General features: G+C 44.9%; 2 protein-coding genes across 4 annotated transcripts in view; both read right to left on the reverse strand.

The window, feature by feature from the left end:
* LOC137369079 (arrestin domain-containing protein 3-like) overlaps positions 1–10,569 on the reverse strand; it is an 87,265-nt gene extending 76,696 nt beyond the window's left edge. For all 3 annotated transcript variants that reach the window (XR_010974865.1, XM_068029673.1, XM_068029674.1), the window contains exon 1: positions 10,044–10,569. Coding sequence is in view for 2 of the 3 variants with exons in the window: in XM_068029673.1 (XP_067885774.1) it covers positions 10,044–10,308 (265 nt within the window). In the remaining variant the exon portion in view is untranslated. The remainder of the gene's footprint in view (positions 1–10,043) is intronic.
* A 41,183-nt stretch (positions 10,570–51,752) lies between these two features.
* Positions 51,753–118,958, reverse strand: LOC137369080 (arrestin domain-containing protein 3-like). The gene is made up of 7 exons (XM_068029675.1): positions 118,532–118,958; positions 99,026–99,098; positions 86,961–87,108; positions 73,290–73,392; positions 72,510–72,766; positions 59,363–59,526; positions 51,753–57,817 (listed from the first exon to the last, which is right to left on the reverse strand). The coding sequence occupies exons 1-6, from the start codon at positions 118,788–118,790 to the stop codon at positions 59,392–59,394; spliced, it is 975 nt and encodes a 324-aa protein (XP_067885776.1). The 5' UTR covers positions 118,791–118,958; the 3' UTR covers positions 51,753–57,817; positions 59,363–59,391.
* Positions 118,959–138,840: the final 19,882 nt, after the last annotated feature.

Genomic DNA, 138,840 nt, shown 5'->3' on the forward strand with positions numbered 1-138,840 from the left:
GAGAGACAGACACAGAGAGACAGACACAGAGAGACAGACACAGAGAGACAGACACAGAGAGACAGACACAGAGAGACAGACACAGAGAGACAGACACAGAGAGACAGACACAGAGAGACAGACACAGAGAGACAGACACAGAGAGACAGACACAGAGAGACAGACACAGAGAGACAGACACAGAGAGACAGACACAGAGAGACAGACACAGAGAGACAGACACAGAGAGACAGACACAGAGAGACAGACACAGAGAGACAGACACAGAGAGACAGACACAGAGAGACAGACACAGAGAGACAGACACAGAGAGACAGACACAGAGAGACAGACACAGAGAGACAGACACAGAGAGACAGACACAGAGAGACAGACACAGAGAGACAGACACAGAGAGACAGACACAGAGAGACAGACACAGAGAGACAGACACAGAGAGACAGACACAGAGAGACAGACACAGAGAGACAGACACAGAGAGACAGACACAGAGAGACAGACACAGAGAGACAGACACAGAGAGACAGACACAGAGAGACAGACACAGAGAGACAGACACAGAGAGACAGACACAGAGAGACAGACACAGAGAGACAGACACAGAGAGACAGACACAGAGAGACAGACACAGAGAGACAGACACAGAGAGACAGACACAGAGAGACAGACACAGAGAGACAGACACAGAGAGACAGACACAGAGAGACAGACACAGAGAGACAGACACAGAGAGACAGACACAGAGAGACAGACACAGAGAGACAGACACAGAGAGACAGACACAGAGAGACAGACACAGAGAGACAGACACAGAGAGACAGACACAGAGAGACAGACACAGAGAGACAGACACAGAGAGACAGACACAGAGAGACAGACACAGAGAGACAGACACAGAGAGACAGACACAGAGAGACAGACACAGAGAGACAGACACAGAGAGACAGACACAGAGAGACAGACACAGAGAGACAGACACAGAGAGACAGACACAGAGAGACAGACACAGAGAGACAGACACAGAGAGACAGACACAGAGAGACAGACACAGAGAGACAGACACAGAGAGACAGACACAGAGAGACAGACACAGAGAGACAGACACAGAGAGACAGACACAGAGAGACAGACACAGAGAGACAGACACAGAGAGACAGACACAGAGAGACAGACACAGAGAGACAGACACAGAGAGACAGACACAGAGAGACAGACACAGAGAGACAGACACAGAGAGACAGACACAGAGAGACAGACACAGAGAGACAGACACAGAGAGACAGACACAGAGAGACAGACACAGAGAGACAGACACAGAGAGACAGACACAGAGAGACAGACACAGAGAGACAGACACAGAGAGACAGACACAGAGAGACAGACACAGAGAGACAGACACAGAGAGACAGACACAGAGAGACAGACACAGAGAGACAGACACAGAGAGACAGACACAGAGAGACAGACACAGAGAGACAGACACAGAGAGACAGACACAGAGAGACAGACACAGAGAGACAGACACAGAGAGACAGACACAGAGAGACAGACACAGAGAGACAGACACAGAGAGACAGACACAGAGAGACAGACACAGAGAGACAGACACAGAGAGACAGACACAGAGAGACAGACACAGAGAGACAGACACAGAGAGACAGACACAGAGAGACAGACACAGAGAGACAGACACAGAGAGACAGACACAGAGAGACAGACACAGAGAGACAGACACAGAGAGACAGACACAGAGAGACAGACACAGAGAGACAGACACAGAGAGACAGACACAGAGAGACAGACACAGAGAGACAGACACAGAGAGACAGACACAGAGAGACAGACACAGAGAGACAGACACAGAGAGACAGACACAGAGAGACAGACACAGAGAGACAGACACAGAGAGACAGACACAGAGAGACAGACACAGAGAGACAGACACAGAGAGACAGACACAGAGAGACAGACACAGAGAGACAGACACAGAGAGACAGACACAGAGAGACAGACACAGAGAGACAGACACAGAGAGACAGACACAGAGAGACAGACACAGAGAGACAGACACAGAGAGACAGACACAGAGAGACAGACACAGAGAGACAGACACAGAGAGACAGACACAGAGAGACAGACACAGAGAGACAGACACAGAGAGACAGACACAGAGAGACAGACACAGAGAGACAGACACAGAGAGACAGACACAGAGAGACAGACACAGAGAGACAGACACAGAGAGACAGACACAGAGAGACAGACACAGAGAGACAGACACAGAGAGACAGACACAGAGAGACAGACACAGAGAGACAGACACAGAGAGACAGACACAGAGAGACAGACACAGAGAGACAGACACAGAGAGACAGACACAGAGAGACAGACACAGAGAGACAGACACAGAGAGACAGACACAGAGAGACAGACACAGAGAGACAGACACAGAGAGACAGACACAGAGAGACAGAGACAGAGAGACAGAGACAGAGACAGAGACAGAGACAGAGACAGACACAGAGACAGAGACAGAGACAGACACAGAGACAGAGACAGAGACAGAGACAGACACAGAGACAGAGACAGACACAGAGACAGAGACAGACACAGAGACAGAGACAGACACAGAGACAGAGACAGACACAGAGACAGAGACAGAGACAGAGACAGAGACAGACACAGAGACAGAGACAGACACAGAGACAGAGACAGAGACAGAGACAGAGACAGAGACAGACACAGAGACAGAGACAGACACAGAGACAGAGACAGACACAGAGACAGAGACAGACACAGAGACAGAGACAGACACAGAGAGACAGACAGCAATGTAGGGTCATATGGGTACAATTTATAAAGCTTTCCATCTCTGGGAATTCTTTTACTCAGAAACTAAAGTGCCATTGGAAAGATCTTGGAATCTGGGTCAATGCATCTTGCCACAGGTGTACTGCCAGAATGGGCTGACTCTCTTCTGGTGTTTCCCACTTAACCTTGCTTCCCTTCCATTCTCTTTCTGTTCGCCTTCCTCCAATGTGTGTATCATCTTAGATGGAATTCCAATTGGAAAGCCAGTTTTGCAGCCTTCAGGCTTACATATCTCCACTCCAGTTTCTGCCTCTCCACAGGTAATAGAGAATGTAAGTGAACACATCTGACTAAAATAGTACAAGAATTTTGCAGATGCCCGCACTCAATCCTAGGAAATCACCACAAAATCACCAAAAGCAATCTCAGTTTCAGAAGCTCCCTTTTAAACAACCACTTCCTCTTTTGTGTTTGTAACTTGCCTCAGTTATAACTGCAGGAAGGCACAAGGAGAAGACAACTGATGTCATCCTGTTGTAACTCCATGTTGGGAATTTTAGCCCCCCGGCCGTGAAAGCATCTAGGAAGTGACTAGCCCATCTAGGAACAGCAATACGAGCATCAGCTGATTTTATTGGCCAGGCCGCATTAACAATTTATGATGGGGCACTGGTGCATCAAATGCCAGCAGATCTAGGGCTCGCCCCAAATTCCTACCTCCACTCAACATACAAATCCTAATTTCTGCCCTCTCCAATCTCATGAACCTCAGGGCAACTGCCAAGCAGCCAAGTGACACAAATGCAAGGGTGCACTCATGTGGGTTGATATTAAGGTTGCCAACCCTCCTGACTGCCTGAGAGTCTCACTGAATGGAAGAGACACCTCCTGGGCACAGCACAGGGACCCGACATAATTGGCATCTCAACAGTAACCTGCTCTGTAACATTGCCAGCAGAGAAAGCACCTCCCATTTGGTGACATCACCAACCTCACCCCATCCCCAAATGGGTCTGCATCATATAGGTTTGAACAATATTTGGGGGGGCGGGGGGTTGATGGAGGTTAGTCATTTCTGGCAGGTTGGGTGAGACCTCCTGAAATGAGACTGGTTGCTGGAAAATCAGCGTAGGTGTGTGGGTGGATGGGGAGGAAAGAGAGACAGACTGGGCAGAGGGGTGGGGGCTGGAAGAGGGTTATAAAAAGGAACAGGAGAGGGAACTGGACTCAGGGAATGAAGTGAGTGCAACTGAGGATTCGGGGATTGGGGTTCCGGGGTAGAGAGTCAGACTGGAGATTTGGACAGGGAGACTGGAGACTAGGTAATGACATTGGGAATTGAGACTTAGGCAGAGAGGAAAGTACAACACTTTGGACTGGAATTTGGGGGGAGGGGGGAGGAAAATGAGAGCTCAAGTGAGTGGGAGAGGGGAAACTAGGGGTTGGGGCTAAGGCAGAGGCGGAATGAGACTGGGGATTTGGGCACTCCTGCAGCTGAACATTTCCTGCAAAGCTGGGAGGAGCTGTAACTGGGTGAGTGGAAGCAGTGTCAAGAGGAGCAGCCAGTAAAGGAGCAAGTGAAACCTGGGGGCTTTACTCTGGGTAAACAGTGAAAGATTCTTTCTACTAATAAGCAAATGAGTTTGCAGTCGTAAACACACCAGCTGCCAGCAGAAAATTATGAGCAAAAATACTCAACTCCATAAACTTTATACGCAAGTGTGTTGGCCTGGATATTGTGTTCAGTGGCGAAGTAATGGCACTCAGCGCTGTCCCCGAAGAAAACTACACACTAAGGTCTAGTGATGTCAACAGTGTGGATTTCACATTCCCTAGCCTTAATTTCATTCTGTTGCCAGCTATAGAGGATCTCCAGCATCCAGAAATAGCGATGTCAGCAGACAGACTCAGCAGCTGATCACATTGAAGAATTTTCACATGACAGCAAACCAAGAAGTACATAGATCATAAGAAATAGGAGCAGGAGTAGGCCCCTCAAGCCTGCCCCACCATTCAATAAGATCATGGCTGATCTGCCCCAGCCAACCCCCTAGCCATAAAGGCCAGAATCCCATTTGCCTTCTTAATTACTTGCTGCACCTGCATGCTAACCTTTTGTGTTTCATGCACAAGAACACCCAGATCCCGCTGTGCTGCACTTTTTTGAAGTCTCTCTCCATTTAAATAATAGTCTGCCCTTTGATTCTTCCTACCAAAGTGCATGACCTCACACTTCTCTACATCAAACTCCATCTGCCAAGTTTTTTCCCCACTCACTCAACCTATCTATATCCCCTTGCAGATTCCTCATGTCCTCATCACATGTCCTCCCACCTATTTTTGTATTGTCAGCAAATATGGATGTATTACACTCTGCCCCCTCCTCCAAGTCATTAATATAGATAGTAAATAATTGAGGCCCTAGGACTGATCCTTGTGGCACTCCACTGGTTACATCTTTCCAACCTGAAAAATCCTGACTCTCTTCTGTGAGTTAACCAATCCTCAGTCCATGCTAATACATTACCCCCAATACCATGAGCTCCTATCTTGTGCAACAATCTTTTATGTGGCACCTTATCGAATGCCTTCTGGAAATCCAAATACACTACATCTACCAGTTCCCCTTTATCAATTCTGCTTGTTATATCCTCAAAGAACTCTCGCAAATTTGTCAAGATGATTTTCACGAAACCATGTTGACTCTGTTTGATTGCGTTAAGCTTTTCTAAATGTTCTGCTATTTCTTCCTTAATAATGGGCTCTCGCATTTTCCCAACGACCGACGTTAGGCTGAGTGGCCGAGAGTTTCCTGCTTTTTGTCTCCCTCCCTTCTTGAACAGGGGCGTCACACTAGCGGTTTTCCAATCCACTGGGACCCTCCCGGAATCCAGTGAGGTCTGGAATATTTCGACCAATGCCTCCACTATCTCTGCAGCCACTTCCTTTAAAACCCTTGGATGCAGGCCATCAGGTCCTGGCAACTTGTCTGCCTTTAGTCCCATTAGTTTGTCAAATACTTTGTCCCTCGTGATAGAGACTGTTACAAGATCTTTACTCGCATTAGCTCCTTGCTTATCTGATATCTGTGGGATGTTTATAGTGTCCTCCACCGTGAAAACCGATGCAAAATATTGGTTTAAATTATCTGCCATCTCCCTGTTCTTCATTATCAATTCTCCAGTCACATCCTCCAAGGGTCCCATACTCACTTTAGCTACTCTCTTTTTATATACCTGTAGAAGCACTTGCTATTTGTTTTTATATTTCTTGCCAATTTACTTTCATAATCAATTTTCTCCTTTATAAGCTTTTTAAGTGATCCGCTGCTGGTTCCTAAAAAAGTCCCAATCCTCTGGCCTACCACTACTTTTCGCTGCTTTGTATGCCTTAGTTTTTGATTGGACACTTTCTTTCACCACCTTTGTTAACCATTCATCCTGCTCATCGAGTCCTTCTTTTTGACTGGGATAAATTTTTGCTGAGCATTATGAAATATCTGCTTAAATGTCTGCCACTGCTCATCCACTGACCTTCCCCTTTATTTTCCCAGCCGGCTTTAGACAACTCTTTCTTCATACCCCCGTAATTGCCCTCATTTAAGTTGAGGACACTAGTTTGAGATCAGAGTTGCTCACCCTCAAACTGAATTTGAAATTCTACCATGTTGTGATCGCTACCCCCTAGAGGATCCTTAACCACGATATCTCTTATTAATCCTACCTCATTACTAGATCTAAAATAGCCTGTTCCCAAGTAGGTTCTGCAAACATATTGTTCTAAGTAAGAATCCCTGATGCACTCGACAAATTCGTCTTCCATGTTACCTCTGCCAATCTGATTTGTCCAGTCAATATACAGATTAAAATTACACACGACAATTGTAGCACCCTTCTTACACGCCTCCATTATTTCCCGACTTATACTTTGTCCGACAGTGGGGTAACTCTTCGGGGAGCGATAGATGATTCCCACCCATGACTTCTTCCCCTTGCTATTCCTTATTTCCACTCAAACTGATTCCACATCACGATCTGTTGCACCTATATCACTACTCACCACCGCACTGATACCTTCCTTTGCTACCCAACTTTCTTATCCTTTTTGCTTTTTTTTTTCCCCCCAGAACCTCAAATACCCTTCAATATTGAGTTCCCAGTCTTGGTCACCCTGCAACCATGTCGCCATAATAGTTATCAAGTCATATTCATTTAATTCTATTTGTGCCGTCAACTCATCTATCTTGTTTCAAATGCTGTGTGCAGATAAAGAGCCTTAAGCTTTGACTTTTTTTTTTATACAATTATTACTCATTCTGTCTCCAATTTCTGCTGCACTCCTCTGCTTATATTTTCTGCCCCTTCCTGCCACACTTTGATTACCATTCACCTCTTCACTACCCTGCACCTCTGCTCTCTCATTTCTTTGATTTTTTTTTAAAGCTTCCCTTCAATTGAATCCTGCCCCCTACTAATTAGTTTAAAGCCCCATCAACAACCTTAATTATATGATTTGCCAGGATACTGGTCACAGCATGATTCAAATGAAGCCCATCCCAATGGAACAGGCCTCTCCTTCCCCAGTATTGGTGCCAGTACCCCATGAATCAGAACCCATTTCTCCAACATGCTTACCTCGCTAATCTTATTTACCCTATGCCAATTTGCACATAGCTCAGGTAGTAATCCAGAGATTATTACCTTTGAGGTTCTGCTTTTTAAATTTTGCCCTGAGCTGCTCATAGTCTCTCAGCAAAACCTCTTTCCTAGTCCTACCTATGTCGTTGGTACCTTCATAGACCACGACAACTGGATCCTTCCCCTCCCTCTCCAAGTTCCTCTCCAGCCCAGAAGAGATGTCCTTAACCTTGGCACCAGGTAGACAACACAGCCTTCAGGACTCCCTGTCTTTGCTGCAGAGAACAGTATCGATTCCCCTTACTATGCTATCCCCTATTACTACCACATTTCTCTTTTCTCCCCCCACTTGAATAGCACTCTGAACCACGGTGCTGTGGTAAGTTCGCTCATCCTCCCTGCAGTCTGTGCCCTCGTCCACACTGGGAGCAAGAATTTGTACCTATTGGATAAGGCTCCTCGAAAGCTAAATTCTGGATCCCCGTACCTATCTTACTCACAGTCACACCCTCCTGTCCCTAACCGTGATCCAAATTTGATGTAATTTATTTAAGGGATATGACTGTCTCCTGAAACACAGGGTCCAGGTAACTCTTCCCCTCCCTGAAGTGTCAGTGTCCACAGCTCAGACTCCAGCTCATCAACTCTTAGCCGAAAGTCCTTGAGCAGCCAACTTGCTGCAGATGTGGTCACCATGGATCGCACCGGCGTCCGCCAGCTCCTATACTAATGAATCAATCAAGTTGTATTTCATATTTGTTTAAATTAGATTAAATTAAAAGCTTACCGGTATACTCACCCCGGCTGCTTTCTGTTTCCCCGCGCTCTCTGTTGATTGTGACGTCACTTTTCGATTTGCCTCCAAACCTCCCCCTCCTTCTCTCCAAATCTCCAAGGTTCTGGCGCGCTTTTTGAATGCTCACCTCTCCTGCTGCTTCTCTCTGAATCTCCGAGGTTCTGGCGCAGCGCTGATTATCGTTCACTTTTTATACTTATACAAAAAGTGAAATCAAGATTTGGACAACCACATGAGATTAAGGTAGAAGCTGAAATATCAAACATTTATTATTTTAAAAAAAACAAACAGTGGAATTTATCATAATGGAAAATTTTGACATTCCACAAATATAAAATTTGTTTTTCAAGGTCAGAGAGGTTCCTCAATGCTAATTATGATTTAGTACACAGTTAAAAACTCAGTTACACCTTTTTCAACAAAGCACAACTTTTTCAAGGGGTTTAACAGAGATTAGAGCAGTGTTGTCCAACCTTTGCACATGGGGGTGACATTACAATTTTGTCTTACATGGGGGGCTGGTGAGACATTTTCAGAAAGATAAAGGCATTAAAAGGTTATATTACTATCAAAACAAACGTACATTTTTCTGAAGACACTTTAATTGAGAAGAATAAATTTATTGACTTACTTTCTCAGCACTATGTTGGACACTGATTTAGTGCGATACCTGGCACATTTTTTGCTTGCACAAGTAGTCAAGGTCTGACTGCATGCTTGTTATAGCGATGCAAAATATTCTGGATAGATATTCATCTGTCAGGAGTGATCTTGCCCCGCTCTCTTTCTCTCTGTCCCTCCACCCTCCCCACCCCCCTCACCGCCCCGACAGTTGCGGGGAGCAGGAGTGCTCAGCACAGCAGCTTTGCAGTTGGTCAGTCTTTTTTTTTTAAAATAAAGTCGCACTGTCAGTTTCACAGCTGACAGGTGCTTGGATCAGGAACAGCAGTTTCTGAACTTCAGACAGATTCGGGATTTTACGTGGGCTTTAAAAAGATGTTGGAAAAACCCCGACTCTGTCCGAAGTTGTGAAGCACGTCCCTGCTTCAGCAGCTGTCAGCTGTGAAACTGACAGTGCCATGTTTTTAAAAAGGCTGCTCTGCAAGATGGCAAAGGGAAATTTCCCATCTCCATTCACGGAGCCCTGCCGAGGATGTGGAACCGCCCTGGATACAGTTTACAGTTGTGGGCTGGATGGAAACCTTTGGCAGGCCGGATTCTGGATCACGGGCCCTATGTTGGCCAGCCCTGGATAAAAGTATTAGATTCGAAGTTCAGATCAAGTGATTTCTCAATTTCTATCTGGGAGGACTTCAACAGTGCAGACTGTGGAGAATCACTTAACTTCCGTGTTCCACTGCAGAGGCGTGGATGATAAAAGCTGCTGTCAGTTTCACGCAATTTTACCATCTTTACAGCCGCAAAATTCGAGCCATCGATGTAAATACAATTAATACTTGCATACAGTGGGGCAAGTGTCACATGATCAAACCTCATGGGATTCTTCCAAGAACTGGCAACAGTCGTTGGTACTGGAAAAATAAAGTGCTCCTGAACCTTTACTTGTGTAAAGTTAGAACAAGGTGAATTTTTCCAACAACATCAATTAAGTCTGTTTCACATTTGCAAAATACTAAAAATGCAGTGTTGGAGAAAACTTCCTGTGTTTCTGTTCCCCAGGTTTATCACAGTAGCATCTGGCAGGCGGGACTACATGGAACCGCCTAAATAAATTGGCTTTGGAAACACTTGCGAGCGCTAATGTTTAAGATCTCTTTGCAATGCAAGGACACACCTACCTATTCCGATGAGCAGGTACTTGTGCTTGAAGTATCTGATCTGTTGAGTGTAGTGTCGAGTGGTAGATTTGGAACCAGAGGAGTGTCTCTCGGTCCAGTGGACGTACGCCTGTCCTTTGGCGTGGATTTTAAGAGCTTTCACCTCGATCTGAGCCTCAACCTCCAGAACGATCCGACCAGAGAGACATTCCCCGCTGGTGTACATCGGGACATTGTTATCAACAGCGCGGTCGTAAAGTATGGTAAAACTCTTCACTTTCCCCATCACTGTGGCCAACGTACAGATTATAATGCAAGATTAGGGTAAAAGTGGGACCATTTCCCCTACCAACCAGTGGAAAACGGTTTGGGATGACCAGAGAACTATTTCTTGGACCGACCGGAATAAACACTCAGCAGTCTGTTTTGTTTTCGGAAAAACCCAGCAGTGCCTGGCTGTGAGCTAACTGCTTCCGTTTTGAGAAACTGGCATTACAGAACTATTGGTCATTTCACAAAACGCACGCAATTTGAGTCATAGCATTCCAAACTCACCGAGAGAAGAAAAATAGCTGTATTTTCATGTTATTTAATGTTTTGACGTCCCCTTCCTCCTTTTTCAAAGGGAAAACATGAAACCATCCAGCACCCTCCCAAAACGTGATTAACCTGCACCTATTAACAGCGTTGCAGTCAGCAAGTTAAATTAATGCCAGCTGCTGTTTTAAATAAGTGCTGTGTGCAGTCAGTGCAGCTGTCAACGCTATTCATTGGTTGCACTCAACAGCAGGGTCCAATATTGAGTGGCTGATACTGCTTAAAGGGAGTCTACGCCGCTTAGAGGGAGATGCATTGTGGCTACTGGAAGTGGTGGGAGTTCTTTGCAAAGTGAACCTGTACTGTGATACTTTGAGGAATAGCTGAATATGCTATTCACATTTGAGAATCACATCACCTAAACAAATTGCTGGACATTCATTGACACTTGCGTGCTCTCTCTCTCTCTTGCAGGAGAAGGTGATGCCTGGCAGGAGGCAGGAAGAAAGGAATTGGAGGAGGACAAGCCTGCCTTCATATTTTAACTCTGGGAGCAAACAGTGCTGGTTATATGTGAAGGGGTATTGCTGAAGCTGTGTTTACTGGTGGTGCTGGAAGGATCAAGGATGAGGAAATCTGCATAGCTAATCCTCCTACTCACTCCAATTTCTCCCTCATCCCATAATCTCTTCTGACTCACAAACTGCAAATGATGTTAAGTACACAATTCTTAGTTTCTCCTCATTCCTCCTCTCACCACAACCTTGTCCTGTTTGTACCCAAGAACCAGAATCTTTCCAGTCAGAGCAGGAAGAAGACAGTGAAGATGAAGACAGCATCACTCAATCTTACACTCACAGTACCAGCTCAGAGACTGTCACTGCATGTACCTTAAGGGCTAAAATAGAGGAGAGGTCTGTATGTGGTGTGACACCAGGCACAGGTGCCCTTTGGGGGTTAGGGGGCAGCATTGGGGGTGGTGGTGGCAAAGATAATGCATGTACCAGCTCGGTGGAGGGTGAGATTGTACACTAATTCTGCTGCAGAGTCAGATGAGGACTTCGTTGGGTCAGCCAATAGAAGAAAGATCATTGACCTCAAACGTTGGCTGGAATTTAATGTTGAGGCAGTGGCCCCACCCACTGGCTGAAAAATCTGGGGCAGGCTTGGCTTGGAAGCCATGCTGCTATTTTAGTTTAGTTTAGAGATACAGTACTGAAACTTCGGCCCACCGAGTCTGTGCCGACCATCAACCACCCATTTATACTAATCCTACACTAATTCCATATTTCTACCACATCCCCACCTGTCCCTATATTTCCCTACCACCTACCTATACTAGGGGCAATTTATAATGACCAATTAACCTATCAACCAGCAAGTCTTTGGCCTGTGGGAGGAAACCAGAGCACCCGGAGGAAACCCACGCAGACACAGGGAGAACTTGCAAACTCCACACAGGCAGTACCCAGAATTGAACCCGGGTCTCTGGAGCTGTGAGGCTGCGGTGCTAAACACTGCGCCACTGTACCGCCCCCAACTGTGTGGCCCAGGCCCTTAATTGGCTTTGGCCGGAACATCTGTCCCTCTGAGGCTGGGAGTTCCACCTCTAAGAGCAGTCAGCCAATCAGAGAGCCAGCAGCTCTTCAGTCCCAGCAGTGTCACTGGGAGTGGTGGCCATTGCTGCTACTGAACCCAGCAAGAAGGGGAATGATGGATGTTGCCCTGCTAAGAAGTAAGTGGGGGTTGGGCTAGGGACAACTGGCTAGGCCCCAGTGAGGGGGAGGTGGGTTGGGGAGCAGGGCAGTGGGGTAGTTTTAGCAGGGGTGATCTGTGCTGCTAGGCAGGGCGGGCCCTCCATGGGGCAGAGTGTGCCTGATCAGGAGGGCCCCACCCTGCTGGAAGGAGGCTGTCAGGTATTACTGGGTGGCCTCCTCAGGTGAAGTTCCTGGCCGCTGCAGGTAAAATACCAGTGGTGGTGGAAAGAGGCAATTAATTGGCCACTTAAGGGCCTCAATTGCTCTGGGGCAGGTGGGCCATTTGCCAGTTCCCCTTCCACTGTGGCGGTGGGTAGGCAATGGACACGGCTCCTCCCACCTTCCACATGATTTTACGTTTTCCCGCCCACCTCCTAGCCCACTCCTGGTGGGTGGGGGAGGGTGGTTGTTAAATTCTATTTGTTCATTCTGTTTATCTCCCAACTGGTGCTGCCAGACCTGATGAGTATTTCCACTATTTTCTGTTTTTATTTCAGGTTTCCAGCATCAGCAGTATTTTGCTTTTGTATAGAAGAATGCTGATTGAAGTACACAACCAAATGCTTGGTGCGCCAGAAGCCTGTCAGAAAGCCTGCACACAATGTCAAGGAGCATGGAGGAGTCCATCACCAACTTTGGCAGCACAGTCGCGCAGTGGTTAGCACTGCAGCCTCACAGCTCCCGCTACCCGGGTTCAATTCTGGGTGCTGCCTGTGTGGAGTTTGCAAGTTCTCCCTGTGTCTGCGTGGGTTTCCTCCGGGTGCTCCGGTTTCCTCCCACATGCCAAAGACTTGCAGGTTGATAGGTAAATTGGCCATTATAAATTGCCCCTAGTATAAGTAGGTGGTAGGGAAATATAGGGACAGGTGAGGATGTGGTAGGAATATGGGATTAGTGTAGGATTAGTATAAATGGGTGGTTGATGGTCGGCACAGACTCGGTGGGCCGAAGGGCCTGTTTCAGTGCTGTATCTCTAAAAAAAAACTTGGCACAGTGCTTGGAGCCCATCCTTTCCAACACTGAACGGGTGGGCACCTCCACTGGGACACCTCTGCGACTGTTGGTGAAAGGGAGATGTGGTTGAGGCTACTGATAGCCTCATGAATAATATGATTATGTAGAGTCTGCTGTTGTGTAGTGTTGTGCTGTGTTCTTAAGTTTTTAAAAGATAATTTCAGGCTTTATATTCAGATTCTACACAAACACTATGTCTTACTTATTTACACAGGATGATTTCAGGTGCAGGTCTTTTCCTTGCTGTCATCTGTCAGGTGTCTGGTGTCTCCATTATATATGCTTGATGTCATCAGTTGCATCAGTGTCCTGATCTCATAAAGGTACAGTTTCTTAAGGTGAAGTGACCACTGTGCTACATTACATTACCCCCTTTTAAATTTAAAGTTTTTGTGTTCGTCGATCTGCTTTGTGTACGATATTGGTTTGTTGTCTTGGCAGAGCATGGCTCCAAGACAAACTGGACTGGCATTTACTATCCACTCTGTGTGTCTTCTGGGATCAAAAAAAAGCATTACTTGTGTGTTTGTTAAAGCTTTCTGTAAGTTATGAATGCCTGTGCTTTTGCTTAATCCCATTTCCAATTGACATCTTGTCAAACGAGTTATCAAAGTGGGGCTGTGATGGAGGCAAACTCTGGAATAATCTCGATGTATGATACTAATCCTCGGAGAGATTTGACTTAAATTACATTCATGGGAAGAACTGTGTTCAAGATTGCCTTCACCTTCTTGGAATCTGGAAATACACCTTTCTTTTTAAATATGTGCCCGTAGAACTTCACTTCTATAACTGAAAAAAATGCACTTATCTTTAATCACAAATTGTGCACTTGGAGTCGATCCAAGCCTGCTTGTAAGAGCTTGTTATGTTCTGCTTGTATTCCTTCATATACACAAATGTTTTCTGAGACATTTTGATTCCATTCATGCCTGTTTATAGTTTTGCCACTGTTGATTGAAAAATTTTGGAAGTTGCATTTTACTCCTCTTGTACTTTAATATTTAATTTTATTTAGTGAATGCAAATCCACAGCGCCAATCAATCACCTCATTTGCTGAGTTTAAGGTGATTAGTCTGTAGAGCGAACACTCCTCGGTAATGTGCAGCATTGTTTGTGTCTGTCCACAAATGCATAAGGGGTTTGTATTGAGGCCCCAGCAGTGGAGTTTGGCTGCGCAGGGGCCCTGGCTTGTTCTGAACCTGTTTAGCAAGGGCCACTCTTACTGTGGTAGTTCAAAGCCTGCCATTCAATAGATGAGGTTTGTCACAAGGAACTGGTTAGTGACTTCCCGTGGTTCCCATTCCTTGATGCAAAGGATGTCTGCTGGTAGATCCTGCACAGGAACGTTGCTCCATATGGAGCACTGAGATGGAAGGCAGGCAGTAGGTGGATTGAACATATCATTATGGAACGGTAAGTGAGGTGCATCACGGATGGTTTCAACAAGCTTGTGAGTTTTAGTCAGTCAGTGGATGTGTGGGGGAGCGATATTTGCCAGGACAAGAAGGCAGGGGAGGGGTGTTGAGCAGAGGGTCCCAGTAATGATGTGCAATGTGGCATTCAATTGAGTATCAACAAAATGTGTGTGACATGACCTATGTCCGACAGGTGCACAGTACTCTGCTGTTGAGTATGATAGGGCAAGTGCTGAAGTCTGGAGTGTTGTGGCAGCAGCGCCCCACATAAATCCAGCAAGTTTGGTTAATAGGTTGTTTCTGGTTTCTTTGCTGCTATTTTCTTCAGATGCTTCCGGAAGGACAAAGTCCTATCCAGGGTCACTCCCAAGTCTGGCCTGATTTTACCAGCCCCTCGATGTCGTGGATTGTGGCGGGTAGAAACATAAAATACTTGCAAGAGTGGCCCACCACGTCCCACAATGCGAGAAGGCCCTGCTGCATATTACCTACGATGGCGAGGCCTTGGCGGGGCTTTCATTTAAATATTGAAATTAGAGTAATAAATATGTAAATGAGCCTACCTGGTCACAGCCGCTGTCCCACACCTATTTTACGGCAGCTGGCTACAACTCGCCAACCTTCAGAACTCTGTACAGAGTTCTGAGGCGAGACACTGTTGTGTAGGGGGGAGGACTGCAATTATCAGGTTGAGGGGAGTGGTGGGTGGTGGGGGGGAAGCGGAGAAAATCTTTTTCATTGGCTGTGGGAAGTGGTTGGAGAGTTCAGGGGGAAAAGATCGGGTTGTGAATGAAGTTTTATTTTCTGGTGGAAAAGGCACATGTGGGGGTGGTGGGTGGTAAAGGGTCTTCCAGCTTTTATTTATTTCATTACAATCAACATTACATTAATGTCACTTTAAAACTGTACATTCCATTGAAGTGGTTGAAGCCCTTTAAAAATGGCGCCTGCACAGTGCCGACAGACGCCATTGCCGGGTACCCGGCGGCCGCCCCCCTCTACATCAGGGGTAGCTGTTCCAACCCTCCATTTAAATGAGCCCCGTCCGTAATATGTCAGAAGGCCGCAGAGTTCAAAGCGGCCACCGTGAAATGCGGCACAATAGTAAATTTCAACCCTGTTGGGTTGGAATCATGCTTTAGTCTGACCATCCAATTCTTTTTTTTGTCACTGGCATTGTGGAGGTGAAGTACACTGGTTATGCTTTTAGAGGGACTCAATGAGGCGCCGTGTGCTGCAGTTGTCCATTAACTTGGTCATGTCTTCGTTAAGGATCTGGTCCAGGGTGCAGAAAATGGAGCTTGGGTAGTACAATAGATGTCATCAGCATCGATTAACTTGAGACGTAATTGTTGGCAGGCCATTTGTATATATGTTGAACAGCATTGGGACTAGCACTGAGCCCTGTGGTAGTTTGGTGGCCTGACTTCTCCATGCACTTCTTTCTGGTCCAAGGTGGACTCCAAATCATCTGTTGCGAAGGAGTGTTTCAACAAGCGTCCCGACCCAGGTTGGAAGCGCTCTGGGCAGCTTTTGGAGCAGGTCAATGTGTCACACTATATCAAAGGCAGCTGTGAGGTCCAGTAGCACTATGTCTGTCTTCAGGTTCTTTTGGAAACCATTTTCGATGTAGGTGGTGAGTGCCAGAACTTGATCTCGTGCTGCGCCCCTTATGGAAATCAGCTTGGTCGACATTGATAGTAGCTACTTCTGGAGATGTGTGTTCTTAAGGCAACATTGAACAAAGAACAAAGAAAATTACAGCACAGGAACAGGCCCTTCGGCCCTCCAAGCCTGTGCCGATCCAGATCCTCTATCTAAACATGTCGCCTATTTTCTAAGGGTCTGTATCTCTTTGCTTCCTGCCCATTCATGTATCTGTCTAGATACATCTTAACAGACGCTATCGTGCCCACGTCTACCACCTCCGCTGGCAACGCGTTCCAGGCACCCACCGCCCTCTGCGTAAAGAACTTTCCACGCATATCCCCCCTAAACTTTTCCCCTCTCACTTTGAACTCGTGACCCCGAGTAATTGAATCCCCCACTCTGGGAAAAAGCTTCTTGCTATCCACCCTGTCTATACCTCTCATGATTTTGTACACCTCAATCAGGTCCCCCCTCAACCTCCATCTTTCTAATGAAAATAATCCTAATCTACTCAACCTCTCTTCATAGCTAGCGCCCTCCATACCAAGCAACATCCTGGTGAACCTCCTCTGCACCCTCTCCAAAGCATCTACATCCTTTTGGTAATGTGGCGACCAGAACTGCACGCAGTATTCCAAATGTGGCCGAACCAAAGTCTTATACAACTGTAACATGACCTGCCAACTCTTGTACTCAATACCCCGTCCGATGAAGGAAAGCATGCTGTATGCCTTCTTGACCACTCTATTGACCTGCGTTGCCACCTTCAGGGAACTATGGACCTGAACACCCAAATCTCTGTACATCAATTTTCCCCAGGACTTTTCCATTTATTGTATAGTTCACTCTTGAATTGGATCTTCCAAAATGCATCACCTCGCATTTGCCCGGATTGAACTCCATCTGCCATTTCTCTGCCCAACTCTCCAATCTATCTATATTCTGCTGTATTCTCTGACAGTCCCCTTCACAATCTGCTACTCACCAATCTTAGTGTCATCTGCAAACCTGCTAATCAGACCACCTATACTTTCCTCCAAATCATTTATGTATATACTGAAGGTAATTATTAAGTATGGACTGGATTGGTCTAACTCAAATTGGTGATATCTAGTGGTCAAGTCTAGGGTAACGAAGATTGCTGACCCATTCATGTCTTCAGTTATCTCATCTGGCATTGGCATTGGGTGCCTTTCTCGTTTTATCACTTTGTTGATCTCTCTCATGTCCATGAAAATTCATAGTTGTCCTGTTGGTTTGTGGGCTACAACAGTTAGTACTTAGAGAGGATATCCTGGGGGGAACTTCCAGAGAGGCCATATGGGTAGACCTTAGAAATAAGAAAGGGGTGATCACTTTGATGGGATTATACTATCGGCCCCCCAATAGTCAGAGGGAATTGGAGGAGCATATTTGTAGGGAAATCACAGATAGGTGTAGGAATTATAGGGTTCTAATAGTAGGTGATTTTAACTTCCCTAATATTGACTGTGACTGCCTTAGTGCGAAGGGATCAGATGGGGAAGAATTTGTCAAGTGTGTCCAGGATAGTTTTCTGAAGCAGTATGTGGATGGCCCTACGAGAGAAGGGGTGACACTCGACCACCTCTTAGGAAATGAGGCTGGGCAGGAGGTTGATGTGTCAGTGGGGGAGCACTTTGGGACCAGTGACCATAACTCTATTAGCTTCAAGATAGTTATGGAAAAGGATAGGACTGGTCCTCAGGTTGAAGTCCTAAATTGGGGGAAGGCTAATTTCGATGACATCAGACAGGAACTCTCAAAAGCTGAATGGGAGAGGCTGTTTACAGGTAAAGGGAGGTCTGGCAAGTGGGAGGCTTTTAAAAGTAAGACAGAAGAGTTCAGGGCCAGCATGTTCCTGTTAGATTGAAGGGCAAGGCTGGCAAGTTTAGGGAACCTTGGTTGACGAGGGATATTGAGGGTCTGGTCAGGACAAAGAAGGAGGCAAATGTCAGGTATAGGCAGCTGGGATCAAGCAAGTCCCTCGGAGAGTATAGGGGATGTAGGAGTACACTTAAGAAGGAAATTAGGAGGGCGAAAAGGGGCCATGAGATTTCCCTGGCTGATAAGATAAAGGAGAATCCTAAAAGATTCTATAAGTATATTAAGAGTAAAAGGGTAGCTAGGGAGAGAGTAGGTCCCCTTAAGGATCAGTGTGGTAATCTGTGTGGAGCCACGGGAAACGGGCGAGGTCTTAAATGAATACTTCTCGTCTGCATTTACCGTGGAGAAGGTCATGGAAGCTAGTGAGTTCAAAGGAGGGAACAACGATATCCTGGAGCATATCAACATTACAAAGGAGGAGGTGTTGGAGGTTTTGAAGCGCATTAAGGTGGGTAAATCCCCAGGGCCTGACCAGGTGTACCCTAGGATGCTATGGGAAGCAAGGGAGGAGATTGCTGGGGCCCTGGCAGAGATTTTTGTATCATCGTTAGCAACGGGTGAGGTACTGGAGGATAGCTAATATTGTGCCTTTGTTTAAGAAGGGCAGCAGGGATAAGCCAGGGAACTACAGGCCGGTGAGCCTTACATCAGTGGTGGGAAAGTTATTGGAAGGGATTCTGAGACAGGATTTATATGCAGTTGGAAAGGCATGGTCTGATTAGGGATAGTCAGCATACCTTTGTGCGTGGGAAATCATGTCTCATGAATTTTGATTGAGTTTTTCGAGGAGGTGACCAAGACGATTGACGAGAGTAGGGCGGTGGACATTGTCTACCTGGACTTTAGCAAGGCCTTTGACAAGGTCCCGCATGGTAAGCTGGTCCGGAAGGTTCGAACACATGAGATCCAGGGTGAGCTTGCCAATTAGATACAAAATTGGCTTGGTGAAAGGAGGCAGAGCGTGGTAGTGGAGGGTTATTTTTCAGATTGGAGGCCGGTGACCAATGGTGTGACACAGGATTCGGTGCTGGGCCCTCTGTTGTTTGTCATACATATTAATGACTTTGATGTGAATGTAGGGGTCATAGAACATAGAACATAGAAAAATACAGCACAGAACAGGCCCTTCGGCCCACGATGTTGTGCCGATCCTTTGTCCTCTGTCAAGGACAATTTAATCTATACCCCATCATTCTCCTTTATCCATATACCTATCTAAAAGCCGTTTGAAAGTCCCTAAAGTTTCTGACTCAACAACTTCCCCAGGCAAGGCATTCCATGCCCCGACCACTCTCTGGGTAAAGAACCTTCCCCTGACATCCCCCTTATATCTCCCACCCTTCACCTTAAATTTATGACCCCTTGTAACGCTTTGCTCCACCCGGGGAAAAAGTTTCTGACTGTCTACCCTATCTATTCCCCTGATCATCTTATAAACCTCTATCATGTCACCCCTCATCCTTCTCCGTTCTAATGAGAAGAGGCCTAGAATGTTCAGCCTTTCCTCGTAAGACTTATTCTCCATTCCAGGCAACATCCTGGTAAATCTCCTCTGCACCCTCTCCAAGGCTTCCACATCCTTCCTAAAATGAGGCGACCAGAACTGCACACAGTACTCCAAATGAGGCCTTACCAAGGTCCTGTACAGCTGCATCATCACCTCACGGCTCTTAAATTCAATCCCTCTGCTAATGAACGCTAACACCCCATATGCCTTCTTCACAGCCCTATCCACTTGAGTTGCAACTTTCAACGATCTATGCACATAGACCCCAAGGTCTCTCTGCTCCTCCACATGCCCAAGAACCCTACCGTTAACCCAGTATTTTGCATTCGTGTTTGTCCTTCCAAAATGGACGACCTCACACTTTTCAGGGTTAAACTCCATCTGCCACTTTTCAGCCCAGCACTGCAACCTATCCAAGTCCCTTTGCAGACGACAATAGCCCTCCTCGGTATCCACAACTCCACCAACCTTTGTATCATCTGCAAATTTACTGACCCACCCTTCGACTTCCTCATCCAAGTCGTTAATAAAAATCACAAACAGGAGAGGACCCAGAACTGATCCCTGTGGCACGCCACTGGTAACTGGGCTCCAGGCTGAGTATTTACCATCTAAGACCACTCTCTGCCTTCTATCAGTTAGCCAATTCTTAATCCAACTGGCCACATTCCCCACTATCCCATGCCTCCTGACTTTCTCCATAAGTCTACCATGGGGGACCTTATCAAATGCCTTACTAAAATCCATGTACACCACATCCACTGGTTTACCCTCATCCACTTGCTTGGTCACCTGCTCAAAGAATTCAATCAGGCTTGTGAGGCAAGACCTACCCCTCACAAAACCGTGCTGACTGTCCCGAATCAAGCATTGTCTTTCCAGATGCTCAGAAATCCTATCCCTCAGCACCTTTTCCATCAACTTGCCTACCACCGAAGTAAGACTAACTGGCCTGTAATTCCCAGGGTTGTTCCTATTTCCTTTCTTGAACAGGGGCACAACATTTGCCACCCTCCAATCACCTGGTACCACCCCCGTCAACAGAGAAGATGAAAAGATCATTGCCAGCGGCTCTGCAATTTCATCCCTTGCTTCCCATAACATCCTTGGATATACCCCGTCAGGCCCGGGAGACTTGTCTATCTTCAAGTTATTCAAAAACCCCAACACATCTTCCCTCCTAACGAGCACTTCCTCGAGCTTACCAGTCTGTTTCACACCGTCCTCTTCAGTAATACACCCCTTCTCATTCGTAAATACCGAAGAGAAGTACTCATTCAAAACCTCACTTATCTCTTCTGGCTCAACACACAGTCTCCCGCTATTGTCCTTGACCGGACCTACGGTCCCCCTAGTCATCCTCATATTTCTGACATACGCGTAAAAGGCCTTGGGGTTTTCTTTTATCCTACCCGCCAAGCATTTTTCATGCCCTCTCTTAGCTCTCCTAATCCCTTTCTTCAGATCCTTCCTGGCCATCTTGTATCCCTCCAGAGCTATGCCTGTGCCCTTTTTCCTCAACCTTATATACGCATCCTTCTTCTTCCTAACAAGACTCTCAACCTCTCTTGTCAACCACGGTTCCCTCACATGACCATCCCTTCCCTGTCTGACAGGGACATGCTTATCAATGGCCCCTACTATCTGCTCCTTGAAAAAGTTCCACATTTCGACCGTGCCCTTCCCTGCCAGCATATGCTCCCAACTTATGCTCCTCAGTTCCTGCCTGACAGCATCATATCTACCCTTCCCCCAATTGTAAACCTTGCCCTGTTGCACATACCTATCCCTCTCCATTACCACAGTGAATGCTACAGAATTGTGATCACTATCTCCAAAGTGCTCGCCCACCAACAGCTCTATCACTTGCCCTGGTTCATTACCTAGTACCAAATCCAATATTGCCTCCCCTCTGGTCGGGCAGTCTACATACTGAGTCAGAAAAGCTTCCTGGACATACTGCACAAACACTACCCCATCCAAACTATTCGATCTAAAGAGTTGCCAATCAATATTTGGGAAGTTGAAATCCCCCATAATTACTACCCTGTGACTTCTGCTCCTTTCCAAAATCTGTTTCCCAATCTGCTCTTCCACCTCCCTGCTGCTATTGGGGGGCCGATAGAAAACTCCCATCAAGGTGACTGCTCCTTTCCTGTTCCTGACCTCAACCCACAGTGCCTCAGTCGGCAGATCCTCCTCGAAAATTCTTTCAGCAGTTGTTACACTATTTCTAACTAACAATGCCACCCCCCCACCTCTTTTACCACCATTCCTAATCTTATGAAAACATCTATAACCAGGTACCTCCAAGAACCATTCCTCCCCCTCACCTATCCACGTTTCAGTGATGGCCACAACATCGTAGTCCCAAGTGCCCATCCACGCCTTCAATTCACTCACCTTATTCCTGATGCTTCTTGCGTTGAAGTATACGCACTTTAACCCTTCTCCGTGCCCATCTGTCCTCTGCGACAGTGCTACCTTCCCCAATACCTCACTACACTCTTTGTCTTTCTGAGTGGACCCACTGGTCCCTGGACTACAAGTCCGGTTCCCATCCCCCTCCCAAACTAGTTAGTAAGTTTGTAGATGACCCCAAAATTGGTGGTATAGTGGACAGTGAAGAAGGTTGTCTAAGGTTACAACAGGATATCGATCAACTGGGAAAGTGGGCAAGGGATTGACAAATGGAATTTAATGCAGACAAGTGCGTAGTGATGCATTTTGGGAAGTTAAACCAGGGCAGGACATATACATTGAATGGCAGGGCCCTGGGGAGTGTTGTTGAGCAGAGAGACCTTGGGGTGCTATTACATAGTTCCCTGCAAGTGGCAACACAGGTATACAGGGTGGTGAAGAAGGCGTATGGCATGCTTGCCTTCATCGGCCGAGGCATTGAGTACAACAGTTGGGACGTCTTGTTACAGTTGTACATAATGTTGGTTAGGCTGCACTTGGAGTACTGAGTGCAGTTCTGGTCGCTGCACTACAGGAAAGATGTGATTAAGCTAGAGAAGGTGCAGAAAAGATTCACAAGGATGTTGCCTGGTTTGAAGGACTTGAGTTATAAAGAAAGATTGGATCGGCTGGGTCTGTTTTCCCTGGAGCGAAGGAGGCTGAGAGGGGACATGATAGAAGTATATAAAATTATGAGAGGCATAGATAGGGTAGATAGCCAGAGTCTGTTTCCCATGGTAGCGGTGACTAAAACTAGAGGGCATAGATTTAAGGTGAGAGGGAGGAGGTTTAAAGGGGATCAAAGGGGTAAATTTTTCACCAAAGAATAGTGGGTATCTGGAATGAGCTGCCTGAGGAGGTGGTGGAGGCAGGAACAGTTGCAACATTTTAGAGGCATCTGGACAGGTACTTGAATGAGCAAGGCATAGTGGGATAATGGAATTAATGCAGGCAGGTGGGATTAGTAAAGATAGGCATTCTGGTCGGCATGGATGGGGTGGGCCGAAGGGCCTGTTTCTATGCTGTATGACTCTAGTTGGGCTGATCCAGTGTTGGTCCTTCTGTCTTTTCAATGATGTTCATCTTCTCCAGTTTGGTCAATTCTTTCTCTGTCTTTTCTGGTATGGAATGGAATCCGTTTGTTTCTGTTGCTTAGGTTGCACTGATTCATCCATGTGGAGCTTGTTTTTATTGTTTCTCACTTTGCCGATGCCTTTGAATAATTGTGGATATTTCTTCAGGATGTCTTCTTTCATCAGGGTGTTCTGTCCTCTGACCATGTTGATGTTGATCAGCTACAATTTTCTGGCGGTTTCAAAACTTAGCTGATTTCCATTGCTTGAATCGACAACATGGAACTCAGTCTGACATGTGGACCTATGGGAGGATTTGAGAGTAACCTGGATCGTTCCCTAGGACTGGTAGAGGGGCATTTGATCTGTAGGAGAAGATATTGGGCATCAGCTTGTTCAGTTGCAGTTTCTGTTTTCTCTAACTCGTGGAATGTCGGGGTATCCATTTTGTTGACCGTTGCTCCTGAATTACTGCAGAGATTGTCGAATTGCCTGTGAACAAATCACACATGGGCATGAGTCGGTACTTGTGGTTGTGAGCAACAAAAATCTTCTCGCACTGCAAAGATGTAATCTTCCTTCTGGCATTCAGCTTTATTAAAGGCTTGTGTAGGCTTTGATCGGCATGCTCTTGTGAAATGTCCCATTTTTCTGCAGGCTTTACACTTCTTTCCTCTCACAGGACAAGTTTTGTAGTGAGGATATGCACCACCACCATGATTAGTGTGTCCAAACAGGAGATGATTGCAACCTCTGTCTTGGTCTTCCTTGACATGCCGCAGACCTTTCGCTAGGTTTCCTCTGTCCCTTGTGTTTGGTGTGTTTCATTGGTGAAGCCTTCCTCTCGTGGCGTTTAGTGATTCTATCGATGATCCCGGGATTCTTGTCTTTTTCTGTTATTTGCCTCTTTCCCTCCTAAGACTTCAGTTTGTTTTTCACTGGCTTCCAACATTTTGCCAATATGGAGTAACCTTTGCAACCTTTAATGATTCACCCTCTCTAAGAGCTTGCCTTCTTAGTCTTAGTGATTGGCAGGTCATACAGGGAGGTGATTTCTTTGCCTATGTCTGAAGTTGTAATTCTGGCTCAGACTTGAGTGTCGTCACATAGTGGTCAAGGATCTCGTACTTGTTTTGCTTGCCTGATGACATAAATTTCATAGTGAGGATTTGCTCTCTGTTGGAAATATCTTATTGGAGCATTCTTCGCTGCATCATAATCATCGTCAGTTCTGGTGTTTGAGTGTATTGAAGATCTTGTCGACTTTTGGTTGAGCATTGCATAGGAGTGACGCTCCCTTTCTTTGGGGTGAATGAATATCAAGTGTCACCATTAGGCACCAGAATCTTGCTCGTGTTTTGAAAGTGATTCTGTTTTATTTTGTGAAAAATATTTTAAAAGAAATTTATAGGTTAAACTGAATAAATCTTGGACCAGGTTTTTTTTAAAAAGAGCCATCAAGGGGGCACTGAAGGAACCAGATTGACAACAATGTTACTGGTTGTCACATGACTCCAGTTATAGAACAGAAAACCTGGTAACCGGCAGAGAAGTGACAAGCACCCCTTTGATTGGACAAGCCCAGTAGCAGCAGAGCACACCTAGCACAGGCAGAAAAACTCAAGCTTTTTGATTGTGGGTCAGTGTGTGTGTTTTACTTTTCTGGAGTGAGGACACATGAACCGCAGAAGAGAAAGGTTTCCTACATCAACCAAAGTTTAAGAAGAATACTGGGCCCATCTCTGACACTTCCCTTCCCTTCCTCGACTTCTCTGTCTCCATCTCTGGGGATAGGTTCTCTACCAATATCCATTATAAGCCCACCGACTCCCACAGCTACCTCGACTACACTTCTTCACACCCTACCTCCTGTAAGGACTCCATTCCATTCTCCCAGTTTCTCCGTCTCCGACGCATCTGCTCTGATGATGCTACCTTCCATGACGGTGTTTCTGATATGACCTCCTTTTTCCTCAACCGAGGATTTCCCCCCACTGTGGTTGACAGGGCCCTCAACCATGTCCGACCCATTCCCCGCACCTCTACCCTCACCCCTTCCCCTCCCTCCCAGAACCGTGACAGGATTCCCCTTATCCTCACTTTTCATCCCACCAGCCTCCATATCCAAAGGATCATCCTCCGCCATTTTCGCCACCTCCAGCGTGATGCCACTACCAGTCGCATCATCCCCTCCCTTCCCCTGTCAGCATTCCGAAGGGATCGTTCCCTCCGCGACACCCTGGTCCACTCCTCCATTACCACCACCACCTCGTCCCCGTCCCAGGGCACCTTCCCCTGCAATCGCAGGAGGTGTAATACCTGCCCATTTACCTCCTCTCTCCTCACTATCCCAGGCCCCAAACACTACTTCTTTCAATGTAGTATACTGTATTCGCTGCTCACAGTGTGGTCTCCTCTACATTGGGGAGACCAAGCGCAGACTGGGTGACCGCTTTGCGGAACATCTCCGCTCAGTCCGCAAGCAGGACCCAGAGCTTCCGGTTGCTTGCCATTTCAACACTGCCCCCTGCTCTCATGCTCACATCTCTGTCCTGGGATTGCTGCAGTGTTCCAGTGAACATCAACGCAAGCTCGAGGAACAGCATCTCATCTACCGATTAGGCACACTACAGCCTGCCGGACTGAACATTGAGTTCAATAATTTCAGAGCATGACAGTCCCCCATTTTACTTTCATTTTTAGTTAATTTTTCTTCCTTTTTTTTACATTCTTTTTTACATTTTTTACTATCTTTTTTTGCATTTATTTCATTTCATCTTAGTTTGTTCAGTTTGCTTACCCACTGTTTTTTTTCAGGTTTTTTTTCAGGTTTGCACTTGCTGCTGTTCAATATTCAGTGTATTTACACCTAATCTGTACTAATGCCTTGTCTTTCAACACACCATTAACATATTGTTTGCCTTTGCTCCGTGACCTTTTGGTCAGCTATGTGGCCTGGTCCAACCTGCACCTTCTCCTTTGTTATCACTTGCCCCACCCCCACCTCACTTGTTTATAATCTGTGACTTTTCTAATATTTGTCAGTTCCGAAGAAGGGTCACTGACCCGAAACGTTAACTCTGCTTCTCTTTCCACAGATGCTGCCAGACCTGCTGAGTGATTCCAGCATTTCTTGTTTTTGTTTCAGATTTCCAGCATCCGCAGTATTTTGCTTTTAAGAAGATTTACTAGGCTGATTCCTGGGATGGCAGGATTGACGTATGAGGAGGGATTGGGTCGACTAGGCCTATATTCACTGGACTTTAGAAGGATCTCACAGAAACCTATAAAATTCTAACAGGACAAGACAGGCTAGATGTAGGGAGGATGTTCCTGATGGCTGGGGAGTCCAGAACCAGGGGTCACAGTCTCAGGATACGGGGTATGCCATTTAGAACCGAGATGAGGAGAAATTTCTTCACTCAGAGGGTGATGAAACTGTGGAATTCTCTGACACAGAGGGCAGTGGAGGCCAAGTCATTAAATATATTTAAAATAAAGATAGATATATTCTTAATGCCAAAGGGATCAAGGGATATGGGGAGAAAGCAGGAACAGCGTACTGAATTAGACGATCAGCCATGATCTTTTTTTGAATGGCACAGCAGGCCCGAAGGGCTGAATGGCCTACTCCTGCTCCCATTTTTCTATGTTAGAATGAAAATGTTTTTCAGCTGTGTGTCTGGCAGCCCTTGTAACAGGCCTTCTCTTCCCAGCAAGTTTAAAATCAATGTTCATGTGACAAAATTAATATGCCTCATTCTTGGCAGGCGGGGGCCTACATGACATCCCCCATAGGAGGTTGGTTAGCAAAATTAAAGCACATGGTATAGGAGTTAATATACGGGCATGGATTACAGATTGGTTAACAGGTGTAAAGCAGGGAGTAGAGAGTAGGAATAACCATGTCATTCTCATATTGGCAGGCTATGACTAGTGGGGTACCATAAGGAACTAAACTTGGGCCCCAGCTAATCACAATCTAGATAATCTAGGTTGGGCCTAGGACACTACCCTGAGGAACTCCTGCATTGATGTCCTGGAGCTCAAATGATTGACTTCCAACAACCACAACCATCTTCCTTTGCGCGAAGTATGACTCTAACCAGCGGAGGGTTTCTCCCCCAACTCCCATTGACCTCAGTTTTGCTGGGGCTCCTTGATGCCATGTTCGGTCAAATGCTGCCTTGATGTCAAGGGCAGTCACTCTCACCTCACTATTGAAGTAAAGCACAAAAAGTACAGATCGAGATTTCACAGTTCCAACATTAAATTTTAAGGTTCCCTTTTTACCTTAGTCCCTCACACGCAGGCACACACGTTAACCAAAAAAAGGGCATTTTCATAAATTCAGAGCTCTGTTACAGTCAAAAAGAACTTGGACAGATTACTTGCTCATTTTTGAAGAGCACAGCAGATGAGATATGTTGTTCCAAAACTGATATATAGTCTAACTTCTGAGTATACGTAGACAAGTCACTAGGATCTTCCAGAACAGTTCTTTTCGGGCAGTGTTGAAAAGTAATTTAGCAGGCTTTTTTCAAAGACAGGAAATGAGATGAATTGGTGGGGATTTCTCAGGGTCCTTCAGAGATGTTGGAAAATGAAGATGGGTTGTGGTCCTCCCTTCTTTCTTGACTTCTTCTTCAGACTTGATTTTATCTCCACCACCTCGTCCCTGTCCCAGGGCACCTTCCCTTGCAATCACGTTATTAGCTGGCTAGTCCATGGTTTTTTGAATGAGCCACACAGTTTTTGAACTCTGGAAAGACTGTCTGTTCCCATCTCTTTCTCACAAGCCTCTGGACCCACTGAGGACACATGAACCGCAGAAGAGAAAGGTTTCCTACATCAACCAAAGTTTAAGAAGAATACTGGGCCCCAACAAAAAAGCAAGACCTACCTACAATCAAGGACTCTACAGCAAGCTGGAAGAACAGTAACCAAAACCATCTTCAGATATTGCCTCAAACTTTTCCACTTTAATTCTTCTGCTCTTTTTTGTCTCTATCTGCAAGTGTGTATCACGTATGCATGCTAGTGTGGGCATGTCTCATATCTGCAGGCGTTAACCGAATTAGAATTTAATAAAGTTCAACCTTTTTTCTTTAAACCTAAGAAAACCTGTTTGGCTGGTTTCTTTGTCTTACAGTTGGAAAGCAGTGAATAAGGATTCACTAAGGCAGAGCTAAAAAAAACCTGTTTAAAATTAAACCCTGTTATGGTAAGACCAGGTGAAGGCTGAGCGAGAACCCTAGACCCCTTTCTCACCTGGTCATAACAGAAAATTGGGGGCTACTGTCCTGAGTTTTATCCACAGACAAATGAGAGAAATTGGAAGTGGGAAGCCAAATTATTCCCAATCAAAAACAGCAAGATTTCAATACAGGTTTTCTTGTGGTTGTGTGTATGCATGCACTAACATGTCTGCAACTGAAGTTAGTAGTTCCCCAAGCCAGGGTGCTGTAATTGGGATAAGTTAAAAGTACTGTCTATGGAGGAGTTGAGGAAAATAGCTGAGCAGTGTGGGATCACTGTCCGTGGCAAGGCTAGGAAGTCTGAACTCCTAAGGCTGGTGGCCAACCATTTTCCCTTTGAATCTGAAGAAGCAGAAACAGGGTTAGAAGTAGAGTTTGCTTTAATTTATAAGTCGGTTTCCCAGGGGACAATATTTCCTAGTCACCCTCACAAATCTGAAAAGGACAAACAGAGGGAAGGTGATAGCAGCCCAAGCAGTCCTGGGAGAGAAAGAAAAGCAGGAGACACGGGGCCCTCCTCTAGCCAAAAAGCTTAAGGTGCTTTGAGCAGGAGTGAAACCCGGAGACCTGTGTGCTTTCATTGTAAGGCAGGTTATCTAAAAGCTGACTGCTGGAAACTAAAGGGAAAACCTGCAGGGTTAATGAGGGAACATCTACTCAATAAAGAAAGAATCCTGGAGGAGCACAACAGAGCAAGCTGTAGTTTGAACTGCAGTAAGAGTGCAAGCCTGGAAGTTTACTACTGCAAGTGCAGGAAAAGCTAATAGGGTTCCTGAAGACTATCAGGGTTTTGTGTTTGAAGGAAAAGTAATCCCAGACCCCTTGAATGGGGCAAGAAAGCCCATAGTAATTCTCAGGGACACATGGGGCCACAAGATCCCTTTTACTGGGAAAAGACCTGACCTTACCTCCAGAGAATGCAGTGAACACCAGAATGGCGGTGAATGGTATTGGAGGGCACTGTATGCCTGTACCTGTACACTGAGTGCACCTGGAGTGCGACCTAGTTTTGGAACTGTGATGGTAGAGATTGACCCTAGTTTGCCTGTGGACAGAGTTGACCTGCTCCTAGGTAATGATCTGGCGGGGGTGAAGGTGGTAACCCTCCCAGTAGTGAAAGAAAAACTGCAGGAGGTCAGAGAGACAGGGCAGTGGCAGGAGATGGACCCCTCCATCCCCAACTGTTATCTGGATCAGGCCATGATCAAACCAGCTCCCCCAGAGGAGACTGCATTGGAACTGCAGGCAAATGACCAGGTCTGTCCGTCCGAGATTCTCTTTGGAAAGTTAGAAGACCCAGGGACTGAGTTAAATAAGTCTTCCCTAGCTTGAGGCTCAGCGAGCTGACCCAGTACAGAGAGAGTTAGCACAGGTTGCCCAGTCTGAAATTGAAGCAGAGGGAGTCCCTGATTGCTACGACTTAACGAATGAGGTACTGATGAGGAAATGGAGTCCTCCTCACAGATCTGAGAGCAAGGAGTGGGCAGTAGTTCACCAGTTAGTGGTGCCACAGAGATATGGGAGAAAAATAGTAAGAATGGCCCATGAGATTGCAGTGGCTGTACATGCTGGTATACGAAAGACCAAAGCCTGCATAAGATAGCAGGTTAACTGGCCAAAACTCCACAAAGTTGTGGTGGAGTACTGCAACTGTTGCCACATGTGCGAGCTTGAGGGGAAACTGAAACCTACAGTTAAACCTGCACCCCTAAATATTGTACCGGTGTTAGGAGGACTTGCCAGCAGAGGGCTGGTGAACTGTAAGGGATCCCCACTGAGAATAAATGGGGACAGGCAGGCACAAGGCTGGCAAAAGGTTGGAAAGGGAAAAGGTGACCAAGAGCGCAGGTTAAAGGAGGTTCGGGAGGAATCCCGGATGAAAACCCCTACTGTCCGGTCAGCCAACCCTGAATAATTTGAAACGTTAGACCCCACATCCTCCTATGTAAATGCAGACACTAGAAGCACCCCCTACCAGAGTTGCTAACAGCATTTGCATGAACCTGCAGAGACAAAGACAGACCCTTAGGGGACAGAGAAACCATGAGGGTGATGCATCACCTAGTCGAAGTGCCATAGGGGAGTGCAGTAGGGTCTGCACAAATACCTGCAGGCAGGTGTGTCCCAGAGGACAAAGGGGAGATGAACAAAGAATCCTCCCCCACAGTCTGAAATAAAGAGAACCACCCATCCCCTGAAGTCAAAAACCTTTGCATGAGTCAGCAAAACACTGAAAGAGAGCTCAGGATAAATCCGCCCACTACTGCCTCTCCTAGGAAAAACAATTCAAAGTCAGGACTAATTCAACCTAACTATCTGAAAGACATCTTGGGCCGTAATGGAAATGGGCATACTGAGGAAAAACCTCTCCAAAGAACCACATGTTTATTGGGATGCCAAAAAAAGGGCACAATATATATTAATGATCTAGATGAGGGAATTAAATTTTATATATACAAGTTTGCAGACAACACAAAGCTGGGTGGGAGTGTGAGCTGTGAGGAGGATGCGAAGAAACTCCAGTGTGATTTGGACAGGTTGAATGAGTGGGCAAAATCATGGCAGATGCAGTATAATGTGGATAAATGTGAGGTTATTCACTTTGGTGGCAAAAACAGAAAGGCAGATTATTATCTGAACGGCAATAGATTGGGAAAGGGGGGTGTGGGGGGTGTGCAGCAAGACCTGGGTATCCTTGTGCATCAGTCACTGAAAGTAAGCATGCAGGTGCAGCAGGCAGTTAAGAAGGCAAATGGTATGTTGGCCTTCACAGCAAGAGGATTTGAGTACAAGGGCAAGGATGTCTTGCTGAAATTATACAAGGCCTTGGTGAGACCACATCTGGAGTATTGTGTGCAGTTTTGGTCTCCTTAACTGAGGAAAGATGTTCTTGTTATGGAGGGTGTGCAGCAAAGGTTCACTAGACTGATTCCTGGGATGGCAGGACTGACGTATGAAGAGAGATTTGGTCGATTCGGCTTGTATTCACGAGAGTTTAGAAGAATGAGAGGGGATCTCATAGAAACCTACAAAATTCTAATAGGACTGGACAGACTAGATGTAGGAAAGAGGTTCCCGATGGTGGGGGAGTCCAGGACCAGGGGTCACAGTCTAAGGATAAGGAGTAAGCCAATTAGGACTGAGATGAGGAGAGATTTTTTCACTCAAAGTGGTGAACCTGTGGAATTCTCGACCATGGAAAGCAGTTGAGGCCAAATCATTAAATATATTCAAGAAAGAGTTAGATATAGTTCTTAGGGCTCATGGGATCAAGGGATATGGGGAGAAAGTGGGAACAGGTTACTGAGTTTGGATGATCAACCATGATCGTATTGAATGGCGGAGCAGGCTCAAAGGGCCGAATGGCCTACTCCTGCTACTATTTTTCTATGTTTCTAAAGCAACACTGCTACCAAGAAAAGACAGGCTGCAATACGTCTGAGGATTTATGAATGAATATGAATGCCAGAGAGAGAGACACATGCTTTTTCCTGTATCTTATATTTTCGCTCTCGACCCTTTTCAATAAAATGTGCTTTTCTCAAATCGCATTTCATTCCGCTGGGTGTGGAGGTGTCATGCAAGCCCTCACCTTCCAAGATTGGGGCATATTAATTTTGTCACATGAACATTGATTTTAATTTGCTAGGGGGAAGGCCTGTTACAAGGGCTGTCCGACAGGTAGCTGAAAAACATTTGCATACTGACACACAGTGCTTGTGGAGACCAAAGGGCCATTCTGTGACACATTCAACACACAATGGATTTTCATCACCAGACATTGAAGGTGTAACGAAGAACATTCCAGAGACTGCTAAGGTGATACAATCCACAAAAGCAAGGACTGGTTAAACCAGCTGGTCACATGACTAACCAGTTGGTCCAGGGTTTTTTGAACTAGCCACAGAGCTTTTAAACTCAGGAAAGACTGTTTGCTCCTATAGTAAGAAGACCTCTCCTGTCTGCTCCCCTCTCTTTCTCACAAGCCTCTAGACCCACTGAGGACACACATGCAGATAAATACAGAAAAGGGCAGAAGAAATAAAGTGAGGACACATGAACCACAAGAGAGAAAAGTCTCCTACATCAAACAAGATTTAAGAAGAATACTGGGCCCCAACAAAAAAGCAAAATCTACCTACAACCAAAGACTCCACAGTGAACGTGAAGAACAGTACCCAAAACCATCTTCAGATATTGCCTCAAAATTTTCCACTTTATTTCTTCTGCCCTTTTCTGTATTTATCTGCATGTGTGTATCGCATATGCATGCTAGCGTGGGCACGTCACATATCCGTAGGTGTTAACCGAATTAGAGTTTGAGTTTAATCAAGTTCGACCTTTCTTCTTTAAACCTTAGAAAACCTGTTTGGCTGGTTTCTTTGCTTTACAATTGGAAAGCAGTAAACAAGGATTCACTAAGGGGGAGCCAAAAAAAAAATGGTGTGTTTCAAATTAAACCCTGTTATGGTAAGACCAGGTGAAGGCTGAGAGGGAACCCTAGACCTCTTTCTCACCTGATCGTAACAGTGACCTTATCAAAAGCCTTCTGAAAATCCAAGCATACTACGTTCACCGACTCCCCTTTATCAATTCTGTTAGTAACATCCTCAAAAAACTCCAACAGGTTCGTCAAACATGATTTCCCATTCATAAATCCATGTTGACTATGCCCAATCAGATCATTATTATCCAAGTGTCCATTTATCCCATCGTTTAGAATAGGTTCCCTACTACTAATGTAAGGCTAACAGGTCTGTAGTTCCCTGTTTTCTCTCTCTCTCCCTTCTTAAATTCTTCACCACTTTATCTACCTATCCTGCCACCTTCAGGGATCTGTGGACAATACTCCAATGTCTCTCACTTCCTCTACACCCCTCAATACCCTCCTGTTTATTGTGTATTCCTTTGCTTTGTTTGTCCTCCCCAAATGCATTACCTCACACTTCTCCGGATTGAATTCCATTTGCCACTTTTCCGCCCACGCAAACAAACTTTTGATATCATTCTGGAGTCTACAGCTATCCTCTTCATTATCAACTGCATGCTCAATTTTTGTGTCATCAGTAAATTTCCAAATCATGCCTCCACATTTAAATCCACAAAAAAAGGGACCCAACACTGAGCCCTGTGAAACTCCACTGGACACCGCTTTCCATTTGCAAAAAATCCATCGACTATCACCCTTTGTTTCCCGTCACTGAGCCAGTTTTGGATCCAACTCATCACATTCCCCTGTATCCCATTTTCTGACCAGTTTGCTATGTGGTATCTTGTCAAATGTCTCAGTAAAATCCATGTAGACAACATCCACAGCACTCTCCTCATCAATCCTTCTTGTTACTTCCTCAAAAAATTCAATTAAGTTGGTAAGACACAACCATCTCTTAACAAATCCATGCTGACTATCCCTGATTAATCCATGCCTTTCTAAGTGACAGTTTATCCTATCTCTCAGAATTGATTGTAATAATTTTCCCACCACCGAGGTCAGACTGACTGGCCTATAATTATAATTAAAAAGGCAAAAAATAGAATATAAGAGTAAACTAGCCTGCAATAAAAAAACAGATTGTAAGAGCTTTTATAAGTACATAAAAAGGAAGCGAGTAGCTAAAGTAGACGTTGATCCCCGAGAGGCAGAGACAGGAGAAATCATCATGGGGAATGCAGAAATGGCAGAGGCATTTTGTGTCTGTCTTCACAGTAGAAGACACAAGTTCTGTACCAGAAATAACCTAGGGGCTAAAAAGTGAGGAAATTAAGGATATTGATATCAGTCGAGAAAAAGTATTGGAGAAACTTGAGGAATTAAAGTCTGACAAACCCCCGGGACCAGATGGCCTACATCCTAGGGTTCTAAAAGAGATAGCTGCAGAGATAGTGGATGTGCTGGCTATGATTTTCCAGAATTCCTTAGATTCAGGAATGGTCCCATGAGATTGGAAGTTGGCGAATATTACGCCGCTTTTCAAGAAAGGAGAAGAGAAAACAGGGAACTACAAGCCAGTTAGCCTAACATCAGTCATTGGGAACATGTTGGAAACTATTATTAAGGAAGTCTTAACATTGCATTTGGAAAAGAAGGGTATGATTAGAACAAGTCAGCATGGTTTTACTAAAGGGAAACCCTATTTGGCAAATTTATTAGAGTTTTTTGAGGATGTAACTAATAGGGTAGATAAAGAGGAACCAGTAGATGTAGTATACCTGGATTTTCAAAAGGCATTAGATAAGGTGCCACATGAAAGATTAATAGGAAAGATAAGGTCTCATAGTGTTGGGGGTAATATATTAGCATTGATAGAGGATTGGTTAACAGACAGGAAGCAGAGAGCAGGCATAAATGGGGCATTTTCAAGTTGGCAGGCAGTGAATAGTGGGGTGCCGCAAGGATCAGTGCCGGGGCCTCAGCTATTTACACTTTACATTAATGACTTGGATGAAGAGACGGAGAGTAATGAATCTAGCTTTGGTGACGATACAAAGCTCGGTGAAAAGGTAAACTGTTTGGAGGATGTAGAGAGGCTGCAAAGAGATATAGACAGGTTAAGTGAGTGGGCAACAAGATGGCAAATGGAGTATAATGTAGGGAAGTGTGAAGTTGGTCGTAAAAATAGAAAAGCAGAATATTTTTTAAAAGCTGTGAAACTGGTAAGTGTTGATGCTCAGAGAGACTTGGGGGTACTGGTACAAGGAACGCGCAAAGTTAACGTGCAGGTGCAGCAGGCTATTAGGAAGGCAAATGGCATGTTAGCCTTTATTGCAAGGGGATTGAAGTACAGGAATTAAGAAGTCTTACTAAAATTGTACAGGGCTTTGGTGAGACTGCACCTGGAATACTGTGTGCAGTTTTGGTCTCCATATTTAAGAAAAGATATACTTGCACTGGAGGCAGTGCAGCGAAGATTTACTCAACTGGTCCCTGGGATGAGGGGGTTGTCCTATGATGAGAGGCTGAGTAAATTGGGCCTATATTCTGTGGAGTTTAGACAAATGAGAGACTATCTCATTGAGACATACAAGATTCTGAAAGGGCTTAATAGGGTAGAAGCTGAGAGATTGTTCCCACTGGTCAGGGAATCTAGAACACGAGGACACAGTCTCAGGATAAGGGGCCAATCATTCAGGACTGAGATGAGGAGAAATTACTTCACTCAAAGGGTTGTGAATCTTTGGAATTCTCTACCGCAGAGGGTTGTGGATGCTCCATCATTAAATACATTTAAGGCTGGGATAGATAGATTTTTGTTCTCGCAGGGAATCAAGGGATATGGGGAGTGAGCAGGAAAGTGGAATTGAAGCCAAAGATCAGCGTTGATCATATTGAATGGCGGAGCAGGCTCAATGGGCCATATGGTCTACTTCTGCTCCCATTTCTTGTTTTCTTGTATTTGGCCATCCCTCGCACCCTTTTTAAACAATAGTACAATGTTCGCAGACTTCCAATCTTCTGGTACCTCACCTGTATCTAGTGAGGATTTAAAATGATCCTTCGGCATCTGTTATTTCCTCCCTGACTTCCTTAAGCAGCTTGGGAGACAATCCATCTGGCCCTGGTGATTTATCCACTTTCAAGGATGTCAGACTCTCTAGTTCTTCCTCTCTAGTTCTTCCTCTCTCATTATGCTTATCGTATCTATTATTTCATATGCCTCCTCTTTAAGTACAATGTCTGCATCATCCCTCCTCTTTGTGAAGAGAAACAAAGAACCTTGCTCACATCTTTTGCATCCATGTATAAGTGATCTTATACATCTCTGATAGGCCCTATCCTTTCATTAGTTATCCTCTTGCCCTTAAACTACTGATAAAACCTGTTTGGGTTTTCCTTGATTTTACCTGCCAATATTTTTCCATATTCTCTCTTTACTTTCCTAATTTCCATTTTAACTTCACCCCTGTACTTTCTACGCTCCTCCAGGCTTTCTAAAGTTTTAAGTTTTTTGTGACTGTCATAAGCTTTCTTTTTCTGCTTTATTTTACCCTGTATGCATCGAGATAACCGGGGCCTCTAGATTTGGCAGTATCACCCTTTTTCTTTGTCGGAACATGTCGACACTGTGCCTGTAGAATCTTGCTTTTGAATGCCTTCCACTGGTTTGCCACTGATTTTCCTTCAAGTCGTTGTATCCAGTCCACTTTTGCCAGATCACCTCTCAGCTTCGCAAAATTTGCCTTCCCCCAATTTATAATTTTTACTCCTGTTCTTACTTTTTTTTATTCATTCATGGGATGTGGGCATCATTGGCTATGCCAGCATTTATTGCCCAGCCCTAATTGCCCTTGGGAAGGTGGTGGTGCGCTGCCTTCTTGAACCGCTGAAGTCCATGTGAGGTAGGTACACCACAGTGCTGTTAGGAAGGGAGTTCCAGGATTTTGACCCAGCGACAGTGAAGGAACAGCGATATAGTTCCAAGTTAGGATGGTGCGTGACTTGGAGGGGAACTTGCAGGTGGTGATGTGCCCATGCATCTGCTGTTCTTGTCCTTTGAGGTGGTAGATGTCGCGCGTTTGGAAAGTGCTGTCTAAGGAGCCTTGGTGTGTTGCTGCAGTGCATCTTGTAGATGGTACACACAGCTGCCACTGTGCATCTGTGGTGGAGGGAGTGAATGTTTGTGGATGGTGTGCCAATCAAGTGGGCTGTTTTGTCCTGGATGGTGTTGAGCTTCTTGAGTGTTGTTGGAGCTGCACCCATCCAGGCAAGTGGAGAATATTCCATCACACACCTGACTTGTGCCTTGTAGATGGTGGACAGGCTTTGGGGAGTCAGGAGGAGAGTTACTCGCCGCAGGATTCCTAGCCTCTGACCTGCTCTTGTAGCCACGGTATTTATATGGCTACTCCAGTTCAGTTTCTGGTCAATGATAGCCCCGAGGATGTTGATAGTGGGGGATTCAGCAATGGTAATGCCATTGAATGTCAAGGGGAGATGGTTAGATTCTCTCTTCTTGGTGATGGTCATTGCCTGGCAGTTGTGTGGCGTAAATGTTACTTGCCACTTATCAGCCCAAGCCTGGATATTGTCCAGGTCTTGCTGCATTTCTACACGGACTGCTTCAGTACTTGAGGAGTCGTGAATGGTGCTGAACATTGTGCAATCATCAGCGAACATCCCAACTTCTGACCTTATAATTGAAGGAAGGTCATTGATGAAGCAGCTGAAGATGGTTGGGCCTAGGACACTACCCTGAGGAACTCCTGCAGTGATGACCTGGAGCTCGGATGATTGACCTCCAACATCCACAGCCATCTTCCTTTGCGCTAGGTATGACTCTAACCAGCAGAGAGTTTTCCCCCTGATTCCCATTGACTCCAGTTTTGCTCGGGCTCCTTGATGCTATACTCGGTCAAATGCTGCCTTGATGTCAAGGGCAGTCACTCTCACCTCACCTCTTGAGTTCAGCTCTTTTGTCCATGTTTGAACCAAGGCTGTAATGAGGCCAGGTGCTGAGTGGCTGTGTCGGAACACAAACTGGGTATCACTGAGCAGGTTATTGCTCAGCAAGTGCTGCTTGATGGCACTGTTGATGACACCTTCCATCACTTTGCTGATGATTGAGAGTAGACTGATGGGGCGGTAATTGGCCGGGTTGGATTTGTCCTGCTTTTTGTGTACAGGACAGACCTTGGCAATTTTCCACATTGCCGGGTAGATGCCAGTGTTGCAGCTATACTGGAACAGCTTGGCTAGGGGTGCGGCAAGTTCTGGAGCACAGGTCTTCAGTACTATTGCCGGAATATTGTCAGGACCCATAGCCTTTGCAGTATCCAGTGCCTTCAGTCGTTTCTTGATATCGCGCGGAGTGAATCGAATTGGCTGAAGACTGGCATTTGTGATGCTGGGGACTTCAGGAGGGGGCCGAGATGGATCATCAGCTCGGCACTTCTGGCTGAAGATTGTTGCAAATGCCTTATCTTTCGCACTGATGTGCTGGGCTCTCCCATCATTGAGGATGGGGATATTTGTGGAGCCACCTCCTCCAGTTAGTTGTTTAATTGTTCACCACCATTCACGGCTGGATGTGGCAGGACTGCAGAGCTTAGATCTGATCCGTTGGTTATGGGATCGCTTAGCTCTGTCTATTGCATGCTGCTTATGCAGTTTGGCATGCAAGTAGACCTGGGTTGCAGCTTCACCAGGTTGACACCTCATTTTGAGGTATGCCTGGTGCTGCTTCTGGCATGCCCTCCTGCCCTCTTCATTGAGCCAGGGTTGGTCTCCTGGCTTGATGGTAATGGTAGAGTGGGGGATATGCCGGGCCATGAGGTTACAGATTGTGGTTGAGTACAATTCTGCTGCTGCTGATGGCCCACAGTGCCTCATGGATGCCCAGTTTTGCATTGCTAGATCTGTTTGAAACCTATCCCATTTGGTGATAGTGCAACACAACACGATGGACGGTATCCTCAATGTGAAGGCGGGACTTCATCTCCACAAGAACTGTGCGGTGGTCACTCCTACCAATACAGTCATGGACAGAAGCATCTGCGGCAGGCAGATTGGTGAGGACGTGGTCAAGTATGTGTTGGTTCCCCCACCACCTGCCGCAGACCCAGTCTAGCAGCTATGTCCTTTTGGACTTGGCCAGCTCAATCAGTGGTGGCGCTACTGAGCCTCTCTTGGTGATGGACATTGAAGTCCCCCATCCAGAGCACATTTTGTGCCCTTGCCACCCTCAGTGCTTCCTCCAAGTGGTGTTCAACATGGAGGAGTACTGACTCATCAGCTGAGGGAGGGCAGTAGGTGGTAATCAGTAGGAGGTTACCTTGCCCATGTTTGACCTGATGCCATGAGACTTCATGGGGTCTGGAGTCGATGTTGAGGACTCCCAGGGCAACTCCCTCCCTACTGTAGAGCACTGTCCCGCCACCTCTGCTGGGTCTGTCCTGCCGGTGGGACAGGAGATATCCAGGGATAGTGATTGCAGTGTCTGGGACATTGTCTGTAAGGTATGATTCCGTGAGTATGACTATGTCAGGCTATTGCTTGACTAGTCTGTGGGACAGCTTTCCCAACTTTGGCACAAGCCCCCAGATGTTAGTAAGGAGGACTTTGCATGGCCGACAGGGCTGGGTTTCCCGTTGTCGTTTCCGGTGCCTAGGTCGATGCCGTGTGGTCCGTCCGGTTTCATTCCTTTTTATTGACTTCGTAGCGATTAGTTACAACTGAGTGGCTTGCTAGGCCATTTCAGAGGGCATGTAAGAGTTAACCACATTGCTGTGGGTCTGGAGTCACATGTAGGCCAGACCAGGTAAAGACAGCAGATTTTCTTCCCTGAAGGACATTAGTGAACCAGATGGGTTTTTACAACAATCGACAATGGTTTCATGGCCATCATTAGACAAGCTTTTAATTCCAGATTTATTAATTAAATTCAAATTCCACCTTCTTGCTGTGGTGGGATTCAAACCCATGTCCCCAGATCAATACCCTGGGTCTCTGGGTTACTAGTGCTCTGATAATACCACTACGTCACCACCTCCGCATAATAATGCTAAATCTATATTATGGTCGCTATCTCCAAAATGGTCACCCACTGCTACTTTCCCAGCTTCATTTTCTGAGACTAAATCTTGAATTGCACGCCCACTCGTTGGGCTTGTTACATGCTGGATACAAACGTTCTCTTGAATGCAGTTCAAGAATTTTGTGCCCTCTGTGCCCTTCACACTGTTTGTATCCCAGTTGATATTAGGGTCGTTGAAATCCACAACTATTCTCCTATGAGGGTAGTGCAGTTGATGTGGTCCACATGGATTTTAGATAGGCTTTTGACAAGGTCCCACATGGCAGACTAGTTTAAAATAAAATCCCACGGGATCCAGGGAAATGTAGCAAAGTGGATACAAAATTGGCTCAGTGGCAGGAAACAAACGGTAATTGTTGGCGGATGTTTTTGCAACTGGAGGGCTGTTTCCAGTGGCGTTCCGCAGGACTCAGTACTGGGTCCCCTGCTTTTTGTGGTATATATGCACGATTTGGATATAAATGTAGGAGGCATGATTAAGAAGTTTGCAAACATAAAGATTGGCCGTATGGTAGATAGCAAGGAGGATAACTGTAGGCTGCAGGAAGATATTGATGGTCTGATCAGATGGGCAGAAAAGTGGCAAATGGAATTCAACCCAGAGAAGTGTGAGGTGATGCATTTCGGGAGGTCATACAAGGCAAAGGAGTATGATTAACTGGGAAAAAACTGAGAAGTGTAGAGGTAGTGAGGGACCTTAGAGTGAATGTCCACAGATCTCTGAAGGTAGCAAGACAGGTCGATAAGGTGGTTAAGAAGGCATATGGAATCTTTTCCTTATTAGCCGAGGTATAGAATATAAGAGCAGGGAGATTATGCTGGAAATGTATAACTCATTGGTTAGGCCACAACTTGAACACAACATAAGAACCAGGAGCGGGAGTAGGCAATTCAGCCCCTTGAGCCTGCTCCGCCATTCAATACAATCATGGCTGATCTCATCTTGGCCTCAACTCCACTTTCCTGCCCATTCTCCATAACCCGTCAACCCATTTCTAATTAAAAATCTGTCTATCTCCACCTTAAATTTACGCAATGTCCCGGCATTCACCGCACTCTGGGGTAGTGAATTCCACAGATTCAAGACGCTTTGAGAGAGGTAATTTCTCCTCATCTCTGTTTTAAATCTGCTATGCCTTATCCTAAAACTATGACCTCTCGTTCTAGATAGCCCCACAAGAGGAAACATCCTCTCTCTGTCTACTTTGTCAAGTACTGTGTGCAGTTCTGGTCACCTCATTACAGAAAGGATGTAATTGCACTAGAGAGTGTACAGAGGAGATTTATGAGAATGTTGCTGGGACAGAAAAAAAGCAGCTATGAGGAAAGATTGGATAGGCTGGGGTTGTTCTCCTATTAACAGAGAAGGCTGAGTGGAGATCTGATTGAAGTTTACAAAATTGTGAGGGGCTTGGATAGAATGGATGTGAAGGGGCTATTTACCTTAGCAGAGAGGTCAGTGATGAGGGAGTATAGATTTAAGGTGATAGGTAGAAAGATTAGAGGGGAGCTGAGGAAAAATGTTTTCACCCAAAGGGTGGTGGGGGTCTGGAATTCACTGCTGAAAGGATAGTTGAGACAGTAACCCTCAACTCATTCAAAAGGAGTCTGGATATGCACCTCAAGTGCCGTAATCAGCAGAGCTACGGACCAAATGCTGGAAGGTGGGATGAGAATGGGTGGACCGTTTTTCGGCTGGCACAGACACGATGGGCCAAGTGGCCTCTTTCCGTGTCGTAAACTTTCTATGATTCTATTGCTTTTGCACTCAGAAATTTGCCTACATATTTGTTCTTCTATCTCCCTCTCACTATTTGGGGCTCTATGGTACACTCCTAGTAGTGTGGCTGCCTCTTTTTTATTTCTGGGCTCAACCCACATGGCCTCATTTGATGATTCATTTAGCATATCATCCCGCCTCACAGTTGTAATTGATTTTTTCACCAATAAAGCTACACCCCCTCCTTTTTTAGCATCCTCTCTATCCTGCCTGCCTGAAAACTCGATATCCAGGGATGTTGAGCTGCCATTTTTGCCCCTCGTTATGTCAAGTTTCCCTTATAGCAGTGATATCATGCTACCATGTGTCTATCTGTGCCCTCAGCTCATCAACTTTATTTGCTATACTCCTTGTATTTAAATAAATATTTTTAACACTGCCAAATTCTTGTGCTGCACACTTTTTAACCTTTGCTTCTTCTGTCTTTCGGAGTCGCTCGCTAATTTTCTGCCTCCCGTTCTCTGCTCTGAATTTGTCCTATCTGAAACTGCCCTCAGGTTCCCATCCCCCTGCCAATCTAGTTTAAACCATCCCCAATAGCATGAGCAAACCTTCCTGCAAGGATATTTGTCCGAGTCCTGTTCAGGTGTAGACCGTCCGACTTGTACAGGTCTCACTTTCCCCAGAACTGGTCCCAATGCCCCCGAAATCTGAAGCACTCCCTCCTGCACCATCTCTCCAGCCATGCATTCATCTGGTGTACTCTCCGATTTCTGTACGCACTAGCCTTGGGAGTAATGCAGAGATTACTACCTTTGAGGTCCTGCTTGCTAATCTCTTTCCTAACTCCCTAAACGCGCCCTCCAGAATGCTCTGTAGCCGCTCTATGATATCCATGACCCTTGCACCAGGGAGGCAACATACCATCCTGGAATTACGTCTGCGACCGCAGAAACACCTATCTGTTCCCCTAACTATGGAATTCCCTACCACGATTGCTCTTCTGGCTTTTCTCCTCCCTCCCTGCACAGCTGAGCCACCCACAATGCTGTGGTCATGATTCCCGCCGCACTCTCCAGAGGAACCCTCTCTCCCATCTGTACTCAGAACTTTATTGGCCGAGCTAATAGAATAAAAAAGCAGAGATGTAATGCTGGAACTGTATAAAATGCTGCTTAGGCCACAGCTGGAGTATTGCGTACAGTTCTGATCACATTACAGAAAGGACATAATTGCTCTGGAGAGTACAGAGGAGATTTACTAGAATGTTGCCAGGGCTTGAAAGTTGCAACTATGAGGAAAGATTGGATCGGCTAGGGTTGTTTTCCTTAGAATAGAGGAGGCTGAGGGGTGACTTAATTGAGGTGTACAAAATTATGAGGGGCCTAGAGTAGACAGGAAGGACCTGTTTCCCCTAGCAGAGAGGTCAATTACCAAGAGGCACAGATTTAAACTGATTGGTAGAAGGATTAGAGGGGACATGAGGAAAAGCTTTTCACCCAGAGGGTGGTAGGTGTCTGGAATTCACTGCCCAGATCGATGGTAGAGGCAGAAACCCTCAACTCACTTAAAAGGTACCTGGACATCTACCTGAAGTGCTGTATTCTGCAAGGCTATGGACCAGGTGCTGGAAAATGGGATGAGATTGGGCGGCTAGTTTTCTTGACCGGCGCAGACATGATGGGCTGAATGGCCTCCTTCTGTTCCGTAACTTTTCTATGGTTCTATGGAATGACTTCTTATTCATGCTGAACCACATAAAACACTATTGGGTGCTGCTTTCATCTGCTAAAACTGCTTATTATTCCAGGATCATGCTGGAATGCAAGATAACCCGCAGCTTTTCTCGATTGCAAACTGTCCTCTTAAACCCCTCTCCCCTGTCCCTTTCACTCTCATCAACAATAAGTGCGAGGAGCTCATGGACTTCTTTGTCACCAAAATTGAGACCATCCAATCAGCAGCTTCTTCCATGCCCCTCCCTTCCACTGGCCCACATCACCAAACTTCCAATAAAGCTCTTCCCTACCTCAGCCCTGAACTCACATCTTTCACTAGTGTCATGCTAGGCCCCCACCTGCCAAGAATGAGGCACATTACTTTTGTCATTAGCATTGATTTTAAACTGTTACTGGAGTGAAGAAAGGACTTGTTAAACAGATCAACCGTGGCTGGAAAAGACATTTGCATATTATCAGACAGTGACTGGAAGGACAAAGGACCATTCCCTGACACATTCAACCCACAATGGACCTTGATTACCAGGTATTGTGTGTAAGAGGAGCATTCCAGAGACTGCCAAGGTGATACAATCCAAGACGTCATCAGACCAGTTAGTAACATGACTAACCTGCTTGGCAACCTGAGTTTTTCTGAATTGTACTAACAGTTTGAACTGAGAGTGTCTGTTTGCTCCGAGACTGAGATTTTCTCTCCTGTCTGCTCCCATCTCTTTCTCACAAACCTCTGTATCCACTGAAGACACATGAACCCCAGGAGAGAAACCTACAGCGAACAAGGTTGAAGAAGAATACTGGGCCCCAATGAAAAGCAAGATTTACCTACAATCAAGAACTCGAAAGTGAGCTTGAAGAACCGTAACAAAAACTTTTCAGATATTGCCTCAAACTTTTCCATTTTATTTTTCATCTGCTCTTTTCTGTCTCTATTTGCATGTGTGTATTGCATGTGCATGCTAGAGTGGACGTGTTGTGTATCCTTAAACGTTAACCGAATTAGAGTTTAAGTTTAGTAAATTTCAACTTTTCTTCTTTAAACCTAAGAAAGCCTGTTGGTGCTGGTTTCTTTGCCTTATAATTGGAAAGCGGTGAACAAGGATTCACCAAGTGGGAGTTAAAAAGTGTGTTTACAACTAAAACCCTGTTACAGTAAGACCAGGTGAAGCTGAAAGGGAATCCTAGACCTCTTTCTCATCTGGTTGTAACACTAGTTTCTCTCCTATCTCCCCTCATGGCCTCTCTAAGCCCATCTTGTCCATCAGACACACTTCCTGCTCCCGCGACCCTATTCCCACTAAACTGCTGACCACCCAACTTCCTCTGGTCCCCATGTTAGCCGACATTGTTAATGGTTCTCTCTCCAGATGTTGTCCCTCTCTCCTTTAAATCTGCCATCATCACCCCCTCCTCAAAAAAATCCTTGACATCACTGACCTTGCAAACTACCATCCAATCTCCAACCTCCCTTTCCTCTGCAAAGTCTTTGAACGTGTTGTCGCCTCCCAAATCCATGCCCATCTTTCCCAGAACTCCATGCTGATCCCTCCAATCAGGTTTCTGTTCCTGCCATTGTACTGGCACAGCTCTGATCAAAGTCACAAATGATATCCTATGTGACTGTGACAAAAGTAAACTTTCCCTCCTTGTCCTTCTTGACCAGTCTGCAGCCACTGACATGGTTGACCACACCATCCTCTTGCAATGCCTTCTCACTGTCGTCCAGCTTGGTTGGACTGCTCTCACCTGGTTCCACTCTTATCTAATAGTAGCCAGACAATCATTTTCAACGGCTTCTCTTACTGCTCCCGCACCATTACCTTTGCTGTCCCCCAATGGCCCCTCCTTTTTCTGATTTACATGCTGCCCCTCAGTGACATCGCCCAAAACCACAGCATTAGTTTTCACATGTACCTCACCACCACATCTCTTGACTCCCCCACTGTTGCTAAATAATCAGACTGCTTATCTGACATCCAGTACTGGATCAGCAGAAATGTTCACCAATTAAATATTGGGAAAACTGAAGCCATTGTTTTCGATCCTCGCTCCAAAATCCATTCCCTAGCTACTGACTCCCTCTCCCTGGCAACAGTCTAAGATTAGACCAGACTGTTCGCAACCTTGGTATCATATGTGACCTGGAGATGAGCTTCCAACCACATATTTGTGCCATCACTAAGATCCCCATTTCCACCTCTGTAATATTGCCCCACTTCGCCCTTGTTTCAGCTGATCTGCTGTTGAACGAGCCATTCATGCCTTTGTTATCTCTTAACTATTCCAACTCTAGGCTGGTTTCCCACATTCTACCCTCCGTAAACTTGAAATCACCCAAACTCTGCTGCCTGTGTCCTAACTAGCACAAGTTCCATTCACCTATCACCCCTGTGCTCACTGACTTACACTGACTTCTCAGACAAGCAGCTTCTTGATTTTAAACCAAATCCCTCAGCCCTTCCTTTCTCTGTAATCTCCTCCAGCCCCACAGCTCTCTGAGACGGTGGGGAGGCGGTGGCATAACCACTGAACTAGTAACCCAGAGACCCAGGGTATTGCCCTGGGGACATGGGTTTGTATCCCACCATGGCAGAAGGTGAAATTTGAATTCGGGCAGTTGAGGGCAATGAGCAGCTGGCACGAAAGAGGAGTTGAGGTCTGGGGCAGATCAGCCATGATCTTATTGAATGGCGGGGCAGGTTTGAGGGGCCGAATGGCCTACTCCAATTTCTTATGTTCTTATGAGACACCTGCACTCATCTACTTCTGGCATCTTAAGCATCCCAAATTTTAATCACTCCACCATTGGTGTCCGTGTCTTCAGCTGCCGAGGCCCTAAGCTTTGGAATTCCCTCTCTACACCTCTCCATCTCTTTACCTCACTTTCCTCTTTTAAGATGCTCCTTAAAACCTACCTCTTTGACCAAGTTTTTGATCATCTGAACGAATATCTCCTTATGTGGCTCGGTCTCAAATTTTCTTTTGTAATGCTCCTGTAAAGTGCCTAGGGATGTTTCACTCTGTTAAAGGCGCTATATAATTATCAGTTGTTGTTGTTTAGATTGGATTTGAAAGTTCCTTTTTCAATATCAAAGGTTGGATATTCAAGAGATAAAAAATGTTCAGTTTACATTAGGAGACATTTGTAAATAACAACAACTGACAATTATATAGTGCCTTTAACATCGTAAAACATCCCAAGGCACTTGACAGGAACATTATCAAACACAATTTGTCACTAAGTTGGATAAGGAGACATTAAGGCGGAAGACCAAAAGATTAAAGAGGTAGGTTTTAAGGACCATCTTAAAGGAGGAAAGTGAGGTATAGGGAGGAGAGGTACAGGGAAGGAATTTCAAAGCTTAGGGCCTCAGTAGCTGAAGGCATGGCCACTAATGGAGGAGAAATTAAAATTAGGGATGCTGAAGAGGCGAGAAGTGGAGGAGCATAGATATCTCAGACTTTTGTAGCAATGCAGGTGACTACAGAAATAGGGAGGGAAGAGGTCATGGAGAGATTTGAAAACAAGGATGAGAATTTTAAAATCAAGGTATGGTCAGACCATGAGTCAATTTAGATCAGGGTGAGATGCTCCGATATCATGTGCCTCCTTTTAGCCATTCGAAGAACTTAAAGGATAAAGGTTTTGCTGATTTCTCTATCCAAATAGCTGATCAGTTGATAACGAGAATCTGGCTGGGAAGAGCATTTGAACAATGCACCCTAAGGTGTCTGTGTTTTAAGATTTTGTTCAACTTAACAGAATAAATTGGGTTCCAAATTATAAAGCTCAGCATGAGCTGGTTTCAGTTTCACAAAGCACAATTCTTTTTCAGCATTTTAACATCACAGGTTTATGGAGGTTTAATCTTAAAGTAACAAAACAGCAATATTCAATGTAAAGTGACGGATACGACTATGTAATGATGAAAGGTCACAGACCTGAAACGTTAACTCAGTTTCTCTCCCCACAGATGCTTCCAGACCTGTTGAGTATTTCCAGCACTGTTTTTATTTCAGATTTCCAGAATCCGCAGTATTTTGCTTTGAAATTAGACTATGTAACTGGCTAAATTAAACTGTTTCAATTCATGTAGTAAAAAAAGGTACCAATTACACACTGCATTCCTGGAAACTTTGTGACCATTCTCCTTTGCTTAGTTTGACTCCTTGAAGGTTCTGCCAACCAAACTGCCTCTGCGGAAGCTGTTTGTCACCAGGTGGCAGCACTGAGCACTCGTAGAGCTCAAGTACAACAAAGGCTGAAATACATGCAGAAAATCCTGGAAATAGAAGACGACATTCCAGTGAATAATCCTCGGGGCCAAGGCCCATCCCATGAAGCCGTGGCTGACGCCACCATTTGCGTCTCCCTCACTGCAGCAGAAGAAATGTACAACCACGTGCACACGGCGACCCAGCCAGTGGTAGCAAGAACCAATGGAGCACTGAAGCTTGTGTAAGCACAGCAACTTCATGCTGTCCCAGCTATTTGGATAACAAGTCTCTCGGTGAGATGTTGCTAGAGCGAAGCTTCTAGATGAGGATGGCAATACAAGCAACAACCGCCTGATTTCCACGTTTAACTGCGCATGCACCATCCGCGGAAATGGTGTCTGATTTACTCTTTAATTAGGGCAAGCGTTGATAATCCCACTGTCATTTCTACCTTAAAATCCAGGCCACTGTATGAGTTAAAATTAATGAGTAATCTTCTGATCTTGATTAAATGAAAAGAGAAGGTTCTTGTCCAAATTTTAAATTTTGACTTTAACTCAAAAATCAGTAAAAGTTGAAGAAAATGTCACCGGACTATCTTTTAAATTCTATTCTGAGGAGGTGCAATATTGTTGTGACAAGTTGAAGGCATAGTCAACAATTGTATTTATGATCAGAGACTTTTTTATAAAGACTGTTCAGGTTCTATTTCTAGTGTCAAAACAGCAGGAAGTGAGGAAAAGAAAGTAGATGACTAAATGCCCAGCTACATTGGGAGAAATTCGGTAAAAATTGTTATTGGTCTGGAACATCACTAGAACACATGAAAACAAAGAACTAGAACAAGTTGCTTTGATTAAATGATTTCGAGACCAGTTGGCGTTTGGAGTAATGTGCACCAAAGATTGTCCAACACAACAACAACTTGGCCGGAATTTTACACCCCCTGCAGGAGCGGGATGGAGGCAGTGGGGTGGTGTCATCGTGAGTGGGAAGTTGGAGGGGGGTGGGGGGTGCCGTTCCCATTGCCTTCCCACTTCCACTGCAATTTATCGAGTGGCAACGGCAGTGACAATTGGCCCCAGGCCAATTAAGGCCCTTAAGTGACTAATTAAGTGGTATATTATCAGCAGCGGTTGGGCAGCTCAGGACCTCAGCAGGCCACCCAGTAAACCCTGCAGGCCTCCTTGCGAGCTCGGGCAGCATGCCTGCAGGCTAAGGGGGGGCCCTCCCGATCAGGCACACTGCGCCCCATAGAGGGGTCCCCATGGCAACAACTGGAGAATTGCTAATGTTGTCCCCTTGTTTAAGAAGGGTAGCAGGGATAATCCAGGTAATTATAGACCGGTGAGCCTGACGTCAGTGGTAGGGAAGCTGCTGGAGAAGATACTGAGGGATAGGATCTATTCCCATTTGGAAGAAAATGGGCTCATCAGTGATAGGCAACATGGTTTTGTGCAGGGAAGGTCATGTCTTACCAACTTAATAGAATTCTTTGAGGAAGTGACAAAGTTGATTGATGACGGAAGGGCTGTCGATGTCATATACATGGACTTCAGTAAGGCGTTTGATAAGGTTCCCTATGGCAGGCTGATGGAGAAAGTGAAGGCGCTTGGGGTCCAAGGTGTACTAGCTAGATGGATAAAGAACTGGCTGAGCAACAGGAGACAGAGAGTAGCAGTAGAAGGGAGTTTCTCAAAATGGAGACGTGTGACCAGTGGTGTTCCACAGGGATCCGTGCTGGGACCACTGTTGTTTGTGATATACATTAATGATTTGGAGGAAAGTATAGGTGGACTGATTAGCAAATTTGCAGACACTAAGATTGGTGGAGTAGCAGATAGTGAAGGGGACTGTCAGAGAATACAGCAGAATATAGATAGATTGGAGAGTTGGGCAGAGAAATGGCAGATGGAGTTCAATCAGGGCAAATGCGAGGTGATGCATTTTGGAAGATCCAATTCAAGAGTGAACTATACAGTAAATGGAAAAGTCCTGGGGAAAATTGATGTCCAGAGAGATTTGGGTGTTCAGGTCCACTGTTCCCTGAAGGTGGCAACGCAGGTAAATAGAGTGGTCAAGAAGGCATACGGCATGCTTTCCTTCATCGGACGGGGCATTGAGTACAAGAGTTGGCAGGTCATGTTACAGTTGTATAGGACTTTGGTTCGGCCACATTTGGAATACTGCGTACAGTTCTGGTCGCCACATTATCAAAAGGATGTGGATGCTTTGGAGAGGGTGCAGAGGAGGTTCACCAGGATGTTGCCTGGTATGGAGGGCGCTAGCTATGAAGAGAGGTTGAGCAGATTAGGATTATTTTCATTAGAAAGACGGAGGTTGAGGGGGGACCTGATTGAGGTGTACAAAATCATGAGAGGTATAGACAGGGTGGATAGCAAGAGGCTTTTTCCCAGAGTGGGTGTTTCAATTACTAGAGGACACGAGTTCAAAGTGAAAGGGGAAAAGTTTAGGGGGGATATGCGTGGAAAGTTCTTTACGCAGAGGGTGGTGGGCACCTGGAACGCATTGCCAGCGGAGGTGGTAGATGCGGGCACGATGGAGTCTTTTAAGATGTATCTAGACAGATACATGAATGGGCAGGAAGAAAAGAGATACAGAACCTTAGAAAATAGGCGACATGTTTAGAGAGAGGATCTGGATCGGCGCAGGCTTGGAGGGCCGAAGGGCCTGTTCCTGTGCTGTAATTATCTTTGTTCTTTGTTCTTTGTTCTTAACCACCCCCAATGCAGCACATTTCCCTTCAGCTCAACTAACCGCCCCTGCCCACCACTTGGCTTGCTGGGGCCTGCCTGAATGTCCCCTGTATTCCAGGGCCTCCTCCATTGCTACACCACTCACTGTGTGCAGTCCCAGCAATGGCCACCGCTTCCAGTGACGTTGCTCGGACTGAAGAGGTTCAAGTCAGCTGATTGGGTGGCAGCTCTTGGAGGCAGGACTTCCTCTGAGCAGTGGCAGTCCGAGGCTAATTAACAGCCTGGGCCACGTAAACTCATAGCGTGGCTCCTAGGCCCGGAGGCGGGCTCACCCCCAACTTTTGGCCGGTGGGCGGGACCTCCTGCCAGATGTAAAGTTCCGGCCCTTGTAATGTCATGACTGAAGAGGTGGTAGAGGCAGGAACCCTCACAACTTGTAAGAAGTATTTAGATGAGCATTTGAAACGCCATAGCATACAAGGCTACGGGCCAAGTGCTGGAAATTGGGATTAGAATAGTTAGGTGCTTGATGGCTGGCACAGACACGATGGGCCGAAGGGCCTGTTTCTGTACTGTATAACTCTATGATGTCTTGAACGTCAAAAACATCCCTAGGCATTTCACAACTTTTTTTAAAAAATTCATTCATGGAATGTGGGCATCACTGGCGCGGCCAGCATTTATTGCCTATTCCTAATTGCCCCAGTGGCTTGCTAGGCCATTTCAGAGGGCATTTAAGAGTCAACCACATTGTTGTGGGACTGGAGTCACATGCCAGTAGATTTCCTTCCCTAAAGACATGAGTGAACCAGATGGGTTTTTACAATAATTGACAATGTTTTCACCATCAGACTACTTTAATTCCAAATTTATGAAATGAATTCACATTTCACTACCTGCCATGCTGGGATTCAAACCCATTTGCCCAGAGCCTGGGCTTCTGGATTACTAGTCCAGTGACATTACCACTATGCCACTGCCTCCAATGACACTAAACCACATAAGGAGATATTAGGTCACATGACCAAAAGTTTGGTCACAGGGGTAGGTTTTAAAGGAGGGGCTTAAAGGAGGAAAGTGTGGGAGAAATGCAGAGAGGTTTGCACAGGGAATTCCAGATCTTAGGGCCAGGCAGCTGAAGGCACCAACATCAATAGTTGTAAGACTTTTCCTTCGTCGAGCAGCTTACTGAGTTTGGACACATGGAACAAACAATTCGAGACAAAGATTTTTGTAATAAGTTCCTTTTACATAGAGATTAGTGAGAGATTACAAGTAAGCGTCCGACAGTACTGTCACACAGTAAACCCAGATTACATATAAGCAAGCACAGATCCAAGCCTTTACTTTAAGCTCAAGTGACTGCAAGCAAAAAACCTTATACATATCAACATCAGTTGTCGGTTCAGCAGTGACTCGACATGGCTCTTAACTGGCAGCCAATCAAGTTGCCCCTCCTGACTGCAGCCCCGAATGTCTTTTTACAACATCTTTTATTCTCTTTTCTGGGGTGGGCCAGGGTGTTATATTGACAGGACTTTATTGACCTATAAAAGTTCCCCAAAATTCAAAATGTCCAATCGTACGTCGAGTTCTTTGTCTAAACTATGGTGTAAAATACTGCCTTTACATTATCCACCTTCTAGGAGATTCTAAATCCCTCACATGCCTTCTGTCTTTGATCCACCAGACTTTTACATCATCTTCCCTTATCTCATTCTTTGCTCTTCCCCCAGATCAGTTCCACAACTCCCTTGAGACATCCCATCTCCAGTTTTCAAAAAGCTTTCAGGAGTTTCATTTGCCTGTTATCAGTGGTTTATGCTTCGAGCTGCTCATAATTGATATTTGATATGGACTGGATTATTGAAATATATGGCAGGATTTTGTCGGGGCAGAGTGGGCCTGACAATGGGCTGGAAAGCCGGGGCAACTCCACCTTGGCCATTTGGAGGACCCCAGCTGGATTTTAGGCCCATCGTGCAGCAAATTTGCTGTGGTCAGGGTAAGAAATGAGAACCCACCTCGAAGAGCTGGCAGCAAATTGGAGGGCCATCAGCTCTTCAGTCCCAGCAGTGTCACTGGAAACGGTGGCCAGTGCTGGATGGCACCCAGCCGAGAGACGCAGTAATGGACGTTGCTCTTGGAAAAAGGTGAGTGGGGTCAGGGGCTAGTCAGGCAGGCTGTGGTGATTGTGTTGGGGGGGTTGGTAGGATTGGTTGGTGATGACTGGGCAGCCGTTGCTGCAGGGGTGGCACCTCCATGGGCCACAGAGTACCCGATTGGGAGTCCCCCCCACCGAAACTACAAGGAGGCCATCATGTGGCAGAGAACCCACCCGCTGCTGATAAAATACAGCAGTGGCGGGAAGAGACCCTTAATTCAAGACCACTGCTCCGGAACTAGCCACGCCCCTCACCAAGCTGTTCCTGTACAGCTGCAACACCGACCTGGCAATGTGAAAAATTGCCTGGGTATGTCCGGTACACAAAAAGCAGAACAAATCCAACCTGGCCAATTACTGCCACATCAGTCTACTCTCGATCATCAGCAAAGTGATGGAAAGTGTCGTTGACATTGCAATCAAGTGGCACTTAGCAATAACCTGCTCAGTGATGCTCAGTTTAGGTTCCACCAGGGCCACACAGCTCCTGACCTCATTACATCCTTGGTCCAAACGTGGACAAAAGAACTGAACTCCAGAGATGAGGTGAGAGTGATTGCCCTTAACATCAAGGCAGCATTTGACTGAGTATGGCATCAAGGGGCCCGAGCAAAACTGGAGTCAATATGAAAACTCTCCGCTGGTTGGAGTCATACCTAGTGCAAAGGAAGGTGATAGATGATTGACCTCGAACAACCACAAAGTCCCGGGACATCACTGCAGAAGTTCCTCAGGGTAGTGTCCTAGGCCCAACCATCTTCAGCTGCTTCATCAATGACCTTCCCTTCATCATAACTCAGAAGTGGGGATGTTTTGATGATGGCATAATGTTCAGCACCATTTGTGAATCCACAGTTACTGAAGCAACCCATGTCCAAATGCAGCAAGACCCTGGACAACATCCAGGTTTAGGCTGATAAGTGGCAAGTAACATTCGTGTCACACAAGTACTAGGCAAGAGAGAATCTAACCATCTCTCCTTGATGTTCAATGGCATTACCATCACTGAATCTCTCACTAAGATCTTGGGGCTTACCATTGAGCGGAAACTGAACTGGACCAGCCAATGCTGTGGTTACAAGAGCAGATCACAGGCTGGGAATCTTGCAGTGAGTAATTCACCTCCCGTCTCCCCAAAGCCTGTCCACCAGCTACAAGGCACAAGTCAGGAGTGTAAATACTCTCCACTTGCCTGCATATGTGCAGCTCCAACAACACTCAAGAAGCTCGACACTGGCCAGGACAAAGCAACCCACTTGATTGGCAGCCCATCCACCATCTTCAACATTCACTCCCTTCACCACTGATGCACAGTGGCAGCAAAGTGTACCATCTACAAGTTGCACTGCAGCAATTCAGCACGGTTGCTTCAACAGCACCTTCCAAACTCACGACCTCACCACCTGTATGAAAAAGGACAGCAGATGCAAGGGAACACCACCACCAGCAAGATCCCCTCCAAGCAACACACCATCCTGACTTGGAACTATATCGCCGTTCCTTCACTGTCATGGGGTCATAATCCTGACACTCCCTTCCCAACAGCACTATTGGTGTACCTACCCCACATGGACTGCTGTGGTTCAATGTGACAAAACACATTGATGAAGGAAGAGCAGTGGATGTGGTGTATATGGATTTTAGCAAGGCGTTTGATAAGGTTCCCCATGGTAGGCTCATTCAGAAAGTGAGGAGGCATGGGATACAGGGGAAGCTGGCTGTCTGGATACAGAATTGGCTAGCCCATAGAAGACAGAGGGTGGTAGTAGATGGAAAGTATTCAGCCTGGAGCTAGATGACCAGTGGTGTTCCGCAGGGATCTGTTCTGGGACCTCTGCTCTTTGTGATTTTTATAAATGACTTGGATGAGGAAGTGGAAGGCTGGGTTAGTAAGTTTGCCGATGACACAAAGGTTGCTGGAGTTGTGGATAGTGTGGAGGGCTGTTGTAGGTTGCAACGGGACAGTGACAGGATGCAGAGCTGGGCTGAGAAGTGGCAGATGGAGTTCAACCTGGAAAAGTGTGAAGTGATTCATTTTGGAAGGTCGAATTTGAATGCAGAATACAGGCTTAAAGACAGGATTCTTGGTAGTGTGGAGGAACAGAGGGATCTTGGGGTCCATGTCTATAGATTGCTCAAAGTTGCCACCCAAGTTGATAGGGTTGTTAAGAAGGCGTATGGTGTGTTGGCTTTCATTAACAGGGGGATTGAGTTTAAGAGCCGCGAGGTTATGCTGCAGCTCTATAAGGCCCTGGTTTGACCACACTTGGAATATTGTGTTCAGTTCTGGTCACCTCATTATAGGAAGGATGTGGAAGCTTTAGAGAGGGTGCAGAGGAGATTTACCAAGATGCTGCCTGGACTGGAGGGCATGTCCTTTGATCTTAGAGTAGGTTAAGGTTCGGCACAACATTGTGGACCGAAGGGCCTGTACTGTGCTGTACTGTTCTATGTTCTAAGGCATCTCACCATCACCTTCTCAAAGGCAATTAGGGGATGAGAAATAAATGCTGGCTTAGCCAGCGATGCCCACATCCCACGAACAAATAAAAAAAAAGATCCTGGCCATTATAAAGTACCAACCTGAACAATGGCTGACTGCTAGACTTCAAGGGGCATGACTTAGTGACGAGAATGGGGGCATGGATTCACTAAGAATATACCTCACTGCTCGGCCTCTGATACGAATTCACCACTGGAGCCACATTGCAGCCTACAAACAAGAATAGTAAGTTTTTTTAATGCAGTCAGCGGTGAATGCCGATGCTTCACAGCTGACAGGAAAATCTGGGCCAGTGAGTGAGGTTAATCTTTGGAAAAGGGACAGACTTGATGGGCTTGAAGACTACATCCTGTTCATAAAAATGATGGTATCCACTTATCTCTCTGCGAACTTCCAAAAGCCAAATCAAATGCAAATATTTGAATACTTGCACCAGGATTTGGATAGTTCCCAGTCTTACACATCTCTTCACAAGCATTTGTATTAATTTAGATAACTGCTAAATACGTGTCATGGCATTTTTGAGCTAATTAGTCAGAAAAACAAAAACAGCAGCTGTCCTCAGTACATCCAAAGATTCCTAAAAATGACAAACCCTCTCATAAGGCTGCTCAATGATCTCATAAAATACAAGGTGCTTTCTGACAAACACAAAAGTACACAGTAATTAGAATTCTTAAGTATACCACATTTTTCATATCAGCACCTTACATACTAAATAAAAATGTAAGAAATAAATCTGAAATTCCTTTGTGCAGAACAACAATTAATATTTATATAGCACCTTTAACATAATATCCCAAGGCACTTCACAGGAACATTTTAAAACAAAATGACACAAACACAAAAGGAGATATTAGGTCAGATGACCAAAAGCTTGGTCAAAGAGGTAGGTTTTAAGGGGTTTCTAAAAGGAGGAAAGCGAGGTGGAAACACAGAGAGATGTAGGGAGGGAATTCCAAACTTTGGGCATAGGCAACTGAAGGCACAAGTCACCAATGGTGGAGTGATTAAAATTGGGGATCCTTATAGGCCAAAATTGGAGCGCTGATATCTTGGAAGGTTACGGGGCTAAAGGAGGTTATATGGAGTCAGGGAGGGGTGAGGTCATGGAGGGAATTGAAAGCAAGAATAAGAAATTTAAAATCAAATGACCTTGCTTGCCCAGGAGCAAATGTAGGTCAGCGAGTACAGGGGTTCTAGGTGAATGGGATGAGTTAACACACGGGCAGAAATGTTTTGGATGATGTCAAGTTTACAGAGGGTAGAATGTGGGAGACCAGACAGGTGTGCATAGGAATAGTCAAGTATGGAGGTAACGAAGGCATGAATGAGGGCTACAACAGCAGATGAGCTGAGACAGGAGCCAGACAGGTGATGTTACAGAACTGGAAATATGCAATCTGAGTGATGGTGCGAATATGTAGTTGGAAGCTCAACTCTGGGTCAGATGTGACACCAAGGTTGCAAACAGATTGGTCTAATCTCAAACTGTTGCCAAGAAGAAATATATGAAGATATCATTGGAAAATAGAATTAGGTGACTAAAATACTGAGCAGCAGCACAGACCATAAAAATTAATAAAAACCTGGGGTGAGAAATTGTCTGAACTGCTCCCACTCCATTAGCTTTACTTCACCAGATGTATGACAGAAACCCCGCTTTTGTGGTTTAACAGGGTTTTGTGTTGCACTTCTGGTGAAATAGCGCAGGCGGAGTAGAAATAACTTTGAGGAATATGCCTGTGTCATGGAGTTGTGACTCCATGAATCATGGTTTGTGAAGAATATAAAAATTCAATTATTTAACAGAAGCAAAGAACGCACATTGTTCCATGAAACCTAAATCCAGGTTCCCTTGAAAAAAAGTTAAATCTGCTGAGAATCTGAGTTGTGTGTTCTTCATATTTGAGACATCAGCACAGCATATACAGCACAGAATCCATGTGCTGGCATCATCAACATAATGCTTGCACCTTCACTGCAGCTGTTTCTCAGGAAGAACAAAATAGAGAAATTTAGGAGGAAATCAACCTCTTTTGGTAAAAATTAGTTTCACAAAAATCTCCACAAACTTAGTGACCCTTAGGTATACAATGACATTACAGACAGGTGTATATGTGTATGTATGTGTAAACATGCCAACTCATACTATTGACAGTACAGATGTATATATATATGTAAGGCCTCAATTACTGATGAAAGGAAAACTTCTATGGAGAAGACTCTGAAAATACACCCTAGAGAATGGAACCAGCACATTACAAAACAAAGCTAAATTGTTTCTATGCAACAGCTGAGTTGGTATTCAAGTAAATATGTTGCAGGTTATTGTTTCATTTACAGCAATTACATTAACAGTTATATCTCAGTGCATAGAAGTAATATAAATCAATGGCTAATGGTTATCAAACTGTTGTGTTTTGTTCTATCCTTGATGTCTTTATATTCATTTTTGGAGTGGAGTTGAATTATGTCAGATGACTCAAGAGCAAGTCAAACTAGACACCAAAACCCCCAACTGGAGAACAAATGTAAACCTCAATCCATCGTTCCTCTTAAGGCTTTTCATTCCCTAAGTCTGGAAGCCCAGATTCTGGTTGGTGAACAGAAAAGTCAGATTTCCCTGAAAAAGAAAGAATTACAGTGTAATGATCTGCCCAGATTCAAAAGGCATTTTTCTTATTTGAGCTAGACTGAAATAACAATGTACTTTTGATTGTGAGGTAATGTAAAAGTAAAGGTCATCATTCATGTGAGACCAGTCAGGTGGTGCCTGTTTGTGACTCAGTTCACTCAGAGATCCGCCCAGCTGCATCAATTTAAGGGATGTCAAGTCTTGTTAAGAATAATATCCTTAAATCCCTGAGATTATGAATCAAGCACCACCCTTTCTGAGCTGAAACTGAAGCCAAGAATATCCTGTAAAGCTTATTAAATATCCTTTTCATTGATAAAGGACCTTGGGCTAAATTGTTTTGTTAAGGCCTCTCAAGTAGACAATATCTTATGATTCACCATTTTGTTTTCTTTATTTTCCAACTCATGACTCTTGGCTGAGCTGGAATTCTGTAGCTCATGCCTTGTATCAAGTGGATATTCTTTGTAAGAAAGTCTAGGCAGTGAGTATTGGCAGGTTATTCAACCTGTGGAGGCATCTAGAGATCACTGGATTGCAAATCCTGGACAATTATTTTATCGTCCTTGCATTCAAGTTGCAAGCCTTCCATGGATACGATGCCTAAAATCACTGTAATACAATCAGGTTGCATGGTGCACTCAGGTTGGCCTGAAGGCAGGGTATGTCTATCAATTCGATTGTGCTTGTAACTTTGAACATCTCAAGACTACGTTTGCATTTTCCAAGATGGCACATTAAGGACAAAATCTATCCTGTATAAAGGTCTCCCTGGTGTAGAATAGGCAATAAATATACATCTCCTCTGACATGCGCAAGTAATCATAGGGTCAGTCTATAGACCTACATACTTTAGTAAAGGAGGTTTCTGCAAACCACCTTAATACAGGTGGGTCTTTCTCAAATCAGGATAGTAGTAATTCAATGCGAAATGTCCATTTCAACTTGGTAAAATTACTTGGGAGTTCCTTGAAATGCAATGATTTGAAAATAATTAAACCGAACCAAAAAAGTAAACATAAATGAGAAATGAACAAATCAAAAAGATGAACAATTGCACCAAAGAAAATGCCAAAGAGGAAACCTAAATATGAAAATGAAACCATCTTGAGCGAGCCTATCACAGCTTTTAGAAAAAAATTCAAAAGTCAGGGGGCTTTCCATTGCAATTATTTTTTTAAGGCCCAGAATGCAGTCTGCACATTCCTCAAGCAAATATTGGGAAGATGTAGGCCAGTTAAATTTCAATTGCTTTTGATTAATTACTAATGATGCTCCCCGAACCGTCAGTGGCTGCTTACAGCTTTTCCAACACAGCCTGTCTCCCAACAAAATCATGCTGCAGTGAGGATTCAAGATTCTGTTCCCAGGATTTTCTGACCCATGCTGGTCATGCACTTAAGAATATAAGAAATAGGACCAGGAGTAGGCCTTTCAGCCCTTCGAGTCTGCTCTTACATTCAACACAATCATGGCTGATGTTTCACCTCAATTCCACATATCCTCATACATCTGGTCAGATCTCGTCCTTACCTTCAAATACTTCAGGGAGTGTGTGTTGTTTAAGGGTTGTAGTTCATGCCATACTGGGTGTTAAAGTTGGTAGCTTGGTTGTTGAAGGAATGCAAGGGAATTGTACCAATAACTATTGGAAAATCAACATTTAACATCAATGCTTTGGGGATATCTACGTACACCTAAGAAAAAGCAAACAAACCTTTAAGAATTTTTTAAAAAGGTTATCGCCAACAATTTATTTTTCAAATTCACTTTCTTCCTTTACTTCTGCTCTGCAGACAGCAGTATCTAGTGTCATTTCATGGCAACCCATCTGAAAAACAAACCTTCACATAAAACTGCATAAACAAAGTGTTGGGCTATATCACTGCTTACATCATTAGAGGAACACTAAATTGGTTTCCCCAAATTCGGCATATGAATTTCGACCTGATCAAGGGTAATCTGATGTTCAACTGCCACATTATTAGGCACACAGACCTGCTGAGCATTCATTACATATCAAACTGAATAATGTGTTCTGAAGACACCAGTGGCACTTGTTAAGAATGTTGAACTTTGTAACATAATAATGTCAAAGACTGAGATTTTTAAAAGTTCAAGGTGGAGTCCAGAAGGTCAGCTGACTTCACCTCCACTTTGCAAAAGGTTACCAGGACAATAGAGAGAACAGATCAAAGACTGGCTTTCTGAATAAGAGACTACAGCACTAACATAGAAACATAGAAAATAGGAGCAGGAGTAGCCCATTCGGCCCTTCGAGCCAGCTCCGCCATTCATTATGATCATGGCTGATCATCCAACTCAGTAGCCTGTTCCCGCTTTTGCCCCATACCATTTGATCCCTTTAGAGCCCAGAGCTATATCTAACTCCTTCTTGAAAACATACAATGTTTTGGCCTCAACAGGCTCACCACTCTCTGGGTGAAGAAATTTCTCATCTCCGTCCTGAAAGGTTTACCCCATATCCTTAGACTATGACCCCTGGTTCTGGACTCCACCACCATCGGGAACATCCTTCCTGCATCTACCCTGTAAAATCCCGTTACAATTTTATAGGTTTCTATGAGATCTCCCCTCACTCTTCGGAACTCCAGTGAATATAATCCTAACGGACTCAATCTCTCCTCATACGTCAGTCCCGCCATCCCAACAATCAGTCTGGTAAACCCTTGTTGCACTCCCTCTATGGCAAGAACATCCTTCCTCAGATAAAGGAGACCAAAACTGCACACAATATTCCAGGTGTGGCCTCACCAAGGCCCTGTATAATTGCAGCAAGACATCCCTGCTCCTGTACTCGAATCCTCTCGCTATGAAGGCCAACATATCATTTGCCTTTTTTTAAACCACCTGTTGCACCTGCATGCTTACCTTCAGCGACTGGTGTATGAGAACACCCAGGTGTCACTGCATATTCCCCTCTGTAGATCGCTGTTCAGATAATAACTTGCCTTCCTGTTTTTGCTACCAAAGTGGATAACCTCACATTTATCCACATTATACTGCATCTGCCATGCATTAGCCCACTCACTCAACTTGTCCAAATCACCCTGAAGCCTCTCTGCATCCTCCTCACAACTCACCCTCCCACCCAGTTTTGGCTCTTTGGAAATTTGGAGATATTACTTTTAGTTCCCTCATCTAAATCATTAATGTACATTGTGAATAACTGGGATCCTAGCACCGATCCCTGCGGTACCCCACTAGTCACCACCTGCCATTTGGAAAAAGACCCGTTTATCCCTACTCGGTTTCCTATCCGCCAACCAATTTTCTATCCATTGCAATACACTATCCCATGCGTTTTAATTTTACATGCTAATCTCTTATGTGGGACTTTGTCGAAAGCCTTCTGAAAGTCCAAATAAACCACATTCACTGGCTCTCCCTCATCAACTCTCCTAGTTCCATCCTCGAAGAATTCTAGTAGATTTGTCAAGCATGATTTCCCCTTCATAAATACATGCTGACTCTGCCCGATTCTACCACTGTTCTCTAAATGCTCTGCTATAAAATCTTAGATAATGGACTCTAGCTTTTTCCTCACTACCAACGTCAGGCTGACTGGTCTGTAATTCCCTGCTTTCTCTCCACTTCCCTTTTTAAATAGCGGGGTCACATTAGCTATCCTCCAATCTGTAGGAACTGTTCCAGAGTCCATAGAATCTTGGGAGATGACCACCAATGCATTCACTATTTCTAGGGCCATTTCCTTAAGTACTCTGGGATGCATACCATCAGGCCCTGGGGAATTATCGGCCTTCAATCCTATCAATTTCCCCAACACCATTTCTCTACTGATTTTTCAGTTCCTCTCTCTCACTCAGCCCCATGTTCCCCAACATTTCTGGTATGATATTTGTGTCCTCCTTTGTGAAGACAGAACCAAAGTATGTATTTAGTTGGTCAGCCATTTCTTTATTCCCCATAATAAATTCCCCTGTTTCTGACTGTAAGGGACCTACATTTGTCTTCAACAATCTTTTTCTCTTTGCATACCTATAGAAACGTCAGTTTTTATGTTCCCCGCAAGCTTGCCTTCGTACTCTATTTTCCCGTTCTTAATCAATCCCTTGGTCCTCCTTTGCTGAATTCTAAACTGCTCCCAATCCTCAGGTCTGTTGTTTTTCCGTGGCAAGTTTATATGCCTCTTCCTTGGATCTGATGCTCTCTCCAATTTCCCTTATAAGCCATGGTTTGGCTACCTTTCCTGTTTTACCTTTGCACCAGACAGGGATAAACAATTGTTGCAGTTCGTCCATGCGCTCTTCAAATATTTGCCGTTGCCTATCCACCGTCATCCCTTTAAGTAACGTTTCCCAATCCGTCATGGCCAACTCATGCCTCATACCTTTGTAGTTTCCTTTACTAAGATTCAGGACCCTTGTCTCAGAATCAACTACGTCACTTGCTATCTTGATGAAGAATTCTATCATATTATGGTCGCTCGTCCCCAAAGGGTCTCACACCACTAGATTGTCAATTATTCCTCTCTCATTACACAATACCCAGTATAGGATGGCCTGTTCTCTAGTTGGTTCCTCAATGTATTGGTCCAGAAAACCATCTCGTATACACTCCCAGATTTCCTCCTCTACAGTATTGTGACTAATTTGATTTGCCCAATCTATATGCCGGTTAAAGTCACCCATAATTACAGATGTTCCTTTATCGCATGCATCTCTAATTTTCTGTTTAATGCCATTCCCAACATCACCACTACAGTTGGGGGTCTATATACAACCCCCACTAATGTTTTTTGCCCCTTAGTGTTTCTCAGCTCTGCCCATACAGATTTCACATAGTCAGAGCTAATATCTTTCCTCACTATTGCTTTAATTTCCTCTTTAACCAACAATGCAACTCCACTGCCCTTTTGCTTTTTGTCTGTCCTTCCTAAATACTGACTATCCCTGAATGTTCATTTCCCATCCCTGGTCACCTTGCAGCCATGTCACTGTAATCCCGACTATATCATACCTGTTTACATTTATTTGCGCAAATAATTCATCCACTTTTATTGCGAATACTCCGCGCGTTAAGGTACAAAGCCTTAAGGCTCGTCATTTTAACATTACTTGTCCCCTTCCCACTATTTTTCAGTGACCCTGTTTGATTCTGGCCCTTGATTTCTCTGCTTATCACTTTTCTTATTCCCCTTACTGTCTTTTGCTCTTGTCTTTGATACCTCCTCCTTTGACACCTGGCAAAGGTTCCCATCCGCCTGCCATTTTAGTTTAAACCCTCCCCAACCACTCTAGTAAATACTACCCCTAGGACTCCCCCTAACACCTGAAGAACAAGGGTTTCATCCTCCCAGACTTTTGGATTGTGAAACAAGAGTCAGGGGCCCCGTCCACCGGCCAAAAAGTTGGTGGCGAGCCCGCCTCCGCCGGGCCTGGGGAGCCAAACTGGGATTTTTCGTTCCCCAGGCCTTTAATCAGTTTTGGGCGGGACCTCCACCTCATTCAGGCTGGAAATCCCGCCTGATGGAGCTGCCGGCCAATGGAAAGGCCGAGTAGCATTGTGGAACTCTGACTACTGGGGGAATTTTATGCTTTCCCCCAGAGCCAGCAGCTCTTAGTCCCAGCAGCGCCACTGGGAGCGGAGGCCACTGCTGGGACTATATTCAGCCATCGGAACCAACAGGAAGGACGGTCCCGGAAAACAGTTAAGTTTTTAGTGCCTCGCCGGGGACAATTAGCCGTGCCCTGGCGAGGCAAGGGGGTCAATTGAGGGGATGGCAGAAGTGTTGTGCATTGGACCTTCAGGGGCGGCCCTCCATGGGGTACAGGGTGCCCGAGCAGGAGGGCCACCCCACTAGCCCATGAGAAGGCCACCTGGTTTCACTAGACAGGCTTTTTGAGGCCTCAACTGCCCGCCAGCCAAGAGTAAAATACCCGTGGTGGTGGGCGAAGGCCACTTAAGGGCATTGATTGGCCTGGGGTAGGCGGGCCATTTCTCACCGCTGCACCGTATAAAATTGCAATGGGGGTGGGAGGGGATCGGGAACGCGCCCCCCCCCCCACCCCCTGCCACTTCCCACACAATTTTACGCCCCCCACCCACCAGCCCACTCATTTGGGGAGCGTAAAATTCCAGCCATTGAGCATGCAAATGAACTAGGCAGATGTTAGCACCAGGGCCAATGGAAAGGCTGAGTAGCATTGTGGAACTCTGACTACTGGGGGAATTTTATGCTTTCCCCCACTTTGGGTTTGGTGGCGGGGAGAGCATTTATTTGGGCGGGATGGTGGTGGGGGTGGACCCCACCAACTTCCCACCTCCACCCAAGTTAAGTCCAAGGCAGAAAGGCCTGTGAAAAGTCCTCCTGCCCTGCCAATTGCCCTTAAGTGGACAATTAATGCCCAAATAATTAAGGGCCTCATCCCACCACTGCCACCGTTATTAGCCCAGCAGCAGGCAGGCCTGTTGCCACATGGGGAGCACATCAAGCAAACAACTGAGAGCCAAAACCCTCCCCTTGCTGCCGGACCCCCTACAACCCCCCTCCACTGCGACCCCACCCCAAGAAACCCCTCTCTCCCTGACTTACCTGTAGCCTGGGTCCAGCGCCGGCAGCAGCCACCGCCTGTACGGCGGCGGCGCTCAGTGAAAGAACTGCCAGCCTCAGATTGGCCGATAGCTCTCAGCAGGCAGGGTCCTTAATCCCAGGGAACTCCTGCCGATGTCACTTAAGTGCTTAATTGACACGTAATCTAGCAGGCCCTCCCTAGAGGCGGCGACGTGGGGCTCTTGCTGGCACTTTAGCCAGTGGTTGAGACTCCCGTTGCCAAGATAAAATCCCAGCCCTGGTCTCTGTACATTGCAGCAAAACAATAAACTGTTGAATTCTAAGTCCAGATAAATTTCACAGACTTTCTGGAGAAAGCAGACTGTAAGGAAGGAACCATCAGGTCGTGGCCTCAGGGCAAGCTGCAAGAGAAGACACCCAGCTGGTGAGAGAAAGGGGTGGTGGGGGATTTGGGGGCCAGGGGGGAAAAACGCCTGCTCTCTGAAGATATATAGAAGTGAAAGGCTGTGGAGATTGGAACCTGTTTTGAGAGTCAAAGCTTGTGGCAAAGTAAAAGGCCCACAGGATCATTGGAAATCACATTCTCCACAAATGTCCAGGTTAGAAGCGCTCATAGAAGGGAGCGAAGAGAATACTGATTTTTTTGAAAAGTCTGGGAGATCCAACCCATTGCAACTGGGAGGAGTTTCAACCATCGAAAATTACTGTGAAACATATAAACGTGGTGTGAGATTTACAAGTGTTGACTAAGTAAAACCTTTGTTCATAATTTGAGGTATCAGCTACTTACAAAGTAAAGTTACATTTTTTTTCAGTTTAATTGTTGTAATAAAAGACTTCAAACATGAAATCCTTTTTTCATTTTTTCATGGGATTTGGGTGTCGCTGGCAAGGCCAGCATCTATTTCCCATCCCTAATTGCGCTTGAGTGGGTGGTGGTGAACTACCTTCTTGAACCACTGCAATTTGTGTAATTCGTTAAACTGGTCTGGGGGTTCATATCTTGTAATTTTCATGTTCATGATCTGCGGTCGTTACACACTGCAAGCTTGCACTCTTGTTATTGGTCCCCTCCCCCACCCCGAGAAAACTAAAATAAGGCACAAGCCCTTTTGTGCCCATATCTTTTGTTTACTTGCATGAATAGCTACTCTGTTCTGTTCCTATCACTGGTTCTTTGCTGTTTTGCTGGTCTTAAAAGTGAACTAATGCAGATCTTCAAGCTGTCCCTCATACGAACATACGAATTAGGAGCAGGAGTGGGCCAGTCGGCCCCTTGAGTCTGTTTCGAAATTCAATAAGTTCATGGCCGAACCGATTACTCCACATTTCTGCCCAACGCCGATACCCTTTCACCCCCCTTGCTTATCAAGGATCTATCCAGCTCTGCCTTAAAAATATTCAAAGACTCTGCTTCCATTGCCTTTTGAGGAAGAGAGAGTTCCAAAGACAGACGAGCCTCAGGGAAAAACATTTCCTCATCTGTGTCTTAAATGGGTGACCCCTTATTTATAAATAGTGAACCCCCTTTCTAGATTCTCCAACAAGAGGAAACATCCTTTCCACATCCACCCTGTCAAGTCCGCTCAGAATCTTATTTGTTTCAATCAAGTCACCCTTACTCTTCTAATCTCCAGCGGATACAAGCCTAGCCTGTCCAACCTTTCCTCATAAGACAACCCGCCCATTCCAGCTATTGCTTCCAATGCATTTACATCCTTCCTTAAATAAGGAGACCAATACTGTACACAGCACTCCAGATGTGGTCTCACCAATGCCCTGTATAATTCAAGCATAACCTCCCTATTTTTGTATTCAATTCCCCTCGTGATAAACGATAAACTATTAGTACTATTAGCTTTCCTAATTACTTGCCATACCGGCATAGTAACCTTTAGTGATTCATGCACTAGGACATCCAGATCCCTCTGCATCTCAGAGCTCTGCAATCTTTAACCATTTAGATAATATGCTTCTTTTTTATTCTTCTTGCCAAAATGGACAATTTCATAATTTCCCACATTATACTCTATTTGCCAGATCTTTGCCTACTCACTGAACCTATCTATATCCCTTTGTACCCTCATGTCCTCTTCACAAGTTACTTTTCTACCTATTTTTGTGTCATCAGCAAATTTAGCAATCATATCTTCGGTCCCTTCATCCAAGTGATTTATATAAATTGTAAAAAGATGAGGCCTCAGCACTGATCCCTGGGGCACACCATTTGTTACATCTTGCCAACCAGAAAATGACTCATTTATGTCTGTTTCCTGTTAGTACGCCAATCTTCTATCCATGCCAATATGTTAGCCCCTACACCATGAACTTTTATTTTCTGCAATAACCTTTCATGTGGCACATCAAATGCCTTCTGAAAATCGAAGTGTAATACATCCACCGCACGTTTCTTCCTCAAATAACTCCAATAAATTGGTTAAACATAATTTCCCTTTCACAAAACCATGTTCACTTTGCCTGATTATCTTGAACTTTTCTAAGTGTCCTGCTCCAGCATCTTTAGTAATAGCTAACAAATTCCCTATGACAGATGTTAAGCTAACTGGCGTACAGTTTCCTGCTTTCGGTCTCCCTCACTTTTTGAATAAAGGAGTTACATTCGCTATTTTTCAATCTAATGGAACCTTTTCTGAATCCAGGGAATTTTGGAAAATTAAAACCATGCATTGACTATCTCAGTAGCCACTTCTCTTCAGTCCCTAGGATGAAGTCCATCAGGACCCAGGAACTTGTCAGTCCACAGCACCAACAATCTGCTCAGTACCACTTCCCTGGAGTTTGTTGTCGAGTACCTTCCTCCCTTCCATTTCCTGACTTACAGCTAATTCTGGGATGTTATCTGCATCTTCTGTAGTGAATACCAATGCAGAATACCTGTTCAATTCATCGGCCATCTCCTTATTGTCCATTATTAATTCCCAGACACATTTTCAATAGGACTAACGCTCACTTTGTTAACTCTTTAAATATCTATAGAAACTCTATCTGTCTTCATATTTCTAGCTAGCTTTCTCTCGTACTCTAGGTTTTCCCTCCTTATTAATCTTTTAGTCATTCTTTGTTTTTTTATATTCTGTCCAATCTTCTGATTTGCAACCCATCTTTGCATGATTATATGCTTTTTCTTTAAGTTTGATACTATCTTTAACATTTCTAGTTAAGTATTGCTGTAAACAGACACATTTTGTCAAAGCTTTTCGTCTTGCACTCATCAGGACAAATTGCAAAAATACCAATGTATTGGAAAGCAACAACTTTTCCTGTGTAAGAGAATGCTGATTGGTTGGTAAGTGGACTCTGATTGGTAGAGGCGTTGCCATGGAGAATGTATAAAGTGGTGCATTCTCCATAGCAACGCCTCTACCAATCACAGTCCACTTGCCAACCAATCAGCATTCTCTTCTCATACAGAATAAATGTGTTACTTTCCCATACATTAGTATTCTTGCAATTTGTCCTGATGAGTGCACAATGAAAAGCTTCAACAAAATGCATCTGTTTTCAGCAATACTCAAGTTATGTACTATTTTTTAGTTAAGCACAGATGGTGGGTCCACCTAATGGAATTTTTCTTTCTCGTTGGATTTTTCTCTGTGTATTCTGAAATATTCCTTAAATATCTGCTATTCTATCTCTATCGACCTGTCCCTTCACCTAATTTGCCAGTTCACTTTAGCTAGCTCTGCTTTCATAGAATCATAGGAAATAGGAGCAACAGTAGGCCATTTGGCCTGTCGAGCCTGCTCTGCCATTCAAACGGAATATGGCTGATCATCTACCTCAATGCCATTTTTCCCCACAGCCCTTGATGTCGTTAGTGTTCACAAATTTTTTTATTTCTGTCTTGAACATGCTCAATATTAGGAACATAGGAGCAGAAGGCCATTCAGCCCAACGTTCCTGCCCCACCATTCAATACGATCATGGCTGATCATTCACTTCAATGCTTTTTTCCCCACACTATCCTCATATTCCTTTGTCATTTGTATTTAGAAATTGGGAAATCTCTGCTTTAAACAAACTCAATAACTGAGCTTCCACAGCCCTGTGGGGTTGAGAATTCCAAAGTTTTACAATCCTCTGAGTAAAGAAATGTCTCCTCATCTCTGTCCTAAATGCCTTGCCCCTTATTTTGAAATTGTGTCCCGTTTCTAGACTCCCCAACTAGGGGAAACATCTTAGCTGCATCTACCCTGTCTATCCCTTTAAGTATTTTGTAGGTTTCAATGAGATCACCTCTCATTCTTCGAAACTTTACAGAATACAGGCCCAGTTTCCCCAATCCCTCTTCATAGGACAGTCCCGCCATCCTGCGTACAAGTCTGGTGAACCTTCATTTCAATCCCTCGATGGCAATAATATCCTTCCTAAGGTAAGGGGACCAAAACTGCACACAATACTCCAGGTGCTGTCTAACCAAGGTTCTATACAATTGAAGCAAGACTTTACTACTCCTGTACTCAAATCCTCTTGTGATAAAGGCGAACATACCATTAGCTTCTTAGTTGCTTGCTGCACCAACATGTTCGCTTTCAGTTACTTATTGACAAGGACACCAGGTTCCTTTGTACATCTACACTTTCTAATCTTTTACCATTTAAGAAATACTCTGCACATCTATTCCTCCTACCAAAGTGGATAACCTCACATTTTTCCACATTATATTCCATCTGCCATGTTCTTGCACACTCACTAAGTCTTTCCAAATCCCCTTGAAGCCGCTTTGCATCTTCCTCATAATACACATTCCCACCTAATGTCATCCGTAAACTTGGAAATACTACATTTGGTCCCCACATCCAAATCATTGATATATATTGTGAACAGCTGGGGCCCAAAAACTGATCCCTGCGGTAGCCCACTAGTCACAGCCTGCCAATGCAAGAATGACCCATTTATTCCTGCTCTCTGCCGATTAACCATTCCTTAATCCATGCCAGTATATTACCTCCTATCCCATGTGCTTTCATTTTGCTAACCAACCTGCTGTGGGGACTTTATCAAAAGCCTTCTGAAAATCCAAGTATACCACGTCCACTAACTCCCCTTTATCAATTCTGTTCGTAACATCCTCAAAAACTCCAACAGGTTTGTCAAACATGATTTCCCATACATAAATCCATGTTGACTGTGCCCAATCAGATTATCCAAGTGTCCATTTATCACATCCTTTAGAATAGATTCTAGCACTTTCCCAATGACTGATGTAAGGATAACAGGTCTGTAATTCCCTGTTTTCTCTCTCCCTCCCTTCTTAAATAATGGGGTGACATTTGCGACCTTCCAACCTGCAAGAACTGCTCCAGAATCTATAGAATTTTGGAAGATGATCACCACCATCTCTTTCAACACTCTGGGATGCAAAATATCAGGTCCTGGAGAGTGATCAACCTTCAGCCCCATTAATTCTTCCAATATAACCTTCTGACTAATACTAATTTCCTTCAATTCCTCATTCCCCCTAATCCCTTGGATCTCTAATTCTGGGAAATGTCTTATATCTTCCTCAGTGAAGACAGACACAAAGTAATCAGTTAGCTTCTCTGCCATTTCTCTATTCCCCTTATAAATTTTTCTGACTCTGCCTGTAATGGACCCACATTTGTCTTCGCCTAACATTTCCTTTTTACGTACCTGTAGAAGCTTTTACAGTCTTTTCTTTAATTTTTTTGCTAGCTTACATTCATATTCTGTTCTCCCTTTCTTAATCAGTTTCTTCATCCTCCTTTTCTGTATTCTAAAGTCCTCCCAATCCTCAGGTTTACTATTTCTAGCAACTTTTTAGGCCTTTTCTTTTAACCTTATACAATTCTTAACTTAGTTATTCTCAGTTGACTGCCTTTACTTTTGGGGTTTTTGTGCCTTGAAGGAAGGTATAGTTGCTGTAAGCGATCTAATATTTCTTTAAAGACTATCCATTGCCTATGTACTGTCATACCTTTTAATGTATTTTCCCAGTCCACCTCAGCCAATTTGCCCCTCATTCCTTCATAATTTCCTTGGTTCAAAATTGAACACCCTGGCTTCATATTGAACTACCTCACTTTCAAACGTAATGTAAAATTCTATCACATTATGGTCACTCATCCCTAAAGGTTCTTTTACAAGAAGATTATTAATTAACCCTTTCTCATTACATAAAACTAGATCTAAAATAGCCTGTTCTCTAGTCGGCTCCTCAGCATACTGCTCTAGAGAACCATCCCTAACACACTCCAGAAACTCGTCCTCCACAGCATTAGTGCTCATTAGGTTTACCCAGTCTATATGCATATTGAAGTCACCCATGATTACTGTATTACCCATGCCATATGCTTCTCTAATCTCCTGATTAATACCATGCCCCACACTACCACTACTGTTTGATGGCCTTTAAAAAATACTCTTACCAACGTTTGCTGCCCCTTGCTGTTTCTTAGCTCCACCCAAACAGATTCCGCTTTTTGTTCTTCCGATCAGAGATCCTCCCTTACTAATGTACTGATTCCATCCCTTATCAGCGCAACACCACCTCCTTTCCTTTTTGTCTGTCCTTCCTAAATGTCGAATATCCTTGAATATTCAATTCCTAGTCTTGGTCACCCTGTCGCCACATTCCCGTTATGGCAATTAGATCATACCCATTTACTTCTATTTGGGCATTTAAATCATCCAACTTGTTGTCAATGCTGCATGCAGTTAGAGTGACCTTACCCTGGTCTTCTTGACATTATTCTGCATTCTAAGCCTAGTTGATTCTCGCCTTTGTTTCGCCTGCCTTCTAATGTCATGTTATCCATGCATGTTGCGGATTTCCAGAAGTGTGCTGTATGTCATTTGAATACAATCCCCAATCTCGAGTGGAGACTCCAGTCTCACCATCCACTACTGAGCAGCCACCCTGGGTCCCCATTAACTCCAGTGTTTTCTCTTCAATTGTCAAGAGAGGCCATATCTCTGGAATTCCTCCACTAGTCCACGAGTTCTCACTGCTGTTATGGGCCCTGCTGTTGTGTTAGTGGAAATAGGGAGATAGTAATATTTCACTGAGAGATCAACAAGATAGTTCTCCTAGTGGAAGCCCCTTGTCCCCTGCTGGGGTTTTCTATATAGCTCATCCTCACGTCAGCTCTCAAGGGAGTTAATGGGGGGAATTGTGAAAGATAGTGGCCTGTGGCTGAGATGCAGGCATGCATCTGTCAGGATGAAGCAATACCTAATCCCCTCTACCAGCGCTTTTGTTGTGCCTCGCTCCCCATGTCGTGCTTCCTCCCACGTAGCCACATGCAAACCCTAAAAAGGGGAGAGGTATGAAGCACTCAACTTGGCAGAAAGGAGGTTACTGATCCTCATACCCATGTTTAGTGTTTGGGTGGGGGGGGGGCGGTGGGCAGGGGGGTGACCCCATGGCTGCTGACCTCAGCGATCTCCATCCAGGCTTGCTTGGTCAGACGGGAGGACCTCTTTTTGTCATCGTCGGGGAATAGGACCTCCCATCTTTTCCTTGCAGCCAAGAGGAGAATCTCCAGGAAGGCATTGCTAAACCGTGGAGCCATCTTGCCTCTGCCATCCCCCGGTGGCCTTCACTGGGGTGGCGGCTCCAGGAGTTACTCCAACAATGGTTTCAGCAGAGACCATGAAACAGAAAATGACTCAAAGGCAGTAATGCGTGCAGGACTGGCAGAGCTTTAACTATGGCGCCAGCACCCACTCTGGAGTCATCTGATCCTGTATGTAGTGCCCCCATCATGAGAATGGCCAGGCCCCACACCTCCATTATTATAATGGGCTGCCCTCCTCGATTGTGGTGGCTGACTGCACACGTGACAAACGGCGATGGGCATCCACTTCCAGGTTCCCCACCAGGACCCACAATGGGTTCATTAAATTCTGCCCACTGGCTCCAGCTTCCTTTGGGAACTAAACCAAAGTATTGAGCTAGGTTACAGCCGAGGGTGGAAATGGAAGGTGAAAGCAAAGAAACTACAAGGTGAGAAAAACTAAGGCAAGACAAACAATAGGGTAAAGCTTACATTTAAAGGCTTGGCCTTAGCACGTGTTTTGTGGCGTTGTACTTAATTTCCATTATTAGCGCTCCAAATTGTAATTCAAAAAGCCACCTACCCTCAGCAAGTATTCCACCTGGATAATACTGCAGTTCATCAGTGTGGGAGGCATTTGTGGAATTTCCAGTTGCATTCCATTCCAAGTTTCTGTTTTGCCAGCTAACACTGGCTCTCCCTTCAATTTGGTGACAAGATCCCTATCCTTTTTTTTTTCCCCTTCGGCGTGGAAAATATGTGTTTTAAAAATGGCTGCCTTTGGCACCACTATGCGGGAAGAATGATTTTCAATTTCAGCAAATATTTCAATGGATTCACCTGGAGAAGGATTAAACACACAATGTATATTATTTTGTATATTCCATCTGGACTTCACAGCTGTGTAGTTGAAAAAGAAATAAAGTTATTAAGTAAAATTTGGGGGCATTAAAGAGGACTATCACAATGGGGGCACAAAAACACTGCCTCTTCTGCTTTGGCTGCTTGCAATGACTGCTCAGAGGTCACAGGGTCTGTGCATCATATCCTGTCTGGGTGATGGACAGCTGTTTAAGGTAAGCCCCTTAAAGCAACACTAGCATTTAAAGCAATACCACAATGAGCCTCAGGCAAGTGCCAAGTTTCAATTATCTTAGAGATGAAAATTAAAAGTGAGGAAACTCAATCACAGGTATATATATGGTAACTATAGATAGTTTGGATACTAAAGGAAAGCATAACGGAAAGTGTGGGCTGCAGAAACTAATTAGCAGAGATTAAACAGGCAGTGCACTTTCAATATTATGCTACTAAAGGTACTCGCAGTATGACAAGAACAGTTTTCAGCACTCCGGATTATTACCTGATACATAGCCCTTCCGTAAAATTTTGGCATTCAGGGATATTGGGCCTGAGGCACAGCAGCAGCAACAAACAGTTGTCTCATCTGTAGCTGTCTGTGGTGACTGTAAAATCAACAGAAAGCAGGGTAAATAATACTGCTATCAGGCTCAACACTCTTTCAATATGACACAGTGGCCAAAGATTTCCTCTATGTGCAAGGTGAAGCAGAATCATTAACCTGTTTCTTATTAACAGTGTTAGGACCAGGTGAGAAGGGATCCAGGGAGCTCCCTCTTAGCCTTTGCCTGGTTCAACTGTAACAGGGTTTAATTTTAGAAACACTATTTTTAGCTGCCCCTAGTGATTCCTTGTTCACTGATTTATTTGCCTTACAATTGGAGCAAACAGGTTTCCTTAGATTTAAACAAGAAAGGTAAAAGTTTATTACTCAAACTCTAATCCGGTCAACAACTACGAATATGCGATGTGACCACGCTAACATGCGTACAAAGAACAAAGAACTGTACAGCACAGGGACAGGCCATTCGGCCCTCCAAGCCTGCGCCGATCTTGATGCCTGTCTAAACTAAAACCTTCTGCACTTCCGGGGACCGTATCCCTCTATTCCCATCGTATTCATGTCTGTGTCAAGACGTCTCTTAAAGGTCACTATCATACCTGCATCCACCACCTCCCCCGGCAGCAAGTTCCAGGCACTCACCACCCTTTGTGTAAAGAACTTGCCTCGCACATCCCCTCTAAACTTTGCCCCTCACACCTTAAACCTATGTCCCCTAGTAACTGACTCTTCCACCCTGGGAAAAAGCTTCTGACTATCCACTCTGTCCATGCCACTCAAAACTTTGTAAACCTCTATCACGTCACCCCTCCACCTCCGTCGTTCCAGTGACAACAATCAGAGTTTATCCAACCTCTCCTCATAGCTAATACCCTCCAGACCAGGCAACATCCTGGTAAACCTCCTCTGTACCCTCTCCAAAGCCTCCACCTCCTTCTGGTAGTGTGGCGACCAGAACTGCACGCAATATTCTAAGTGTAGCCTAACTAAGGTTCTGTACTGATGCAGCATGACTTGCCAATTTTTATACTCGATGCCCCGAACGATGAAGGCAAGCATGCCGTATGCCTTCTTGACTACCTTATCCACCTGCATGGCCACTTTCAGTGACCTGTGGACCTGTACACCCAGATCTCTTGGCCTGTCAATACTCCTAAGGGTTCTGCCATTTACTGTATACTTCCCACCTGTATTAGATCTTCCAAAATGCATTACCTCACATTTGTACGGATTAAACTCCATCCGTCATTTCTCCGCCCAAGTCTCCAACCGATCTATATCCTGCTGTATCCTCTGACAATCCTCATCACTATCCGCAACTCCACCAATCTTTGTGTCGTCCGCAAACTTACTAATCAGACCAGCTACATTTTCCTCCAAATCATTTATATATAATACAAACAGCAAAGGTCCCAGCACTGATCCCTGCGGAACACCACTAGTCACAGCCCTCCATTCAGAAAAGCACCCTTCCACTGCTACCCTCTGTCTTCTAATGACAGAGCCAGTTCTGCATCCATCTTGCCAGCTCACCTCTGATCCCGTGTGACTTCACCTTTTGTACCAGTCTGCCATGAGGGACCTTGTCAAAGGCTTTACTGAAGTCCATATAGACAAAATCCACTGCCCTTCCTTCATCAATCATCTTCGTCACTTCCTCAAAAAACTCAATCAAGTTAGTGAGACACGACCTCTCCTTCACAAAACCATGCTGCCTCTCGCTAATAAGTTCATTTGTTTCCAAATGGGAGTAAATCCTGTCCCGAAGAATCCTCTCTAATAATTTCCCTACCACTGATGTAATTTCCTGGATTATCCTTGCTACCCTTCTTAAACAAAGGAACAACATTGGCTATTCTCCAGTCCTCTGGGACCTTACCTGTAGCCAATGAGGATGCAAAAATTTCTGTCAAGGCCCTAACAATTTCTTCCCTTGCCTCCCTCAGTATTCTGGGGTAGATCCCATCAGGCCCTGGGGACTTATCTACCTTAATGCGTTGCAAGACGCCGAACACCACCTCCTTTTTGATAATGACATGACTGAGACTATCTACACTCCCTTCCCGAGACTCATCATCCACCAAGTCCTTCTCTTTGGTGAATACTGATGCAAAGTACTCATTTAGTACCTCGCCCATTTCCTCTGGCTCCACACATAGATTCCCTCCTCTGTCCTCGAGTGGGCCAACCCTTTCCCTGGTTACCTTCTTGCTCTTTATATACGTATAAAAAGCCTTGGGATTCTCCTTAATCCTGTTTGCTAATGACTTTTCAATACCCCTTTTAGCCCTCCTGACTCCTTGCTTAAGTTCCTTCCTACTTTATTTTATATTCCTCAAGGGCTTCATCTGTTCCCAGCCTTCTAGCCCTTACGAATGCTTCCTTTTCCTTTTTGACCCAATGGCACTTTAGAAGCCTGATTTAAATATGTTAATGAAGTGTCCGGTCTTGCCACAATGGGACATTTGGACACCATCAAACTCATCACCATAAAACAAAATGCCAACGGCCATGGTGGGTTGGGGTTTCATTCCCTATTTTTTCAGTTTTACCTCCACCTCCGCCCCTCTCCTGCCCATCATGGGGGTATTAGTATCAAGGCTATTAATTCTGCAGAAGAGTGGGCAATGCTGGTTCCATATCTGGAGCACAAATCACCAATTATATTCCTCTATCCACCATCTTAATGAACAAATTAAAAGTGCTAACACTCAAAAATCACCGATGTGAAAGGCTTTCATTTATTCTCATTAAAATTCTGTAAAAGCTAGAAATGAAAATGACATTTAAAAAATCCCCCAGCTATCATGAATATTTATATTGATGTTTATGGATATCATTGAATTAAAGTGTAATAAACAGAAACAAAATCATATCTTGGTGGGGGAGGTGAGAGGGACATGAGCAATTGTATTTAAAATCTGATTAAGTATTTAAGCTAGAGATTCCTGCAATGGTTAGGGAAATCAGTCATATTTCAAATCATAGGACCACTTTGAAGCAGAAATTCTGATTTCTCCGGTTTGCAACTGACTTGAGGTGGAAGACATAGCCCCTGTGCCAGATTGTGGAGCAGGAAGGTCCCCAGGTACAACAAGAGAAACAGCAGGAGGAACAGAAATAGCCTGAAAAACCTGCAGAAGAGAAGAGAACTTATTGCTGGCCTCAACACGTTTGTGTGGCTTGGAGCTAGCTCAGTGCCAGGAGTGTGCGCGATGGGTGCCTTACGACTAGCACTCAGCCCACATCCTTCACAATACTGTCCAGTAGCTCCTCAGACAGTTCTCAGCTGCCCCACATTCCATTTCACATGGTTTACTGAGCTTGCAGGCCTGGTGTCCAGCATTAATCCATTCCAAAAAAATGTCTTGCACTGCTTTGGGATTACAGATCAGGGATGTCCAGTAGGAGGGAAGAGGGAAGACATGTTAGATACTGAAGGGAGTGAGGGAAAAGGAAAAGTTATCAGCAAGAGATTAAATAGATATTAGGAAGCGACATGGGAATGATGGAATCATAGAAACATATTCGTCAGAGATACAAAAGTCAAGTCCAACAGTGGGCGGAGGGAGCTATTCAGAAAGTGGTTATGTTTGGGGAGAAAAGGAAGTTGCTAAGGAGAATACTGGATAAACGGAGGGAATGCTAGTGGGCTGAGGGTCATGAAATGCAGCTTAGACAGATGTTTGGGATGTCAATAAGGGAAAAAGCAGATGTTCAGGAAGGGCAGAACGTGATATTAAAAACATGAAGGCGATCGACATGTTTAAGGATATTCTGGCCATTTTTCAGGGTCAGGATTTTAAAAAAAATACTAAATTTTATATAAGCAAAGCATGCTCTCATGTGCTTTTGAAAAAACCCCAGAAAAAAGGTGGCTCATGTCCGATATGGAAGTTGTTTTCTTCAAGAGACAAAACAGAAACTTGTATTTATATGAACCTTTAATATAGTAAAAGGTCCCAAGATGCTTCATAAGAGTTTTATCAAATCAAAATTGGACACTGAGCCACAAAAGGAGATATTGGAGATGATGACCAATAGCTTGGTCAAAGAAGTAGTTCATTAAAAGGAAAGAGAGATGGAAAGGTTTAGGGAGGGAGTTCCAGCCGTTTTAGGGCCTTGGGAGCTGAAAGCACAGCCGGCAATGGTGGAGCAATTTTTAAAAAATTCTTTCATAGGACGTGGGTGTCACTGGCAAGGCCAGCATTTGTTGCCCAACTCTAAATGCCCTAGACAACTGAGTGGCTTCTGAGACTATTTCAGAGGGCACTTAAGAGTCAACTACATTGCTGTGGGCATGGAGTGACATGTAGGCCAGACTGGGTAAGGACAGCAGACTTCCTTCCCTAAATAGGGCATCAGTGAACCAGGTAGGTTTTTACAACAATTGATGATAGTAATGGTGCCATTACTGAGACTAGCTTTCAATTCCAGATTTTGAAAAAATTGATGAATTGAATTTAAATTCCACGATCTGCCAAGGTGGAATTTTAACCCATAATTTTAACCCATGTCCTCGGGGCCTCTGGATTACTAGCTCAGTAACATTACCACTATGTCACCATCTCCCCAAAATTGGTGGTTCAAGAGGCCAGAATTCAAGGAGTGCAGATATCTGAGAAATGTGGGGCTGGAGCAGATTACAGCGATAGGGAGGGGTAAAGCCATGGAGGATTTGAAAACAAGGATGTGAATTTTAAAATTGAGGTGTTGCTCAACACCGGAGGAGTTAAATGTTGGTCAGCGAGCACAGAAGAGATGGGTGAACAGAACTTGGTATGAGTTAGGACAAAGGACAGCAGAGTTTTGGATGACCTCAAGTTTATGGAGGGCGCAAGTTGGAAGGCTGGTCAGCACTGTGTTAGAATACTCGAGTCCAGAAGTAACAAAAGTATGGATGAGGGTTTTAACAGCAGATGAGCTGAGGCAGGAGTGAAGTCGGGTGATGTTACAGACAGAACTAGACAGTCATAGTGATGGTGTGGATATTTGTTTGGAAACTCATCTCGGTCAATTATATCACCAAGGTTGCCAACAGTCTGGTTCAACCTCAGGCAGTTGCCAGGGAGAGGCATGGAGTCAATGGCTGGAGAACGGAGTTTGTGGTGGGAACCAAAGACAATGCCTTTGATCTTCCCAATATTCCCAATATCCCAGTCCTGGATATCAGACGAGTGTGACAATTTAGAGACAATGGAGGTGGTGATATGGTAGATCTGGGTGTCATTAGCATACATATAGAAATGGATGATGTTGCCAAGGGGCAGCAAGTAGATGAGAAAATAGGAGGGGACCAAGGATAGGTCATTGGGGCAAACCAGAGGAAACGATACCAGAGGGGAGAAGAGAAGACACTGCAGGTGTATGCTGGCTATGATTAGATAAATAAGAATGGAACCAGGCGACTGCAGTCCACCCAGCTGGTCAACAGTGGAGAGACGGTAGATGAGGACGGTATGGTCAAGTGTGACAAAGGCTGCAGACACATCAAGACAAACAAGGAGGGATAGTAAGTTCGTCACAGTCACATAGGATGTCATTTGTGACTTTGGTAAGAGCTGTTTCGGTACTGTGGGAGGGGTGGAAACCTGATTGGAGGGATTCAAACATGGAGTTCTGGGAAAGATGGGTACAGATTTGGGAGGCCGCAGCATATTCAAGGACTTTGGAGAGGAAAGGGAGGTTGGAGATGGGGCGGTAATTAGCAAGGAGAGGGTTGATGATGGCAGATTTGAAAGAGAGGAGGACATTGCCTGAAGAGAACCATTAACAACATCAGCTAACCTGGGAACAGGTAAAACGGATGAGTTAAGGGCAAGGATTGGCACGTGGAATTGTGATATAGTAGCCATCACGGAGACATGGTTGAGGGAGGGGCAGAATTGGCAACGAAATATCCTGGGATATAGAATCTTCAGGCGAGACAGAAGAGGGGGTAAAAGAGAAGGGGGCATTGCAATATTACTTTAGGAGTCAGTTACTGCAGTAAGGAGAGATGATATCTTGGAGGGGGCATCAATTGAAGCTTTATGGGTAGAGTTTAGGAATAAAAAAGGGACAGCCACATTGCTAGGTGTTTATTATAGACCCCCAGATAGTCAGCGGGAAATTGAGGAGCAAATATGTGCGCAATTTGCAGAGGTGTATAAAAATAATAGGGTAATTATATTAGGTGATTTCAATTTTCCCAACATTAATTGGGATGGTCATCGTGTTAAGGGCTTAGATGGAGTGGAGTTCTTAAAATGTATACAGGAGAACTTTTTAGTTCAATATGTAGAGGATCCAACAAGGGAGAATGCAGTGCTGGACCTAATTCTGGGGAATGAAGCCGGACAGGTGGTTGTTGTGTTGGTGGGGGTGCATTCTGGTGATAGCGACCACAACGTGGTACAATTTAAGCTTGTTATGGAGAAAGAAATAGACAAGTTGCAAAAAATGGTTTCGGATTGGGGGAGAGCGAATTTTAGTAAAATAAGGCAGGATTTGGCCAAGGTAGACTGGAAAGAGTTACTTGTAGGGAAATCTACAGAAGAGCAGTGGGGGGGGGGCATTCAAAAAGGAAATGGGGAGGGTACTGGCCCACCATGTTCCCTCCAGGGTAATAGGTAGGAGCAACAAGCTCAGAGAACCATGGATGACCAGAAACATTCAGGGTATGATGAGAAGGAAAAGAGAGGCTTTTAGCAAATACAAGGAGAGCAAATCAATGGAAGCATTAGTGGAGTACAGAAAGTGTAGGATGGAGCTGAAGAAAGCAATTAGGAGAGCAAAGAGGGGATAGGAGAAAGCTCTGGCTGGTAAAAGTAGGGAAAATCCCAAGATATTCTATAAGTATATCAATGGGAAGAGGATAACCATGGAAAGAGTAGGACCCATTTGGGACCAAGGGGGAAATTTGTGGGTGGAGCCAGAGGACATTGGTAGGGTGTTGAACGAATACTTCACATCTGTCTTCACCCAAGAGAATGAGGATGTAGATATGGAACTGAGAGAGAGAGAGCGAGAGACTGTGAGGTTCTTGAGCAAATTGTCATAGGGAGTGACAAGGGATTGGAGGTTTTGGAAGGCTTAAAAGTGGACAAATCTCCAGGTCCGGACGATTTGTGTCCCAGGATGCTGTGGGAGGGGTGGAGATTGCAGGGGCTCTGACCCAAATTTTTAATTCCTCTCTGGCCACTGGGGAGGTGCCTGAGGACTGGTGAACAGCTAATGTGGTCCCACTATTGAAGAAAGGTTGGAGAGATAAGCCAGGGAACTACAGACCACTGAGTCTCACGTCAGTGGTAGGGAAACTATTGGAGAAAATTCTGAAGGAGAGAATCTATCACCACTTAGAGAGGCAAAATTTGATTAGGAATAGTCAGCATGGCTTTGTCACAGGGAGGTCATGCCTAACAAATTTGACTGATTTTTTTGAGCATGTGACCAGATGTGTAGATGAGGGTAGTGCAGTTAGAACATAGAACATAGAACAGTACAGCACAGTACAGGCCCTTCGGCCCACGATGTTGTGCCGACCCTTTAACCTACTCGAAGATCAAACTACCTACATACCCTGCATTCAACTGTCATCCATGTACCTATCCAACAGTCGCTTAAATGTCCTTAATGTATCTGCTTCTACCACCACCGCTGGCAGTGCATTCCACACACTCACCACTCTCTGTGTAAAGAACCGACCTCTGACATCTCCCCGAAACCTTGCTCCAATCACCTTAAATTTATGCCCCCTGGTGATAGCCCTTTCCGCCCTGGGAAAAAGTCTCTGGCTATCCACTCTATCTATGCCTCTCATCATCTTGTACCCCTCTATCAAGTCACCTCTCATCCTTCTTCACTCCAATGAGAAAAGCCCTAGCTCCCTCAACCTTTCTTCGTAATACATGCCCTCCATTCCAGGCAGCATCCTGGTAAATCTCCTCTGCACCCTCTCTAAAGCTTCCACATCCTTCCGAAAATGAGGCGACCAGAACTGAACACAATATTCCAAGCGTGGTCTAACCAGGGCTTTATAGAGCTGCAGCATAACCTCACGGCTCTTAAACTCAATCCCCCTGTTGATGAAAGCCAACACACCATACGCCTTCTTAACAACCCTATCAACTTGGGTGGCAACTTTGAGCGATCTATGGACGTGGACCCCAAGATCCCTCTGTTCCTCCACACTACCAAGAATCCTGTCTTTAAGCCTGTATTCTGCATTCAAATTCGACCTTCCAAAATGAATCACTTCACACTTTTCCAGGTTGAACTCCATCTGCCACTTCTCAGCCCAGCTCTGCATCCTGTCAATGTCCCGTTGCAACCTACAACAGCCCTCCACACTATCCACAACTCCAGCAACCTTTGTGTCATCGGCAAACTTACTAACCCAGCCTTCCACTTCCTCATCCAAGTCATTTATAAAAATCACAAAGAGCAGAGGTCCCAGAACAGATCCCTGCGGAACACCACTGGTCACCGAGCTCCAGGCTAAATACTTTCCATCTACTACCACCCTCTGTCTTCTATGGGCCAGCCAATTCTGTATTCATACAGCCAACTTTCCCTGTATCCCATGCCTCCTTACTTTCTGAATGAGCCTACCATGGGGAACCTTATCAAACGCCTTGCTAAAATCCATATACACCATATCCACTGCTCTTCCTTCATCAACGTGTTTTGTCACATCCTCAAAGAATTCAATAAGACTTGTGAGGCATGACCTGCCCCTCACAAAGCCATGCTGACTATCTCTAATCAAACTATGCTTTTCCAAAGAATCATAAATCCTGTCTCTCAGAATCCTCTCCAATAATTTGCCCACCATCGACGCAAGACTGACTGGTCTGTAATTCCCAGGGTTATCCCTATTCCCTTTCTTGAACAAGGGAATAACATTTGCCACCCTCCAATCATCTGGTACTACTCCAGTGGATAGTGAGGACGCAAAGATCATCGTCAAAGGCACGGCAATCTCTTCCCTCGCTTCCCGTAATAACCTTGGGTATATCCCGTCTGGCCCTGAGGACTTATCTTTCCTTATGTCTTTCAAAATTTCCAGCACATCCTCCTTCTTAACATCAAACTGTTCGAGCATATCAGCCTGTTTCACGCTGTCCTCACAAACGACAAGGTCCCTCTCACGAGTGAATACTGAAGCAAAGTATTCATTAAGGACCTCCCCTAACTCCTCTGACTCGAGGCACAAGTTCCATCCACTATCCCTGATCGACCCTACCCTCACTCTGGCCATCCTCTTGTTCCTCAAATAAGTGTAGAATGCCTTGGGATTTTCCTCAATCCTACCCGCCAAGACTTTTTCATGTCCCCTTCCAGCTCTCCTAAGTCCATTCTTCAGTTCCTTCCTGGCTACGTTGTAACCCTCTAGAGCCCTGTCTGATCCTTGCTTCCTCAACCTTAAGTAAGCTTCCTTCTTCCTCTTGACTAGCTGTTCCACATCTCTTGTCATCCAAGGTTCCTTCACCCTACCATCCCTTCCTTGCCTCATCGGGACAAACCTATCCAGCAGTCGCAGCAAGTGCTCCCTTAACAACCTCCACGTTTCTGTCGTGCATTTCCCTGAAAACATCTGTTCCCAATTTAAGCTCCCCAGTTCCTGCCTAATAGCATTGTAATTCCCCCTCCCCCAATTGAATATTTTCCTATCCTGTCTGCTCCTATCCCTCTCCATGACTATAGTAAAGGTCAGGGAGTTGTGATCACTATCACCGAAATGCTCTCCCGAGAGATCTGCCACCTGGCCTGGTTTATTGCCATGCACCAAATCCAACATAGCCTCCCCTCTAGTCGGCCTATCTACATATTGAGTCAGGAAACCTTCCTGGACACACCTGACAAAATCTGCTCCATCCAAACTATTTGCACTGAGGAGGTTCCAATCAATATTAGGGAAGTTGAAGTCACCCATGACAACAACCCTGTTACTTCTGCACCTTTCCAAAATCTGCCTCCCAATCTATTCCTCCGTGTCTCTGTTGCTATTGGGGGGTCTACAGAAAACTCCCAACAAAGTGACTGCTCCTTTCCTGTTTCTGACTTCCACCCATAATGACAGTAGACAAACGCTCCTCGACGACCTTCCTTTCTGCAGCTGTGATACTATCCCTGATTAGCAATGCCACTCCCCCACCTCTTTTACCTCCCTCCCTATTCCTTTTGAAACATCTAAACCCCGGAACATCCAACATCCATTCCTGCCCCTGAGATATCCAAGTCTCCGTAATGGCCACAACATCGTAGTTCCAAGTATTGATCCATGATCTAGGTTAATCACCCTTATTCCTGACACTTCTTGCATTAAAATAGACACACTTCAACCCATCATACTGGCTGCAACTTTGCCCTGTCAACTGCCTAACCTTCCTCAGACTCTCTGCACTCTGTACCTGCATGTTCAACAGCCAACCCACCCACTGATCTGTAGCTCCGGTTCCCATCCCCCTGCCAAACTAGTTTAAACCCTCCCGAAGAGCTCTAGCAAACCTCCTGCCCAGGATATTGGTGCCCCTCCAGTTCAGATGCAACCCGTCCTTCTTGTACAGGTCCCACCTTCCCCAGAAGGTATCCCAAAAATCCACATATCTGAAGCCCTCCCTCCTCCACCAGCTCTGTAGCCACGTGTTCAGCTGCACTCGCTCTTTGTTTCAAGCCTCACTAGCACGTGGCACCGGTATCAATCCTGAGATTACTACTCTGCTCGTCCTGCCTTTTAGCTTCCAACCTAACTCCCTATATTCGCTTTTCAGGTCCTCATCCCTTTTCCTAGCTATGTCATTGGTACCGATGTGTACCACGACTTCTGATGTAGTTGATGTAGTTTACATGTATTTCAGCAACGCCTTTGACAATGTCCCACTTGGGAGACTTATCAGGAAAGCAAATGCACATGGGATACAAGGTAACTTGATAAAGGTGGATTCAAAATTGGCTTAGCTGTAGGAGACAGAGAGTGATGACAGACGGCTGTCTTAGTGACTGGAAGCCAGTGCCCGGTGGCGTACCACAGGGATCTGTGCTGGGTCCCCTTTTGTTTGTCACTAATATAAATAACAGATGACTATGTGGGGGGGTAGGATCAGTAAGTTTGCGGATGACACAAAGATTGGCTGAGTGGTTAATAGTGAGGTGGAGTGTCTTAGGTTACAGGAAGATATAGACGGGATGGTCAAATGGGCAGAAAAGTGGCAGATGGAATTTAATGCTGAAAAGTGTGAGGTGATGCACTTTGGAAGGAGTAATTATGTGTCACAGAAGTATTCAATGAATGGCCTGACACTGGGAAGTTCTGAGGAACAAAGGGACCTTGGCGTGTTTGTCCATAGATCTCTGAAGGCAGAAGGGCAGGTTAATAGGGTGGTGAAAAAGGCATATGGGACACTTGCCTTTATCAATCGAGGCATAGATTACAAAAGCAGGGAGGTCATGTTGGAGTTGTACAGAACTTTGGTAAGGCCACAGCTGGAGTACTGTGTGCAATTCTGGTCGCCACATTATAGGAAGGATGTGATTGCATTGGAGGGGGTGCAGAGACGATTCACCAGGATGTTGCCTGGGATGGAACATTTAAGCTATGAAGAGAGGTTGGATAGGCTTGGGTTGTTTTCGCTGGAGCAGAGAAGACTGAGGGGTGACCTGATCGAGGTGTACAAGATTATGAGGGGCATGGACAGGGTGGATAGGGAGCAGCTGTTCCCCTTAGTTGAAGGGTCAGTTACGAGGGGTCACAAGTTTAAGGTGAGGGGCGGGAGGTTTCAGGGGGATTTGAGGAAGAACTTTTTTTACCCAGGAGGATGGTGACTGTCTGGAATGCCCTGCCTGGGAGGGTGGTAGAGGTGTGTTGCCTCACATCCTTTAAAAAGTACCTGGATGAGCACTTGGCACGTCATAACATTCAAGGCTATGGGCCAAGTGCTGGCAAATGGGATTAGGTAGACAGGTCAGGTGTCTTTAATGCATCGGTGCAGACTCGATGGGCCGAAGGGCCTCTTCTGCACTGTATTATTCTGTGCAGAATCATCTCTGCACCCCCTCCAATTCAATCACATCCTTCCTGTAATGTGGCGACCAGAATTGCGCACAGTACTCCAGCTGTGGCCTTACCAAAGTTCTGTACAACTCCAACATGACCTCCCTGCTTTTGTTATCTATGCCTCGATTGATAAAGGCAAGTGTCCCAAATGCCTTTTTCACCACCCTATTAACCTGCCCTTCTGCCTTCAGAGATCTATAGGAAGGGAAGTTGGGTAATCAGCAGTTTAGTGGGAATAGGATTGAGGAGGTAGGAGGTGGGTCTCATGGACAAAATGAGGTCAGAGAGGGCACGAGGGGAGCTTGGAAACTAGAGGAGGATGCAGGTTCAAGGCGAGGGCAGAGGGGAACCATAGAGGAAGTCTGGCTGGGTGGGCTGAATAAATTAATTAGCTTGTTAAGGTCGTCAAAAACATCTCAAGGCTGTTGTGTTGGAAAGGTCTTTGTTATCTGTCTTTGAAACTGCCTGACCGGCCCTGTTGCCTGGCTCAGCTTCACTCCTCAGATCACACTCCTGACAACAATATAAACCGATTTTTAAAATACCACCGAGCATCAGTTGCACCTGCAGATGGAGAATATAGATTTTAATATTCCTGGTCCACTCCCACCTGCTGCATAATTAATTTCACAATTCTCACTGCTTAAACTTCATTAATGTATTTCATTGGGACTATGTCGCATTTGTTCCTTTCATTTCATTAATGTTAATGCAATCCTTTTGAATTAAACCTCCATTCCTTTTATTTAATTGCTAAATTTACATGTGTGTTGGATTAACAGCCCAAATGCATTATAATTATACAATCATTGTTTTTATTTCATACATATTTAAGGTATGGCTCAGTTCCTTTGACTTCCAGTCAGCAACATGACAGGAGAAACACTAGAAATATCAAATGTAAAAACTATAATCATTTGAAATAAATATTTCAGTTTGCCTGATAAACCAAACAGCATAGGCTTATGGTTCCTGTAATTTTCCTCTATACACTCCACTCAGGTGATTACTTAACATCCAAGCCCAAATGAGAAACATCTATGCCACACTAGTGGATTTTTGCAGGGGTGTTCCCCCTTATCTGCCATAACTTCACCAGACAAGCTATGGAAATGCATAAAAACATGATGGAATTGGCTGCTCTACGAGGGTTTCTGCATCTCTTCTGAAGTAACAGCAGATGAATAGGTGAACTCCTGTGGAAATTCACCCCATCCATAGTCTTCAATGACAGGCTGAATTTTCACAGTGACAACTATAGGACCCCTTCTAAATGCTAACTTCCATCAGCTTGGAAGTTATCTGCCTGCAAAACATATTTTAAAATGGCTTATTTACGAAGAGCATTACCAATATGAATTGCTTGAAGTTGTGCGTTTGTTCATTTGCCTGTGTTTAAATACAACGATAATATTTAAATAATTCTTTTGGCAAGAACTTTTTCCCAGATTCTTTGCCTGACCAGAGGTTGTCAGGCAGTGTTTTGTGAGTGGAGGTCCAGAGCACTGTGCAAACTGTTGGAAAATCGACTCCCTAGTTTATCAGGTGTACCACCATATTTCCACAGAACTTACCAATAGCAACGGAGTGTTAATGTCAATCTGTTCATATACCGTGAACATTTCTTTCACTTTACTTCTCAGTTTCCATGGCCTGTGCAGTTTGGCTGTCATCCAATAGCTCACATTGCCATGAACACCTTTGAAGGAGGCAGGAAGTGGTCTGTCAGGAAAAAAAGGCAACATAAAGGTATCAGTGACATATGACAGCATACAAGTTTAAATTGTTCAACTCCAAAAGTGCCTCAAAGAATGGTGTGCAATACTAAAGCTTTCCTTCATAGGAATCAGTCTTAAAATTATACCATGGGTAAACTTTCCCATTCAGCCTGTGATCAGACACTGGTACACTGTCACCACTTAATTACATAGAAATACAGCACAGAAGCAAGCCATTCAGCCCAGCCAGTACATGTCAGTGTTTATGTTCCACTTTTTTTTGCATTCATGGGATGTGAACGTTGCTGGCCAGGCCAGCATTTATTGCCCATCCCTAATTGCTCTTAAGAAGGTGGTGGTGAGCTGCCCACTTAAACTGCTGCAGTTCAGGAGAGAAATTAGGAAATACTTTTACCACTCTTTGCCTGAAGTATGAACCTCTCTCCCATGTGGGGTAGGTACACCCACAGTGCTGTTAGAAAGGGGGTTCCAGGATTTTGACCCAGCGACGGTGAAGGAACGGCGATACAGTTCCAAGTCAGGATGGTGTGAGACATGGAGGGGAACTTGCAGGTGGCGGGGTTCCCATGCATTTGCTGCCCTTGTCCTTCTAGTTGGTAGAGGTCACGGGTTTGGAAGGTGCTGTAAGGAGCCTTGGTGCGTTGCTGCAGTGCATCTTATAGATGGTACACACTGCTGCCACTGTGCGTCGGTGGTGGAGGGATGAATGTTTGTGGATGGGGTACCAATCAAGCCGGCTGCTTTGTCCTGGATGGTGTCGAGTTTCTTGAGTGTTGTTGCAGCTGCACCCATCCATTCAAGTGAAGTATTGCATCACCATCCTGACTTCTGTCTTGTAGATGGTGGACAGGCTTTGGGGAGTCAGGTGGTGAGTTACCTGCCACAGGATTCCTAGCCTGACCTGCTCTTGTAGCCACAGTATTTATATGGCTACTCCAGTTCAGTTTCTGGTCAATGGTAGCCCCTAGGTTGTTGACAGTGTGGGATTCAGCGATCGTAATGCCATTGAATGTCAAGGGGAGTTGGTTAGATTCCCTCTTGTTGGAGATAGTCATTGCCTGGCACTTGTAACATTCAGGCCAAACATGCCACTTTTCAGCCCAAGCCTGGATATTGTCCAAGTCTTGCTGCCTTTCTACACAGACTGCTTCTGTATCTGAGGAGTCACTAATGGTGCTGAATATTGTACAATCATCAGCGAACATCCCCACTTCTGACCTTATGATTGAAGGAAGGTCATTAATGAAGCAGCTGAAGATGGTTGGGCCTAGGACACTACCCTGAGGAACTCTTGCAGTGATGTCCTGGAGCGGAGATGATTGACCTCCAACAATCACAACCATCTTCCTTTGTGCTAGGTATGACTCCAACCAGCGGAGAGCTTTCCCCCCCAATTCCCATTGACTTCAGTTTTGCTAGGGCTCCTTGATGCCATATTCGGTCAAATGCTGCCTTGGTGTCAATGGCAGTCACTCTCACCTCACTTGAGTGATTCTCCCATTGTTCCCTGTACAGCTCTATCAGCATAAACATCTATTCCCTTGTCACTCACAAGCTTGATCCAGCCTCCCCTTAAATGCTATTTACCTCAACCACTCCCTGTGCTAACAAATTTGATTTTCACGGTACCATTTCTCAGTCAAGAAGTTTCTTCCGAATTCCCTATTTGATTTATTAGTGACTATCTTATATTGATGGCCTGTAGTTTTGCTCTTTCCCACAAGTGGAAACACTCTCTCCATGTCTACTTTATCAAAATCTTTTATAGTTTTAAAGATCTCTATCAGGTTACCGCCCCCACCCCCCTTTCTCTTTTCAAGTCTGTTCATCTTTTCTTGTTGTTGGGTATAAAGTCACATTTCTATTACCATCCTTATAAATCTTTTATGCACCCTCTCCTATGCCTCCATATCATTCTTATAATAAGGCGAACAGAATTATACACAGTATTCCAAGTGTAGTCAAACCAAAGTTCAATACAAGTTTAGCAAAGCTTCTCTACTTTTCAATTCCATCACTCTAGAAATAAACCAGAGTGCTTGGTTTTATTTTCTAACCTGCGTTACCATTTTCAGTAATTTGTAAATTTGTACTCCAAAATCCCTATGCTCTTCTATCCCATTTAGATTCTGATTTTTCAACTAATATGCAACCTCCTTATTTTTCTGAACAAAATGTAATACCTCACATTTATCTGTGTTGAACTTCATTTGCCATTTTTTCCTCATTCCCCAAGTTTAATAATGTTTTGCAATTTGTTGCAGTGCTCCTCAGTATTCACTATTTTCCCCCCACCCACGGCCGCCCTCCCACGCCCCCCAGCCCATATTTGGTGTAATTTGCAAATTTAGAAGTTGTGTTTTTGATTCCAAAGCTATATTCTAAATATAAATTGTGAACAACACTGGCCTGAGCACTAATGCTTATGGAACGTCACTTCACACCTTCTGCCACTCTGAATAGCCTCACTTTACCCCTACTTTCTGCTTTGTATTGAAGCTGGCTAGCTATCCATTCTGCTACTTGTCCTTTGACTTGTTCATCTACAGAACGTGGAGAGATCCCCACTCAGATCAGACTTGACACTAGGAACTTGTCCATAAAGGATTGGGAAATCACTTTAAACAGCTGCTTACAATGCGTGATGTGTAAAAGGAGCATAAAAGGAGCCATTTGAGCATATAATGGGACCAATGCAGTTTATATGGAATACAAGCACACAGATAATGGGACCAATTTTGAGTCTCAGTCGGTTTATGAATTTGCTGGTTTATTTGATTGTTAAAGTTCAGAATACATGGCAAGGTGCTATGAAGATGCACCAACTGCAGATGGACCAACTGGGGCTGGAAATTCCATGGAAGTTTTCCTGACTTTTCACCATACCTTTGGTGGATGATCAGTGGAAACCTCAGATAGAGGTGTAAGTGGCAATTTTTGTCAATTTCTGCTGAAGTTACATCAGATGATTGGGAAAAACCTGTGGAAATTCAAGCTGCCAATATCGAACAATACTGGTGGGGGGGGTGGGGGGGGGGGGGGGGTAAGTGCGGCAGGGAATGCAGTCTCACTTCTCTTGTGGGTAATGCTGTGCTCTGCTTGCACTGGGGATTAGCTTGGAGGTTTGACAGACCAGGAGTGGGTGATCTGGAGCTGGAGAATACTGAAATGAGGAAAGGAATCAACGGTTTGGCAGAACTGTAGATGGTGTATCTCAGATTTGATTCAACTAAAGTTTGAATGAGAGTTTGGTTTACTGGTGGATTTCTGGTGTCTGTAAGCAGTGAGGGAAGGGGCAGGAATTTCACGGAGTTGTTGCTAGCTGGTGAGAGCAATAAGGAATTGACTGCTCAGTATTGGCGGCCAGAAGCCTTACAGGGGATAATTGAGGTCATAAGGAGAGAAGGGTCACTGACCCGAAACGTTAACTCTGCTGCTCTTTCTACAGATGCTGCCAGACCTGCTGAATGGTTCCAGCATTTCTTGTTTTTATTTCATAAGGAGAGAGTTTGCTAAAACAGCCAGTGCAACCTCTACCACTTCAAGAACAGCCATACAGTGCAAGACAAGGCTTAATGAGCTCACACAAGTGGCCAATGTAAGTTTAAGTACTGTTGCCAATCTACATCTTGTATGCCAACAGAGGCTTGTCTCATCTTGCAGGTCATGAGCTGAATCATCACTTTGGCCTCAGGAAAATTTACTTATGCAAAGATTCTCCTCTGCAAACACTCAAGCGCCTTTTGAATACACACCAATCTATCAACTCTCATATTATGCCAAAAGGCTTCTGCCAGTCTTTAAAGGACAGTTCATTTAAAGGGACAATGCACCAGAGTCTCAACATAATGAGAAGAAAGCACTCATATGGGAAAAAGTAGCATCCATGGCACTTTCATTCCTTTAACCTCATGCTTGCTACCTGCAAAGGAAAAAAACTGCACACAATCACCAAGAAAAAGGGCAAGGGCAACTGAGGGAGAACACCAAGAGTGAAAATCCTGAGGAGCAGGATGACATTGGAGGCAATGTGACAGTGAAAGACTGATAAAGACACAGCAAGGTTCATCATGAGTAGTTTCAGTATTCTGTGCCTACTCCAAATATTGCAATGATGATATACCCTGAACCACTATTTCTTCAAGATCAAAAATAAAGGTACTGAATTGGGAGAAAACAGATTTCAGTATGATAAAACAGGATCTGGCCAAAGTGGACTAGGAGCAACTACTTGTAGGAAAGTCTACATCAGACAGTGGCAGTCAAAGAGGAAATAATGAAAGTTCGGAGCCAACATGTTCCTGTTAAGGTGAAGGGTAGGACCAACAAGTCCAGGGAACCCTGGATGTCAAGGGATATAGAGGATTGGATAAGGAAAAAAAAAGGAGACTTATGGCAGATTCAGGGGGCTGAAAACAGCGGAGGCACTACAGGAGTATAGAAAATGTAGGGGGGTACTTGTAAAAAGTAATTAGGAGAGTGAAGAGGGAACATGAAAAAACACTGGTGGGCAAGATAAAGGAAAATCACAAGGCGTTTTTTTTTAAGCATATTAAGGGCAAGAGGATAACCAGGAAAAAGAGTAGGGCCCATTAGGGTCCAAAGTGGCAAAGTGTGTGTGGAGCCAGAGGACATAGGTGAGGTTTTAAGTGGTTACTTTTCAACAGTGTACTGCCTGTGTGGAGTTTGCAAGTTCTCCCTGTGTCCACGTGGGTTTTCACCGGGTACTCCGGTTTCCTCCCACCACCAAAATACTTGCAGTTGATAGGTAAATTGGCCATTATAAATTGCCCTTAGTAGAGGTAGGTGGTAGGGAAATATAGGGACAGGTGGGGATGTTGTAGGAGTATGGGATTAGTGCAGGATTAGTATAAATGGGTGGTTGATGGTCAGCACAGACTCAGTGGGCCGAAGGGCCTGTTTCAGTGCTGTATCTCTAAATAAAAATAAATAAATTTTTTAAAAAGTGTTCACTATGGAGAAGGACGATGTAGGTGTCGAGCTCAGGGAGGGGGAATGTGATACATTTGAACATATTAGCATTGAAAGGGAGAAAGTATTTGGAGGACAGCGAATGTGGTACCATTGTTCAAGAAGGGTAGCAGGAATAAACCAGGTAATTATAGGCTGGTGAGTCTAACATCAGTGGTTGGGAAACTATTGGAAAAAATTCTGAGGGACAGGATTAATCTCCACTTGGAGAGGCAGGGATTAATCAGGGATAGTCAGCATGGCTTTGTCAGGGGGAGATCGTGTCTAACTAACTTGATTGAATTTTTCAAGGCGGTGTCGAGATGTGTAGATGAGGGTAAAGCAATTGATGTAGTCTACATGGACTTCAGTAAGGCTTTTGATAAGGTCCAGCATGGGAGATTGGTTAAGGTGGTCAGAGCCCATGGGATCCAGGGCAACTTGGCAAAGTGGATCCAAAATTGGCTTAGTGGCAGGAGGCAGAGGGTGATGGTCGCAGGTTGATTTTGCGAATGGAAGCCTGTGACCAGTTGTGTACCACAAGGATCGGTGCTGAGACCTTTACTGTTTGTAGTCTACATTAAAGAGTTAGACGTGAATATAGGAAGCTTTTTTTTTTAGATTAGAGATACAGCACTGAAACAGGCCCTTCGGCCCACCGAGTCTGTGCCGGACATCAACCACCCATTTATACTAATCCTACACTAATCCCCTATTCCTACCAAACATCCCCACCTGTCCCTATATTTCCCTACCACCTACCTATACTAGTGACAATTTATAATGGCCAATTTACCTATCAACCTGCAAGTCTTTTGGCTTGTGGGAGGAAACCAGAGCACCCGGAGAAAACCCACACAGACACAGGGAGAACTTGCAAACTCCACACAGGCAGTACCCGGAATCGAACCCGGGTCCCTGGAGCTGTGAGGCTGCAGTGCTAACCACTGCGCCACTGTGCCGCCCTGTGCTTGATCAGTAAGTTCACAGATGACATGAAAATTGGTGGTGTTGTAAATAGTGAGGAGGAAAGCCTTAGATTACAGGACAATATAGATGGGCTGGTAAGATGGGCGGAGCGGTGGCAAATGGAATTTAATCCTGAGAAGTGTGAGGTGATGCATTTTGGGAGGACTAACAAGGCAAAAGGAATATACAATGGATGGTAGGACCCTAGGAAATACAGAGAGTCAGAGGAACCTTAATGTACTTGTCCATAGATCACTGAAGGCAGCAGCACAGGTAGATAAAGGTGGTTAGGAAGGCATATGGGATACTTGCCTTTATTAGTTGAGGCATATAAGATCAGGGAGGTTATGATGGAGCTGTATAAAATGGTAGTAAGGCCACAGCTGGAGCACTGTGTATAGTTCTGGGCACCACACTATAGGAAGGACGTGATTGAACTGGAGAGAGTGCAGAGGAGATTCACCAGGACATTGCCTGGGCTGGAGCATTTCAGCGATGAAGAGAGACTGAAAAGGCTAGGGTTGTTTTCCTGAGAGCAGAGAAGGCTGAGGGGGGACCTGATTGATATATACAAAACTATGAGGGGCACTGATAGGTTAGATAGGAAGAAACTTTTTTCTCTTAGCAGAGGGATCAATAACCAGGGGGCACAGATTTAAGGTAAGGGGCAGGAAGTTTAGAGGGGATTTGAGGAAAAAAATTTTCACCCAGAGTGTGGTTGGAATCTGGAACGCACTACCTGAAGGGGTGTTAGAGGCAGTAACCCTCACAACATTTAAGTATTTGGATGAGCATTTGAAATGCCATAGCCATACAAGGCTATGGGCCAAGTGCTGGAAAATGGGATTAGAATCGTTAGATGCTTGATGGCTGGCACAGACAAGATGGGCTGAAGGGCCTGTTTCTGTGCTGTATAACTCTACGACTATGACTTACTCATGGGGGTAATTTCAACTTACATCAACGCATGACAAATGGATGATCGCAAATCGACAGCCCAGATTACACCTCACCTGATTTTTCTTTTCTATTGAATAAATTCTCCATCACTTTTTTTCACCCTGTTATAATAAACATTGTCGCCATTGTGGGCGGAGCTAAACAGTCTGCTGTGCTTCACATCATACAGGGTATATTGGAGGAAGGAGGCTCGCTACTCTGATGACTACCCAAACACTTCCAGAAACATAACCACTGCCATTTAATTGCCAACTCCAAGAAGGCATCTTACCTCTACAATATCCACCACTGCTGCTCTGTGGTTGCAGGATGTACTGTCTACAGGATGCAATGCAGCAACATACTAAAGTTACTTTAAAAGCACCTCACTTCCTCGCGACCACTGCCATCAAAAGAACAAGAGCAGCAATATTAGTTTAGAGATACAGCACTGAAACAGGCCCTTCGGCCCACCGAGTCTGTGCCGACCATCAACCACCCATTTATACTAATCCTACACTAATCCCATATTCCTACCACATCCCCACCTGTCCCTATTTATTTCCCTACCACCTACCTATACTAGGGGCAATTTATAATGACCAATTAACCCATCAACCTGCAAGTCTTTGGCATGTGGGAGGAAACCGGAGCACCCGGAGGAAACTCACACAGACACAGGGAGAACTTGCAAACTCCGCACAGGCAGTACCCAGAATTGAACCCGGGTCCCTGGAGCTGTGAGGCTGCGGTGCTAACCACTGCGCCACTGTGCCGCCAAGGTTAGGTTGTTCAGTTGAAATTCGGCAGGAAAAAAGTTGGATCATTATAGTATTTTCGAGCTTGCTTTACTATCTGTTGAGTAATCTATTGGTTGGGCCAACTTTCCTGAGTCAGATGTTTGCGGGTTCAATTCCCATTGCAGTTAGTCAGGTCAGAATCTAGACTGACAGTCCAGTGGACTGCTTCAAATGAGATATTAAAACTGAGGCCCCATCTACTTGTCAGGTGGGTTTTAAAGATTCCATGGCACTATCCAAAGAAGAGCAGGGAGTTTTATCAGTGACCTGCCAAAAACTCCCTCCTCAAATCGATACCAGCAATGAGAGAGATTAACTGATCTAAAAACAAAAAATGCTGGAAATACTCAGGTCTGGCAGCATCTGTGGAGAGAGAATCAGAGTTAATGTTTCGGGTCAGTGACCTTTCATCAGAAGTCGCAAAGGTTAGAAAAGGTTTTTCAGCAAAGGAAGCGGCGATGGGGCAAAAGATAACAAAAGGATAGGACAGAGGGTCACAGAATAACTGACCAGAAGGTCATGGAGCAAAGGCAAACAGTGTGTTAATGGTGTGGTGAAAGACAAAGCATTAGTGCAGAGAGGGTGTTAAATGACCGAATGAACAACCCTAGCCAAAAGTACAAAATGTGAAAAAAGTGAGCAGGCGCATGGTAAAAAAAAATGAATGATGAAACAAACTAAAATAAAAGAAAAAAATAAAAAGGATGGCCAGGTATGCTCTGAAATTATTGAACTCTATGTTCAGTCTGGTAGGCTGTAGTGTGCCTGATCAGTAAATGAGATGCTGTTCCTCGAGCTTACGTTGATGTTCACTGGCACACTGCAGCAAACCCAGAACAGAGATGTGAGCATGAGAGCAGGGGGTGGCGTGTTGCAATGGCAATCAACAGGAAGCTTGGGGCATGTTTTCGGACTGAGCCGAGGTGTTCCACAAAGCAGTCACCCAATCTGCGTTTGGTCTCTCAAGTGTAGAGGGAACCACATTGTGAACAGCGAATACAGTATACTACATTGAAAGAAGTACAAGTAAATCACTGCTTCACGTGAAAGAAGTGTTTGGGGCCTTAGATAGTGAGAACAGAGGAGGTAAAAGGCAGGTATTACACCTCCTGTGATTGTGTGGGAAGGGGGTGGGCATAATGGAGGAGTGGACAAGCGTGTCGCAGAGGGAACGATCCCTTCGGATTTCTGACAGGGGAGGAGAGGGGAAGATGTGTTTGGTAGCGGCATCGTGCTGGACGTGGCGGAAGATGATCATTTGGATGTGGAGGCTGGTGGGGTGGAAAGTGAGGACAAGTGGAACCCTGTCGTGGTTCTGGGAGGGAGGGGAAGGGGTGAGGGTAGAGGTGTCGGACACGGTTGAGGGCCGTGTCAACCACAGTGGGTGGGGGAATCCTCAGTTGAGGAAAAAGGAAGACATATCAGAAGTGCTGTTGTGGAAGGTTGGATCATCAGAGTAGATGTATCAGATACAGATAAACTGGGAGAATGGAATGGAGTCTTTATAGGAGGCAGGGTGTGAAGTGTAGTCAAGGTAGCTGTGGGAGTCAGCGGGCTTATAATGAATATTAGTAGACAGCCTATCCCCAGAGATGGAGACAAAGAAATCGAGGCAGGGAAGGGAAGTGTCGGAAATGGACCATGTAAAAGGAGAGAGAAGAGTGGAAATTGGAAGCAAAGTTGATAAAAGTTTTCCAAATCAGGGCGGGAGCATGAAATGGCACTGATACAGTCATCAATGTATGGGATAAGGAAAGAGTCGGGGGAGGATGCCCGAGTATGACTAGAACAAGGAACATTCAGCATATCCCACAAAAAGACAGGCATAACTAGGACCCATGCGGGTACACATAGCAACACCTTTTACTTGAAGGAAATGAGTGGAACTGAAAGAGAAGTTGTTCAATGTGAGAACAAGTTCAGCCAGGCGGAGCAGGGTGGTGGTGGATGGGGACTGGTTGGGCCAAGGAAGAAACAGAGAGCCCTCAAGTCATCCTTATGGGGGATGGAGGTGCAGAGAGATTGGATGTCCATTGTGAAGAGGAGGCGGTTAGGGCCAGGAAACTGGAAATTGTCAAAATGACGTAGGGCGTCAGAAGAGTATTATGTAAGAGTGTTTAATGATTATTCATCTTGTTCATGGCACCTTGCTGTGTACTCATAGGTTGCCATCTTTGCCTACATATTAATAATGACTGCACTTCAAATCCATTGATTGTGAATTGATTTGGGACATAAGCAAAAAAATAGCCAAAATGGAAATGCTTACTGCTTGCTGTTGTATTGCAACAGAAACCAAGATAGCGTATTGTCATGCAGGCCCCCACCTGCCAAGAATGAGGCACACATTATTTCACCACATGAAAATTGATGCTGGGAAGAAAAGAGGGACTATCACAAGGAATTGCTGGGCCCCTCGCCAGAAAGATCATTTTTGCATACTGGCTGACAGTGTTGGAAGAAAAAGGACCCAGTCCCTGCTTCGCCAATACAGAGATGACTGGGTCAGGCCAGTTTAGTCACATGACTAACTGGCTGTTTGAATTTGAACTGGCCGAAAGAAAGAAACTCAGAAAGCTGTTTGCTCCTGGATTGAGAACACCTCTCTCCTGTCTGCTCCCATCTTGTTCTCACAGAACTGCAGACCCATTGAACCCAAAGAGAGAAAAGTCTCCAACAGTGAACACATTTTTAGAAGAATACTGGGCCCCAACAAAAAGCAAGACTACCTACAAATCAAGGACAACAGCGAGCTCGAAGCACAGTAAAAACCCGTCTTCAGAGATTGCCTCAAACTTTTTTTTCTGCTCTTTTCTGTCCCCATTTGCATGTGTGTATCGCGTAGGCATGCTAGTGTGGGGCGCAGCGTGTATCCGTAGGCGTTAACTGAATTAGAGTTTAAGGTTTAATAAATTTCACTTTTCATTAAACCAGAGAAAACCTGGTTGTGCTCATTTCTTTGCTTTATAATTGGAAAATGGTGAGCAAGAATTCACCAAGAGGGAGTTCAAAACACTGTGTTACAATAAGACCAGGTGAAGACAATAAAAGACACCTAGACACCTTTCTCACAAGGTCATAGCAAAATGGGAAAGAGCGATGTCGGCACATTTGCATGCATATTACTGTTGGGAAGGTCAATGGGGAGATACGACTGGGCAATAACAGGTATTTCTCAAAATCAAGACAAAATTATATCTATGACTCCTGACTCACTCGCAGCACACTCACCTCTCAGTCAGATGGATGTCGGTTCAAACCCTAATTATTATCCAGTGATTGAGTAATATGGTCAGCAAGTTTTCACAAATCACTCTGTGGCACCCAAGGAACACAATTTCAAGATGCAATGAAAGGTGCCAGAGACCCATTTTTTCAGGTGCACTGCACCTGTTGGGCACTCGACAAACAAACTTAGGGGAAAATCTTCTCAATATAGACATATTGTCCAAAAATGTAGATAATTAGGGGTTCAGGTTGAGAGTGTGATTAAAAAGGCAGATGGGATCCTGGGCCTTATATAGAGTGCAAAAGCAAGGGGGTTATGACAAACCTTTATAAAGCACTGGTTTGGCCTCAACTGGACTATTGTGTCAAACTCTGGGCACCCCATTCTAAAAAGGAGGTGAAGGCTTTAGAGAGGGTGCAGAAAAGATTTAAGAGAATGGTTCCAGGGATGACAAATTTCATTTACGTGAATAAATTGGAGAAGCTGGGATTCTTTTCTCTAAAGAACAGAAGGTTGAGAGGCGACTTGATAGAAGCATTCAAAATCATGAAGGGTCCAGATGGAGTAGCTAGAGAGAAACTATTCCCATTGGTGGAAGGATTGAGAACCAGTGAGACAGACATCAAGGTGAATGGCAAAAGAACCAATGGCGACATGAGGAAAAACTATTAAATCATTAAGTGGGTTGGATGTGGAATGCACTGCCTGAAAGTGTGGTTGAGGCAGATTCAATTCAGGCTTTCAAAAGAGAATTAAATAGCACCTGAAGAAAAAATATTTGCAGGGCTGCAGCGAAAGGGTGAGGGGAGTGGAGGGGGGAGAAACAGAGGTAGTGGCGGGAACTTGCCGAGTTGCTGGTGCCGGCATGAACACAACAGGCCGAATAACCTCCTTCTGTTCTGTAACCATTCCATAATTCTTATTGGATAGACAGGCCACATGGATTAATCTATATTGCATTACTATGTTACAATGATTTGTTACCAACTCACATCTGTGGAAGCATAAGGCTGAATGGATACTCATGTCTGCCTGGGGGTATAACGGTAATTTGTTCAGAACCATCTGAAAAAAAAATAAAAGTTAGTTATTTGGAAACATCAAAAAGTCATATTATGGGCTGCACAGGGACCAATAGTGTGATTCTGGTGCAGAGCTGCTGGAACCTCTGCCCCTCAGACATTAAGTGGTCCTGCACACAACATTAAGTGACCAATATAATAAAAGCAAAATACTGCGGATGCTGGAAATCTGAAATAAAAATATGAAATGCTGGAAATACTCAGCAGGTCAGGCAGCATCTGTGGAGAGAGAAGCAGAGTTAATGTTTCAGGTCAGTGACCCTTCTGAGTGACATTAAGTGACCGTGCTAGCAATGCAAGGTCATCTCATTTTAAAATATTGTGCTGCTCCCAGAGGTGGGAGGCCATTTTATCAAGTGTAAGTAGATATTAAAGTACTGCTGCTGACCTTAAAACTGTGTCTTCATGGGGAGAGAAAAATAGCTGAAGCACAACCTTTGTCTAAGGATGATCAGCCCTTGAAGGACAAGCAAAAGGAGGTACATCAATGAATGGTTACCTTATTTGGAGTGGGCCACCCAAGAAGAAAAAGGGGAAAATATCTATTTCAGGTCTCTCTAAACACAGATCGCAAATGGCCATAAAGTGACTGAAGGGTGCTTCTCAAAGACATTTGCAGCATTATTAGGCTTTGTCGTAATTTGACTAAATGCTGGGGAGTATAATGAGATTTTGGCTGCTTTGTGTGCAGAACCTAAGTGGCTGATGTGTCCACTATGCCCACTCAAAGCCACTGTTGTGAGGCAGGTACCATTTTGAGGTACATAACTTGTTGGTCATAGTAGGGATGGGCTGTAAGCAGTACACACACTGACAACTGGCAGCTCAACCAGGAGGGCAGGGAAAGCAAGTCATCGGAAATCTAATGGGTCTCACAACATTGAAAGGGATTCCTGCACCTCTTGAACAGAAGATGTCTTTGGTGACTAAGCTGTTGCTCATGATAAATGTCTGCTGCTGGAGTGGTCTAGCTTTGCTTATAGGAGGACACAGGTGAGAACTTGCAGGACTCAAGCTTTCGAAGACTGATCAGTGCACACCAGCAACTGGTCAGTGCAATGGATGGCTAGTCAGGAAATTTCCACACCACGTCAGGCTTTGTGGAGTAGTCCACTTACAACTTTTGTGGTGCCATGAACATTGCAGTCGGACCTTCAGTAATGAAACCAGCACCGACAGCTCTGATGGAAAAGCTCAAACAGTTTCCATTCAGACTCTGGGGTCCACCATCTCCACAAGTTTTCAGGAGTTTATGTGAAAGTATGGATAGGTGCTTTAGTATCATCATGGCCCGCCTACAGTCCACTCTCCGGCAGCTTAGCGCATTAGGTGAGGCCTTTACAAACTGCAGTGATGCTGTGGGAGAGGCATATGCTGTCCTTTCTCTGGAGGACTGCATGCTTTCTCACCATGCCAACTCCTTAGCCAGGTTCCATTCTGGTGCCAGGAAATCAGCTGGGCCAAAATACTCCAACAGGAGCCAAGATCTTGCAGTCTGCTGCCAGACCCTCTCAGGCCCGAGCTTCTTAAGGTAAACAACCAAGGCTATCTTAAACGTCCTTGTTGCATGTGCAGCATTCTTTCACCTCCTATGGTGAAGACAGTGTGGCATCACTGTGTAGGAGCACCAGAATAGGTAAAAGAGCATTAGTAGTTTGTACCAGGGTGATCCTTACTTTCTGGATTTGGCTGTGTCCATTATCAATAACACATTTTTTTTGAAATTAACTTGTTTTGCTGAGTTTGCTGTATGATTATTTGTTAATCAGGCAATGTGATTTGACAGAAAGATCCATGCTGGTGAAAACAGCAACAGGCACAAGGCCTTCATTTACATATATTAAAAGGCAGGAATGCTGAACGCCTAACATTTAGACAGAATCTAAACAGCAACAGGCACACTAATGGGCAGCAACGGGTGGGCGAGACCATGTTTCAGGGCCCTAAAACCCATAGATTCAGCTGTCTATTGAAAATTGCTCTTAAATGAGTCACAAGTTCAAATTAAAATGATTACCTTGCAACATGACACAGATATACCACAGTATATTTTCTCAATCACATTTTTACAGATAGTAAGGGGTGTGGATGGTTCCCACTGTTCACCTCCCAATTGACTGCAATCGTGCTTTGTTTAAAATGATGAGTTAGCCCGAGTGTTTTATTTGCCAAATAAACAGGTTTTCTTGTAGGTTTAAAACAGATTAAACTACTTATTGAACAATATTCATTCCCTGAAATGTTACAACACCACTCACACACGTACTCTTAAGAGAAGATAGATAGAAGGCAAAGGATAAAGGGTTCAAGATGTCGTAGGCGTTCGCAGTGTACAGTAAAACCTGTTGAATCAAAGTAGAACTGGCCTTTTTCTTTAAAACAGAAAGGGTTGTTTGTAGTCTTGACTTATTGAGGTGTTGTAGATTTCTGATGGTGGTCACTTTCAGTTCTCTGCTGCACCAAGTTGAAGTGTAGAATTAGCAGCAGGGCTCCTTCCTTGTTTTGGCTGGGTCTTTCCACAGCCCCTTGTTGGACTGCTTTTCTGTGATATTGCGGTGAACTCTCCCCTCTCTCCAGAGAGCAATCTTTTCAAAAGGTAAAAATCTCTCACATTAGCTTCTGTTAGGAGACATATGGTCCGCTTCCCGATTGTACCCAAATAAAGGACCAGGATGTGGAAACCATGGCCATCCATTAATGTCTGGATGAATATAATCCAGTTATGATGTGGCTACTTCACACCTTCTTTGTTTCAGAAGAACCCATTCAATTCAGGAATGCCTCTTGATAGTTTTAGGATGGGTGTAATTGACCTGGAATGTATTCTTTGTCCTTAACAAACAGTGAGTCAATGTTTGAATACACAGACCAGGTTGTTTGACCTTCGGCAGCCATCTTTTGCAGTATTGTCCACTTTGATTTTTCCGAAAAGGTAAAGTCAATTTTAAAAGAGCCCACCTTGAGTAATGTTCATATCTTAAAAATAGGATGATATGTTTTTACTGTGCATGATAACAATAACTCTTTGCAAAGAAGGAAGTTCTGGACAATTCACTTCAACAGTTCAGGAAATCAGAGTGGTATAGAACAGGAAGAGAACATTTATGATGTATTGGGCACAGCAGCAAGTTCTGCATTAATTTATGGTAATACTCTGCATAAACAGCAGTATTCTGCCAGCACAATTCATATCATATGTCACAGAACTAATGACACGTAATTTTTCCTCATTTTAAATCACAGAGATGCTGAAACAACATGGATAGACTGCAGTAATCAAATAAAATGATATAGGTTACTAGAGGAGTTTTCAGTTTTAAAAATTAGACCAGGAGTTTTTACTCAAATTACACCAGACCCCCATAATACCTCAACATGGTGTAAAGCAAACTGCTTCCCCGACCACTTCCCATTAGTGAGGTGGCGCACATAAATATGGACTATTATAATTACAAGGAACTGACAAAGAATCCGTCATACAATGGATATTTCATATCTTGCATCTTAGCAACCCTGAGCATTATGGATGGCTGTGAGTCACTGGCATTCAGTGTTGCTATAGGTAATGGCATGGAGGATTTTAAAGTTAAATGGCTGGAAAACCTATGTAATTAAATCACAGGGTGATCAGTTTCACAGACAATGACATTTTAAGCTAAAGAAAAACGTTTAAACAATGCAATTTCATTGGCGAACAGAGGTTCCTGGCCACGCTACATTATGGTAGGTCTTCAAGACTTGCCACGAGCTCTCTCCAGCGCTGTCCAGCTGGAGAGCCTGCTTAAAAAATACAAATGACCAGCTGTGGAAAAATTAGGCAGAATCCTTGTTGTGGGCAAAACTCCAATCCCACTGTAGTTACACTGGATCTTTACTAAGGTTTACCAGAGTTAATAATCAGGGAACTGGTTTAAAAAGCAGTGATTTTTTTTATTTCTATAATTTTCTTTCTTTTTTTTCTTTTGGGCCTCCTTATCTCGAGAGACAATGGATACGCACCTGGAGGTGATCAGTGGTTTGTGAAGCAGTGCCTGGAGTGGCTATAAAGGACAATTCTAGAGTGACAGGCTTTTCCACAGGTGCTGCAGAGAAATTTGTTTGTCGGGGCTGTTGCACAGTTGGCTCTCCCCTTGCGCCTCTGTCTTTTTTCCTGCCAACTACTAAGTCTCTTCGACTCGCCACATTTTAGCCCTGTCTTTATGGCTGCCTGCCAGCTCTGGCGAACGCTGGCAACTGACTCCCATGACTTGTGGTCAATGTCACAGGATTTCATGTCGCGTTTGCAGACGTCTTTAAAGCGGAGACGTGGACGGCCGGTGGGTCTGATACCAGTGGCGAGCTCGCTGTACAATGTGTCTTTGGGGATCCTGCCATCTTCCATGCGGCTCACATGGCCAAGCCATCTCAAGCGCCGCTGACTCAGTAGTGTGTACAAGCGGGGATGTTGGCCGCCTCGAGGACCTCTGTGTTGGAGATACGGTCCTGCCACCTGATGCCAAGTATTCTCCGGAGGCAGCGAAGATGGAATGAATTGAGACGTCGCTCTTGGCTGGCATACGTTGTCCAGGCCTCGCTGCCATAGAGCAAGGTACTAAGGACACAGGCCTGATACACTCGGACTTTTGTGTTCCGTGTCAGTGCGCCATTTTCCCCACACTCTCTTGGCCAGTCTGGACATAGCAGTGGAAGCCTTTCCCATGCGCTTGTTGATTTCTATAATTAGGCTGTTAATTTCCTCCTCTTGGTTCCTGGCAACAAGCCTTTGTTATCCCAGTAGGTAATGTTAAAAAAGTACAGTAAGTAAATGCAGCTACTAGCCAATCTCCAATGCTGATTGAAGTAGTCTTGTCAGAAGCCACAAGATCATAAGGGTTTCGTTTATTAAAAAAATCACCAAATTCTTGCTTTAGCTTTCAATTTACTGACTAACCTTTTCACTGCTGCCTAGTTGTGTTCAAACAGGGTCACAATGTTCCACAATGTGATTACACTGAAGACGAAGCATTATTTCAATGGGAAATATCGGCCTTTTCCATCCACAGATGACGATAAAGATCATAGGCTTCACTGCTGAGATTGAGAGATTTGCTCCCCATGAGGAGCAACACTCGCAGGGAGCACATCTCAGGAAATCTTGGTCATGCAGTTGATAAAATAGCTCTATTTTATTGACTTAGAATACCTGTGCTTGAGCAGCTGTGTGCACTGCGCTACGACACCCTACCCTGGTCTCGCTTTTGCCCGAGTTCAGCACTGGAGGCTGCGCTCTAGCCTAACCCTTTGTTAAATGATTTCAGGCTTGAATATGAATTCAGTGCAAGCCTCTATAAATTCCTCAAGGCTTGCTGAAATTATTCGTGACTGTATCAACTTGTAGATTCTCTGTTCATCTGATTTTATCTGACAGGAATTTGGTACAAAGCTATGCATATTTCTCAAGGTTTGCAGACTTCAATCATGACTCTGTGCATGCTCATACACATTGGTCTGATCACACAGGTTCTGCACCCTTAAATGTCATAAATGGAGGATTCTCAGCCAGCAGGGTGTTTACCACTCTGCTGCAAAGCCTTATGACTCAACTGGCAGAAGGTGCAGAGGCAGAAAAAACAATCATCCCAAGCACAGCATTGTCGTTAAACAGCAGGGACAAACTTTCCCCAGCAGTTACATTTCTCAATGTTTGAATGTTTTAAAAATTGGAGAAAACACAACTCGAACTTTGAACCATTTTTATTTTTTTCACTGGATTTGAGCAACACTGGTTCGGGAAGCATTTATTCCCCATCCCTAATTGCCCTCGAGGAGGTGGTGGCGAGCTGCCTTCTTGAACTGCTGCAGTCCTTGGTGTGCAGGCACACCAATAGTGCTGTTAGGAAGGGAGTTCCAGGATTTTGACCCAATGACAGTGAAAGAATGGTGACATGGTTCCAAGTCTGGTGTGTGGCTTGGAGAGGAACCTGCAGGTGGTGGTGTTCCCATGTGTCTGCTCCCTTATTCTTCTAGGTGCTAGAGGTCGCGGGTTTGGAAGGTGCTGTCGAAGGAGCCTCGAGTTCCTGCAATGCATCTTGTAAATGGTACGCACTGCTGCCATTGTGCGTCAGTGCTGGAGGGAGTGTATGTCTATAGTGGTGGATGGGGTGCCAATCAAGCGGGTTGCTTTGTCCTGGATGTTGTCAAGCTTCTTGAATGTTGTTGGAGCTGCACTAATCCAGGCAAGTGCAGAGTATTCCATCACACTCCTGACTTGTGCCTTGGAGATGGTGGACATGCATTGGGGAGACAGGAGGTGACTTACTCACTGCAGAATTCCCAGCCTCTGACATGCTCTTGCAGCCACAGTATTTATGTGGCTGGTCCATTTCAGTTTCAGGTCAATGGTGACCCCGAGGATAATGATATTGGGTGGGGGGGGGGGGGGTGGGGGGGGGGGTTGGGGGTGGCGGAATTAAGCAATGGTAAAGCCATTGAACATCAAGGGGAGATGGCTATCTTCTCTCTTGTTGGAGATGGTCATTGCCTGGCACTTGTGTGGCGCCAATGTTACTTGCCACTTATCAGTCCAAGCCTGAATGGTGTCCAGGTCTTGCTGCATTTCTACACGGACTGCTTCAGTGTCTGAGTGTTCATGAATGGTACTGAACATTGTGTCATCAGTGAACATCCCCACTTCTGACCTTATGATGGAGGGAAGGCCATTGATGAAGCAGCTGAAGATGGTTGGGCCCAGGACACTACCCTGAGGAACTCCTGCAGTGATGTCCTGGAGCTGAGATGATTGACCTCCAACAACCGCAACCATAACCATCTTCCTTTGCGCTAGGTATGACTCTAACCAGCAGACAGCTTTCCCCACGAATCCCATTGACTCCAGTTTTGCTAGGGCTCCTTGATGCCATACTCGGTCAAATGCTGCCTTGATGTCAAGGGCAGTCACTCTCACATCACCTCTCAAGTTCAGCTCTTTTGTTCATGTTTGAACCAAGGCTGTAATGAGGTCAGATGCTGAGTGGCCCTGTCGGAACCCAAACTGGGTATCACTGAGCAGGTTGTTGCTAAGCAAGTGCTGCTTGATGGCACTGTTGATGACATCTTGCATCACTTTACTAATTATTGAGAGTAGGCTGATGGGGCGGTAATTGGCTGGTTGGACCTGTCCTGCTTTTTGTGTACAGGACATACCTGGGCAATTTTCCACATTGCCGGGTAGATGCCAGTGTTGTAGCTATACTGGAACAGCTTGGCGAGGGGTGCAGCAAGTTCTGGAGGACAGGTCTTCAGTACTATTGCCGGAATATTATCAGGACCGATAGCCTTTGCAGTATCCTGTGCCTTCAGTCGTTTCTGGATATCAAACGGAGTGAATGGAATTGGCTGAAGTCTGGCATCTGTGATGTTGGGGACTTCAGGAGGAGGCTGAAATGGATCATCAACTTGGCACTTTTGGCTGAAGATTGTTGCAAATGCTTCTGCCTTATCTTTCGCACTGTTGTGCTGGGCTCCCCCATCATTGAGGATGGGATATGTGTGGAGCCACGTCCTCCAGTTAGTTGTTTAATTGTCCACCACCATTCACGGCTGGATGTGGCAGGACTGCAGAGCTTAGATCTGATCCATTGATTATAGGATTGCTTAGCTCTGTCTATTACATGCTGCTTATGCAGTTTGGCATGCAAGTAGTCCTGGGTTGTAGCTTCACCAGGTTGACACCTCATTTTGAGGTATGCCTGGTGCTGCTCCTGGTTTACCCACCTGCATTCTTCATTGAACCAGGGTTGGTCTCCTGGCTTGATGGTAATGGTAGAGTGGAGGTTATGCTGGGCCATGATGTTACAGACTGTGGTTGAGTACAATTCTGCTGCTGCTGATGGCCCACAGCGCCTCATAGATGCCCAGTTTTGCATTGCTGGGTCTGTTCGAAATCTATCCCATTTAGCACGGTGATAGTGCCACACTATCCTGAGTGGTGTGAAACAGGGCTGTGTTCTCGCACCCACACTTTTTGGGATTTTCTTCTCCCTGCTGCTTTCACATGCGTTCAAATCCTCTGAAGAAGGAATTTTCCTCCACACAAGATCAGGGGGCAGGTTGTTCAACCTTGCCCGTCTAAGAGCGAAGTCCAAAGTACGGAAAGTCCTCATCAGAGAACTCCTCTTTGCTGACGATGCTGCTTTAACATCTCACACTGAAGAATGCCTGCAGAGTCTCATCGACAGGTTTGCGTCTGCCTGCAATGAATTTGGCCTAACCATCAGCCTCAAGAAAACGAACATCATGGGGCAGGATGTCAGAAATGCTCCATCCATCAATATTGGCGACCACGCTCTGGAAGTGGTTCAAGAGTTCACCTACCTAGGCTCAACTATCACCAGTAACCTGTCTCTAGATGCAGAAATCAACAAGCGCATGGGTAAGGCTTCCACTGCTATGTTCAGACTGGCCAAGAGAGTGTGGGAAAATGGCGCACTGACACGGAACACAAAAGTCCGAGTGTATCAGGCCTGTGTCCTCAGTACCTTGCTCTACGGCAGCGAGGCCTGGACAACGTATGCCAGCCAAGAGCGACGTCTCAATTCATTCCATCTTCGCTGCCTTCGGAGAATACTTGGCATTAGGTGGCAGGACTATATCTCCAACACAGAAGTCCTTGAAGCGGCCAACATCCCCAGCTTATACACACTACTGAGTCAGCGGCGCTTGAGATGGCTTGGCCATGTGAGCTGCATGGAAGATGGCAGGATCCCCAAAGACACATTGTACAGCGAGCTCGCCACTGGTATCAGACCCACCGGCCGTCCATGTCTCCGTTATAAAGACGTCTGCAAACGCGACATGAAATCGTGTGACATTGATCACAAGTCGTGGGAGTCAGTTGCCAGCATTCGCCAGAGCTGGCGGGCAGCCATAAAGACAGGGCTAAATTGTGGCGAGTCGAAGAGACTTAGTAGTTGGCAGGAAAAAAGACAGAGGCGCAAGGGGAGAGCCAACTGTGCAACAGCCCCAACAAACAAATTTCTCTGCAGCACCTGTGGAAGAGCCTGTCACTCCAGAATTGGCCTTTATAGCCACTCCAGGCGCTGCTTCACAAACCACTGACCACCTCCAGGCGCGTATCCATTGTCTCTCGAGATAAGGAGGCCCAAAAGAAAGAAAAGAAGTGCCACACAACACGATGTACAGCATCCTCAATGTGAAGACGGTACTTCATCTCCACAAGGACTGTGCAGCGGTCACTCCTACCAATAGTCATGGACAGAAGCATCTGCGGCAGGCAGATTGGTGAGGACAAGGTTAAGTATGTTTTTCCCTCGTGTTGGTTCCCCCACCATCTGCCGCAGACCCAGTCTAGCAGCTATGTCCTTTCGGACTCGGCCAGCTTGGTCAGTACTGGTGCAACCGAGCCACTCTTGCTGCTGGACATTGAAGTCCCCCATCCAGAGCACATTCTGTGCCCTTGCCACCCTCAGTGCTTCCTCCAAGTGGTGTTCAACATGGAGGAGTACGGACCCATCAGCTGAGGGAGGGCGGTAGGTGGTAATCAGTAGGAAGTTACCTTGCCCAAGTTTGACCCAATGCCTTGAGACTTCATGGGGTCCGGAGTCAATGTTGAGGACTCCCAGGGCAACTCCCTCCCTACTGTAGACCACTGTCCCACCACCTCTGCTGGGTCTGTCCTGCTGGTGGGACAGGACATACCCAGGGATAGTGATTGCAGTGTCTGGGACATTGTTTGTAAAGTATGATTCCGTGAGTATGACTATGTCAGGCTGTTGCTAGACTATTCTGTGGGACAGCTCTCCCAACTTTGGCACAAGCCCCCAGATATTAGTAAGGAGGACTTTGCAGGGTCAACAGGGCTGGGTTTGCCATTGTCGTTTCCGTTGCCTCGGTTGATGCCGGGTGGTCTGTCCGGTTTCATTCCTTTTTATTGACCGTAGCGGTTAGGTACAACTGAGTGGCTTGCTAGGCCATTTTAGAGGGCATGTAAGAGTTAGCCACATTGCTGTGGGTCTGGAGTTACATGCAGGCCAGATCAGGTAAGGACAGCAGATTTTCTTCCCTGAAGGACATTAGTGAACCAGATGGGCTTTTACAACAAATCGACAATGGTTTCATGGCCATCATTAGACTAGCTTTCTTTTTAGTTCCAGATTTATTAAATTAATTCAAATTCCACCTTCTGCTGTGGTGGGATTCAAACCCATGTCTCCAGATCAATATCCTGGGGTCTCTGGGTTACTAGTCCAGTGATAACACCGCTACGCCACTGCCTCCCTCGAATAGGGCAGTAATTGACGGAGTTGGATTTGTCCTGTTTTTTGTGCACAGGACATACCTGGGCAATTTTCCACATAACCAGGTAGATGCCAGTATTGTAGCTGTACTGGAACAGCTTGCCTAGGGGTACAGCTAGTTTTTCAGCACAAATCTTCAATACTATTGACGGAATGTCATCAGGGCCCACAGCCTTTGCGGTATCCAATGCCTTCAGCTGTTTCTTGATATTCTGTGGAGTGAATTGGACTGGCTGAAGACTGGGACTGCAGGAGGAGGCGGAGATGGATCATCCACTCAGCACTTCTGGCTGAAGATGGATGCAACTGCTTTAGCCTTATATTTTACACTGATATGCTAGACTCCCCCATTGTTGAGGTTGGGAATATCTGTGGAGCCACCTCCTCCTGTCAGTTGTTTCATTGTACACCACCATTCACGACTGGATCTGGCAGCACTGCAGAGCTTAGATCAGATCCGTTGGTTGTGGGATCGCTTAGCCCTAACTATTGTGTGCTGCTTGCGCTGTTGGCACGCAAGCAGTCCTGTGTTGTAGCTTCACCAGCTCGACACCTCATTTTTAGGTGCGCCATCCTGCACTCTTCATTGAACCAGGGTTGGTCCCCCAGCTGGATGGTAATGGTAGAGTGGGGGTTATGCCAGGCCATTAGGTTACAGATTCTGCTACTGCTGATGGCCCACTGTGCCTCATGGATGCCCAGTTTTGAGTTGCGAGATCTGTTTGAAACCTATCCCATTTAGCATAGTTGTAGCGTGACTCAACACAATGGAGGGTACCCTCAGTGTGAAGATGAAACTTCGTCTTCACAAGGACTGTGCAGTGGTCACTCCTACCAGTACTGTCTTGGACAGATGCAACTGTGACACAGATTGTGGAGGACAAGGTCAAGTAGGTTTTTCCCTGTTGTTGGTTCCCTTACATCTGCCACAGACCCAGACTAGCAGCTATATCCTTTAGGCATTAGTCCCCACCCAGAGTATATTTTGTGCCCTTGCTACCCTCAGTGCTTCTTCTAATTGGTGTTCAACGTCGCAAAGCACTGATTCATCAGCCGAGGGGGGCGGTAGGTGGTATCAGCAGGAGGTTTCCTTGCCCATTTTGGACTTGATGCCATGAGACTTCATGGGGTCCGGAGTCAATGTTGAGGACTTACAGGGCAACTTCCTCCCGACTATATACCACTGTGCCGCCACCTCTGGTGGGTCTGTTCTGCTGGTGGGACAGGACATACACAGGGATGGTGTTGTTGGTGTCTGGGACACTGTCTGCAAAGGTATGATTCCGCGAGAATGACTATGTCAGGCTGTTGCTTAGGACAGCTCTCTTAATTTTGGCACTAGCCCCCAGATATTAGTGAGGACTCTTCAGGGTCGACACAGCTGGGTTTGTTGCTGTCGTTTCTGGTGCCTAGGTAAATGCAGAGTGGTCCGTCTGGTCTCATTTCTTCCCTTAGACTTTGGAGAGGTCTGATACAACTGAGTGGTTTGCTGGGCCATTTCAGAGGGTATTAAGAGTCAACCACAATGCTGTGTGTCTGCAGTCACATGTAGGATGGACCAGGTAATGACATTAGTGAACCAGATGGATTTTTACAATAAATCAACAATGGTTTCATGGCCACCAGTAGACTAGCTTTTAATTCCAGATTTATAACCACAGCATCTGTGGTTTGATTGGAACCCATGTACCCAGAGCATGAGCTTGGGTCTCTAGTCTCGTGACATTACCACTAACCCATCACCTCCTTGTTCAATGCTTCTCTCCAAGTTTGTTTTTTTTTCCAATGAATTCTCACTAGAAATTTCTCAGATTGCAAGCCCAGAGCTTATGCTGGCACCACACCTGCCAGGGACCTCCTGCGCCAAGCCCTTCCCACAATTTCAATAACCATGGCAGGCACTGGCAACACAAGGGGTGTAACCTTGGGTGCCCATAACCTCACACAGCCTGCTGCTGTCTGGGGAGTGGGAGTGGAGGGGGTACTGGATATACAATCCCTCCCAAAAAGAAAAGGAAGAATATATAAATACATGTGGCCAGCAAGAATAATAAATTGGCATTTTTTTTTAAAGTTACTTTTCTTCGGAGGTCCAAGCTGCTAACCACCCCACCTCCCCCCTCGGGCCTCAAATCTTTATAAATGCTAATAAATATCAAAAGCCAATGTGAGTCTATTGCTGGCCATTTTTACCTTTTAAAAAGGACAATTAAGAGGATCACCTGCAAAACTGAACACCTGAGGGCTCCCAATGAAAATTGCATATAAGGGATAATCTCAAGAACCCATACTACCACTGAGAGGGTGTCCTGCTAGTATTGTGTATCAAAGTTTATACATATGTTGCCCCTGATTTTTTGTCTATTGCTAAACTCATAAAATTACTTCTGTAATGGCAAATAAGAACTGGTGTTAGACCAGCAAAGGAACTGGAGATTTTCCAGCCTTAACAGAGCTATTGCACAGCTTTATATCACAATATGGCTGCAGCAGTCATTCCCAGTTTTGTCATTATGGAGGAAAATGGAAGACCTGAAGCACAGAAAATATACCAGGTACATAACTCACACAAAGCAGGTCAATCACAACTGAATCAGCTACATGGGGCTGATGGAGGAGCTGTATCCGAGGAATCTCAGGTATCACAGTAAGATATCACTAACCTGTGTCAACTGGTCCAACATCACTAGTTAAAAGTGCAAATGCATTTAAAGAGTTAGGATGGCCGTCAGGTGCTATTTTGAGACACAGTAGTAGAATCCACACCATTAAAGTTTTTGGGGGACTGTCTTCCTCATCACTCTATGCGTGCAGGCAGTCTAACAATCTCCAATGGACAAATAAGGTCACTATTGTCTCAACAGGTTAGCTGCAAGCTCCATCCATATATTCACAGCAGCGATCTCAAGAGTTAACTTGTTTTCCATGTACTGGTCCAATAAAGAGGGAGCTGAAGCTTACGTCACCACACAACCATCCACAAAGGCATTCATGCAGCTATCTTCAATACACTTTGGTGTGCCCAACAGAAAGGGCTATTATTCTTTCAAAGTGCAACAGAAAGTAAGAGCATCATTTTCAGGCAGGAGTGAACCAGTGATTCATTCAGCTGACCTATTCCAACTTTCCTGAGAATCATCCACATGCATTTCTAGTCTCATAATCCTGATACCCGTTTTCTGACTGGAACTTGCCTTGTGCCTTTTTGAGTCCTCTAATGTTTGTAGACCCAGTAAAGACACATACGGCAAAAACACATAAGAACATAATTAAAACAAAGGGGCCAGTAACCAATGAATAGTGTGTTGAAGCAGGATGAGTACAAAGGGGCACAGCACACAGATAGCCGTGGAATTGTAGATATGATTATAGAAAAGGTATTGAGGAGGATCGCAGAAACTAGGAGTCATCATGGACACCAGATATGATTAAACTCATAATAGACAATGGGAAACCATGAAGTTTTGAATAGGTTCTCACTGAGCCAAATAAGGAATTATTATGTCATTATACCAGACCCCTATGAGCAAGTAAGAGGGGTGGGTCTTAGAAACAAGATTTAACCCCTGACTGAAACGGAGGAAGGTACGAGAACCCCGGGGAAGAACACTCGAGAAGATACCCTGAGCCAGGGGCTGAGAGAGCAGAAGAGCAGCCGCAAGTTCGAGACTGATCAACTCATGTCTTGACGGGTAGCATACTGTGCAAGTAGTGAGAGCTTGTACTTGATTTAGTGTGTGAATAAAATATTGATATACCTTTCACCAATCGGATTCCGTGGATTCTTTAAGAGTAGTGCGTGTTCGGCACAACATGTTCCAATAGCTTTCCAGGTTGTCTGTTCCATATGTTTATCACCTTTTATGGGACAAAATGTCAGAATTTCCCATTTTTCTTTCTTATTCTCAATTGGAAAACGTGATCCCTTGTTCTTGAATTTAGGGGGTAATTTCAACCTGGCGGGAAACAGATGGGATCGGATCCCACCATGGAAAGTAAAATCAGGCTGGGTTTAAAATGGGTGGTGATCAGATCCAGTCAGTTTCCCACTGGGCAAGGTAGGTGTGTGGAATGTAAACCTTATTTGCATCTAAATTCTCCAAAAACCCCACTGCCTTGAATGCTTCCATCAAGTCTTTCAGGAAATAAAAATCCCTGAATAGCCGACATTTCCTCAGAGCTCTGACCCCCTACTGCTGAAACAAATCCAGTAAACAAGCACGCAGTGCTCCAATTTTAGATGTATCGTTATGAACTTATCAGCTACACTTATCACAATATTTTGTAACATTTTCTTCATGTTCTCAACTGGCTGTGAACAGTGCACTAACAGTCTGAGTGAGTTGGGCAAAAAAGCTTCAAGCTCTTTGTCTTGATATAACAGTGCAACATATTTCCAGTTACAGTGTCTTATATTTCTATACATACAAAGATATCTCAAACTACTTTACAGGTTGATGAACGGCACCATAATCCTCACTATCATTCTCTTTTAACTTTACACTTTATATTAAATTGCTTGACTGCAACAGATTTTCACTCATGGGATGCTTTTGAATTTGCTACTGCTCCCAATTGAGTGTCATCTGCAAATTTAGAGAATTTGGGCATAACACCCTCCAAATCATTTATAGAAATTTTAAGCGGTCCAACAGAACCAGTGGCATACCAGTAAACTGGACACTAGTAAACTACTTCCACATAAACCACAACTTGATGTGAATAAGCTAATTAGTCTAATGCATTATCTAGTAATGTATTATATGGCAATGTGCCAAACACTCTCTTGAAATCTAAGTATACAACATTCACTCTCTTATCCCTGATCACTAGATCAATAAACTCCTCAAAGAATCTAATAAATCGGTTACACGTGTTCTTAAAATCATGCTGCCTATTTCTAAGTACCCTGTATCTCAAGATGATCCCTTACCCTATCACTCATTATAACCAAAAAAAATCATCACACAATTCAGATAAGGCCGACAGGTTGATACTTAGATGAGTAGTAACCAGCCACCCCCACTCCCAATGCCCTTTTAAAAATACAAGTCGTGTTTGTTACTTTATAACCCTCCAGAATATGGGCCAAATCCAATGAACTATTGAAAATACCTGAAAGGGGATTCACAAACTTTTGAGCCAACTCTTTTCAAAACACTGGGATAGAACCCATCAGATCCTGGGTCATTCAACTTCAGAAAATTCTCAAATAAATCCTACTTTGTGATTTTAAGTGTTTTTATTCTACACTCATCCTTAAACAATTTCCTCAATTCTGGCAAATAACCTATTTCATTTGAGAGCATGAAAAGTGTTTTTTTTTTTAATTTCAGCAACTCCTGTCCTTTCGCACCACCTCCCTATTTTTACTTCCTCTGGTTTCTATACCATTTACATGCTTCGGACATGTCTGAAGAAATTTTTGCCATATCCTGAAAGTTTACAGCTTTATTTTCATTGTGTTCCTAGTATCTCTCATTCCTTTACAGACCACCCTATCTTGTTCCTTTCCTGAATATTTTAAAATGTTGCTCACTTTCCCCTCCTTCCTGCTGCCTTCCAGAACACTCTCAGTATCCACACACATCTTATTCTAGGAATGAATTGATTTTAAAAGTATCCCTTTGAAGCTTTCTAATATTTCCTTCACATCCTTTCTTATATTTACTTCCTTACATTAGTATTTTTTCATGCAGTGCTTCATATTCTAAAATTCACCGGCTTCAATTTTACTTCATAACAGGTTTCCTTGCATGGTGGTCGCCAAGAAATAAAGGCATTGTGGAAACTCACACAGATGTGAGGATTCACCTCTGCAACACAGAACTGCTGGTTACAAAGGAGCTGTATTGAGAGGAAGGAATTCTTTTCTCTGTTAATACATGTGGTGGCATTGAGCAAGACTGCCATGTAGGGTCATATAAAGCTTTCTATCTCTGGGAATTCTTTTACTCAGAAAGTAAAGTGCCATTGGAAAGATTTTGGAATCTGGGTCAATGCATCTTGCCGCAGGTGCACTGCCAGGATGGGCTGACTCTCTTCTGGTGTTTGCCACTTAACCTTGCTTCCCTTCCATTCTTGTTCTGTTCCTCTTCCTCCAATATATGTGCATCATCTTAGGTAGAATTCCAATGGGAAAGCCAGTTTTGCAGCCTTCAGATATCGCTTACCTATCCCCACTCCAGTCTATGCCTCTCCACAGGGTAATAGAGAATGTAGGTGAATACATCTGACTAAAATAGTACAAGAATTTTGCAGATACCTGCAGTCAAACCTCGGAAATCATCACAAAAACACCAAAAGTAATCAGTTTCAGAAACTTCCTTTTAAACAACCACTTCTTTTATGCTTGTAATTTGCCTCCGATATAGTTGCAGGAAGGCATAAGGAGAAGACAACTGATGTCATCTTGTAACTCCTCTTGTGAAAGTACAGACTCGTGGCTGAAGATTGTTCATCCTTCCTCCACTTCTGAGAAACCGTGTCAATCCAACGTGTGATCACTGAAACCCCTGATGCCATATTTCTCCTGAAAAGCCTGCTAGACTAATTCTCAATGCCATCTGAAAAGAACTGCTCCAGAAAAATCCCAGTGACAGCCGTCTACCCGTATTTGGGGTGCCAGAATAAAGGGACAATTGATATCATTCCAAATCTTCACCTATTCCTTCAAAACTTAACAAGTATTTGGCCAAAGTGTTTTTTGTCTTTTCTGTAAAAAGATCTATGCAAAGAAAACTTTACTTTCATTTTAACCTCTGTGCGCATGTGCATGTTTGTGATTGTGAGAGAGAGTGTTCAGTTAGAAGGGAAGTGTCATATTTCAAACTGTGTGTTAATCCATTCATCTTTACTGAATAAGTAGAGTACATGATTGACCATATTGGTAACTGGGTAAACATTTAAATATATTTTGTGACCTGCAGAGAAGTGGAACTAGAGAGAGAAAGACAGTGCACTCCTCCCACCTCAGTCTTAACACTCCATGTTGGGAATATTAACCCCTGGCCACGAAAGCATCCAGCAAGTGACTAGCCAATTTGGGAACAGCAGCAGGAGCTCCAGCTGATGATAACAGCCAGGACTCATTAACATAATATATGATGGGGCACTGTTGCGACAAACGTTGACAGATCTAGGGCTCGCCCAAAATTTCTGCCTCCACTCAAAATACAAATCCCGATTTCTACCGTTTTCAATCTCATGAACCTCAGGGCAACTGCCAAGCAGCCAAGTCACACAAATGTAAAGATGCACTCATATGGGTTGATATTAGTGTTGCCAACCTGCCTCACTGCCTGGGAATCTCACTGAACGAAAGAGACATCTCCTGGGCATACTGACATAATTGGCATCTCAACAGTAACTGACTCTGTAGCATTGCCACCCTAGAGAAACCACCTCCCACTCGGTGACATCACCAACCTCACCCCACCCCCAAATCCCTCATCCCCACACAGGCCGGCATATAAGTTTGATGAATATTGGAGGTTAGGGGGGGGGGGGTTAATTAGGTCATTTCTAGTGGGTTGGGTGAGACCTCCTGAAATGAGACTGGTTGGTGGAAAATCAGGGATTGTGGGGGTGGGGAAGAGAAGAAGAGAGACAGACTGGGAAGAGGGGTGGGGCTGGAAGAGGGTTAAAAAGGAACAGGGGAGGGAATTGGGCTCATGGGGCAAAGTGAGTGTAACTGAGAGTTGGAGGATTGGGGTTCCGGGGAAGAGTCAGACTGGGAATTGGGACAGGGAGAAAGGGAGACTGGGGATTGGGACAAAGGAGACTGGAAAATGACATTGGGAATTGAGACTCGGGCAGAGAGGAAAGTAGAACACTTTGGACTGGAATTTGGGAGGAGGGGCGGGGGAAAGGAGAGCTCATGTGAGTGGGAGGGGTGGAAACTGGAGGTTGGAGCATTGGGGTTCAACTTGGGGGCTTTACTCTGGATAAAGAGTGAAAATTTGTTTCTACTAATGGACAAATGAGTTTGCAGTCGTAAATACAACAGCTGCTGGCAGAAAACCACAAGCAAAAATACTCAACTCCATAAACTTTGTACGAAAGTACGTTGGCCTGGATTTTGTGACTCAACGCTGACCTCGAAGAAAACTACACACTAAGATCTAGTGATGTCAACAGTGTGGATTTCACATTTCCCAACCTTAATTTCATTCTGTTGCCAGCTATAGAGGATCTCCAGCATCCAGAAATAGCGATGTCAGCAAACAGACTCAGCAGCTGATCACATTGAAGAATTTTCACATGACAGCAAACCAAGTCGGACACGGCACTGATTATCATTCATTTTTTATACTCTCACAAAAAGTGAAATCAACATTTGGACATATACATGAGATTAAGGTAGAGGTTGAAATATCACAAACAAACATTTATTTTAAAAATCAGTGGAATTTATCACAATGGAGAATTTTAACATTCCACAAATATAAAATTAGTTCATGGCCTGAGAGGTTCTTCAACGCTAATTATGATTTATTACCCTGTTGAAAAACCCAATTACACCTCATTCTACAAGGCACAACATTTTCAAGGGTTTTAACAGTGAGATTAGAGTATAAAATTGGAAGTTCACATCACGTGATTTCTCAATTTCTCTCCAACAGCGCAGACTGTGGAGAAGCAGGGAATCACTAAACTTCCGAGTTTAACTGCAGAGGCATAGATGCTAAAAGTTGCTGTCAATTTCAGGCAATTTTACCATCTTTACAACCGCAAAATCGAGCCATCGATGTAAATACAATTAATATTTGCAAACTGTGGGGCAAGCGTCACATGATCAAACCTCATGGAATTCTTCCAACCAGAATTGGCAAGCTTAGTTGGTACTGGAAAAATAAAGTGCTCCTGAACCTTTACTTGTGTAAAGTTAGAACAAGGTGAATTTTTCCAACAGCATCAATTAAGTCCGTTTCACGTTTGCAAATGAGTAAAAGTGCAGTGTTGGCGAAAACTTCCAGTGTTTCTGTTTCCCAGGATTATCACAGTAACATCTGGCAGGCGGGATTACATGGAACCGCCGAAATAAATTGTTGGATTTAGAAAGGAGACACTTTCGAGCTCTAATGTTTAAGATCTCTTTGCAATGCAAGGACACACTTACCTATTCCGATGAGCAGGTCCTTCTGCTTGAAGTATCTGATCTGCTGAGTGTAGTCATCAGAGATGTCCGAGTTGTAGTTTGACTCGGTCCAGTGGACGTACGCCTGTCCTTTGGCGTGGATTTTAAGAGCTTTCACCTCGATCTGAGCCTCAACCTCCAGAACGATCCGACCAGAGAGACATTCCCCGCTGGTGTACATCGGGACATTGTTATCAACAGCGCGGTCGTAAAGTATGGTAAAACTCTTCACTTTCCCCATCACTGTGGCCAACGTACAGATTATAATGCAAGATTAGGGTAAAAGTGGGACCATTTCCCCTACCGAACAGAATAAACACTCAGCAGTCTGTTTTGTTATGGCAAAACCTAGCAGTGCCTGGCTGTGAGCTAACTGCTTCCGATTTGAGAAACTGGCATTACAGAACTATTGGTCATTTCACAAAACGCACGCAATTTGAGTCATAGCATTCCAAACTCACTGAGAAGAAAAATAGCTGTATTTTCATGTTATTTAATGTTTTGACGTCACTTCCTCCATTTCAAAGGGAGAACATTAAGCCATCCAGCACCCTTCCCAAACGTGATTAACTTTTTTTTAATTTCCAAAATATACTTTATTCATAAAAATCTGTAAAAATTACATTCCCAAACAGTTTAAAACAGCATCAAGTCAAAAAATACAAACAGTACAAAGGTGATCAGTTTCCTTCTATACAATCAGGAGTTGCCTCACAACTCTTCCATTTCATTGTCATGCCATATACATTTTTACATTTACAGCACACAAAATTTTCCCGATACAGTTCGAGGGGTTTCCCATGGATCCAGCCCCTCAGTTCAGCTTGGTGGGGGGACCTTACACAGTGGTCTTTCCCCATTGAGCCTTTGCTGCGGCTGCCCCAAGCTTTAGTGAGTCCCTCAGCACGTAGTCCTGGACCTTGGAATGTGCCAGTCTGCAACATTCGGTGGTGGACAACTCTTTGCGCTGGAATACCAGCAAGTTTCAGGCAAACCAAAGGGCGTCTTTCACCGAATTGATAGTCCTCCAGCAGCAGTTGATGATTGTCTCGGTGTGCGTCCCTTGGAACAGCCCGTAGAGCACGTGATTAACCTGCACCTATTGACAGCGTTGCGATCAGCAAGTTAAATTAATGCCAGCTGCTGTTTTAAATAATTGCTGCGTGCAGTCAGTGCAGCTGCCAACGCTATTCATTGGTTGCACTCAACAGCAGGGTCCAATATTGTGAGTGGCTGGTACTGCTTAAAGGGAGTCTGCACCTCTTTAAGGGAGGTGCATTGTGGCTACTGGAAGTGTTGGGAGTTCTTTGTAAAGTGACCCTGTACTGTGATACTTTGAGGAATAGCTAAATATGCTATTCAACTATGAGAGTCACATCACCCAAATAAATTTCAGGACATTCACTGATACTTTCTCTCTCTCTCATGCAGGAAAAGGTGGTGCCTGGCAGGAGGCAGTAGGAATTGAATTGGAGGAGGACAATCCCGCCTTCATATTTTAACCCTGTGAGCAAATAGTGCTGGTTATATGTGAAGGGGCATTGCTGAAGGTGTGTTTACTGGTGGTGCTGGAAGGATCAATGATGAGGAAATCTGCATATCTAATCCTCCTACTCATTCCCATTTCTCCCTCATCCCATAATCCCTTCTGACTCACAAACTGCAAACAATGCAAGGACACAATTCTTAGTTTCTCCTCATTCCTCCTCTCACCATAACCTTGTCCCTGTTTGTACCCAAGAACCAGAATCTTTCCAGTCAGAGCAGGAAGAAGACAGTGAAGATGAAGACACCATCACTCTTTCTTACACTCATAGTACCAGCTCAGAGACTGTCACTGCCTGTACCTTAACAGCTAGAATAGGGGAGAGGTCTGCATGTGGTGAGACACTAGGCACAGGTGTCCTGTGGGGGTAGGGGGCGCAGCATTGGAAGTGGGGGGGTGGTGGTGGTGGCAAAGATAATGCATGTACCAGCTCGGTGGAGGGCGAGATTGTACACTAATTCTGCTGCAGAGTCAGATGAGGAGTTTGTTGGGTCAGGTTATAGAAGATCAATGGCCTGAAACGTTGGCTGGAATTTAACATTGAGGCAGTGGCCCCATCCACTGGTTGATGCATCTGGGGTAAGCCTGCCTTGGCTGGGCTTGGAAGCCATGCTGCTATCTTGTGTGGCCCTGGCTCTTAATTGGCCTTGGCCGGGACATCTGTCCCTCCAAGAGTTGCCAGCCAATCAGAGAGCTGGCAGCTCTTCAGTCCCAGCAGTGTCACTGGGAGTGGTGGCCACTGTTGCGACTGCACACAGCAATAAGGGGAACTATGGAGTTTCCCTGCAAAGAAGTTGGGGTTGGGCCTCTGCCAGGGACAATTGGCTAGGCCCCAGTGACAGGGAGGTGGGTTGGGGAGCAGCTCAATGAGGAAATTTCAGCAGGCCCTTGCTGCTGGTCTGGGCTGGGCAGGGCGGGCCCTCCATGGGGCAGAGTGTGCCTGATCAGGAGGGCCTCACCCCACTGGAAGGAGGCTGCCAGGTATTACTGGGTGGCTTCCTCAGGTGAAGTTCCTGGCCGCTGCTGGTAAAATATCAGCGGTGGTGGGAAGAGGTCCTTATGTGGCAAATTCTGGACGTTCACTCTGTTTCTCTCAAAACAGGTGCTGCCAGCCCTGCTGAGTATTTATGCTATTTTCCGTTTTTATTTTGGGTTTCCAGCATCTGCAGTATTTTCTTCTTGTGTAGAAGAATGCTGATTGAAGTACACAACCAACTACTTGATGCACTAGAAACCCGCCAGAAAGCCTGCACACAATGTCAAGGAGCATGGAGGAGTCCATCACCAACTGGGCACAGTGCTTGGAGCCCATCCTTTCCAACACTGAACGGGTGGTCACCTCCACCGGGACACCTCTGGCACTGTTGGTGAAAGGGAGATGTGGTTGAGGCTACTGATAGCGCTCATGAATAATCTGATTATGCAGAGCCTGCATTTACTGTTGTGTAGTGTTGTGCTGTGTTCTTAAGTCTTGAAATGCTAATTTCAGGCTTTATATTCAGATTCTACACAAACACTATAGGTGATTAGTCTTACCTATTTACACTGCATGATTTCAGGTACAGGTCTTTTCCTTGCTGGCATCTGTCAGGTGTCTTTTATATGCTTGATGATATCAGTTGCATCAGTGTCCTGATCTCTTAAAGGTACATTTTCTTAAGGTGAAGTCACCACTGTTCGACATTACATTACTCCCTTCTTTTAAATTTAAAGTTTCTGTATCCGTCAATAATCTGCTTTGTGTACGATATTGGTTTGTTGTCTTGGCAGAGCATGGCTCCAAGACAAACTGGATTGGCATTTACTATCCACTCTGTGTGTCTTCTGGGATCAAAATAAGGCATTGCTTGTGTGTTTGTTAAAGCTTTCTGTAAGTTATGAATGCCTGTGTTTTTGCTTCATCCCATTTCCAATTGACATCTTGTCAAGCGAGTTATCAAAGTGGGGCTGTGATGGAGCCATACTCTGGAATAATCTCGATGTACGATACTAATCCTAGGAGAGATTTGACTTGATTTGGATTCATGGGAAGAACTGTGTTCAAGATTGCCTTCACCTTCTTGGAATCTGGAAATATACCTTTCTCTTTAAATATGTGCCCGTAGAACTTCACTTCTATAACTGAAAAAAAATGCACTTTAATCACAAATTGTGCAATCGGAGTCGATCCAAGCCTGCTTGTAAGTGCTTATGTTCTGCTTGCGTTCTGAGACATTTTGATTCCATTCAGGCCTGTTAATAGTTCTTCTACTATTGATTGAAAAATTTTGGAAGTTGCATTTTACTCCTCGTGTACTTTGTTAATATTTAATTTTATTTAGTGAATGCAAATCCACAGCACCAATCAATCACCTCATTTGCTGAGTTTAAGGTGATTAGTCTGTAGAGCGAACACTCCTCGGTAATGTGCAGCATTGTTTGTGTCTGTCCACAAATGCATAAGGGGTTTGTATTGAGGCCCCAGCAGTGGAGTTTGGCTGCACAGGGGCCCTGGCTTGTCCTGAACCTGTTTAGCAAGGGCCACTCTTACTGTGGCAGTTCAAAGCCTGCCATTCAATAGACGAGGTTTGTCACAAGGAACTTGTTAGTGACTTTCTGTGGTTCCCATTCCTTGTGGGGGAGGCCTTGGCATAGTGGTAATGTCACTGGATCAGTAATCCCGTTGCCTAGGCTAATGCTCTGGGGACATGGGTTTGAATCTCACCACGGCAGATGGTGAAATTTGAATTGAATTGATAAATTTGGAATTAAAAGCTAGTGACCATGAAATTATTGTCGATTATTGTAAAGACCCATCTGGTTCACTAATGTCCTTTAGGGAAGGAAATCTGCTGTCCTTACCTGGTCTGGCCTACATGTGACCCCAGACCCACAGCAATGTGGTTGACAGTTAAATGCCTTCAGTGGGCAATAAATGCTGGCCTAACTAGTGATGCCCACATCCCATGAACAAATTTAAAAAACAAATGCAAAGGATGTCTGCTGGTAGATCTTGCACAGGAACGTTGCTCCATATGGAGCACTGAGATGGAAGGCAGGCAGCAGGTGGATTGAACATATCATTATAGAACGGTAAGTGAGGTGCATCACGGATGGTTTCAACAAGCTTGTGAGTTTTAGTCAGTCAGTGGATGTGTGAGGGAGCGATATTTGCCAGGACAGGAAGGCAGGGGAGGGGTGTTGAGCATAGGGTCCCAGTAATGATGTGCAATGTGGCATTCAATTGAGTATCAACAAAATGTGTGTGACATGACCTATGTCCGACAGGTGCACAGTACTCTGCTGTTGAGTATGATAGGGCAAGTGCTGACATCTGGAGTGTTGTGGCAGCAGCGCCCCACATAAATCCAGCAAGTTTGGTTCATAGGTTGTTTCTGGTTTCTTTGCTGCTGTTTTCTTCAGATGCTTCCGGAAGGAGTAAGTCCTATCCAGAGTCACTCCCAAGTCTGGCCTGATGTTACCAGCCCCTCGATGCCATGGATTGTGGCGGGTAGAGCCATAAAATACTTGCAGGAGTGGCCCACCACGACCCACGATGCGAGAAGGCCCTGCTGCATATTACCTATGATGGTGGGGCCTTCATTCTAATATTGAAATTAAAGTAATAGGTATGTAAATGAGCCTACCTGGTCACAGCCGCTGTCCCATGCCAATTTTTACGGCCGCTGGCTGCAACTCGCGCACTTTAGGAACTCCGTACGGAGTTCTGAGGCGAGACATTGTTGTGTAGGGGGGAGGACTGCAATTATCAGGTTGAGCGGGGCGGGGTGGGGGGCGGTGGTAGCAGGGAAAATCTTTTTCATTGGCTGTGGGGGATGGTGGGAAGGGGTTGAAGAGTTCAGGGGGAAAAGATCGGGTTGTGAATAAAGTTTTTTCTTCTGGTGAGAAAGGCCCAGAAATGATGTGTGGTCATTGGGGGTTGTGGGGGTGGTGGGCGGTAAAGGGTCTTCCTGCTTTTATTTATTTCATTACAATCAAAATTACATTAATGACACTTTAAAACTGTACGTTCTACTGAAGGGGTTGAAGCCCTTTAAAAATGGCGCCTGCACAGTGCCGACAGACGCCATTGCCGGGGACCCAGCGGCCGCCCCCCTCTACATCATCGGGGTAGCTGTTCCAACCCTCCATTTAAATGAGCCCCATGCGTAATATGTCAGAAGGCCGCAGAGTTCAAAGTGGCCACCGCGAAGTGCGGCACAATAGTAAATTTCAGCCCTGTTGGGTTGGAATCATGCTTTAGTCTGACAATCCAATTCTTTTTTGTCACTGGCATTGTGGAGGTGGAGTACACGGGTTATAGTTTTAGAGGGATTCAATGAGCGCCATGTGCTGCAGTTGTCCATTAACTTGGTAATGTCTTCATTAAGGATCTGGTTCAGGGTGCAGAAGGATGGAGCTTGGGTTGTACAATAGATGTCATCAGCATCGATTAACTTGTGAGACGTGGTTGTTGGCAGGCCATTTGTATGTATGTTGAACAGCATTGGGACTAGCACTGAGCCCTGTGGTAGTTTGGTGGCCTGACTTCTCCATGTACTTCTTCCTGGTGGACTCCAAATCATCTGTTGCGAAGGAGTGTTTCAACAAGCGTCCCGACCCAGGTTGGAAGCGCTCTGGACAGCTTTCGGAGCAGGTCAATGTGTCACACTATATCAAAGGCAGCTGTGAGGTCCAGTAGCACTATGTGTGTCTTCAGGTTCTTTTGGAAACCATTTTTGATGTAGGTGGTGAGTGCCAGAACTTGATCACATGTGCTGCGTCCCTTTTGGAAATCAGCTTGGTCGACATTAAGGATGGTAATTACTTCTGGAGATGTGTGTTCTTAAGGCAGCATTGATACTGAAGATAATTATTAAGTATGGACTGGATTGGTATAACTCAAATTGGTGATATCTAGTGGCCAAGTCTAGGGTACTGAAGATTGTTGACCCATTCATGTCTTCAATTATCTCATCTGGCATTGGCATTGGGTGCCTTTCTTGTTTTATCACTTTGTTGATCTCTCTCATGTCCATGAAAATTCATACTTGTCCTGTTGGTTTGTGGGCTACAACAGTTGGGCTGATCCACAGTGTTGGTCCTTCTGTCTTTCCAATGATGTTCAACATCTCCAGTCTGTCCAATTCTTTCTCTGTCTTTTCTGGTATGGAATGGAATCAGTTTGTTTCTGTTGCTTAGGTTGCACTGATTCATCCATGGGGAGCTTGTTTTTATTGTTTCTCACTTTGCCGATGCCTTTGAATAATTGTGGATATTTCTTCAGGATGTCTTCTTTCATCAGGGTGTTCTGTCCTCTGACCATGTTGATGTTGATCAGCTACAATTTTCTGGCAGTTTCAAAACTTAGCTGATTTCCATTGCTTGAGTCGACAACATGGAACTCAGTCTGACATGTGGACCCATGGGAGGATTTGAGAGTAACCTGGATCGTTCCCTAGGACTGGTAGAGGGGCATTTGATCTGTAGGAGAAGATATTGGGCATCAGCTTGTTCAGTTGCAGTTTATGTTTTCTCTGTAACTCATGGAATGTCGGGGTATCCATTTTGTTGACCGTTGCTCCTGAATTACTGCAGAGATTGTTGAATTGCCTGTGAACAGATAACACATGGGCAAGAGTCGGTACTTGTGGTTGTGAGCAACAAAATCTTCTAGCACTGAAAAGATGTAATCTTCCTTCTGGCATTCAACTCTATTAATGGCTTGTGTAGGCTTTGATTGGCATGCTCTCGCTAAATGCCCGATTTCTGTGCAGGCTTTACACTTTCCTCACAGGACATGTTTTGTAGTGAGGATATGCACCACCGCCATGATTAGTATGTCCAAACATAAGGTGATTGTAACCTCTGTCTTGGTCTTCCTGCCCTTGTGTTTGGTGTGTTTCTTTGTTGAAACCTTCCTCTTGTGGCGTTTACTGATTCTATTGATGATCCTGACCTGGCCTCTGGATTCTTGTCTTTTTCTGTTATTTGCCTCTTTCCCTCCAAAGACTTCAGTTTGTTTTTCACTGGCTTCCAGCATTTTGCCAATATGGAGTAACCTTTGCAACTTTAATGATTCACCCTCTTTAAGAGCTTGCCTTCTTACTCTTGGTGATTGGCAGGTCATACAGGGAGGTGATTTCTTTGCCTACGTCTGTGAAGTTGTAATTCTGGCTCAGACTTGAGTGTCGTCACATAGTGGTCAAGAATCTCGTACTTGTTTTGCTTGCCTGATGACATAAATTTTGTAGTGAGGATTTGTTCTCTGTTGAAAATATCTTGTTGGAGCATTCTTCGCTGCATCATAATCATCAGTTCTGGTGTTTGAGTGTACTGAAGATATAGTCTACTTTTGGTTGAGTATTGCACAGGAGTAATGCTCCCTTTCTTTGGGGTGAATTAATATCAAGTGCCACCATTAAGCACCAGAATCTTGCTAATGATATGAAAGTGATTCTGTTTTATTTTGTGAAAAATATTTTTAAAGAAATTTATAGTTAAACTGAATAAATGTTGGACCAGGTTTCTTTTAAAAAAAAGAGTAATCAAGGGGGCACTGAAGGAACCAGATTGACAACAATGTTACTGGTTGTCACATGACTCCAGTTATAGAACAGAACAGGCAGTGAATTGACATGCACCCCTTTGATTGGACAAGTCCAGTAGCAGCAGAGCACACCTGGTACAGGCAGAAAAACTCAAGCTTTTTATTGTGGGTCAGCGTGTGTGTGTGTGTGTTTTACTTTTCTGGAGTGAGTGGAGATAAAGTCAAGTCTGAAGAAGAAGTCGTTAAAAAAGAAGGGAGGACCACAACCCATCTTCATTTTCCAACATCTCTGAAGGACCCTGAGAAACCCCTGTGTCAATTGTTCTCATTTCCTGTCTTTGAAGAAAGCCTGCTAAATTACTTTTCAACACCGCCTGAAACGAACTGTTCTGGAGGATCCTAGTGACTTGTCTACATATACTCAGAAGTTAGACTGTCAGTTTTGGAACAACATAGATCATGGGGCGGTGCAGTGGTTAGCACAGCAGCCTCACAGCTCCAGTGACCTGGGTTCCATTCTGGGTACCGCCAGTGCGGCGTTTGCAAGTTCTCCCTGTGACCGTGTGGGTTTTCTCTGGGTGCTTCGGTTTCCTCCCACATGCCAAAGACCAAAGACTTGCGGGTTGATGGGTAAATTGGCCATTGCATATATTTTAAAAATTGTCCCTCGTGTAGGTAGGTGGTAGGAGAATTGAGGGAAGGTGGGGATATGAGAGGGAAAAATGGGATTAATGTAGGATTAGTATAAATGGGTGGTTGATGGTCGGCGCGGACTCAGTGGGCAAAAGGGCCTGTTTCGTTGCTGTATCTCTCTATGACTCTCTCTGCTGTTTTTCTTCAAATACGAGCAAGTAATCTGTCCAAGTTTATTTTGTCTGTAACAGAGCTCTGAATTTATAAAAATGCCCTTTTTTTTTGGTTGTGTGCATGAGAGACTAAGGTAAAAAGAAAATTTGATGTTGGAACTGTGAAATCTTGATCTGTTTGTTTATGCTTTACTTCAATACTAGTTAAGACTTGTTTTATAATAAACTGATAAATTTGTTCATTAAAGAAACCTGGTTCGTGTGTTCTATTCTGGGAACAATATACGATAGGGGAGCATTTCAGGAACAGTGACCATCATACCATAAGTTTTAAGGTACTTGTGGATAAGGATAAGAGTAGTCCTCAGGTGAAGGTGCTAAATTGGTGGAAGGCTAATTATAACAATATTAGGCAGGAACTGAAGAATTTAGATTGGGGGCGGCTGTTTGAGGGTAAATCAACATCTGACATGTGGGAGTCTTTCAAACGTCAGCTGATTAGAATCCAGGACCAGCATGTTCCTGTGAGGAAGAAGGATAAGTTTGGCTAGTTTTGGGAACCTTGGATAACGTGGGATATTGTGAGCCTAATCAAAAAGAAAAAGGAAGCATTCGTAAGGACTGGAAGGCTAGGAACAGACGAATCCCTTAAGGAATATAAAGACAGTAGGAAGGAACTTAAGCAAGGAGTCAGGAGGGCTAAAAGGGGTCATGAAAAGTCATTGGCAAACAGGATTAAGGAAAATCCCAAGGCTTTTTATACATATATAAAGAGCAAGAGGGGACCTAGGGAAAGGGTTGGCCCGCTCAAGGACAGAGAAGGGAAGCTATGTGTGGAGCCAGAGGAAATGGGCGAGGTACTAAATGAATACTTTGCATCAGTATTCACCAAAGAGAAGGATTTAATGGATGATGAGTCAAGGGAAGGGAGTGTAGATAGTTTCAGTCATCTCATTATCAAAAAGGAGGAGGTGTTGGGTGTGTTGCAAAGCATTAAGGTTGATAAGTCCCCAGGGCCTGAAGGGATCTACCCAGAATACTGATGGAGGCAAGGGAAGAAATTGCTGGGGCCTTGACAGTAATCTTTGCATCCTCATTGGCTACAGGTGAGGTCCCAGAGGACTGGAGAATAGCCAATGTTGTTCTTTTGTTTAAGAAGGGTAGCAAGGATAATCCAGGAAATTATAGGCCGGTGAGCCTTACATCAGTGGTAGGGAAATTATTAGAGAGGATTTTCCGGGACAGGATTTACTCCCATTTGGAAACAAACGAACTTATTAGCGAGAGACAGCATGGTTTTGTGAAGGGGAGGTCGTGTCTCACTAATTTGATTGAGTTTTTTGAGGAAGTGACGAAAATGATTGATGAAGGAAAGGCAGTGGATGTTATCTATATGGACTTCAGTAAAGCCTTTGACAAGGTCCCTCATGGCAGACTGGTACAAAAGGTGAAGTCACACGGGATCAGAGGTGAGCTGGCAAGATTGATTTAGAACTGGCTCAGTCACAGAAGACAGAGGGTAGCAGTGGAAGGGTGCTTTTCTGAATGGAGGGATGTGACTAGTGGTGTTCCACAGGGATCAGTGCTGGGACCTTTGCTGTTTGTAGTATATATAAATGATTTGGAGGAAAATGTAGCTGGTCTGATTAGTAAGTTTGCGGACGACACAAAGGTTGGTGGAGTTGCGGATAGTGATGAGGATTGTCAGAGGATACAGCAGGATATAGATCAGTTGGAGACTTGGGCGGAGAAATGGCAGATGGAGTTTAATCCGGACAAATGTGAGGTAATACATTTTGGAAGGTCTAATGCAGGTGGGAAGTATAGTAAATGGCAGAACCCTTAGGAGTATTGACAGGCAGAGAGATCTGGGCGTACAGGTCCACAGGTCACTGAAAGTGGCAACGCAGGTGGATAAGGTAGTCAGGAAGGCATACGGCATGCTTGCCTTCATCGGTTGGGGCATAGAGTATAAAAATTAGCAAGTCATGCTGCAGCTGTACAGAACTTTAGTTAGGCCACACTTAGAATATTGCGTGCAGTTCTGGTCGGCACACTACCAGAAGGACGTGGAGGCTTTGGAGAGGGTACAGAAGAGGTTTACCAGGATGTTGCCTGGTCTGGAGGGCATTAGCTGTGAGGAGAGGTTGGATAAACTCTGATTGTTTTCACTGGAACAACAGAGGTGGAGGGGCGACATGATAGAGGTTTACAAAGTTATGAGCGGCATGGACAGAGTGGATAGTCAGAAGCTTTTTCCCAGGGTGGAAGAGTCAGTTACTAGGGGACATAGGTTTAAGGTGAGAAGGGCAAAGTTTAGAGGGGATGTGTGAGGCAAGTTCTTTACACAGAGGGTGGTGAGTGCCTGGAACTTGCTGCCAGGGGAGGTGGTGGAAGCAGGTACGATAGCGACGTTTAAGAGGCATCTTGACAAATACATGAATAGGATAGGAATAGAGGGATATGGGCCCCGGAAGTGCAGAAGGTTTTAGTTTTGGCAGGCATCAAATTCGGCGCAGGCTTGGAGGGCCGAATGGCCTGTTCCTGTGCTGTACTGTTCTTTCTTCTTTGTTTGTTCTTTGACCGTATCGGGAAAATCTAAAATAATATGTTATGACCTGTGGAGAACTGGGAATAGAATAAACAATGCACTCCTCCCACTTCAGTCGCAACACAAGCCATTTGCACGTCTGTGACCCTAGGTTCCTATCTGACTCTAACAGCTGGAAAGACTGGCAGTTGCTGCACACACACAGTGATGGCTTCTTTTTCGCTTCAATCTGGAATTGCCAATGCAAATCTTCTGTGTGGTTTCCCTTCTCGTAAACCTTTTTTGAATGGTTAGTATGTTCAGATTTGTATCCCTTTTAAATTTTATGGCTGCATCTTTTCCTTATTTGTTTGTATATGCAAAAATGTTTTTTTGTTCTAACCCAGGTTTTCTCTCTCATCCAGTCCTGGTTTTCTCTTGATTTTTGTTTTATCTCCTTGTGTTCCTTAACCTTGGAACCTTCTGTGCTTTTCTTTTTTCTCTCCTCATCGCCAGAAACTGTAGTGTTGTGCCCTGTTCTAAAGTCCTTAAATAATTATCGCAGCCTTCATCTTCTGATTCAACACAAACAGCATTTATCGTCTTCCTTATTTACACTGCATGATTTCAGGTGCAGGTCTTTTCCTTGCTGGTGTGTGTCTGCCCTCTGTAAAGCCATGTGCTGAGAGATTCTCAAAAGGGTGTCTCCTTATATATGCCTGATGTCAGTTGCATCAGGAGCCGAGCTGCACTTTTCCTTCTTCCTCTTCAGCATCCTGCCTGATTGATATTGGCAAAGGCTGTTCCCTCTTTTTTTTTCTAACTTCTTCATGGGATATGGGCATCTCTGGCTAAGCCAGCATTTATTGCCTATCCCTAACTGCCCTTGAGAAGGTGATGGTGAGCTGCCTTCTTGAACCGCTGCAGTTCATGTACTGTAGGTACACCAACAGTGCTGTTAGGAAGGGAGTTGCAGGATTTTGACCCAGTGACAGTGAAGGAACAGCGATTATAGATCCAAGTCAGGATGGTGTGTGGCTTGGAGGGGAACTTGCAGATGGTGGTATTTCCATGTATCTGATGTCCTTGTCCTTCAAGGTGGTAGAGGTCACGAGTTTGGAAGGTGCTGTCCAAGTAGCCTTGGTGAGTTGCTGCAGTGCATCTTGTAGATGGTACACACTACCACTGTGCTTTGGTGGTGAAGGGAGTGAAGGTTGAAGGTAGTGGATGGGGTGCCAATCAAGTGGGTTGCTTTGTCCTGGATGGTGTCTAGCTTCTCGAGTGTTGTTGGAGCTGCACCCATCCAGGCAACTGGAGAGTATTCCATCACACTTCTGATTTGTGCCTTGTAGATGGTAGACAGGCACTGGGGAGACAGGAGGTGAGTTACTTGCTGCAGGCTCTGACATGCTTTAGTAGCCACAGACTTTATGTGGCCGGTCCAGTTCAGTTTCTGGTCAATGGTAATCCCAGGATGTTGATAGTGGGCGATTCAGCAATCGTAATGCCATTGAACATCAAGGGGAGATGGTTAGATACTGAGGAGTTGCGAATGGTGCTGAACATTGTATAATCATCAGCGAACAACCCACTTTTGACCTTTCATGATGGAGGGAAGGTCATTGATGAAGCAGCTGAAGATGGTTGGGCCTAGGATGCTACCCTGAGGAACTCCTACAGTGATGTCCTGGGACTGACTTCCAACAACCATCTTCCTTTGTGCTACAGATGACTCCAACCAGTAGAGAGTTTCCCCCCAATTCCCATTGACTCCAGTTTTGCTTGGGTTCTTTGATCAAATACTTGGTCAAATGCTGCCTTAATGTCAAGGGCAGTCACTTTTTCCTCACTTCTGGAGTTCAGCTCTTTTTTGCCCATGTTTGTAATGAGGGCAGGAGCTGAGTGGCCCTGGCAGAATCCAAAGTGAGTATCACTGAGCAGGTTATTGCTGAGCATGTGCTGCTTGATAGTACTGTCGATGCCCTTCCATCGCTTTGTTGATGATTGAGAGTAGACTGATGGTGTGGTAATTGGCTAGGTTGGATTTGTCCTGCTTTTTGTGTACAGGATAGACCCGGGCAACTTTCCAAATTGCCGGGTAGATGCTAGTGTTGCAGCTGTACTGGAAAAGGGCATGGTTTGTTCTTAGTTTTAGTTTCGGAGATACAGCACTGAAACAGGCCTTTCGGCCCACTGAGTCTGTGCCAACCATCAACCACCCATTTATACTAATCCTACACTAATTCCATATTCTTACCACATCCCCACCTGTCCCTGTATTTTCCTACCACCTACCTATACTAGGGACAATTGCTAATGGCCAATTTACCTATCAACCTGCAAGTCTTTGGCATGTGGGAGGAAACCGGAGCACCCGGAGGAAACCCACGCAGACACAGGGAGAACTTGCAAACTCCACACAGGCAGTACCCAGAATTGAACCCGGGTCGCTGGAGCTGTGAGGCTGCGGTGCTAACCACTGCGCCACTGTGCTGGAGCAGAAGTCTTATGAACTATTGCCAGAATGTTGTCAGGGCCCTTAGCCTTTGCAGTATTCAGTGCCTTCAGCCTTTCTTTATCACATGGTGTGAATTGGATTGGCTGAAGATTGGCATCTGTAATTCTGGGGACTTCAGCAGGAGGCCGAGATGGATCATTCACTTGGCACTTCTGGCTGAAGATGGATGCAAATGCTTCAGCCTTCTCTTTCGTACTGATGTGCTGGGCTCCCCTACCATTGAGGATAGAGATATTTGTGGAGCCTCCTCCTTCAGTTAGTTGTTAAATTGTCCACCACCATTCACGACTGAATGTGGCTGGACTGCAGTGCTTAGATCTGATCGATTGGTTGTGGGATCGCTTCGCTGTTTAGCATGCAACTAGTCCTGCGTTGTAGTTTGACCAGGTTGACACGTCCTTTTGAGGTATGCCTGGTGCTTTTCCTGGCATGTCCTCCTGCATTCTTCGTTGAACCAGGGTTGGTCCCTCAGTTTGATGGTAATGGTAGAGTGGGGGATATGCTGGCCATGAGGTTACTGATTGTGGTTGAATACAATTCTGCTGCTGCTGATGGCCCACAGCGCCTCATGAATGCCCAGTTTTGAGCTGCTAGATCTGTTCTGAATTGATTCCCATTTAGCACAGTGGTAGTGCTACACAACACGATGTTGGGTGTCCTCACTGTGAAGATGGGACTTGGTCTCCACATGGACTGTGTGGTGGTCACTCCTATCAATACTGTCATGGACAGATGTGTGTGCGCAACAGTGTCAGGCAAGCCCCCCACCTGCCAAGAATGAGAGATTAATTTCGCCACATGAACACTGATTTTAATCTATTGCTGGTGAAGAAAGAACTTGCTTCAATATTTTTTAAAGAGACTTTAGCTGGAGATAGACATTAGCATATCATCAAACAAGTACTTCAATGGACAAAGGAGCTATTCCCTGCTCCAATTTAATCCACAATGGACTTTTGATTACCCGATGTTGAAGGTGGAAAGGCTACCATTCCACATTAACTGTTAAAATGGCCAAATACACAAACAGACGTGGTTGGACTAGTCTGATCACATGACTGGTTGACTGTTGCAGCTTTTTTTGAATTTGAACTTCCAACAGGGATTTTGAACTCAGAAAGCTGTTTTTTCCCCTGGACTGAGAACACCTCTCTCCTGTCTGCTATCATCTCTCTCTTTCCCCAGCGTCGGAAACCATTGAAGACATATGAACCTCGAGAGAAAAGTCTCTTATAGTGAACAAGGTTTAAGAAGAAAACTGGGCCCGAACTAAATGTAGAGAGCTGTCTACAATCAAGGACTCTACGTCCAGCTGGAAACACTAATAAGAACCCCCCCCCTTTCGAGACTGCCTCAAACGTCTCCATTTTATGCTAATTTCTTTGCCTTATAATTGGAAAGTGGTGAACAAGGATTCACCAAGGGGGAGCTCAAAACATAGTGTGTTTAAAATTAAACCCTCTTACAATAAGATTGGGTGAAGACAGTAAAAGACCCCTAGACCCCTTCTCACCGGGTTGTAACAGAAGTTTAGGTGCTAGCATCTGGTATTTTACCCACAAACAAGTGAAATTGGAAGTGTGAAGCCAAATTGTCCCCAATCAATAAGAGCAAATTTCAATATAGATTTTCTTGTGGTTGTGTGTGATTGAATACTAACAAGTCTGCAACTGAAGTTAGCTCTCCAAGCCAGAGTGAAGTAACTTGGGATAAGTTAAAAGCACTGTCTCTGAAGGAGTTGAGGAAAATGGCTGAGCAGTGTGGGATCACTGTATGTGGCAAGGCTAGGAAGTCTGAACTCCTAAAGGTTGGTGGCCAACCATTTTTCCCTTGAATCTGAAGAAGTAGAAGCAGTGTTAGGAGCAGACCCAGAGATGGTACTGCTAGCAAAGGTACACTTAGAACAAAGGAAACTTTTATTAGAAGCTAGGGAGAAAGAGAGAGCCTTCCAAAAGCAATGTGAAGAAAATAAAAGACAGGAAAGGAATGAGAGAGGGGAGAGAGAGAGAAAAAGAATATTCCAGGAAAAAATGCGAAGAAAGAGTGTTGAAGCAGCTTGAGTTAGCTAGGGGGTGACAGAGTAACCCCAGTGAAAGCAAAGCTAATATGGTAAAGCAGAATTCAGGGCTGGGTACAAAATTGTTAAAACTCACTCAACTAATCCCAAAATTCAATGAGGAAGATGTGGAAGAATTTTTTGTGTCTTTTGAGAAACTGGTAAGGCAGCTAAAATGGCCAGCTGAGACCTAGTTTCTCTTATTGCAAAGCAAACTAACCGGAAAAGTGCATGAGGTTTATTCCTTGTCGCCATATGAAAGTTCATCAAATTATGAACGAACCAAAAATGCTATCCTTGGGACATATTCAATTAGTACCTGAAGCCTATCACCAAAAGGTTAGAACCCTCAAAAAGCAAGCCAATCAAACTTAGCTGGAGTTTGAAAGAAGTAAACAACTGGCTTTTGACCAATGACTGAGGGCTTTAAAAATCCAGCTCAGCTATAACACTCTCAGAGGTAATTCTGTTAGAGGAACTTAAAAACTCTCTCCCACTCTCAATAAAGATGCATGTAGAGGAGCAGTGGGTTCAGAGAGCCCGGCAAGCGGCCGTTCTGGCTGATGAGTTTGCTTTAATTTATAAGTCAGTTTCCCAGGGGAGAACCTTTCCTAATTACCCCCACAAATCCAAAAAGGACAAAGGGTGTGACGGTGACAGGAGCCCAAGGAGTCCTGGAAGAGAAAGGAAAGTAGAAGAAGCAGCCAAAAAGGAAGGTGCTGTGAGCAAGAGTCAGATCCAGAGACCTGTGTGCTTCTATTGTAATAAGGCACGGCATTTAAAAGCTGACTGCTGGAAACTAAAGGGGAAATCAGTAGGGTTAATCAGAGCACACCTGCTCAGTGAAGACAGGGACCTGATGGAAAATACAAAAAAGCTGTGGCTTTAACTGCGATAAGAGTGTAACCCAGGAAGTTTACTACTGTAAGTGCAGGAAAAGTTGAGAGGATTCCTGAAGACTATCAGGATTTTGTTTGAAGGAAAAGTAACCCCATACCCCTCGAGTGGGGCAAGAAAGCCCATAGTAATTCTCAGGGACACAGGGGCCACAAGATCCCTTTTACTGGGAAAAGGCCTGACCTTTCCCCCGGAGAATGCAGTGAACACCAGAATGGTGGTGAATGGAATTGGAGGGCAGTGTATGCCTGTACCTGTGCACCGAGTGCACCAGAAGTGCGACCTAGGTTTGGGACCACTGACGGTAGAGATTGACCCTAGTTTGCCTGTGGTTGGGGTTGACCTGCTCCTAGGTAATGATCTGACGGGGGTGAAAGAAAAACCACAGGAGTTCAGAGAGACAGGGCACTGGCAGGAGACGGGCCCCTGCATCCCTGACTGTGTACTGGATCAGTCCATGATCAAACCAGCTCCCCCAGAGGAGACTGCATTGGCACTGCAGGCCTGTCTGACAGTAGGGATGACCTGTCTGTCTGAGATTTTCTTTGGAAAGTTAGAAGACCCAGGGAATGAGTTAAATAGATCTTCCCTAGCTTGAGGCTCATCGAGTTGACCCAGTATGGAGAGAGTTAGCACAGGCTGTCCAGTCTGAAACTGAAGCAGAGGGAGTGCCTGATTGCTACTATTTAAAGAATTAGATACTGATGAGGAAATGGAGTTCTCATCACAGATCAGAGAGCAAGGAGTGGGCAGTAGTTCAGCAGTTAGTGGTGCTGCAGAGGTACTGGAGAGAAATAGTAAGAACTTGAGGGTAAACTGCAAACTACAGTGAAACCTGCACCCCTAAGTCCTGTACTAGTGTTAGGATGATTCACCAGCAGAGGGTTGGTGAACTGTGAGGGATCCCCACTGAGAGCAAATGGGGACAGGCAGGCACAAGGCTGGCAAAAGGTTAGAAAGGGAAAGGGAAAAAGTGAACGAGAGGGCAGGTTAAAGGAAGTCCGGGAGAAATCCTGGATGAAAATCCCTACTGTCCGATCAGCCAACCCCGCGAAATTTGAAAATTTAGACCCCACATCCTCCTATGTAAATACAGACACTAGAAGCACTCCCCCACCACAGTTGCTGACAGCATTTGCAGGAACCTGCAGGGACAAAGACAGACCCTTAGGGGGCAGAGAAACCATGAGGGTGATGCTTCACCTGGTCGAAATGCCATAGGGGAGTGCAGTCGACTCTGCACAAATACCTGCAGGCAGGAGTGTCCCAGAGGACAAAGGGGAGATTAGCAAAGAATCCTCTCCCACAGTCCGAAAAAAAGAGAACCACCCATCCCCTGATGTCAAAAGCCTTTGCATGACTCAGCAAGGCACTGAAAGAGAGCTCAGGATAGACCCGCCCACTACAGCCTCTCCTGGGCGAAAAAAATTCCACGTCAGGGCTAATTAAACCTAACCATCTGAAAGACGCCTTGGGCAGTCATGGAAATGGGCATACTGAAGAAAAACCTCCCCAAAGAACCACATGTTTATTGGGATGCCAAAAAAAGGGCACAATATATATTAATTTTATAGATGAGGGAATTAAATGTAACATATCCAAGTTTGCAGATGACACACAGCTGGGTGGGAGTGTGAGCTGTGAGGAGGATGCAGAGAAGCTCCAGTGTGATTTGGACAGGTTGAGTTAGTGGGCAAATACATGGCAGATGCAGTATAATGTGGATAAATGTGAGGTTTCACATTTGGTGGCAAAAACAGAAAGGCAGATTATTATCTGAATGGCGATAGATTGGGAAAGGGAGAGGTGCAACAAGACCTCAGTGTCCTTGTGCACCAGTCACTGAAAGGATGCTTGCAGGTGCAGTAGAAGGCAAATGGTACGTTGGCCTTCATAGCGAGAGGATTCGAGTATAGGAGCAAGGATGTCTTGCTGCAATTAAACAAGGCCGTGGTGAGACCGCATCTGGAGTATTGTGTGCAGTTTTGGTCTCCTTATCTGAGGCAGGATGTTCTTGCTATGGATGGAGTGCAGCAAAGGTTCACCAGACTGATTCCTGGGATGGCAGGACTGACGAATGAAGAGAGATTGGGTTGATTAGGCTTGTATTCACTAGAGTTTAGAAGAATGAGAGGGGATCTCAGAGAAACCAACAAAATTCTAACTGGACTGGACAGACCAGATACAGGAAAGATGTTCCCGATGGTGGGGGAGCCCAGGACCAAGGGTCACAGTCTAAGGATAAGGGGTAAGCCATTTAGGACTGAGATGAGGAGAGATTTCTTCACCCAGAGAGTGGTGAACCTGTGGAATTCTTTATCATGGAAAGCAGTTGAGACCAAATCATTAAATATATTCAAGAAAGAGTTAGATATAGTTCTTATGGCTAATGGGATCAAGGGATATGGGGAGAAAGCAGGAACAGGTTACCGAGTTTGGAAGATCAGCCATGATCGTAGTGAATGGCAGAGCAGGCTTGAAGGGCCGAATGGCCGACTCTTGCTCCTATTTTTCTGTTTCTAAAGCAACACCACTACCAAGAAAAGACAGGCTGTAATAAGTCTTAGGATTTATAAATGAATGTGAATGCCAGAGAGAGAGACCCATGCTTTTTCCTGTATCTTATATTTTCACTCTTGACCCTTTTCAATGAAATGCACTTTCCTCAAATCGCATTTCATTCCGCTGGGTGTGGAGGTGTCATGCAAGCCCTCACCTTCCAAGATTGAGGCATATTAATTTTGTCACATGAACATTGATTTTAAACTTGCTGGGAAGCAAAGAAGATCTGTTACAAGGGCTGTCTGACACTTAGCTGAAAAACATTTGCATACTAACAGACAGAGTTTGTGGAGGCAAAAGGACCATTCCCTGACATATTCAACCCACAATGGATTTTTATCACCAGACATTGAAGGTGTAAGGAAGAGCATGCCAGAGCCTGCTAAGGTGATACAATCCGCAAAAGCCAGAACTGGTTAAACCAGCTGGTCACATGACTAAGTGGCTGGTCCAGGGTTTTTTGAACTAGCCACAGAGCTTTTGAACTCTGGAAAGACTGTTTGCTCCTGGAGTGAGAAAACCTCTCCTGCCTGCTCCCATCTTTCTCACTTTCTCACAAGACTCTGGACCCACTGAAGGTACATGAACCACAAGAGAGAAAAGTCTGCTACATCGAACAAGGTTTAAGAAGAATATGGGCCCCAATGAAAAAGTAAGACCTACCTACAACCAAGGACTCTACAGCGAGCTTGAAGAACAGTACCCAAAACCATCTTCAGATATTGCCTCAACTTTTTCTACTTTATTTCTTCTGCCCTTTTCTGTATTTATCTGCATGTGTGTATCGCATATGCATGCTAGCATGGGTGTGTCACGTATCCGTAGGCGTTAACCGAATTAGAGTTTA

Source organism: Heterodontus francisci, chromosome 4, assembly GCF_036365525.1.
Source record: "Heterodontus francisci isolate sHetFra1 chromosome 4, sHetFra1.hap1, whole genome shotgun sequence".
Taxonomy (NCBI): Eukaryota; Metazoa; Chordata; class Chondrichthyes; order Heterodontiformes; family Heterodontidae; genus Heterodontus; species Heterodontus francisci.

Excerpts from the sequence above, each read along its gene's own strand:
- LOC137369080 (XM_068029675.1), bottom strand. The coding sequence starts at position 118,790 with ATGGGGAAAGTGAAGAGTTTTACCATACTTTACGACCGCGCTGTTGAT. Across the intron at positions 73,393-86,960 it reads TTAACACTCCGTTGCTATTG|TCACCACAGACAGCTACAGA; the intron begins GTAAGTTCTGTG and ends TTGATTTTACAG. Across the intron at positions 72,767-73,289 it reads ACGGAAGGGCTATGTATCAG|GTGAATCCATTGAAATATTT; the intron begins GTAATAATCCGG and ends ATCCTTCTCCAG.